Source organism: Lathyrus oleraceus, chromosome 5, assembly GCF_024323335.1.
Source record: "Lathyrus oleraceus cultivar Zhongwan6 chromosome 5, CAAS_Psat_ZW6_1.0, whole genome shotgun sequence".
Lineage (NCBI taxonomy): Eukaryota > Viridiplantae > Streptophyta > Magnoliopsida > Fabales > Fabaceae > Lathyrus > Lathyrus oleraceus.
In genome coordinates this window covers 87,262,447-87,406,625 of record NC_066583.1, presented here as the reverse complement: position 1 = coordinate 87,406,625, position 144,179 = coordinate 87,262,447, and the positions used below count along the sequence as shown (strand labels likewise).

The window sequence follows — 144,179 nt, the reverse complement described above, 5'->3', positions numbered from 1 at the left end:
CAAGAAATTTGAGATGCAAGATTGCAACCCAACTTTGACTCCAGCTGAGCCCAGATTACAACTGTCGAAAGATTCAGATTCAGATGATGTCGATCCAACCCAATATAGAAGATTTATTGGGTCACTTCGATACCTTTGTCATACAAGGCATGACTTAGCATATAGTGTAGGTATGGTGAGTAAGTTCATGTAGAAGCCAAAGGTATCACATCTAACAGCAACGAAGAGGATACTAAGGTATCTAAAAGGAACTCTCAACTATGGCATTCTGTTTCCTGCAACCGATGAAGGAAAATAATGCAAATTAGTGGGATACACCAACTCAAGTTGGTGTAGTGATGCTGAGGATCGAAAATCCACAACTGATTATGTGTTTATGCTAGGTGGTGCACTAGTTACTTGGAGTTCGAGAAAGGAGCCAGTAATGGCATTATCGTCGTGCCAAGCAGAATACATAACTTCTTCCCTTTGTGTATGTCAAGCAACATGGATGGTGAATCTGGTTGAAGAGATAACATCGAAGAGTCATGAAGCAATTACCATGAAGATCGATAACATGTCAGCTATCAATCTGGAGAAGAATCCGATAGCACATGGTTGAAGCAAACACATCGAAATGAGGTTCCATTATCTTCGAGAGCAGGTAGTAGGTGGGAAGATGAATGTGGAATACTATAGAACTGAGAATCAGATTGCAGACATCATGACGAAGGGAGTGCAAGTCGAAGTGTTCAGAAGACTAAGAGCTATGATGAATGTAGATAGCTTATACATAATGAATTAGGTGGTGTGTTGAATTGTAATTCCTTGTGTCGAAGCAGGTTGCTCGACAAAACAAGGAAGTGTCTAATCACCTAGTGTATTGAGTTGTGTTAGTGTGTCGAAGTGACGAAGCATGTTGCTTCACACAGGATTACGACTTATGTCTATTTTAGTAGTGTTAGCTATTTTAGACTTTTATATTTATGGGTTTGCCTTGAGGTCCAAGTTAACCTAAATCTATAAATAGGGGGAGTAACCCTTATTCTTGTAATGAGGTGAATAAAGTATTCATAACATTGTAATTCACGGTATTTTGCAGTTGTAAAGTGAATAAGAAGTTTTCCACAGTTTGTGGGCAGAGAGAAATTCTGCAGAATTTTAATTCTTCTTTTCCTTCATCCTTCTTTACTTTCTTTCTTTCTCCATTGTTCCTTTTTCATTATTATTGTGTGAGTGATAACAATCTTGTTCATCAAGATTGATTGAAATTCTCCATAGGTTGTGGTGGATTTCCAACAAACATTTCATTGCTTTAACAATAGAAGATTAGAAATCATTGCTTCTACTATTTTAATAACAGTTTCGTTAATGCTGTAATGTGGGGGATACAAATACAATGGCGCATAATTTTTCTTTTAAACCTACTTCTAATAAGTTTGGTGATTGACTCAACAATTATATTTACAGGTTCATATTAAAGGAGTTGATATTTAAAATATACTTATATGAATACTAATTACTAAACACTAGAATTGTTTATATTTTGCTACTAATAATCGTGATATCTTTTATTTCTATATGTTTATTGTTTCAAGTAACTTTCTATATGTTGTTTGATTTCAACAGCCTTTCTAATTTAATTCAAACAATGGAAATCAAAAGAAAAAAAATGAGATCATTATTAATCAAATACACATTTTGAGATTAAGGTAATTAAAGAAGTGTCAGAAGCAACTTAATATATAATATTGATTCATGAAATTTATTATTTTGAAGTGTTAGAAGAAGTACATTTATGATATATATACAATTTCTATAAATTATTCACTATTATGAGAATTGTTTAAAATCTACCATATATTTTTGCATTTTAATTTAACATTCATATTTGAATTATTTTATTGATCCACTTTTATTTCGATTGATCAAATTGTATTGTATTGAGTCTAATTTGTATTATTTGTAAATTTTATAATTAATTAGAAGTATTTTATTACAATTATTTACAAATATTTTTATAAACGAAAAAAAATTATATTCTTGATACATTTATTTTTATAAATTGAGGAAATAAGTTACAAATATGTTTATTAATGTGAAAAGTCTATTGTTGATATAATTATTTTTATAAATGAGAATAAGTTACAAATATTTTTATAAATATAAAGATACAATTATTTTTATAAATGTGAATAAGTTACAAATATTTTTATAAACGAAAAAAATTATATTGTTGATACAATTATTTTTATAAACGGAATAAGTTACAAATATTTTACGGGAAAATTCTATTGTTGATGCAAATATTTTTATATATAGGAATAAATTACAATTATTTTTATAAATGAAAAAAAATTTATTGTTGATATAATTATTTTTATAAATGGAAATAATTACAATTATTTTTATTAACGGGAAAAATCTATTGTTGAAATAATAATTTTTATAAAATGAAATAAGTTACAAATATTTTATAAAAAGGATATTGTTTATATAATTATTTTTATAAATGAGAATAAGTTACAAATATTTTTATAAACGAAAAAATATCTATTGATGATACAATTATTTTTCTAGACTGGAATAAATTATAAATATTTTTATAAACGATTTTTTTTATTATTGATACACTTATTTTTATAAACGAGAATAAGTTAAAAATATTTTTATTAACGGAAAAAAGTCGATTGTTGATACAATTATTTTTATAAACATAAATAAATTACAAATATTTTTATAAATCGAAAAAATTTATTGTTGATACAAATATTTTTATAAACGAGAATAAGTTACAAATACTTTTATAACAAAAAAATATTTGTTGATATATTTATTTTTATAAACGAAAATAAGTTTTAAATATTTTTATAAACGCATACATGAGTTTTAAGCGTTTATACTATATGAAATAAGTGCATTGTTTTTATAAATATTTAAAAATACTACTTGCATCAAAAAATAACGATTGATGCACATTATTAGTCTATATTTAAAATTATGTGAATGTTTTTTATCGGTACAATAAGTTTCAAAGTTGACAAATGAGATATCGCGACATGTAATATTAAATGTTTTATTCATGTTATTTTTATTTTTTGATGTACTCTTTGGTTAAATGAATCACAATTGGTGGATTATATTAGTTTATGTTTGTAATTCTCTAAATCTTAACGATCCTAAAATATGTATTTAAAGTTGACAAAGCGTATAATGAATTTAGACGGGAAACCGTCCGTATTATGAAAGATTAATAAATAAAATAAATCTATATATATTTCTTAACCATCACCTTACTATATTTATTTAGTAATTATAACGATATTTCACGACCTGTGTGAACGCTCGAGTAGATGACTATTTAATTATTGAGATTAATTACTATACACTGTCAGTGTAAAAAATTTTACACCGTCGGTTCATCACCATCACCCGTTTGTATTACTTTATAGATTTTTAAAATAAAAGTCAAACTTCTTTTAATATCCAACGTCTATAATTAAGTGATGGTGTAAAACCCTTTTACACTGACAGTGTATTTCAATTAATCTCTTAATTATTTCATTTATTTTTCTACTAAAATATACATTTTCGACGGGACGAGTCTACTTAAGTTTTTTAAAACTAAAATATATATTTTTTATAATTCAAAATTACTTAATTATATATATATATATATATATATATATATATATATTATATATATATAATATTATATAATATATATATATATATATATATATATATATTATATATATATTATATATATATATATATATTTCAAAATTTACTATATTATATTAATTTATTATTCTAATAATTTTATAAAAAATATAACAATAATTTATAGTATGGAGTTCATGATTAATTTTTTTAAAAAAATTCAACAAGTCACCTTCAAATTAGGTCATCAATTTGAACCGTCAAATATTGATAATAATAAATTAATGATTTTTAATACAGGAAAAAGATTCCACTTTACGTCACCAATTCTCTTTTATTTAACATGTTAGAATAAATTAATGATTTTTTAATTGATTATTATTGAATAACTTAAATTTTATTAATGAATTTTATACATACGGAAGAGAAAATAAATGAGGTACTTAAAATAAAATAATTTATATTATTATAACCATTCCACTACATCATATTGTTAATTTAAAAAGATTTAAATAATTTGATAAATTAATGATTTTTTATTAGACAAGTGTATAGAATCTATTAAACTCTTTATGAAAATAGCATCTTTTTCTTTCAAAAAGACACACCCTAATATAAAAAATAAAATATTGACTAAAACCATAATATTGTAATTAAATAATACTTCTGGAACCTGAAAGGATATTTTCCTATATACAATTATAAAATTCATAACTTTTTTTAAAAGTTTTTTTGACAAGATATATAACTAAATGACAAGTGTATCAATAATTTATTTAGATATAATTATTCATTAAATTCTTTAATTTAATTTAATATTTTAGTTTAATCTCTTAATTAAAAAATATTATTAATAATTCTTTAATTTCACCTCGGTTACGCTATTTAGTTTTTCCATTAATTTTTAGTTAAAAGATGTTAAATTCCAGTGACAGAGTGTAAGCAAGATAATTGATCCATATATATAATTAAAAATTAATATATTATTTAAATTACATTTAAATCTGAGTGAAATTAAAATATATATTAAACCATTTTATTACAACTTTATAATTTTCACTGTCATAGCTAATAATTACGATGCTCAAATCCTGTTTCATCAATAAAAACACTGGTATATAGATATATAAAACTACTAAAATTAAGCCAGTATTCTCTAGCAGCATTAGTATTCTCTAGCAGAATTGAAGTGTCAAATTTATAGTCCAACAACACCTCCTTTCATATATTTTTACAGGTGAGAATCTCAGATACATTACAAACTCTCCTATTGCATGAAAGGCAAAATTTTATGATCATTTTTATAAAGTCATTGTTCTTGCAAAAATCTAAAGCATGTTCATCTAAGTGTCTAACGATCATTGCATTTGATTCTACAAATAATGCACAACAAGTACAATCAAACAAAACAAAAATGAAAAGCATTGGTGTGACAAAACATGAATATTGGCATTAAAATTGTTACTGTTTCATAGATCATTTATGTTATATCTGTCTCTGGTCGAATACAATATGATTGCTCGTATGATCAATCAATCAAATAAAATATATGCTCCTTTTTCTTTCCTCATCTATCATATCACTTGCATTGCTTTGGTGGGACATTTGGCCCCCCTTACTTATTCTAGTTTGTGTCACTATTCATTATTGTTACTGCCAAACTCTTATCTCATATTTTATATTTTTAACTCACTCTCTCATATTCATGATTTTGAATAATAGAAATATGATAAGAGGTGGTCACATGAATTTTATAGCTGAATATAATTCATTCTAACAAATGCAATTTAATGTATGATGATCGTTCTTATTTATAAACAAATAATCAAGTCATATATTATCAGATATAATTTTTTTAATATTTTAAATAAAATTAAGAAAGTTATCGTCACCCAATTTAATTATTTTTCTCACATTTAAAGAATGTCATCATTCATAATTCATTCTTATAAAATTAAATTTTACACATGCATATAAATAAAAATTTAAATATGATATTTACATTAAAATTTATTGTTCAACTCACGGTTGCATAAATATATTTTTATATAAATCAATTATGTTAAACTCCATTCTGTCAAAATCAATTAGGTTCCCTTTTAATTCAAACCACAATTTTTTCTTTTCAATTGGTTACCAATTTTATCATACAGCATGATATGGAAAGTACGCCAATTGAAGAAAAAGGAGGGTGCTAAGAGAGATCATGATACTAGCTAGAGCTGGGTAGGAAGGAAACAGTGGTTGTATGTAAATAAGTGCTTTTGTGGTCCTAAGTTCCTGAAAGCCTAGTTTGAAGGGAGCTGAAGGGTGGCACTGGAACATGGTATATGGGGGGGCCTTTGTTAATCAATGAAACAGCACACCACACTGCCACAATACTAATTATTTTTCATACATTACCTTATCCTATCTCTTTTAGGTCAAAGAACCCCATGCTTGATATTCGAGATATATATGAATTTATGAGTAATCTAAAGTGTCGTGTAAAATATATTAACAAAAATGTTAAAAGCCATTTAACATCCTAAGATATGGATTCTTATCTAACATAGTCCACATCTCTAATGTAAGTGCACCACAATAGCCAATTTTGTTTACCATATCTCTTGATTCACTGCCCTAACTTGCCTAAACAAGAATAATCTGAATAAGGCTAAACTTGAGTTAAGAGGCTTCCAATATCCATTTGTCTCCATGCCCACACAGATCCACATGTGACTTACACACTATTGGAAGTTTAAAATTGAAAATTACACATTGATATTTAACTTGAAAAAAATACATCATTTTTTATTTAACCCGTTCTAAAATGGAAAATAAACATTCATTATTCATTATGTTGTCTCTAAAATCACGTTAATTCAACATCATTTCTAAAATGTTGGGATTGCATAACTCATAAGTTAATTAACATAACATAAAAAGAGGGTGATGAAATTAAGAGGGTGCAAGATGTAATTAGATAGAAGGGATTGGAATTAATGAATTGGACTGATTAGGCAAGAGTTTATATGGAGGATAAGACAACTGATTAACTGAATTTCAAAATAGTTAGTTTGTGACCGTTTGTTTGTTTTACAAGTTACTTACTTGCAACATAATTAAAATGCTACTAAACTTGAATGACAATTTCAATACTCCTCCTAACTCATATTAGCTAGTCTTCTCATTCCCATTAATCCTTTGGGATCTTCAAAACATGCATTCTTCAATGGCTTGGTTAGAATATCTATAAGTTGTAGTTCATTTGTGCAATAATGTATCTTTAATCTATCATATTCCATTTTGTCTCGTTTCATGATTCATTGGATGATTAGCTAGATCGGTTGTTGATTTGTTTTCAACTAACAACTTTATCTATGCAACTTCATTGACCTTCAACTCTTCCAACAATATTTCAATCCATAATGCTTGGGAAGCTGCATAAGAGGATGCGACATTCTTTTCCTCACGAAATGATAGAGCCATAGTTCCTTGCTTCTTTGAGCTCCATGAAATTAGAGCTACTCCAATCATCAACAAGTACCTTGTTATACTTTTTATGTCATCTTGATCTCCACCTCAATATGAATCAGAGTTAAAGGTGGCAAAACGGGTCCGCAACGTCAGGCATTTCCGTTTTGTCCGTAATTTTTCGCAGGCATTTTTAGAGAACAGTCACAAGTTTGAAAGTTTTTGAGATTAACTCGAAAAATCTCGAGATTGGTTTTGCGTGAAAAAAGTTACTGTGACATACGTATAAGACGTAACTAAAATTGTCTGATTGCAGACAGTGTGTGAATATAATTCAAAGAAAATGACGTTTAAATTGAAGTAAGAAGAACTTGAAATAAACAACATTAAATAAGAATGTAATAAATGACAAGATAATAAAGGTCTTTCAATTAAGGAAACATAAAAGTACATAAATAATGAGGGACATATACTCACATAATTTCTCACAAACTGTTTCGCTCTCTAGGTTGGGTACTCCAGTTTTATAGAGAATTTTATGTGAAAACTTGCGAATTTTTTACTATAACACATGAGTCTACTATAAATACTACCTAGGAATAATTGTCTTCAATATTTCTAATGCTACAGGAACTGACATGTCACTTGAATGCATGCAACTCTTCACTCCATGTATTTCCAAGTTGTGATGGCTTTAAAAACTGCTGAAGTCATTATCCCATGTTCTCTAATTTCTTAGAGGCTAGCAACTGTCCCCTCGATGAAGATAGTTACTAAGTGCGTAAAGCCCTCTTCATCTTTAGTTTCCTCAATCTTCTAAGTATCTGAAGTCTATTAGAGAGTCTTCTCTCAACATAGTATCAAATAGTCTCTTAGGTCTACTCCTGAGACTCTTTCAACTCATTTCTCAATATATCTCCTTAAAGTTTCCCAAACTAACATCTTAAGATTTCATTCGAGAACATCTAGTCGACGTGCCATCACTTTTGACCGACACTTATCACTTGTTACACTTAGTATTTCACCAAATTCAACATTGATTTGATTTTTCTCTTAGACTGAAAATCACATGTCAACAGATGCCCCCAAAAGGCCACTTTCGATCATGATCAAATTAGAAGAAAGGCGGCGTTTTAGAAACTCTTCGATATTGTTCACTTTTGTACACGTCACATCAATGAAACTTGAATAATTAATTATTATTGTAGCCATTATGACCACTTTACACAAAAATGTCACGTCACAGGCGTGCGTGCAAATTTATGAAGATTACCTCCTATTTCCTAGGAGCTTTAAATAAAATGGAATCACTAAAAATTGCTCTACATTCCATTTTGACTTTCCCCATAGCTTTTATGTGTCATTTGCCAACTTATACAGCACATGGCCGAATTTCTCCGGGGAAAAAACTGAATTGTTTTTCTTCTTCTTATTTAACATGTTTACTCAAACACTTTTCCACTTGCTTCCAACTTCTACAACTCACACACAGAAAAATGAAAAACCCTAACTTTGCTTTCTTATTCCTTAAGTTCTTACTCAAAAACTCATACCTTTCAATGGCGCTTCTAGAACAACACCATGCAGGTTTCACACCTAAAGTCGAGTTTCCCATATTTGTTAATGACCGCACTTATGTGCCAGAACCTCCCATGGAAGCAGAGAGAAGAAAAATATGGCATCACTTCGCATTCATCCCTTACATTCTTGCTGGTAAGATGCATGCTTTATGGGTCCCTTACCCAAATATATTAGGAAACCCCAACCGCTTCAAGATTTCTTCCCTATCTATCATGGGTATGAACCTTTAGTCTTCATTGATAAACCCTTCAAGTTCAACTTCTTCGAAACCGTGTTTTTTTGTTCCTCTCCTCCAACTAAGGATGTTGAGTACATTAAATGGTTGGACATAGTTGAGAGAAAGAATGAACATTTTTAGAAGGATTTAGGGATTTACGACCTAATCCAGCTGTCCAAAGTGGGTTCCACCTATAATTCTCACATGCTTAATTCCTCCATGTGTTTCTGGGATACATCCACAAACACTTTCCATCTACCCTGTAGGATGATAACTCCTACATTTTTTGACGTAGCTGCTATAGTTGGTCTTTGACCAAGTGGGCTAGATTTCAACCCCACAAGGCCAACAAGAATTGAACCTGCCTCCAGCTTTTCCAGGACAACTTACAACTCTTTTATAGAAGATCATTGAGAGCCAACAAATGGAATCTCTGCACACGAACATATTTCCCTTCTCACTTACTGGCTATCGAGGTACATATTATATGCTCGATCCATTCAGGTAGCCAAGAAATATGTACCCTTAGCTACTTAGCTCCATGAGGGTAGAAAAATCTACATTAGCAGATTAATACTCATGGGACTTTATGAATCCCTAGGGGTAGCTGTTGAAGACATGGTAAGACTAGAGAACCCCAATAACCTCCAAATAGGTAGACCTATTTGGATCTTGCAATTATGGTTGAACTCCGCCTTTGAACTCTCTTTAATGACTATAGTTCCTCCTAAACCAGTGGTAGGAGTTAAAGGGCTTCGAATCGCTAAGCTTACTCTCAATGATGGGAAGGTGATCTATTTAGATACCTTTGAAAATTACTTCTAAATGTTCTGCAAGTGTAAAACTTTTACTGAGACAATGACACCCTTTGAAATTTAATGGTTTAGGAAACCTTACCCCAATCACTCCCGACAAGAACAAGATGAGATGGCGAATGTTTTATTTGCCTGCTCCAATCCCACCATTATATGGATAAGGCTTACCACTTCACATTCATGTTTAAGGGTGGCTCCCTACCAATTGAACTTGGTGGCCAGTCAGTTTGGATTGAGCCAACTTCTCCCCAAATGCCTCATTCCTAAATGTGAAACCTTCTTCTGCTCCATTGACACTAATATTGAGAGGTAGCTTAAAGGAAATCTCTTGTTTTACCAAAAAAGGGAAGTTTTCCTCCATGCTTCCGACTACACTCTTTCCTACCACTGAACTCAGGAGTTGAAAGAATGGTGGGGGCAACATTAGGCCTTTGTGCCTGACCATACACTGATAGCACAATGTTTAGTTGATGTGTTTTCTTTCTTAAGATAAAGAGGTACGTTTGTCGAAATAATTCTCAAATGTTTTATATTTTTACTTTGGATCTTTAGGCTAACGCATTATGTTTCCCCCCTTGCAGGTAATCCCAAGTATCCAAAAGCTTCGACTGGTGGCACTAAAGGAACCATTACTTCTAGGGCTATAAGGGTAAACTCTAACCCTTTTATATAATCCTATTTTATTATTATTATTTTGTCGACACTTCTAACCCAAACTTGCTTAGGGACAGAGAGCGACTGAAGCCTCTACCTCTAGAAGGTCGTCGAGTGCAAGAGACTTAGATGACGGTGCCAACAAATCTTCTGATGACGAAGTATTGGTTTGTACCTTCACTTTTAATCTATTTCTTACCAAGATATTCTTTTTACTCATTTCGTCTAACTTTGTTAGTCTCCCCAAAGAGACAACAACTTTGACATTAACGACAGTGAAACAAATGCTCATGTTCCTCTACCATTAACATCAAATGTTGACACTCACACTGTTGAGACCAATATTGTGCCCCCTGAGGTAAATACAAACCCAGGTGAGGCCTCTGTCGGGAAAAAGAGAATAAGGACTAAAAATGTAATAATCCTTGAGGAGGAGGATGCTGAAGAGATTGAAATGCCACTTCTAGAAAATGGAAAAGTGCGACAACCTCACACAACAGTTGAGACAAGTACTTCTCATCCTCGACCTGAAGATGAACAAGTAACTTCACCTTATATTTATTTTATTTACATTGGGCCATGCTGATTTAGTTTGTTTTTTGGCAGCCTATCGGCACTACAGAAAGCTATCATCCTTAATCAGTTGATCCAAACAATATTGTCGAAGACTCGAGCCTCAAGTCTGTTACTCCATCATACCATCCTCAACCCACTGATCCTTTTGGTAACCTTCGAATTGACATTGTAAATGGTGGTGTCATCGACCAAGAAGAACCAGTTGGTGGCAGGATTTTGGAATTCGTCATAGTGAACAATAACAACCCAACAATAAATCACCGACTATGCCCACCCCTAAAAATAAACAAGCCAGGGTTATGGTGTCAGGATCCCTCATGAGGATACTCCCAACATTGCAGGGGGTGACCTTCTGCAGCCATTTGAAGAATCTCCTCATCATGAAGGTATTCTAAGAGCAAACTCAGTCCTCTTCGATTCCAGGATCTCGTTCTACTGAAAGCGCTAGTGAATTGTTTACTTCCACTCTAAAAGCTTCAAAAGATGATGAACAACAAAAGAATCATGTCGAGGTATTTAAAAGAATATCCGAGAACCAAAAGGTCCTTTATGATCTATCTCTCAACTCACCTATTAGTTCACCTTACAACTAAAATGAATTATTTGGGCAACTGAAGGCCAAACTTGTCGGGATCGATTTGCTCTAGACTATTAGGGACAACCCCCATTAACTTATTCGAGATTCAAGGGCTTCAAGTGAAACTGAGAAATCCTGAAGTCCCAGGCCCCATTGCTGACATTGTCTTGAATCTTGAACCTCTACTTAAGTAGGTTATCCATGATGTGAAGCAAAAATAAGAAAGTGGCAGTTGAATCAACCTGAGGGCGAGCGTCCTGCATGAACATCAAGGCTTGGTTTTTGATTCTCAAGATCTAGTTACCGAGTTAGAGAGAAAGGCCAAAAATAAAAAGAAATTGGAAGCTCTGGAGGCCGAGATCCTTTCTTGGACTCAACAAATGAACTGGTTGAAGCTAAAAATAGAAGCACTGAAGAAAGAAAAGCAAGAGTTAGATGCTCCTGACCTAGATTCCGTCTAACAAAGGCTAGACGAGACTACCAACACCGGCTTGGAACGATTCAAGAATTCTAAGATGTTGGAAGTTGAAGTAGCAAAGTTGAAAGCTTTTGACCAATAAATCGACAGGAAACTCCACCGCACCAAGCTTCGCTTTGAAGAGTTGAGGGAAAAGTTGAAATCCTTTGTCTGACGCTTTGTTTATGTTTATAAAACTTGCAACACACTTTTAAATTTTGTAAGGATTGCCAAATTTTGGTGTTATTAATATAATATTTTGGCCACCTTTTATGCATCTTCATGTCGATATCCTTACTTCTCGCAACATAGGCTTATACCTTTTCAAGTATTTTCCATTTACTCGTAATATCTGACTATCAATAATTAACTCAATTTCATAGGCTTTTTTTAAATTCCTGATTGATTTTGAATGGACCTTCCCAATTTGGATACCATTTCCCTAAATTCTTGTCTCTTCGATCCATTGGTAATATTACCTTCTAAACATAGTCTCTGACTGGAAAAAAATTCGACTTAACCTTTTTGTTATAGGATTTAATAAATGAATTTTTTAACTAATCAAAAAATCTAGAGAGGTTAGCCATTCTTCATCTAGGTCGATTATTTCATCCATCATTATGCTCCAATAATAATCTGCAAGGATTTCTCCTTACCTTTGAATTCTAACTGTCTGCATATGTACTTCTGTAGGCAACACTAAACCGTGCCCATAGGTTACCTAAAGGGCGTGAAATTAGTTTCCTCCTTTGGTTACGTTCAACAAGCCAAAAGTGCTTGATCTAACGTCTTATCCCAATTTTTTTTTGCTTTTGGCATACATGTTTCTTAATCAGGCTAATTATAACCTTGTTTGCAACTTCGACCTAACGATTTGCTTCAACATAATAGGGAGTAGAAGTCAATAGTTTGATCCCTATTCCAGAAGTGAACTCAACCATCTTTCGCCTTGTAAAGACCGAACCTTTATCTATGGTTATGGTTTCAAGGATCACAAACCTAGAGATTATATTACTTTGAATGAAATTAATCACTACCTCTTGGTCGACATTCCAGAGGCACAACCTCGACCCATTTTGTAAAATAATCTAAACCTACTAAAAAATGTACCTGTGAGACTTAGAGAACGATGGTTTGATCTCTCCTATCAAATCCAAAGCCCAACCTCTGAATGACCAAAGTTTGATTATTGCGTGTAACTCACTTGCTAGAACTTTCTGACATTCCTGGCAAACTTTAGCAAACTCTATAAAATCTTCCAATATGGTGGGCCAATATACGCCTTGTCTAAATAATAACTATGTTTATGGCATTTTTAATGGGTTTTACATGATCTATTATGTGCATTAAATATTGCCAAGTAGGCTTCACTTTCCTTCAGGAGTCTTTTTAAATAACTCATTGCCCATGATTATGTAATATAAAGCCATTCTTCATCAAATGATGTGGTCTGATCAGTGCATTTTGATGCACGTTCTTCCATGTATGTACTTAAGCATTTCTTCGGTTCGCTTTGCTTATTTTTATGTTTTAATGTGTTTTTACAATTTATTTTATTTTTGCACTTATTTGTTTTTCGCATTATATTTTCAGCATTAGCAGCTTTCACGAGAAAAATCATATCTTGAGCTACGAGTATCAGATTGAGGCTTGTGAGTATGAGTTGGAAAGCTAAGGAAAAGATCTACAACTTTTGTTCAGAAGTCGAGAGCTGAATCGGACTGTAACAGGGCCAGAAAGTCTGTTGAAGTTGCAGAATTTTATTTGTATTTTTGTTGGGTCACTTGTAGTGGGCTGGGTCGACCCAGTTGAGTTGTAAAACAGGTCTTTGTTTTCCCCTAGGTCTAGCAGTCGTACACGATTGGGAATTGAACGGGAAAATCACTGTTCATGTACGAATTTGAGAGCTTGCAAAGAATGACTATAGAGAACTAATTTCCCAAGAATCAATTCACTGTAATCGGATGCCACTTTGAGGTTCTTTTATAATTTTCCATTAATCTGTTCCTTTGAATTATATCTATAATCACAATTACTTGCTTAATTTAATTGTTTTTACATGATAGAATTCTTTAATTTGATTGTTGTCTGCTTTTGAATCAATTTCGTGATTAGTGTAGCTTTTGCATTATCGTGTTCGATCATAATGCGTTTGCTTAATTCACAATAGTTTTAATCCGTTTGCTTTACTCGAAATTCAGGGACAGACTTCGTATAATTGTTATTGCGCTTGTCAGTAGCTTTTGTAATCGAATAGGATCAGACTCGTTTAGGGAATTGGAATTTTATAGGGATCAATGATAAGTCGGAAGATGATATAGTGGGTGGATTCGTTTCAGCTTATTCAAATAATCACTTTTCATAATCACTTATTTTCTGCATTTTTGTAATTGAACACCAAATCAACCCCCCTCATTCGATTACGTTTAATTATTACAAACAAGAATCCTTGAGACGATATCCGAGTTTAATTGTCGCTGTATTACGTTTTTACAAAATTACTCATTTTGATCCGCGCGCGACAGCGGATCAAATTGGCGCCGTTTCCGGGGATTCTTGTCGAATTAGCCAATAGTTTATTTTTAAGTATTATGTGTTTTGTTGTTCTGCAATTTCCTGTTATTTTTCTGAATTTTTCTACAGTTTCGCATTCGGAGTTGCGTCTAGAGTCAGAAAAAACCGGTTTTTGGAAACTTTGTGTTTGATTGTATAAGTTTTTTTCCTACTGGAAGCAGAAAAATCGTGCGATCAATACTCCCTTGTTGGGGACTCTGACGTCAAATTTGCCAAATTCCTTGTTTTTCTATTTTTAATTAATTTTTTTACTGTTTTCACCATCTCGAAAAAAATCTCAAAATTATATTTTTAAGTCATTAGATTAATTTCGGTGTCAGTTTATTTTTTTGAATTATTTTTGATCGATTTCTTTGTGTTTGTTTTTTTGACTTTTAGGACATTGTTGGAATTTTCACTATTGTTGCTGTTGCTGCATTGTTGTTCCGTTAGTCCTGGCTACTAGGTCTCGCTGTTCTGAAATTGTTGCTTTTGATCCTGAAATAGAAAGAACTTTGCACACACAACGTAGAACAGTCCAGGCTACCAATAGTTCACCACCCACAATTGAGTCTGATTCTGAGTCTGACTATTTGCATAACTTGTTTTCTTCGGATTCTGAACTTGATTTTGCAATGGCTGATAATAGAACCTTAAGGCAGTTAGCTGCTCCTGATGTGAATTACAATGGTTTGTGTATTAAATATGATGCTGTTGTTGTTCCTTTTGAATTAAAATCGGGTTTAATACACTTGTTGCCAAAGTTTAGTGGTCTTGCAGGTGAAGATCCACACAAGCATTTGAAAGAGTTCCAGGTGGTGTGTTCTACACCATTGAAGCCTGAAGGGATCACCGAAGATCACATCAAACTTCGAGCTTTTCCTTTTTCATTGCAGGGTGCAGCAAAGGATTGGATTTATTATCTCGAGCCAAACTCAATTGCAAGTTGGACTGCCCTGAAAAAAGTGTTCCTAGAGAGATACTTTCCTGCCTCCAGAGCTGCCTCAATAAGAAAGGAGATTTGTGGTATTAGACAAGGTAATGAGTCGCTAACCGAGTATTGGGAGAGATTCAAGCACTTGGTATCTAGCTGCCCTCAACACCAGATCACAGAGCAACTACTCATCCATTACTTTTATGAGGGGTTGTTACCGATGGACAGGAATATTCTTGATGCTGCTAGTGGTAGAGCACTAGTCGATAAAACTCCAGCTGCTGCCAAAGCACTTATTGAAAATATGTCTCTTAATTCTCAACAGTTCACTACTAGAGACAATTCTGTTCACAGTAAAGGCGTGAGTCAAATTCAAGTTTCTTCCAACAAGGCTTTAGAGACCAGAATTGACGAACTCACCACCTTAGTCAAACAACTGGCAGTAGCAAAACCTCAAACAGCAACTATGTGTGGCATTTGTACTTCTCCTGAGCACCCGACCGATACTTGTCCTATTCTGAGAGACGAGTCCATTACTGAGTTGCCACAAGCTTATGCAGCCAACCTTTACAATCAAAACAGGTACAACAACACTCCTGACCTGTCCACCAACAAATACCATCCCAATTGGAGGAACCATCCAAACCTTCGATATGGAAATCCACAATCCATCCAACAACAGAACTCACCTCAAGTGGCTGCCCCTGCACCTTCCGAACCATCCTTAGAGGATCTTGTTAAGCAAATGGCCGTGAACAACCTCCAGTTCCAACAAAGGACCGATGCCAGCATTCAGACCTTGAACACACAAATGGGACAGCTTGCTACTCAAATAAATAACATGCAAGCTCAAGGTTCGAACCAACTTCCAGCCCAGACAGTTGTCAATCCGAATGGTCCTAATGCTAATGTGAGCGCAATTTCTTTGAGATCCGAAAAAGTTACAGAACCAGCCCCTGAAAAAAATAAAAAAAATCATTGAGGTAACTTCTAAACTTTCTCCTTCTGAATCTCACCCAGCTGAACTTTCTTCTCCTTCTTCTGTTGTGGTCGAAACTGAAAAAATTAAAGAAAAGGAGTATGTGCCACCAGTCCCCTTTCCACATAGAGTTCTGAAAAATAAAAGAATTGAGGAGGGAGACAAAGAAAGAGAGATATTGGATGTTTTCCGAAAGGTTGCGGTAAACATTCCGCTACTTGATGTTATTAAGCAGATTCCTAAGTATGCAAAGTTTCTGAAAGATTTGTGTACCAACAAGAGGAGAATTAAGGGAAGTGAAAGAGTGAACTTAGGACGAAATATTTCTGCCTTTATTCAGCCCTCACTACTCAGGTTCTGCCATAAAAGCAGAAGGATCCGGGAACATTTGTTATTCCTTGTACCATCGGGGATAGTAAATTTGAGAATTGCATGCTTGATTTGGGAGCGGGCATTAATGTTATGCCTACTTCTGTTTATAATAACCTTTGTCTTGGTCCTTTGCAGCATACAGGTTTAATCATTCAATTGGCGAACAGGAGCAACGCTCGACCCGCCGGGGTAGTCGAAGATGTTCTTGTTCAAGTTAACGATTTGATTTTTCCTGCAGATTTCTATATTCTAGACATGGAAGGAGAAACCAAGACAAGCAAAGCTCCCATCATTTTAGGCAGACCGTTCATGAAAACGGCAAAGACAAAAATTGATGTTGACGATGGAACCATGTCCATGGAATTTGGTGACATTGTCGCAAAATTTAACATTTTTGATGCCATGAAACACCCTGTGGAAGAGCATTCCGTTTTTCATATTGAGTTGATTTCTGAATTAGTTGAAGACGCTAGTTCTGAACTATTTGCGCTTGATTTTCCATCTCTCTCTGGTTTTGATGATATTTATTCATGTTCTGATTGTACTGACACTAACGTTTATGTTGTCTGTGCTGAGATTGATGCTGCCTTGCAGGCTGATACAATTCCTACAGGTGAAGTTGTTACCAATAAACCTGTTTTTGCAGTTGATGCTCTTGACATCCCGGCTTCCCCAAGCATTCCATCCACCGAGCAGCCCCCGTCCTTAGAGATAAAAGAGCTCCTTGAGAACCTGAAATATGCATACTTGGAGAGTAATGAAAAACTTCCTGTTATTATCTCTTCTAACCTTGATTTCGATCAAGAAGACAAACTTTTGCAGGTTTTGAAGAAGCACAAGAAGGCAATCGGGTGGACATTAGCCGACCTTCCAGGTATTAGTCCATCGATGTGCATGCACAGGATTCTACTTGAGGATGGATCCAAAACAGTAAGGCAGCCCCAAAGGAGGCTTAATCCTTTGATTCTTGATGTTGTGAAGAAAGAGGTAACCAAACTCTTGCAAGCAGGTATCATTTATCCTATCTCTGACAGTAAATGGGTAAGCCCAGTGCAGGTTGTACCTAAGAGATTTGGACTTACAGTGGTGAAAAATGAAAAGAATGAACGTGTTCCCACTAGAGTTCAGAACAGCTGGAGAGTTTGTATTGATTACAGGAGATTGAACCAGGCTACGAGAAAGGATCATTTTCCTTTACCGTTCATTGACCAAATGCTTGAACGGTTAGCTGGTAAATCACGCTATTGTTTTCTTGATGAATTTTCAGGTTATTTTCAGATTCATATTGCACCGGAGGATCAAGAGAAGACGACTTTTACTTGTCCTTTCGGTACTTTTGCTTACAGGAGGATGCCTTTTAGTCTTTGCAATGCTCCTGGCACTTTCCAGCGATGCATGATTAGCATTTTTTCTGATTTTATCGAAAATTGCATGGAGGTTTTTATGGATGATTTCAGTGTCTATGGTTCCTCTTTTGATGCATGCTTGAACAGTTTAACCTTGATTTTAGAAAGATGCATCGAGACTAACCTTGTTTTGAATTATGAAAAATGTCATTTTATGGTTGAGCAGGGAATTGTTCTTGGTCACATTATTTCTAAAAAAGGAATTTCTGTTGACCCTGCTAAGATTGATGTAATTTCTACACTGCCTTACCCTTCTTGCATTCGCGAGATTCGTTTTTTTCTTGGTCATGTAGGTTTTTACAGGCGTTTCATCAAGGATTTCAGCAAGATAGCTCTTCCGCTGTCAAACTTGTTGAAGAATGATGTCACTTTCAGCTTTGATGACAAGTGCAAACAAGCGTTTGATTTCTTGAAGAAAGCATTGACCTCCGCTCCCATAATCCAGCCCCCTGACTGGACTCTCCCTTTTGAGCTTATGTGTGATGCTTCTAATTATGCTGTTGGGGTTGTCCTTGCACAAAGAGTTGACAAGGCTGCCCATGTTATTTACTATGCTTTTAGGACTTCAGATTCTGCACAGTCAAATTACACTACCACTGAAAAAGAACTGCTAGCTATTGTTTTTGCTCTTGATAAATTCAGATCTTATTTGCTAGGTTCCAAGGTTGTTGTTTTTACTGACCATGCAACTTTAAAGTACTTGCTGAAGAAGCCGGATGCAAAACCGAGATTGATTCGGTGGATGTTGTTGCTCCAAGAGTTTAATGTTGAGATTAAAGACAAAAGTGGAGTTGAGAACTTAGTGGCTGATCACTTGAGCAAGATAGAGAGAAATGAAGATCCTTTTCCTATTCAGGATGACTTTCCTGATGAGCAGTTGTTTCTTTTGCATGGGATTACACCTTGGTTTGCTGACATTGTTAATTTCTTGTTGCTGGTGTTTTTCCTACAGGTGCATCGAGATCACAGGTTCATAAACTCAAGAGTGATGCCAAATATTATGTTTGGGATGATCCATATCTATGGAAGTTTGGTAGTGATCAGGTAATCAGGAGATGTGTCCCCGACAATGAGATTGAATCTATTTTGAATTTTTCTCATGCATCTCAAGTCGGCGGACACTTTGGTCCTCAAAGGACGGCAAGAAAGGTCTTTTATTCAGGTTTCTATTGGCCAACTGTTTTTAAGGATGCTTATGAGACTTACCGCACTTGTAAAGAGTGCCAGATAGCAGGTACAAACATCACTCGCAAGAGTGAAATGCCTCAGCAGCCTATGCTTTTCTGTGAGGTATTTGATGTATGGGGAATCGACTTCATGGGTCCCTTTCCTGTATCATTTGGTTTTCTTTACATTTTGCTTGCTGTTGATTATGTTTCAAAGTGGGTGGAAGTTATCCCCACTAGGACTAATGATTCTAGAGTTGTTGCAGATTTTGTCAGGTCTAATATTTTTTGCAGGTTTGGAATACCGCGAGCTATCATCAGTGACCAAGGCACTCATTTCTGTAACCGCACCATGGAAGCTTTACTCCGGAAGTATGGAGTTGTGCACAGAGTCTATACTGCTTATCACCCACAAACTAATGGGCAAGCTGAGATCTCAAACAGGGAGATCAAACAGGTTTTAGAGAAAATGGTGCAGCCAAACAGGAAGGACTGAAGCCGTCGTCTAGAAGACGCACTTTGGGCTCAAAGAACCGCTTTCAAGACACCTATTGGGATGTCTCCTTATCGACTTGTTTTTGGTAAGGCATGTCATCTTCCTGTTGAGATAGAATACCGTGCTTATTGGGCGGTGAAAAGTTGTAATTTAGAGATGCAACAAGCAGGTATTGAAAGAAAACTCCAATTACAACAGTTGGAAGAGCTTAGATTAGAGGCTTATGAAAGCTCTAGGATTTATAAAGAGAAAACTAAGCACTTCCATGATAAGATGATTTATAGGAAGGAATTTTCTATGGGCCAACAAGTTTTATTGTTTAACTCCCGCCTTAAGCTTATGGCTGGAAAACTTCGATCCAAATGGACTGGCCCCTTTGTTGTTACTAATGTTTTCCCTCATGGTGCAGTAGAAATAAAAAGTGCAGGTACTGACAAAGTCTTCAAGGTTAACGGGCAGCGTCTGGAGTTATTCCATGCAAGTTCGGTGCCTGAAGATGTCAGCATAGAGGAGCTTTCTTTGGAAGCGCCTGACTACACTGCAACTTGATCAGGGAGTCTTTCTTTCCTTCTCTCTACTTTATTAGTAATGTCCTTTCATTGAGGGCAATGCTTAGTTTAAGTGTGGGGGAGGGAATCGTGTGTTTTCTTTATTTTTGTTAGTGTTTTGTTTGTTTTTAGTCATTAAAAAAATAAAATAAAAATGCGTCTTCTTGAAAGTTTTAGGCTATAGATTACTGTGAGTCGAGTTTGCGGAGACTTGAGAAAAATTCACAAGATCGGTATTGTTTTAACACCGTAAGTCTCCTGCATATGGAAATTGAGTTGAATTTTTATTATGTTTTAGCCGTACATTCGCATCCTCTGGCAGCTCTTGAGTAGTTTATTTCAGCAGTCGGCACCATCTCACACACACTCTACGCAGGGAAGCCGATGAATATAAGTGAGTGTTCGGAAAAAAAAAAAAGAGAAAAAATAAAGGAATGCACCTTCTAAGTTTGGTGACCCTCACCCGGTCACTTAACTCAACGGTTGTAGAACCTTTAAAAAAGTTTTTGACTCGTTGTTAGTTGGTTCAGCGGTTTCTGGTGCTGAACTTGGTAGGGCGAATTACGGTCCGATCCCCCGCAACTACAAGTGAGTAAGCAGAGGGTTGTGTCACTTAAGTACCAGAACCCCGTGCAGAAAAGGATCAGAGTCACTAACCGGCACCTTGCTATGAGTGTGTGGAGATAACGGGCTTAATGTGATTGCGCCTGAATGAAAAAGAGCAAAAGAAGGATGAGTAAGTTAGGCTTTAGTATAATAATATGATTCGAGTTGATTTGTGTATTCAGGAGGTTTATGTCTGCATAACTGTGGATTAGTTTTCTTACAATATCCTTAGTGTGCAAGATTAGTACCTATCAATGCAAAGTTAACCGAAGATGACTTGTAGCCTAGGATGAGTAACTGATGATGTATTTGTGCTTTCTTTGTTTTGTTTTTCGTTTTGCTCGGAGTGCAAAAGTCAAGTATGGGAGAATTTGATCAGTGCATTTTGATGCACGTTCTTCCATGTCTGTACTTAAGCATTTCTTCGGTTCGCTTTGCTTATTTTTATGTTTTAATGTGTTTTTACAATTTATTTTATTTTTGCACTTATTTGTTTTTCGCATTATATTTTCAGTATTAGCAGCTTTCACGAGAAAAATCATATCTTGAGCTACGAGTATCAGATTGAGGCTTGTGAGTATGCGTTGGAAAGCTAAGGAAAAGATCTACAACTTTTGTTTAGAAGTCGAGAGCTGAATCGGACTGTAGCAGGGCCAGAAAGTCTGTTGAAGTTGCAGAATACTATTTGTATTTTTGTTAGGTCATTTGTAGTGGGCTGGGTCGACCCAGTTGAGTTGTAAAACGGGTCTTTGTTTTCCCCTAGGTCTAGCAGCCGTACACGATTGGGAATTGAATGAGAAAATCACTGTTCATGTACGAATTTGAGAGCTTGCAAAGAATGACTATGGAGAACTAATTTCCCAAGAATCAATTCACTGTAATCGGATGCCACTTTGAGGTTCTTTTATAATTTTCCATTAATTTGTTCCTTTGAATTATATCTATAATCACAATTACTTGCTTAATTTAATTGTTTTTGCATGATAGAATTCTTTAATTTGATTGTTGTCTGCTTTTGAATCAATTTCGTGATTAGTGTAGCTTTTGCATTATCGTGTTCGATCATATTGCGTTTGTTTAATTCGCAATAGTTTTAATCTGTTTGCTTTACTCGGAATTCAGGGACAGACTTCGTATAATTGTTATTGCGCTTGTCAGTAGCTTTTGTAATCGAATAGGATCAGACTCGTTTAGGGAATTGGAATTTTATAGGGATCAATGATAAGTCGGAAGATGATATAGTGGGTTGATTCGTTTCAGCTTATTCAAATAATCACTTTTCATAATCACTTATTTTCTGCATTTTTGTAATTGAACACCAAATCAACCCCCCCCCCTCCATTCGATTACGTTTAATTATTACAAACAAGAATCCTTGAGACGATATCCGAGTTTAATTGTCGCTGTATTACGTTTTTACAAAATTACTCGTTTTGATCCGCGCGCGACAGCGGATCATGGTCGATGAAGAAGGTGAGCTGGTACATTATGATTTCTACACAAACGTCGAACCTGTCAATGCAGCTGAGGCATTGAAAGATTCAAAGTGGATGAAAACAATAGACGAAGAACTGAAGTCAATCAAAGTCAACAACACTTGGCCACTTGCCGAATTGCCCCAAGACAAGAAGGCAATCAATGTGAAGTGGATATACAGGGTGAAGTTTAATCCCAAAGTAGAAGTGACTCGACACAAGGCGAGACTTGTGGCGAAAGGATTTCTTCAGAAAGAAGGAATTGACTTCGATGAAGTTTTTGCATTTGTTGCTAGCATCGAAACAATCAGGTTGGTTGTTGGTCTAGCAAACATGAACAACTGGAAAATGTGTCATATGAATGTAAAATGTGCATTCCTTAATGGTCCCTTAAAAGAAGAAGTTTATGTTGCACAACCAACTGGGTTTGTGAAACAAGACGAAGAAAGAAAAGTGTATAGGATGCATAAAGCCCTGTACGGACTTAAACAAGCTCCAAGAGCTTGGAACAAGAAGATAGATGGCTTTCTAAGGGAGAAGAGATTTGTGAAGTGCACAAGTGAACATGGAGTATATGTAAGAAGAAGCAAGAGTGAATTGCTTATACTATGTCTCTATATCGATGACCTATTGATAACAGGTGGCTGCAAAAAGGAGATCGAAGAGTTCAAAGGTCATCTCAATAAGGAATTCGAAATGTCAGATATGAGTGACATTTCATATTTCCTTGTCATAGAATTCTACAAGAGTGGTAGAGGTTTGATGATACACCAAAGAAGGTATATGCAGGCGAAATACTCAAGAGATTTGAGATGCAAGATTGCAACCCAACTTCGACTCTAGCTGAACCCAGATTACAACTGCCGAAAGATTCAAATGAAGATGATGTCGACCCAACCCAATATAGAAGACTTATTGGGTCACTTTGATACCTTTGTCATACAAGGCCTGACTTAGCATACAGTGTAGGTATGGTGAGTAGGTTCATGCAAAAGCTAAAGGTATCACATCTAGCAGCGGTGAAGAGGATACTAAGGTATCTGAAAGGTACTCTCGACTATGGCATTTTGTTTCATGCAGCTGATGAAGGAAAAGAATGCAAATTAGTGGGATACACCGACTCAAGTTGGTGTAGTGATGCTGAGGATCGAAAATCCACAGCTGGCTATGTGTTTATGCTAGGTGGTGCACCAGTTGCTTGGAGTTCGAGAAAAGAGTCAGTAGTGGCATTATCATCATGCGAAGTAGAATACATAGTTGCTTCTCTTTGTGCATGTCAAGCAACATGGATGATGAATCTGGTCAAAGAGATAACAACGAAGAGTCATGGAGAAATTACCATGAAGATCGACAGTATGTCAGCTATCAATCTGGCAAAGAATCTGATAGTACATGGTCGAAGCAAGCACATCGAAATGAGGTTCCATTATCTTCGAGAGCATGTAGCAGATGGAAAGATGAATAAGGAACATTACAAAACTGAGAATCAGATTGCAGACATCATGATGAAGGGAGTGCATGTTGAAGTGTTCAGAAGACTAAGAGCTATGATGAATGTAGATAGCTTAGACACAATAAATTAGGTGGTGTGTTGAATTGTAATTCCTTGTGTCGAAGCAGGTTGCTCGACAGAGTAAGGAAGTGTCGAACCACCTATGCCTATTTTAGTAATGTTAGCTATTTTGGGCTTTTATAGTTTTGGGCTTTGTCTTAAGGTCCAAGTTAACCTAAATCTATAAATAGAGGGAGTAACCCTTATTTTTGTAATGAGGTGAATAGAGTATTCATAACATTGTATTCACGGTATTTTGCATCTGCAAAGTGAATAAGAAGTTTTTCATAGTTTGTGGACAGAGAGAAACTTTGCAGAATTGTATTACTCTTCTCCTTCATCATTCTTTACACTCTTTCTTTCTCCATTGTCCTTCTCTTTTCATTGCTATTGGGTGGGTAATAACAATTTTGTTCATCAAAATTGATTGAAATTCTCCATAGATTTTGGGGGATTTCCAACAATGTATCCGGAGATGCATCTCCGAAATATCCTCTGCGGTCTTTTTACAGATTTTGAAAGCGTGTTAATTGCAAAGGGGGATTACTTTGGAGACGCATCTCCAAAAACTCTCTTGAATGATTTCAGAACAACATCATTGTCCCAACATTATAGTATTTTTAGGCCACGTTATATTATCATAAATCAAAGTAAAATCGGAGTAAAATTAAGTTTAATTAAAGTTAAATGAAAGTAAAAAGTAACATGTTAATTAAAAAATACAACACAATATATAATATTTGTTCGAAAAAAAAAGGTTTAAATATATGTTTACCCTGTAATATTAATGAATTTCGGTTTACTTCCTATAAGATTTTTTTAAAATTTCTCGATTGACTATTTTAATCCATAATATTTTTTAAATTTTATGTAGATGTTCATGTGATTTTTTTTTTAAATTCACGTGGTATTTTTTAATTTTAATTTTAATTTTTTAATTAATTAATGTATTTTATTTTTTTATTACGAGAAGAAAATTAAAAGTCCCTCACATTTCATGATAAAATATATTTTTGCAGTTTTAAATAGTAAAACATTGAAAAGATTTTGATTTTTGTTACTAATGGACAAAATTCTTAACTCATTAAACTATTGTTCCTTTTGTTTAAAATATTTTCATGTTAAATATATATTACGCACTAACTTAATTTTTGACATATTAATAATAAATTATTATTCAAATATTTTTGCTGTTTATTATTAATATTTTTTTAGATTAATTACTATACACTGTCAGTGTAAAAAGATTTACAGTGTCGATTTATCACCATCACTCGTTTGTATTATTTTATAGATTTTTAAAATAAAAATTAAATTTATTTCAAAATCCAACGTCTAAGATTAACTGACGGTGTAAAATACTTTTACACTGTCAGTGTATTTCAATTAAACCCATATTATTTTTTTTAATATATAACTTTTTGTTTTTTTTACATTTATCCTGGTTCCTTCAATTGGAGGTAATTAATTATATCTCGCTGAACACTAAAAATAAACATTTCTCATAACTAAATATCAAATGATGATAAAAGCACGTAAAGAAAAATACACATCATTTTCATTTCTCAATTATGGAACTTACTTGAAAGTTGAGCATTCATTATATTCAACAATGCTTATATTATTACCAACTAATATCAACCATCCCATAATTTCATTCACCCTTACCATCTTTCAAATTATCAACTGATATATTTGTATTCTCTTGCTCCAAATATTCTTCCTTGTGTCTTCCACAAACTTCAACCAAGGGCTTACAAGTGTAAAACCATGCACATATTATATAATATATAAGATTTATAACTTGAATCCCAGTAATGAGAAAATAATAATAATAATAATAATCCTATCTTCCTCTATTAAGGTTTCTATCAAGAAGCCAATTCCTCTCTTCACCAATATACTTTTGAACCAATGGCACGTCTCTTTACCGCCGAAAAGGGAACAATACAAGGTCTAATGCCACCTGATCCAAGAGATGTGAGAAGGAGAGAGATATAAAGTGGTGATAACTGTAAAGATGTTTTTGGCAGTTGAGTTGTGTAGAACATGGGGGAGGACGAAAATAGGGTAGTGTAGTTGATTTAGTGATGCTAATCAATCCGAGTTCGTAATGAGGCATCCAATGATGATGGGCCAAAAACGTTCAATGAAAAAGTCTGCTAGTAGAGCACCAAGGAGAGGTGTGAAGCTAGATGTTTCACCAAAATTTGTGAGTGTGTTTAATTAATAGTTTATTATTAATATGTCAAAAATTAGACTATGTAATATATATTTAACATTTAAACATTTTAAACAAAAGAAATAATTGTCTAGTGATTAAGATTTTTGTCTAGGAGGCTTAGGTACTTTCCCATTTAACGAAATAAATAAATTTAAAAAAAAATAATAATAATAATAGTTTAATTATAATTTTGATCCTTCTATTTTGTCTTTTTTGGATTTTGATCCCCCCCATTTTAAAACTTACGTATTTGATCTTTTTTTTTAAGTTTTTATATCGAATTATAGTCCTAAAATTAGATTGACCAAAGTTGCAATTAAGCCAAAAATAAAATTAAGAAATATCACGTGAATTTTAAAAAATAAATTTTAAAAAATAAAAAACCATGTAGACAGCCACATAGGATTTAAAAAAGATTCTAGATTGAAATAGTCAATCAATGATAAAATTCACAAAATCTAGATATTATAAGGGGGAATCTAAAAAGAAATCTTAGAGGGGGGTAAATTGAAACTCGCTAATATTATAGGGTATAACGTATATTTAACTCAAAAAAGCATCCAAAAAACATAAACTACTAGGTACGTCGAACCATGCCTTCTCCTCATCCGATTGTACTACACGATATTTCATAACTCGGCAATCATGTTCTCCACGAGGGCCAACTGGGTGCCATCCTCAAAGAGTACTGCCTCTATGTCTGGTCTCCAATCTCCATGATACACCGACAGACTGTTGTCGCGCTCTTGGTGTGGTCATCCTGAGCCTTAAGTACCTTATAGTTAACTAGCATAAGTGGTCTTTCAAGAGTGTTTGTGTCATGATAAAGTGTGACACCCTATAGAACCATGTCGTGTAGCCGTCAGCAATAACCCAATGTACATGAGCTAGTACCCTACAATACTCCTCTAGTACCTGGTGACCCTCGAAATCATCAAGTATCATATCCAGATCTTTGTGTCGGGTGGTGGGAGGAGCGAACTCATAGGACTCTCAGAATAATCTTCAAATAGTCAAACTGCTGCATCACCCGCTCAGGTAGATACAGATACATAAGAGATGACTCGCATGTCAGTCATCCAGAGTATAAGAAAATGACGTCAAATGGACGCGTCTCACGGTAACTTTTATGTGGGCAGAAGCAAATTTTATCTGATACAAGATGATCAATATGTTCTCTGAATGGCTCGACCGCATTATTCCCCCTATACGAAATAAATGTAGCAGCACGCGACCAATCTTCAATGTAGGCAGGCGCAACTTCAAACTCAGTGATGCGAAGAAAGTGAGAGATGATCTATCCCTGAAAATGGTTCATATACAATATTAATAACACATGTAACAAGTGAATTATAAGAATATTAGTAACAGTAAATTACCATAAGCAGCATCCAACTCCCTATTATCTACTTTGTCTTCCAAAGATAACTTATGGCCAGCTTCGAGTACAGGTAGACCAAACAGGTGGCCCATTGGTTGTACTCATGAATTGCTTTCAAGTCGACGAAGTACTGCGGGTGGTCTTTATAAAGCTTTTTCAAAAAAACTAATCTTATATGAGCACCTTTTTGTGTCAGCTGCCTCTTGTGCGACCATAACTGGGTCAGCCCACAAATGGTTGACCATCATATCCCGACTCCTCTCTACCAAGTCTTATATGGCCTAGTAATTTTACCCTTATGGGAAGATGCGGGAGGCATGAGGCGTCATCCAAGGTGATGGTCATCTCGCATATAGGAAGGTGGGAAAAGGATGTCTCTGAATGTCACCTCTTTATAAAAGACGCATGCATGTTGTGGATATGGTCATGTACGCAACAGAGCATAAACCGGAAAGACCAAAGTAACGGGGAACATCATGTAACCAATATGTAGTGGGTTGTCTCAACTCTAATATCTTTTGGACTTGGTTTACCAATTTCATACACGTACGCTCGTGTAAAAAGAAGATATCACCATCATTATCGATTTAATTAGTTGAAAACATATGTATTGTAAAAGAGATAAAATATATCTCTCATTCCCAAACATGCCTTGCAACATGATCTTCATAGAGGTGAAGTAAGGAGGTGTCAAATAGGCCTCTTGGATAACTCTCTAATGGTGCATCGATATGGGTTCCTTATGGGCTTCAGGGACTATAGGGTTTGTTGCATCATCTAGGGACTCGTGGCCTTGTGAAGTGAATGCTTGAGAGAGATGACTACAAGAAGTAGAACCTTGACGATGCGAACTTGATGGTTGAGAACCATCAAACAAGTTATCATTAACCAGGGGCCTCATGGTCCTAGTTGTGGCCCTCTCACATCGTACCGACGCGGTTTGGGACACACGTCCGAGTGTAACTTTGTCAGAGTTGTTTTTAGGGTTATTATCAGCCATTGCACTCGAATTACAAACTGACACGGAGAAAAAAAACATGTTAGTATAAATCCACAAAATAGGTTAAATATGGATATGCATCTCTAAAAATAGCATTAAGAAAATTTGGAGATGCATCTCCGGACCAACCTACGGTTCTCAGCCATGATAGAAACGCCATAGTTGCCTTAACTCTCCAAAAATATGCCAATTCATGTTCTTGTAGGCTATCAATTTCGCTTACACTGTTATCTAATGTACTTAAAACAACTAATGTAACTTAAAAAACTAACTACAAAACAAAACATAAAAAGAAAACAAAATTTGAAAATTTTATCAAATGAAATTGATGAGAAGGAGAAGCTTAAATGTCATGAGATGTTGGAATTGAGGGGAAAGAGATTCAACGGTATAAAACTTGAATGAAAGGATGAGATGTTACAATTGTTATGAAAGGTCAGGTGTTTTTTTAGAACTTTAAAGAAAATGAAAAAATGAGGAAGAGAGAATAGTCTGACGCGATAATATGAAACAAAAGTGTTCAGAGATGGATCTTCAGACCACTCGATAACTTTTGAAATAAATAGTATTTACGAAAATGAATTTTCAGACCAATTTTTTACACATACATAAATACATCTCCAAATTATATTTTTGAATAAATAGTGTTATGAAATGTATTAAAAAGGTACGTCAGAAATGTATCTTTAGATACCATGGACATTAGTAATTTTTCACGCTGGCTGAGTTTTCTTAAAGTGGAAAAAATAATTCCTTTAAAGTTTGATCGTGTTTTGAGATTTTTTTACCCAAATACCCCTAATTTTCAAAAAAAATCTCCAAAATAATCCTAATTTCAAAAAAAATCTCAAACTACCCCACTTTTAGGAGGAGGCTCCAATCCAATTGGCGTATCCTCTTAAAATTAGTGAGGAGACGCCAATTGGATTGGCCAGAGAACATGGTGCAGCCAATTCAATTGGTGCCCATGTGTTACTTTTAAGAGGAGGAGCCAATTGGTATGGCGCCTCAGTGCAAAGTGCAGTTTTTTTTTGTTATAAATAGAGGTGTTGTGTGAATCATTTTTCCACATCTCATTTCATCATTTTGCAAACATGTTTGGTGTTCGTCGCTGCTATGGAAAGGTGATTTATTCGAGAGACAAACCTCAGATGTTGATGCTCTTCTGAAACATCACTACTTTCGATCAACTGGAGAGGGAGTTGGTTCGTTGGTTTGATGGAAAAATACTAGAACGGGAAAAAATTAGAAGTATTGAGAGGCTCAACAGTATATTTGGTTGGGTGCGAATGAAAACTGATAAGGATGCTAGGGAAATGATGTTTGGACGAGATGACATCACTTTGATTGTTGTAATTAGTTAGAAATATTATGTTTTTCAGTTTGCGTATGTCGTAGTCATGTTTGTTGTGAACCTTGTTGTAACAAAAACTTAATGATATATAAAAATTGAAGGTTACAAAAATTCAATGTTACAAAAATATTATGACTCAGATGATGCTCCTCGATTGGGACTGTTGTTCTTATTGTGTCCTGGTTGACGATAGATACTACATAGTCTTATCATTTTATCTATCGTATCCATTTTTGTTCTGATACGTGTGCTGTTTGGCCATCCCTTTTTCTTTCTACGCATCTCGTCGTTGTGCCAAACTATGTCACCTTCATATGGAGGTCGGTATTCCTCCATTGATAGCATCGAGAAGCTTTTGTTATAGACATTCATGACAGTAATGGCCTTGTAAACATCACATAGATGGTTGTAAGCGTCATGGCTGTAAGACCCTAATTTTGACCCTAAGATCCCTCAGGGCATCATATCATTTGCTCATTGCATTGCCTCAAGGATCATAGCATGTGTAGCTCCTTAACCTTTGGTTGGGACTTGTGTGAGTTGGTTTGAGACCACCAAGCATGTTTGAATTGTATATTATTGCTTTTCTTATTTTGTTTACTAACCAAAAGCACAAAAATATGTCACTAACTCTTGTTTGTTTTGAAGTTTAAGTGATCGTGCTCCCTTGCTCCTAGGAGGCTCCTAAGCTCAATGAAGTGGCTAGATGAAGATGAAAGAAAGCATGACTATGGTCCACAAAGCTCCTAATCATCATATATGTCTCCCAAGTATCTCAATTTTCCAATTTGATCAAGATAACTCAAAGGGCTTGAGGATTATTTCCCAAGGAAACCCTAATTCAACTGTGCATTGACTGTGCCTTGGTCATGAAGCAACCTCAGCCTATGATCAAATTCAATCAAGGGAAGTTCTTTCATTAATTATTTTATGCATATATGAGCCTATGTGAGTATCCTAAATCATTCACTCATCAAGGTTTGAAGTTTGGCCTTGAGAAGTTGACCAGTCAAGTCATCTGACTAAACTGAGGATCACTGAGATATAACTTTTGATGTGTTTGTTAAATGAAGATGACCCCAAAATAAAAACAATTATTAAGAACTATATTAACAACTTTTATGTTCATCAAAAATCCATTTGAAACTTTGAAGGTCATCATTCATTTCAAAACATTATAGGTCATTTTGACTGAAACCCTAATTTTGGGTCAACTTCCCAATGACCTAACTTCTTTAATTTTTATGATTTTAAGGTGAGACCAAATTAATTGGAAAGCTTAATATGTCTAATTCAAATGTTATGTTGGACAAAATTTCATAATCCTAAAATAAACACATGTGATAATACAAAACATTATAGGTCACTTTGGACCAAAACCATTGAATTTGAAAAATGTCCAACTTCAAGTGCCCATAACTTTCTCATTAAAAATCAAAATGATGCAAACTTTAAGTCTAAATTGATCACCTTGAAATTATATACAACTTTTATGTTGGAGGTTTTTCCATTTGAGGCTTACATCATTGAAACAGAAGGGATTGAAGTTGCTTGGTTTTGGCAAAAACTTTCAAAGGGGCCCTAGACATGTTTTGTACCCCTAACTTCCAAGCCAGTTTTCATAAATTTACAAACTCCAAATGGATTTTTTCCCAACATAACTTTTGTTCCTTATTCAAAGAGCTTTCCAACCATTACTCACATGACCATTTTTGGATTTCCCATGTGTGAGTTTCGAAGAGCTCAATGTTTAGGTTCAATTATGCAATTCACATCATAACTTCATGCACAAGCCAATGCAGCTCCAATTGCACATCCAATTCAACTCATTGTGATATCAGCTTGCATTTCCATTCACTTTTGGGCCTCACATTCGCCTGTACAGGCCCATACATGGAGGATCCAAAATCCATGCACACGAGTATTGCATCACCTTGCCTTCAGCTCAGCTATAAATAGAAGCTCTACCTCATTCAAATTGGAACCTCAAGGTGATCTGAAACTCTGCAGAATTCAAAACCTAACCTCACTCAAAGGAATTTCAGTTTTCATTTCTCAATTTCAAGCTTGAATTTCAACATCCTTAGTTGATCTTCAAGTCTTAATTCCTTAGCCTTGCATCATCATCACATCTCCATATCAAAATTGGATCAAGAACTTGAGCAAATCGTGTTGTTCAAAGCTGCATTTCAGAGGTATATCACTAAACTTGTTTGACCTGGATCTTGAAATACAATGTGAATTGCTTGAGTTTGAACTGTTTTCTGAAGTCCTCGAGCAAGAGGCAGGCCAGTGGTGGTCCTAATTTCATGAATCGTGCCAATTCAGTTTGTATACCATGATTTTCAAGCTCAGATTTCTCATTAAATAGAAACATTGAGGAAGATCCAAGGTTACAGGGGTGATGTACATCACCCCAGCTTCATTTTGATACCATTGTTTTTTCATTTCCATTAACTTTTGAAAACTTGTGCGTGGTGGCCGGAGTTAGTTCTCTGGCCGGAGAAGATGGTGGTTTCCACCACCATCTCCACGTGGATGCTTCAGATCCCTTGGATCTCTTTCAAATGTTATAATCTTGATCGTGCATTTGTTTGACTTCTTTTAATTCCATGTGTGATGCGCTTGACTCATGAACACCATATGACCGCGCCTCTGGACCGTGTGATGGTGCCACGTCAATTAATGAAACAGATCCAATGGGCGCTGATTTTTACTATTTTCTATTTTCTGTTTTAATTTCATTAATTCCTTTTATTTTCAAAAATTCATAAATATTTTATTTGAAGTCACAAAAATATGAGACCAACACCAAAAAATTTCTTAAAAAATCTAGTTTCATATTTTGATTTTTAATTATTTTTGTGACTTCATTTAATATTTTTTGTGAATTATTTGGTTTTTAATAGTTTTTAATTCATTTTAAATACTTTTTGATATCTGAAAAATCCAAAAATATTTTCTTAACACATATGGATCATGATAAGTCAATGAAAAATAGTCTCATCAATTTCTTAATTGATTTGAGATTTATTTGAGATTTTAATTCATTTTTGTGTTATTTTTCATTATTTTTAATTATTTTAAAATAGTTTCTGTTTTCAAAAATTATTGAAAAAATTTGTCAAACCTTGTTTGGCTATGGTAGACCTATGAGAATTCAATTGGACTTGTTGAAGTTGATTTGAATTGAATTTGAGGTTTGACCATATTTTGTCCATTTTAATTTTGCATTTATTTTAATTCAAAAAAATACCAAAAAAATATGTTTGACTTGTTGACTTCTAATCTTCATTTCTCTTCTGTTTTACATTGGTTGATGATGATTTGATTCATATTTGGTCATTGTGTTTTAGCACTTCATTTGAATTTCTCCTTTTATTCATTTCATCTTCATCTCATCTCTTTCTTTTTATTTTGGCCAATGAGTTAATGTCTCATGGTTGGTCTTGACATATGAGAGGTTTAACCTTCTTTGATCCAAATCAAACTCAATTTGATCCATGATCAAGTGAGTTGCTTAGTGTCCAAGATAGGTTGCTTCTTGGTCAAGCAAAAAACCTAAAGTCCATACAAGGCCTTTCTTCTTTTCTTTTGGCATGGCAAGTTGTAGGAGCTTGGCTTACTAATCATGATCTCTAACTTGTGTTTATTTGCCTATAGTTTTATTGACCGGCCTCAGATAGGTGTGACTACTACATTAGTCCACTTACGATTGCTTAACATAGCGCTAAATTGTCTTATGACCAACTAACATAACCATACTAACTACTAACTTTAAATTCAAGCATTTAATTTCTTACAATTTACTTTAATGCAATTTATTTTCTTGCTCATTTATTCATATTGCTTTTCCCTTTGCTCATTTGAGCACATATTCTATGTTTATGTCATTTTCCTTTTGCTCATTTGAGCTCATTATTGCATATAAATATATTGTTGCCTTGTGTTTGTTTGTGTGAATCCAATGCAAAAAGGAGAAATGACTTAGAATTAGGACCTTACCTATGCTTAAAGGAGTTCAATAGCAACTAGGTCTCATGCCTTTAGAATGCTAAAACTTGTTGAAGAGCAACTAGGCCTCATGCCTTTAGAATGCTAAATCTTAAAGTTGACTTCAAGGGACCCCTAATCTAAACTCATTCTTTGTCCATTCCTTTTATTGTGTTGTGAACTTTTTGATGTTTGCTCTTGTGTGATAGGGATTCTATCTTGAGATAGTAAGAAGGACCATTGTCATGAGTAGCCAAGTTAAGAGAGACAAGCCAAATGGAGATCCTAGGAGCTTGAATATTTTGTGTGATTGCTTGTTTTTTGCCAAGTCCAAAGGAAAGGAGCATCTTGAATCATCTCTATGATTTCAAGAAAAAGTAACTCCAAGGGTTTTATCTCTTCTCTTATCTTTGTATGCTTTAGGACTAGCCATTCTCTTCTTCTCCTCACTCTAACCCAAGCCCAACTCTTTTTGTGCAAACTTTGACATTGTTTTCAAATTAGAAACCTAGGCCTTATGCCTTTGACTTTTCAAAATCTTTTCATTAATACTCATTATAAATGAATCTTAATTCAACTTTGACTTCACTTTATAAATAAATCTAACTTGTAAATACAACTCACTTCAAGTTGATTTTGTGGTTCCAATGGCCACCTTTGTTAAAAACTTTTTCATAAACATTAGTCATAGGTTTGAGTTATCATAGTGGTTGATGTAAACCTCACCTTATCCTTAGTGATTGGACTATAAGTCTTCCATACTTATTATAGGGTTAACTCCTCACTAATATGTTGAAGCCCTCCTCACATGGTGGATTGTTGGTTTAGGTTGAGTTTTCTCCCTTTGATAACAAAAGACCTTAAGGCTTTTGGTCAAATCAATTCACCAATCTTTGTGACTTTTACCCCGAACTACGATTGTATCCTACATACCATCACAAAGGTAGGATCAAAACCTCGTAGTTCGGGGTAAAAGTCACAAAATTGGTATGAAAACAACAAAGTTCAGGGTAAAAGTCACAAAGATTGGGGAGCAAGGAATGCGGAAGGCCTAGAGTTTTTCACAGTCGCACCAACTTCTGTTTAGTTTGACAGCATAGGCTAAATTTGGTATCCCCTCATTGTGGTCCATTATTTCCTGCACGCTGAAATTTTGCCTATGACGGTCAAAGATTATTACCGTGTGTATGCTAGCTTTGATGCTCTCCTCTTTCATCACTTTCATGCAACACTCACTGAATATTTGCCTAGACATTAACACCGCACTCCATCTTTCACCTCTGGTTGCGAAGGTAGAAGTCAACCTATAGTAGGTTGATCTGACCAAGGAGGTTATTGGCAGATTTCTAATGCCTTTGAATATGTCGTTCATGCATTCCACAAGGTTTGTTTTCATGTGGCTCAATCGATAGCCTCCGTCAAATTCCCTTTTCCACTGCTCTACTGGTATGTTATTAAGGCGTCTTATAGCATTTTTATTAGACAGTCTAATTTCATCACGGTAATATTGAAATGATGGCTGAGTTAGAGCATACCAAACATTCACCACTTTCTTACGAAGGTTCTTATCTTTTATTGCACGCATGAAGTTTTGTGCGATATGCCTAATGCAATAGACATGGGTAGAAGGAGGATCATGCCATCCGTTGTCATGGTTACTGTAAGCACTCTCAATGGCAGCATGTCTATCAGAAATCAAATAGAGATTGGCTTATGGAGCCACATGTGTTCTGAGATATCGAAGCAAGAAACCCTAACCACCAGCAGTTTCACCTTCAACTAGAGCAAAGGCAATGGGAAAGACATTGTTGTTATCGTCTTGTACAACCTCCATAAGCAAAGTACCCTTGTATTTGTCCTATAACCATGTCCCATCAATTTGAATAATAGGTTTGCAAAATGCAAAACCTTTGATGCACGGGTCAAACGCCCAAAAGAGACGGTGAAATATTCTATTTCCAAAAACACAGGTTCCGTCTAGCGTCATTGCTGACAATGTCACCATAATTGCAACAGTTCCTAGCACGTATGATTTTAGTGCCCATAAAAATTGTGGCAACTCTTTGTATGAATCTTCCCAGTTGTCGAATACATGTTCAACATCCTTTGTCCTTGCAATCCATGCTTTCTTGTAAGATGGATTATAATTATATCTTGTTCTGATATGAGATATAATTATACTCACCTTCAGTGATGTGTCTTTGTTAACAAGCGGCAAAATGTCTTGACATATCAATGCAGCGCTTAATTTATTGTGATCGTGTTCAACGTTAGTTGCAATGCAACTGTGAGGTGGGTCTATTGAAGCTATCTCCCAAGAGTCGATTTTCTTTTTGTGAGACGCAACCAACCGAAACATACAAAGGATGTTACGAAATTCAATGACATACCTTCTCGAATCAGTGTGTTTCACTGTGAAAGCACCATAGTTATTCATGTGAAATTTTTTGATAGCTCACACACATTCTTCTTTAGTGCGAAACATATCTCCCACCTTTAACACGCCTTCTAATTATGGATACGAGTTATTAAAAAAAATTGTTGGATGTTTCATCGTCATGCAGATCCATGTTTGTCATATGTTGAGGCTGATTGTAGACATGACTTGGAGGTAATGGTGCTGGTTGATCATCATCTTCAGTGTTGTTGTTCAACATATGATCGACCTGTATCTCGGTCTCTTCTTCTTCATTATCAACGATGTTGACTTCTGCTTATGCTTCTAGGTCGACGTCAACTGAGTATTGTGAATCAAATTCATCATATTCATCCTGATTAGTTATTTGAGATTGTTGAGATGGTATACTTGGTTGAAGAGTAATATACAACTCAATATAATTGCAGCCAAAACGTTCATGACTAACAAACATGTATTCAACATCTTCATCATCCCGTACCTTTAGCGGGAAAAACTTACATTGACTGTTCTAAAAAATTCGGATTTTGATACGTGATCTTTGACATAATACCAGATCCTATGCAGGATTGAATTCATTTTTCCAAATGCAAGAAATTTTCATTTCTCTTGATCGTAAGTCGAATGGTATCGGTGTTTTGAAAACAAAACCCGTATAACTCAGGCTCATATATCTCACCATTGTAGTGAACATTGACACTATATTTCGGTAAAGATGACATTGTAATATTTCTGGTGCAGATGAAAATTAATTTCGTGTTGCAGATCAAAATTAATTTCTTGCTGCAGATGAATGTGGGTTGATTGTTGGATGTTGATAGTAAGACACTTAAATAGATAAGTGATTTGTCTAACATGCAAGCAAGTCCGAAGTGATGTGTCTAACATGCAAGCAAGTCCGAAGTGATGTGTCAAACATGCAAGCTAGACGGAAGTGATGTGTCCAGCATGCAAGAGAGAGGAAAGCCATGTGCCATACATGCAAGCCCTAGCTCCAAATGAATTGACGCCTCCTTCCAATCCTTGCACATGGGCGCCAGTCCATTTGGCGACACCATGTCTTGCATGCATGCAGACATCGTAACCAAGCATGCAAAGCTAGACGTGTCATGCATGAGCCTAGGGAGGCACCAATTTGAATGGCGCTAGCATATAGCAAATGCACATGGGCGTCAATTCATTTGGATAGCACATGCAATCACATTTTTCCAAGCTTCCACACTTTTTCATGTCACATCATATAAATAGGCAGGTGACTCTAACATTTCTCCCACACCAACACTCACTACTTCCTCAACAACATCAAATCTTTCATATGACAACCTCTTTCATCTGCACCAACCTCTTTCATCTCCGACAAGATGTCTATCATCACAATGGGCGAATCGCACAGAAGAATAGTTGCAAACATAGCAACTTATGTAAGCGTTTGATTCTTTTGTTATTTGTATAGTGTAACACCCCAAAATTTGCCCTCCTCATTCATGCATTTCATATTGCATTTCATCATGTCAATCAGAATCAGATCCAAGAAACTTTATTTAAAAAAAAACGGAAAAAAAAACGAAAAAAAATTAATTAAATAAATAAATAAAAGAAAATCTTAGACTTGGACCTCTCTCAAAAGCCCACAGAGCCATGAAAATCAGGTTATAAAAGAGGGAGAACAGACAGAAAAAGGAAGAGAAGCAAAACACTCTGAGGTTTCCTTGAAACAAAATCCTGGACAAAACCTGGAGAGACTACCTGACAGAGAACTCAAAGCAGCCTCCACACCCTAAAGGGAACTCAACTGCACAGAATCACCTCTGCCTCACATAAACCCTAAAGATTGTTTTGTAAACCTCACGGGTGCAACTCAATTTCAATCAAGCTCTCCAATCAGGTTTGCCCTATATCCATTATCTTTATGCCTTTAATTTGAATGCTCTAAATGTATGAGGTATTATGGGTGAATTTGATACCCTTTTGATGCATGTGTTTGACAAGAGGTTTAGGCCTCCTATCCTTGGTTGCTTTTTGTGAGCTTTTTGTGAATTTTAATGGCATGATTCATGTGGTTACATTTTGATTTGGGGACAACTCTTGGTTACCCTATTTTGTTTCTCTAACCTGTTTGTTGAGTTTTGTTTTGTGAGGGCTCATATGACTCTTGCAGAGATGGTTTGCCTGGTGTTCCACTTTATTTGTGGGATACCGCCTGGAGGTTTCATTCCGATTACCTGTACTGACTCACTTTCTTTGATGGTGTTAGCTTGGGAGGATCTCAGGGTTTCCTTGTTCCGTTAGTTACTGTTACTTCGGATCTTTATCCGTGTGGTACTTTTACATTTTCCCGTATTTTTACCGCTTTCTTAGCTGGAAGACCTTGATAGGAGGCAATGTTTTGTGTGTTTACTTTATGCAGGTTCCTTCGTCTAGGATTTCCCTTTTGCCTGAGCATTCCTAAAATGCAAACAAATTCATTGATTTTTCTTCTCCATAGAACACGTTAACTCCTTCTACTACAGGCGAGTAAGTCTCCAAAGGTCGAGCATCTGGTAGATTGCGTAGTAACGTCGTTCGTCCAAAACCCAATCCATAACCCCGTAGTTAGCCGAACTACGGCTTGCTCTGATTCTCATTCCAGATGAGATACGTAGGCATAAGACGCGATGTCTTAGCGAGCACAATTACCCTTAACCCCTAGGTAGCCGAGCTACGAAGACTCTGATTCTCATATTCAGATGAGATACGTATGTAGTGGATGCGACATCCGTGCGAGTCATTTTCTTTTGACCCCTTTTTTTAGTAAATAACACATTAGATAAACCCACACCCTTTAGACAAGAACTACAAAAGTGGATCCCGTAGAGTACTACGGATGCGTAGGGGTGTTAATACCTTCCCTTCGCATAATCGACTCCCGAACCCAAGATTTGGTTGCGAGACCCTGTCTTGTCCTTTCCTTTTTCCAGGTTTACTTCGAGCATTTCCTTTCCCTCCTTTGGGATAAATAACGCACGGTGGCGACTCTCCTGTCTTTCTTCGCCGGTTGTTTTTTTTCGTATTCCATTTTTCAGGTTATGACAGCTGGTGACTCTGCTGGGGAAAACAGTTTCCCTAAGCGAGTCCCTCCTAGCTTTTGTAGGTTGTTTGTTTATTGGGTGTTTATTCTTTTGTACAATTATTTATCTTTCAGCATTTACCTACTTTATTGCATTGTGTACATATGACTGCCGTATCTGTTGGTTCTGTTTGTGAGATGAGTTCTATACCCGAACTCGAGTGCACTTAGGATAGGAGAATGGCATAGTCTTGTTGACTTGTGTGGAGTTATTCCTTAGCAAGTTGACTTGCAAGCCCATTCACTTGGTGGAGGTCATGTTGGGATCAATAATGTCACACAAGTAAGTTGTGGTTAGACATTACTTTTTCCAATATAGACCTTAGAAGCCAAGGACCTTAGTTTACCAAACCCATCTTGGCCTATTCGTAGGACGTAGTGCGAAAGTCGTTCAAGTGTAAGATTTGATACGATTGTTACGCGATACTACACTCATAAGAGTCTCTCCTGAGAATATTTTTGGAATACGAGTAGTCGTTCCTCCGATAATATCCGAAAGATGGGATTATGACTATGGGAACCTTTTGTAGAACATGTTTGGCAGGTTTAAACCTTAGTACACTCCCTTTGGGTGGTTCTTAACCTAAACTCCATGCTCGTGACTTGCAACAAACCCTTGATTCATGGTTGATCCGTTCAGGTATCCTTAATATCAATGAAACTTGGGTGTTGATAAGGTGTAAACCATAATCCACCAAAAATGGATGGTTGATATTAAGGATAACATGATCCATCCCATGACCTTTGTTTGGTGTGCTTTGATTGATCCTCTTAATTTCTCTCCAGGCAGTGCAACCTGACAGATGTTCAAGCGGATCCAGCAATTCTGATTGACATGCCATTGCATTGCATAACATCATCTGCATATTTTCATCCAACATCTCATGCTTATTCATTTGCAAGGTATTCCCTTTTTAAGGGGGGCCTTAAAATTGAATAAGTAGTGCATCGCATACCATGCATACTAACCCTTGTTTGTTTTGCAGGTGTCACCGCAGTGTCTAATGTTTGTTCCCTGTTTCAGGCAGTTATTGGTCCCAAGCGAGTTCACAGGTACCCGACAAAGGAAAACCGTCCACGACTAGCAATGGACCAGATACAAAAAGAACTGGCTGATATGCGTGAAAGGATGGATCAGTTCATGACATTGATGACTGGTATGGCAGAAGGCCAGGAAAAGCTGAGGGTTTTGGTTGAGCAACCGAGGCCCGATCCAGAGGTAGAGATACCAAATGCTGAGGGGAACGCTGATAACCCTGTGAACACTGGAAACAGGGGTAACGCAAATGTTGATGGAAACCCGGGTAATGTTGGCAACACGGGAAATGTTGGGAATGGTATTGGTGGAAGGTACAATGTGAATCAAGGGATTCGGATTAACGGGCGCCCCGTTACTGAAGATTATCAGTATGATCAATTCTCTTTGCACGACGAAGCCCTTGAGACCACTCGCCGTATGGATGAGCTTGCTGAGAAGCTCAAATCTTTGGAGTCTCAAAATTCCTTAGGTTTTGATGTCACCAATCTTGGTCTGGTTCAGGGAGTAAGGATCCCTCACAAGTTCAAACCCCCTACTTTTGAGAAATACAATGGGGCTTCTTGCCCACGCACTCATCTCCAATCTTATCTGGGAAGGTTGGGAGCTCACACTGAAGATGAAAAGTTGTGGATGTACTATTTTGAAGACAGTTTAACTAGAGCTTCTCGTGAATGGTATTCTCATTTGTCTCGTACTACCATCAAGAGCTGGAAAGACTTGGCAGAGGCTTTTGTCAAGCAATATCAATACAACTTGGACATGGCTCCAAATCGGACCTTGTTGCAAGGAATATCTCAAACTGCCAAGGAAACCTTTAGAGAATATGCTCAGCGTTGGAGACAGATTGCTGCATCCGTCCAACCCCCTATGTCTGAAAGGGAGATGGCGGACATGTTCATGAACACTCTTCAAGGAAATTATATCGAGAGATTGGCTGCTTGCCCGTCAATCAGCTTTGCAGAGATAGTGATTGCTGGAGAAAGGATCGAGAGTCTGTTGAAGATGGGCCGAATTCAAGACAACAGTGCTTCCAACTCATCAGTTCCCAAGAAACCGTTTGCTGGTAACGATCAGCGAAGAAGAGAAGGTGAGACGAGCGTTGTATATGCCGGAAGAGGCAGGGGCAGAGGACACCCTAATTATTATCAAGATCAAGTGGCTGCAGTCACTATTCGGACACCTGCTCCTCAACAGCAACCGCAGTATCATCCGCAACCCAGGTACAACAATCAACAACAATGAGGTAACCCGGGTCAGCCAAGACACTATCAACAACGTCCAAGGCAGGCAGACCAGGTCATTGAGCCAATCCCAATGCCTTATTCTGTATTACTTCCCAGGCTGATTGACATGAATCTGGTTACGTTGAGAACTCTGGCCCCATCGGTCGATCCCAACAATCTGCCTAGAGGTTATGATGTCAACGCCAGATGTGCTTTTCACTCCAATGCACCTGGCCATACTACAGATAATTGCAAGGCTCTCCAGCTAAAGGTACAAGATTTGAGAGATGCCCAGGCCATCAATTTTTCTCCGGTGCCTAATGTTATCCAAAACCCGATGCCAGCTCACGGCGGGCAGAGGATTAATGCTGTTGATAGTGGGGAAACTTTGAATTTGGTTTCTGATGTGACTAAAGTGAAGACTTCGCTATCGGTGGTCAAAGACCGACTCTTGAAAGGACGGATTTTCCCGGGCTGTGGGGAAGAGTGCAGAAATTGTCAAGACGCCGAGAACGGATGTGATAGTTTGAGAATGGGTATTCAGCAACTGATAGATGAAGGTTGTCTTCAGTTCGATCAGACTCGTCCAGTAAAGAATGATGTGTCGACAGTAACGTTTTATTTCACTCCTGAAGAAATATATGTTCCCGAGAGACCCGCTCCGACAACAATATATTTCCCAGAAAGTCTAGCACCAATTTACTCTGACAACCCTCAACCGACTTTGATTGGTCCGGTCACCATCACGGTACCAGGACCTGTTCCGTATGAGAAAGACAGTGCTATCCCGTGGCACTATGGGGCTGATATCTACTGCCAGGGGCAGAAACTTAACGAAGAAGACATTGACATTGGTAGCTCTGTTGTAGACAATGTTGGAGGAATTGGTGGCTTCACTCGCAGTGGACGCCTATTTGCACCATCAACTATGCGGACGATTACTGAAGTTGAGGCAGCTGCCAAGGCTAAAGGAAAACAGGTAGCCACCGAAGAGGTTACTACTAAGGAAGCTCCTCCTAAGACCGCATTCAAGAAGGAAGTGGATGAGTTTATGAGGATTATCAAGAAAAGTGACTACAAGGTAGTCGACCAGCTAAATCAGACACCCTCAAAGATCTCCATTCTCTCACTATTGATGTGCTCTGAGGCACACAGAGCAGCCTTGTTGAAAGTACTGAATATGGCCTATGTTCCACCAGAGATAATTGTTAACCAGTTGGAGTCGGTAGTCTCAAATGTAAACGCTAGCCATGCGTTAGGTTTCACCGATTATGACCTAACATCTGAGGGCAGGAATCACAACAAATCCTTGCATATCACAATGGAATGCAAAGGGACGGTGCTTTCCCATGTTTTGGTTGATACAGGTTCTTCTCTGAATGTTCTCCCAAAGAAAGCCTTAACGAAGTTGGATTGCGATGACGCCACCCTGAGACCGAGTAATTTAGTTGTAAGGGCTTTTGATGGCTCTAAGCGAGCTGTTTGTGGCGAAGTTGAGTTGCCAGTTAAGATTGGACCGCAGGTATTCAAAAGTATCTTTTATGTGATGGATATCCAACCTGCTTATAGTTGTTTGCTAGGTCGGCCCTGGATTCACGTTGCCGGTGCTGTTACTTCTACTCTCCACCAGAAGCTCAAATATGGACTAGAAGGTCAGATCATCACCGTCTGTGGTGAAGAGGATATTTTTGTTAGCCACCTGCCTACATTTAAGTATGTGGAGATGGATGGCGAGATGCATGAGATGCTGTGTCAGGGCTTCGAAGCCATAAACATCAGTGAGGTCGCGCCCGAAACTGTCTTTTCACCTGAGTCTGAGAAGGTCGGGACTTCTATCTCTTCATACAAGCAAGTTGTTGAAGTGGTTAAGGCTGGTAATGCCCAAGGCTGGGGAAAATTTGTGGAGCCAATCATAAAAGAAGACAAGTTTGGATTGGGGTATACTTCGGGGTCTCAGAAGAATGAAGCCGGTACTTTCTCCAGCGGGGGTTTGGTTTCTCCCCACACCGTCAATGCTACAGATGAAGACAAGGCTGACAGTGACTGTGACTTAGATAGCTGGATTCGCCCGTGTGTCCCAGGAGAAAAGCTCGACAATTGGTCGTCTGAAAAAGTCGTCCGGTTTACTCTACTGAAGGAGTAATTTTTATTGTTTTCCTTTTATCACATGCATAACAAAGTCTTACACTTTGACCAAGGTGTAATGACTCATCTGTAGGGCCATCCATTTAGTTATATTTCGCAATTATTTTCATCATCAACAAAGGACAGCTTTTGCAAACAATTTTGTGTTCTCTTTCTTTCAATTATTTTTACTTTTACAAAAACGACAATGTTTCTTTTTCATGTTTCTTTTTCGTTTTTCTTTCCAAAAAACACCTCGTAAAACTGATCACCCGGATCTCACTGCTAATGACACTGCTATGGCCAAGTATGACTTCGACAATCCTATCTATCAAGCCGAAGAAGGGGTTGAGGAAGATTGTGAATTGCCTGAGGAGTTAGCCAGGTTGTTGAAACAGGAGGACCGAGCTATCGCACCTTATCAGGAGGTGATTGAGACCGTCAACATTGGTATCGAGGACGACAAGAAAGAGATCAAGATCGGGGCCAGTCTACAGGCCGAGAGAAAAAGATCGTTGATCATGTACTTGACTGTGTTAGAAAGGTCAATGGTTGTGTGCTCGGTCAGCATGACGAGTCAGGTCGAAAAGAGCATGCAATATACTACCTTAGCAAAGAGTTTACCGACTGTGAACAAAGATACTCACTGCTCGAGAAAACTTGTTGCGCTTTGGCATGGGCTGCTCGCCGACTAAGACAGTATATGTTGACTCACACGACTCTATTGATATCAAAGATGGATCAAGTCAAGTATATTTTTGAAAAGCCAGCAGGGTTGCTAGGTGGCAAATGATGCTGACAGAGTATGACATCCAATACACTTCACAAAAAGCCATCAAAGGAAGTGTCTTGTCAGACTATCTGACCCTGAATCCAAATGGATTATGATGTTTGATGGGGCGGTCAACGTCAATGGTCGCGGAGTTGGTGCAGTGTTGATCACACCGGAGGGGGTTCATATTCCATTTTGTGCCAGAATAACTTTTCCCTGCACCAACAATGAAGCCGGACGAAGCAGAATGGGTCCGTTCTCGATACAATCAGCTAAGCCTAGTTAAGGAAAAGAGACTAGCAGCTATATGCCATGGCCAGCTATATCAGAGACGGACGAAGAGAGCGTTTGATCAGAAAGTGCGCCCTCGGGAGTATCGAGTCGGTGAATTGGTACTCAAAAGAATTCTTCCTCCCAACACAGATCACAGGGGCAAATGGACACCGAACAACGAGGGTCCATACGTGGTTAAAAGAGTTTTCTCTGGCGGAGCTTTGATGCTAACAACCATGGATAGCGAAGACTTCCCATCCCCTGTCAACTCAGACGCAGTTAAAAAAATACTTCGCATAAAATAGACCCGCTGGACAGTAAAAAGAATAGTCCAGGCAAAAAAGGGGCATCCCGACGAACCAAAAAAAAGAATGAAGAGGTTCGGGCAAAAATTAGGGATATAAAAATCAAAAAAAATGTACACCCGGTGAGTCGAAAACCCGAAAGGGCGGCTCAGGCAAAAAAGGGTATCCCGGTGGATTGAAAACCCAAAAGGGCGGTCCACGCAAAAGTTAGGGAATAAGCGAATAACTGCGATATGAGTTCATCCGTGTTATATCACCGTTTCATTCAATGCGGCAATCTTCGAAGGTAAAAGATCGACTAATCATCCACTTCAGAAAGCAAGATGAGCAGAGCGTCTTGAGGACATACGAGCCATAGCAGAGTCGAAACTCGGTGGGACCCCGTTTCCACATTGCCATTAGGATAGTTTCTCTTGTTCAATTTATAGCGATCGCCTCTTTCCAGGGATCAGCTTCCTGATGTACTCGCCTATTCCTGGCACAAATTTTTCAACCAACAAAAGTCGAATAATTCAGTTAAAAAGCCTCTTTACTTTTCATTTATCAGTTTGTTTGCAAAAGATATCTGAATTCTTGAGGAAACATATTGCATCTGAATGTAATGGTGGCTTTTGCAGATGACTTGCGCAGGAAAACAGTCAAAATTACTTTGAATGTGCTTAATCTCGGACGGTGAATTCAAACCGAGTAATTCCCCGGAGCATACGTGTATTTTTTGGTTACAGGTCACAGGAACCGGATGCCAAGTCATGAATCCTCACCCCTAAGCGGTTGACAAAGCCTCTCCTATGCAAAGCAGGTTCCCCAGTAGAGTTGACAGTATCCAGACTGTATATCCCCAGTAGAGTTAACAGTATCCAGATTGTATATCCCCAGCGGAGTCGACAATGTCAGACTGTATCTTCCCAGCAACAGCGGAGTAGTCGCATACCCAACAGACAAGAGGGTGGTGTTCCTAGTGTTCATCTCGTCCCCAGCGGATTATTTTTTAACAGATTTGTTTTAATCCCCAGCCTGAGGACGATTAGCAAGTTCATATCCCCAGCAAAGGTCGATTCCTACGACATTTCCTCAGGAAGTGCTTTCCTCACAGACTCTCCTCGCAGAGCCTCGCCAAGCAAAGTTTCCATAGTTGGTACTTCCCTAGCAAGGTCAACTTTTCAAAAAAGGCCGATTTATTTTCGGTGGCTCCCTGGTCCCGGCAAACGGATCGTTCCCCACAGAGCATTCAAGGATTGATACAGCGATCCGCTCCCTGCTAGAGTTGCTTCCCCAAGCAGATTTCTTTTTTCTTTTGCACCATGTATAACATTTGCATTTGCATGCATATCAAACATACACATAAGCTGATAAACAGGTTCTTCAAAGCAGACTGAAAAATTACTTTACAACCAAAGTCATGAGATTCGGCCAGAGGATCAAGTGTATGTGTGACCCAGCATGAGGGTCATTTCGAAGATTCAGCCTGAGAATCGTTTTCCAGAGATCCATCCTGAGGATCATTTCGAAGATTCAGCCTGAGAATCGTTTTCCAAAGATCCAGCCTGAGGGTCATTTCGAAGATTCAGCCAGAGAGTCGACTACTAGCATTATTTCCCCAGCAAGCCAGCTGGAGGAATAGATTGACATCTCAACAGAAAATCAACTTAAAGAGGATCCAGCCCGCGGATCGCATTTTAAAAACAAAGTCTAATCGAAGAGTCGTTACAACATGTTCTAGCCTGAAGAATATGTACGAAGCCCAAGAGTGGGATATTCTCGAAGCTGCATATCTAACATGAAGATTGGGCGCAGATTTCGAAAGAGAGTCAACCAGCGCATGCCTCAGATGCGAGATCCTGATGATGGGAATTTATCATTAAATCAATCCAGATCTAGCCAGAAGATCAAAGTCAGGTCTAGCCCGAAGACCGGAAATAGATTCAGCCAGAGAATCGAAACAATTCAGATCTAGCCAGAAGATCGAAGTAGATTCAGCCAGAGAATCAAAGAAAATAGATTCAGCCAGAGAATCGAAACAAAGGAGATCTATCCAGAAGATCGAAGAAGATCTATCCAGAAGATCGAAGTCAGGTCTAGCCCGAAGACCGGAAATAGATTCAGCCAGAGAATCGAAACAATTCAGATTTAGCCAGAAGATCGAAGTAGATTCAGCCAGAGAATCAAAGAAAATAGATTCAGCCAGAGAATCGAAACAAAGGAGATCTAGCCAGAAGATCGAAGAAGATCTAGCCAGAAGATCAAAAAAGATCTAGCCAGAAGATTGAAACCGTATCCAGCCCGAGGATCAAAATTAACATCCAACCAGAGGACTAAATTGAGTATAGATTCAGCCCGAGGATCGAAACTCCAGATTAAGTCAGAAGACTGATTCAGATTCAGCCAGAGGATCGGAAGAAAAATAAAGAGCGCGGTATATTTCAGCATTTTTGTGGTGTTCTCGGAGCGCAAATTTTTGGTCTGTCTTTGGTATTCAATCACAGCTCACCCTGTTTGTCTGATAAGTTGTTCGCTTTCATCCTGCTCGAGTTAGCTGATGACTGAATAGGGGCAGCTGTGACACCCCAAAATTTGCCCTCCTCGTTCATGCATTTCATATTGCATTTCATCATGTCAATCAGAATCAGATCCAAGAAACTTTATTTTAAAAATAAAAAAAAACGAAAAAAAATTAATTAAATAAATAAATAAATAAAAGAAAAAATCTCAGACTTGGACCTCTCTCAAAAGCCCACAAAGCCATGAAAATCAAGTTATAAAAGAGGGAGAACAGACAGAAAAAGGAAGAGAAGCAAAACACTCTGAGGTTTCCTTGAAACAAAACCCTGGACAAAACCTGGAGAGACTACCTGACAGAGAACTCAAAGCAGCCTCCAAACCCTGAAGGGAACTCAACTGCACAGAATCACCTCTGCCTCACATAAACCCTAAAAATTGTTTTGTAAACCTCACAGGTGCAACTCAATTTCAATCAAGCTCTCCAATCAGGTTTGCCCTATATCCATTATCTTTATGCCTTTAATTTGAATGCTCTAAATGTATGAGGTATTATGGGCGAATTTGATACCCTTTTGATGCATGTGTTTGACAAGAGGTTTAGGCCTCCTACCCTTGGTTGCTTTTTGTGAGCTTTTTGTGAATTTTAATGGCATGATTCATGTGGTTACATTTTGATTTGGGGGCAACTCTTGGTTACCCTATTTTGTTTCTCTAACCTGTTTGTTGAGTTTTGTTTTGTAAGGGCTCATATGACTCTTACAGAGATGGTTTGCCTGGTGTTCCACTTTATTTGTGGGATACCGCCTGGAGGTTTCATTCTGATTACCTGTACTGACTCACTTTCTTTGATGGTGTTAGCTTGGGAGGATCTCAGGGTTTCCTTGTTCCGTTAATTACTGTTACTTCGGATCTTTATCCGTGTGGTACTTTTACATTTTCCCGTATTTTTACCACTTTCTTAGCTGGAAGACCTCGATAGGAGGCAATGTTTTGTGTGTTTACTTTATGCAGGTTTCTTCGTCTAGGATTTCCCTTTTTCCTGAGCATTCCTAAAATGCAAACAAATTCATTGATTTTTCTTCTCCTAAGAACACGTTAACTCCTTCTACTACAGGCGAGTAAGTCTCCAAAGGTCGAGCATCCGGTAGATTGCGTAGTAACGTCGTTCGTCCAAAACCCAATCCATAACCCCGTAGTTAGCCGAACTACGACTTGCTCTGATTCTCATTCCAGATGAGATACGTAGGCATAAGACGCGATGTCTTAGCGAGCACAATTACCCTTAACCCCTAGGTAGCCGAGCTACGAAGACTCTGATTCTCATATTCAGATGAGATACGTATGCAGTGGATGCGACATCCGTGCGAGTCATTTTCTTTTGACCCCTTTTTTTAGTAAATAACACATTAGATAAACCCACACCCTTTAGACAAGAACTACAAAAGTGGATCCCGTAGAGTACTACGGATGCGTAGGGGTGCTAATACCTTCCCTTCGCATAATCGACTCCCGAACCCAAGATTTGGTTGCGAGACCTTGTCTTGTCCTTTCCTTTTTCCAGGTTTACTTTGAGCGTTTCCTTTCCCTCCTTTGGGATAAATAACGCACGGTGGCGACTCTCCTGTCTTTCTTCGCCGGTTGTTTTTTTTCGCATTCCATTTTTCAGGTTGCGACATATAGAATACATTTTAATAACATATCAACTTAGTAAAGTGTTTTGTTGTTTCTTTTATAGGACATTTCAAGGTTCCGTACTCGGGTCCACGAATATGTCCACCTGGACCCGATGATTCAACCGTATGTCGAACTCTCCGATTTTGGACATATAAGCAAAATTATATCTTGGTCGGTGGATAATAAATTCATTCTTGTGTTATGTGAAAGATGGCGTCCCGAGACACACACATTCTGGTTTCCAACCGGTGAGTGTACCGTGACGTTAGAAGACATCTACATGCTATTGGGACTGCCTATTGAAGGTAAAGTTGTAAATGGTAAAACCAACTATGCGAATTCAATTTGCATGGACTTCTTGGATACTGATTTGTTAGATGATAACTCAAGAGGTCAAGGTATACTCTTTTCACGCCTTAAGTCATACTATAACAATTTATATTTAGATGAGCATTCTACCAAAGAGGCTCGAATAATAAAAACTAGGTGTTACACTATGCTTTTAATTGGTTCTTTTTTATTTCCTGAAGGTATTGGTTCTAGTATGCATGTTATGTATTTACCTTTATTAAGACATGTAGATAGAATAGGAAGTTACAGTTAGGGATCCGCTTGTCTGGAATATCTTTATAGCTCTTTGTGTAAAAATTCACACAAAGACACATGTACCTTTTCTGGATGCTGTTTTGCTCCAAGCATGTGATTGGTCAAGACTACCGTCCCTAGCGCCCGTCAATAACGACCCTTTCACATTTCCATATGCACAAAATTAAGTTGTTTAAAATGCTATATATTTACTTACTTTACCGGTTATTATCTCTAACTAATATTTTTACCTTTATGGTGCAGATGGTCGACACGTGGTATGAGTTATAACAGATGTCCTAGACGTTGTATTACCCAGTATCGCAATGTCTTGAATCACCTTAGACCGACAGATGTATGGATAATAACCTAATTATTTCGTAATAATTTGTTAATTTCTTCTACCAAGTTTATAATCTAACATACGTTCACATTTCAGTTCATTTGGCATCCATACCTAAATTTGGATCATGACCATGAAATCAACAAAGAAGACGCAGCCGTATAGACTGCATGCATACCGATCATAAGATTAACAACTGTGGAGATGCACAACAGTGATCGTGTGAAATTGCAGTTCGGTATGCTTCAACATATCCCAGATCCCCCAACAAACCTAGGAGAATGGCAACTGCGTAAAGTTAACGACCAATGGTACTTCAACTCATGGCAAAGCTTCGCTAGATCCAAGTGTCGCAAATGGAAGAACCGCTATGACCATGTCTTAACTGACGCAGTGATGCCAAATGAAGAAAAACCAAGTCGTACTTATATGGCTTGGTACAGATTGGTTGGTTTTGAGTTCATCGCCGATGATATGTACCTATACGACCCACACCAACAAACTTACACACCAGGCGCCTCAACATCTAACCCCCAACAACATTGTCAGACCGACTACACACAACCCCCTATCCGTCAAACTTTCTGTTCCACAAACACATAAGCATACAACCCTAACATGCCATACACCCAACCACAATACCAAGAGCATACCCCGTACCACCACCAACCAATAGATCATCAACTAGAGACCCAATATCGCTTTGCACCCAACACATCACCCTACCAAAGCCACCTTATCCAGAACACTCAACGATCATTTAACACCAACCGTCCCTTCTCCTACCATAGTCAAGAAGCCCAAACATCACAAAACGGAAACCTTCAACAACCCTATCTCTACCAAACACCACAACAATCTTTCCAACCTTTCCTCGATGTATCATTCACACTAATGTCTCCCTTCAACCGTCTTGGTCGCCCACCAACAAGTCAAACACAACCCAACTACTCTAGCATGGGTCATGAACTCAACTATGGCGGTACACCTTCGATGCATACTCAAAACTACGCTGATTTGTCTGACTATCTCAACAGGCCATCTCCTGTAGTTGGTAGTGATGTTCCTGGCCCCTCAGATGGTCAAGCACCAATGGTGAATCATCAACGTGGGTTAGGGCCACGGGTTCGGGTAGCTAGGGGATATGGGATCGGAGGTCGGTTAGGTGATCCCGGTCATCAACATTAGTCTTTTTGTGTAAACGGGAATTTATATTAATATGAATTGGTCCGATTTCGAAATTATGTATCATGTAGACTGTTTTTGAAAAGAAATTACAAAATACACTGAGGTGTCAATCCAATTGGTGCCTCTCTTTAACCCATACACATGGGCGCCAGTTGAAGCTAGCGGAAATATACCCGAATGTATCGCACGCTCGAACATACAACAGAGTCGCCATCGAACTTTATTTATCCCCAAAGGGAAGGGAAAACATCGATAAAACCCAGGGGAAAGAGATATAATGGGTAAGGAAGTCGGTTATGCAAGGGGAAGGTATTAGCACCCCAAACATCCATGGTACTCCATAGGAACCGTTTTGATTATTCTCGCTCGAATAGGTGTGATATCTAAAGATTACTCGCAAAAGAATTAGGAAAAAGAAAGAAATAGATAGAGTGCTCGGTGAGGATTGGGGCCCTCATGCCTACATATCCTCATGGTGCAATGAGGAATTCAGAGCTCCGTAGTTCGAAGAACTAATGGGGGAGATGAAAAGAAGTGTCATAGAAAGTATGGTCTGAACCAAAGAATTATATGATTCGAACTCCAACAAGGGGTGAAAACGTGAACCCAAGAGTAAAATTGGTATACACTAACAAGTGAGGGTCTACAACACTGTATTGGATTAACCAAAAAAGGATTGCCTGTATACAGTTGCGAAGTAAGTAAGGATACGTTCGTCTAAGCAACGAGAGGACTTATAAGACAAACAAATCGGCTCTTGGTTCACAAAGAGATGCAAGATGGAGCACAAAGGTGTAATGTATTTAGCTTAAAGATAACTGGTATATCACATGGAGTGAAAGAAGGTAGATTATGAATGTATCATGGAGATGAATGGAAGAATGCCATAGGGAAGGAGTGATAAATAAGTATGCTCGCGGAGGATTCGAACCCTCGTGCCTACGTATTCTCATCGTGCAATGAGAAAATTAGAGAAATCGTAGTTCAGCCCACTAGGGCTGAAAGCAAAGAGAGATTCGATAGGATTGCCCAGAGGCGAGGTAGATTGCTTAACAAGCAAGGACGTGGCACTAACCAATGATGGTATTCAACCACGAGGACAAATGAGATATTGACAGAGTCTTAACTCCATAAGGCAAGATAGATGAGCGTCATAGTCTGAACTAAATACAAGGCCAGGAATGGATTCCCAGAGTCTGAACTCAAAGGGGGCAATGGAGATATAATGTCAAGGTTTGAACTTGGGGTCAATGTCAAAGGTTGTCAGAGTCTGAACTCCATGGGCAAGATGGATAAGCATGCCATAGTCTGAATTATAAGGCAAAGGAACTGATTTGAGTGCCAGAGTCTGAACTCCATATGGGAGGAAGAGCATCATTCCAAAGTATGAACTATATGTGCAACACAAAAGGTAGCCAGAGTCTGAACTACAAGGGCTGGATAAATGAATTCCAATGTCTGAACTATAAGGCAGGGTAGTATGTTAAAGTCTGAAATGTATAGCCAAAATCAAGATAGCCAGAGTTTGAACTCAATAGGTTGAGGATGCCAAGATCTGTATCTTATGGGAAAAGAATAAAGCCAGAGTCTGAACTCCATGGGCTAAAGAAGCTTACCAAGGTATACACCTTGAGGGCAAGAAGCAAAGCCAAAGTCTGAACTCCATGGGCTAAAAGATGTCGCCAAGGTCTGCACCTTGAGGGCAAAGGATAAAGCCAGAGTTTGAACTCCATGGGCTAAAGGAAGTTGCCAAGGTCTGCACCTTGAGGGCAAAGGATAAAGCCAGAGTTTGAACTCCATGGGCTAAAGGAAGTTGCCAAGGTCTGCACCTTGAGGGCAAAGGATAAAGCCAAAATTTAAACTCCATGGGCTAAAGGAAGTTGCCAAGGTCTGCACCTTGAGGGAAAAGGATAAAGCCAGAGTTTAAACTCCATGGGCTAAAGGAAGTTGCCAAGGTCTGCACCTTGAAGGCAAGCAACAAAGTAAGCTATAGTCTGAACTGATAGGCAATGCATGAAGCTATTGATTGAGAAATGGGTATGTGACCCTTTCATGAACTGAATGAGGATTGAATGATTGATCATTATATAGAATAGATTGATAAATAATATAGGGATAGATAAGGTAGATTGATAAATAAGGTAGCTCGCGAAGAATCTGAATTCTCCTGCCTACGTATCCTTATAGTGCAATAAGGAAATCAGAGTTTTCATAGTTCAGCCCATTACGGCTGAAAATAAATTGATTGGAGGCAAGAAGAAATGGATGATTGAGATTGAGTTGATTAGAATGGAATGATGAATGGAGTGATAAGAGACTTGACAGTCGATTGATACGAACCACACTAAAGTCTATGAATAAGGGAGAACGCTTTGAATATATGGGGCATACGCCTCATACACAAAGTCTCTCTAGACAAGGGTAGGAGAGACTCCCTCTCATCATTCTTCATTACTTACGACTTGAAACACATGATACTTCTCTTGTCTGACAAGTTGTTGGAGAAGAATCTTCATTGTTGATCCTTGTGTTGATGTTGAACTTGTATGAAGAAAACTTGGTAGTTTAATCAATTCGTATTGTACTAAAGTCTATGAATAAGGGCGAACGCTTTGAATATCTGGGGCATACGCCCCATACGCAAAGTTGCTCTAGACAAGGGTAGGAGACACTCCATTTCATCATTCCTTATTACTTAAGGCTCGTTTCGTACAATTTGAATTGTATTTACCAAGTGCTGACCTTTGTAATGCTTGAGAAGTAGTCCACTTTGCTAGCTATGCTTGATTGATGTTGACTTGAAGTCTTGATCTTGTATTTGAACCTTAAGGTCTTGAGCTTCAGAGATTCATCGTATCCACAATAGCTTGAGCGCAATAACCTTGCCATATCGAGTGACCAAGGGTCTTTTGGTCACTTGGATTAGGCTAGGGGCTTACAACGCGATTACAAAGGATTTGGTTGACCAAAGTGACCTTTGGTCAACACTAATCAAGGGGATTAAAAATAATAGTCGAATTTATGTACAATAATAACTATTAAATTAATCAACTAACTAGAGTTAGACAATTTAGAAATTCTAATTCTAAAAGAAAGAAAAAATATTATCTTCTAATATTCTAAACTATTGTTAATTAAGCTTATTAAACTAAATGCTTCTAAAAAAATCAATTAAAGTAAAATTCTAAAAACCTATTTAGTCCAATCTTAATCTTCTAACTCTAAAACCTAAATTAATCTAATTAAAATCTAAAAATCCTAATTAAATTAATCATAATATCTAAACCTTAATTTCCTAATTAACCAACATTCATGAAAGAAAAATCAAGAATAAAAAGATTGAAGATGGGCCTTGAATGGATGTGGTGTAGGAAACAGTAAGAGGTGAGGATGGAAGGTCCCTGGGCTTTAGGCCCAAGCTGAGAAATGAGGGATGACGAGATTTTTCGGATGGGGTGTAGCGATTAGAGTAGGTGTATGGAAAAGGATCTTATGGGCCTTGGACCCAAATCTAATTCCAAAATCAGATCCGAGTAGGTCCAGGCTTATGAGTATTGGATGGATATCTACACGAAGAAGGATGAGGCGTACTCCTGAGTCTCATGACGACACGATTCGTCGGTGTTTTCTCATCTTCTTCCCATGGCATCGCGGATGTAATTCTCGAGAGCAACTTCCGTCCCTACGCGACTCTCTATTCAGCTCACAAAATCATGAATCGCACATTTGTGACGGTGGATCCAAGTTTGTCGTTAATCCGAGTTCGTCATTCATCGTGAAGCCATTCACCTCGGCAAGGACGAGATACAATTGAATTGGCTGCACCATGTGTCATATCCAATCCAATTGACGTCTCCTCTCTAATTTTAAGAGGAGGTGCCAATTTGATTGACGTCTCCTTCTAAAAGTGAGATAGTTTGAGAATTTTTTTAAAATCAAGGTTATTTTTAAAACAATCGTGTTTTGATATGAATTTTAAATAAATTTTTTAAAATAAAAACAAATAAATAGAGGATGAAGAATAAGATAGGGGAAAAAGAAAAAAAAAAGCCCGAGACAAAGTAGCGTGAACACGAACATTCCTCTTCAATAATAACTTTTAATCAAAAAAGCAAACATTTTCTACCAAAAAAAATGTGGGGCCGTGAGTGAATAATGGACTCTTCTTAGTAGCCTCCACAATGGGATGGGGCCATATATTTGCAGAATCCGTCAACCTTAATTGTCCGATATTAAAATTATTTAATTTTTATTTATAAATAATTATAATAGATTAACTACACAAAAATTTTGAACCTAAAAAGTTAAACTATTAATTAAACACAAAATTTTGCGATAAATCTTTGCGTTCTCGAAAGTAAATTAAGAAAATGTTCTAGAAAAATATCTAATGTCCCACTCTACACGCCACATAGATAGATAGAGGTCATGAGGTATTCTAGGCGCGTGCTTCACTTGGAATTGGATGGTCCCCCCTTTTATTTTTTCTTTTCTTTCTTCCAAGTGCAACAAGTGGTCCAATCCACCTGCGACTTCTCAGTGACTACCACTCTAGCTACGTATGAAATCATATATCCAATAAATAAGCAAGAGAATCATATTTCAAGAATAATTTCTAAAAAAATTATATATTTAAAATCAAAATAAATGAGTACATATTTTTAATCAAACTATTATAACTTGACGTTTTTTTATCAATTAAGTGATGTTTGTTTAAAAAGTTATGAAAATGGTATATATACTTATATTTGGAAAACCTAAGAAGTAAAAAGAAATAATAAAATGAATTAAAACTCTTTAATAGCATAAATGGTTACTAGTTGTAATTGTTAGTATATATTTATATTCTTTTCGAACTTGGATCTCAAATTTTTTTTAATCCTTAGTTCAATTGTTTTGAATGGTTGAGATATCTAACATCCAAATAAATTAAAAGACCGACGTCAAATGATATATAGTTTATTTCATAAAAGTGGATGTCATGCGCAAATTATAATCACATGAAAATCTCCGGAGGATGGTTGAGTTTGTTTCAACTCAACCTAAAATACTATCCAACCTTATAGCGGAACAAGTTAAATTATGATAGTGTGGTAATCAACGACTCATTCTTTGATGACGGGGTGAAATATGTTGGATTGAGTTATGTTTTGTCAAACCTAATTCTGCCCTACAAAAAAATTCAAGCTCAAGTCTGACTTGTAGATTGTCAAAGATTTATTTTTAGTCCTGAGTATGCATTCTCGAAGGTCGGGTTAGCCTATTAACCTACTTAAAAACCTATTTCATTTGAACATATCTAAATAAGCAATTCATCTAATATTTAAGTAGACTAACAAATTAAAACACAATGAAACTAAATGTTTGTTTGTATTGACTTATTTGAGTTTAGGTAGTAGCATAAGTTTTATGAGACTATTTATTTTATAAAATTTATGAAAACAACTTATGACTGTTGGAGAGTCTGGGAGAGTCGGGAGCACTAATGAGACTAATGCTCCAGGACCACAAGAAAGGAGACACCACATCTCAATCCAAAATCTTAAGGTGTTAGGTAAATAGATATTTCTCTCTTATAAATTCAATATGTCACCCATTCATTGACGATGTGAGACTTTTAACCACTCACACTCGCACCCAACATTCTCCCCATGTTTACTGTGAAATTTAGTAAACAAAAACAAGTTTCAATTTACTTAAAGAATTAAACTCGAAAAGATCTCATGACGTATTTGTGTGAGTCATGAACTTTAAATAATTGATATCAATGTCGAAATGTAGTTTGAATATAACTAAAAATCAAAATGCAAAGTTTGAGAGTAATGACTGGAATTTAAACTAAAATCGAAATGCAAAAGAAGAAATAAAGTGACTGAAAGTACATCAAATGATTTGAATATAAAAGACTTTAATTTGTAAAAAGTGAAACGCATACGTACATTCTCAACTCTTTTCTCAATCACACAGATACTTTGAGTTATGTAGAATTTGCATATAATTGTGAACCCCTAAAAATCAAAGTAAATGCTACTTATATACTAATCATAAGTTAACCGTCTACAATGGTCGACTAAACAAAACATGCCACGTCTTCACTTTCATGCAGCATTCGTCTTCGACAAGCTTCCACGTGTCTTTCAATAATTGTTTGATTTTATCTATTTATACATCGTTCGACTGCGTAGAGAATATTTTGGGAAACTCTGAAATCTACTAAGTCCCAAAACTTCCTGATCTTCTTCTGGCTACATTATCAACCTTAGTGAAATCTCTTTGTCGATAAATTGAATTCGTCGAAATCCCCCATGGCCATCATTAACCATTTTGACTTTTCATAAACCATTATTACATGATTCTTATCACATCCTTGTACTTTTAATGCTGGTGTCAAAAATATGATATAACACCCCAACAAGTGTGAGTCCCTCACATCCTATAACAGGATCCAACACCGAATCCCGCTCTCACTCCCCCACAAAGTTGAACCACGACTTTGATACCATTATTGGAGAGTCCGGGAGAGTCGGGAGCACTAATGATACTAATGCTCCAGGACCACAAGAGAGGGAGACACCACATCTCAACCAAAAAACGTAAGGTTTTGGGTGAGTATGTGGTGTGTCTCTCACAAAGGTGTGTTGCTCATAAAAGGAAAAAGGCCCCAAAAGTAAAAAATGCCCCCTCATGTTGACCCCCTGAATTACCCGAATAGTGGGATCAGGCCCTGGTTAGTGCGTGAGGCACTTTTAGTAAGGAGAGAGAGACAGACAGACAGACAAACAGAGAGAGAGAGAGAGAGAGAGAGAGAGAGAGAGAGAGAGAGAAAATAAAAAATAAGGATTGATATTATTGAATTATGATTATATAAACTGAAATACAATATGCATGTGTTTATATATAAAGTTACTTGACTACTAAGTAACAAACCCTAACCCTAACTAACTTGGGCTTAGGCTACACAATTTGAATTATATCAAAATATACCCCTCTATAATCCAAGTTATCGAACATACACTAATCATAGTCGATAGGAAGTATTCCTAATTTCTTTCTCAAATTAGGAATCTGTCAATCTTCAATCCTTTGGTGAAAATGTAGGCCAATTGTGCTTCACTTGAGCAATGCCTTACTTCAAGTTCACATTAATTTATCTTCTCCCTTAAGAAGTGAAGTCTAGCTTCAATGTGCTTACTCCTTCCATGTAAAACTGGATTCTTAGCAAGATTTACGGCTGACTTGCTGTCAATCTGTAACACTAGAGTTTTCATCACTTCGATCTCAATCTCTTCTAGCACAAATCTGATCCAGATTGCTTGACACGCACCATATGATCATATTGTATATTCAGCCTCACACAATGACAATGCCACCATAGGTTGCTTTCTCGAGCACCATGAGATTGGGGCACCAAATACTTCAAATAAATAACCAGTCGTGCTTCTTTAATCTTCCTTATCTCTGCATCAATCAACATCTAAATAACAAGTAATCTCAACTTTTTTGCTTTCAAAATCTTGTGGAAATAAGTTTGTCGATCCTTTTAAGTATTTCAGGATTCTTCTTGCATCCTTCATGTGTGACACCATTGGTTCACTCATGTATCTGCTCACTAATCTGACTGAGAAACCTATATCAGGTCGGCTGTTGCACACATATCTCAGAGATCCGACAATTTGTTTGAAAAAAGTTGCATTGACTTTGTCTTCTTCTCCAACTTCAAATTTGGTTCGACGAGAGAAGATGCAGGATTCTAGTCTTCCATCGTGAATCTCTTTAGTATCTCTTTGACATACCTTCTTTGATGTAGCACCATCCATTACTTCGACATTTTAAATTCCATGCCTAGGAAGTACGGCAACTTTCCCAGATCTGACATTTCAAATTCCTTCTTTATCAACTCTTTAAACTTCGACAAGTTCTCTAAGATATTTCCATTTACTAACAAGTCATCGATATAAGGAAATGATTGTTATATCTTGTGCCACAACCTGAACATAGACACCATACTCAGACCTGTATTTGACGAATCCCAATTCAACTAAGTATGAGTCGATCTTCTTGTTCCATGTCTTAGGTGCCTGCTTGAGACCATAGAGCGCTCTATGCAACTTGTATACGTTCCTTGCTTCCTTATGAATCAAAAACCCGGAAGGTTGTGTGACATATACTTCTTCGTCTAAGAGACCATTCAAAAATACTAATTTCACATCTAAGTAAAATATCGACTAACCTTGCTTGCATGCCAAGGAGACTAATAGTCGAACAATTCAATCTTGCTATTGGTGCGTATACTTCTTCAATTTGGATGATTTTAGAAGCTTTTCATTGAAATGTCTTAGTGTATTTATTATAAATTTCTCTGCACTTTAATACACAACTACAATAAAAGTTAGAGAAAACAAAGGATATTTCTAATTATACGGCTCAGTTTTTTGATTTAGTGATGAAGAAGTTGAGGTTGATTATGTTGGTATAAAAATAATAACAAAAATTCTCAATTTGTTTCTTACATTGCTTTTATGGGTCTATTTGTTGACAATTTTCTCAATGTTTTTGAGGAAAAATGAATGATTTATTTTATCTCATCATGTATACATCTTTATTTTAGATCTTTATATATTATCCTTTTATATATATTTCACAAATAATTACACATTGATTGTCCATTTCTATTTGTAGGACTCTATAATAATTGTCTATTAGTTGCAAGTTGATTATTTATTGGAAGTAATTAAAATTGGCAGAGCACTGTTGATTTTATTTATGAATTAATTACATTAAATTTTCTAAAATTTAATGTGCAATAAATTAATTTGAATATGTTTATGGTGTATTATATCACATTGAATATATTTGTTTATTTGTGTCTATTTTGATTTAAATATTCAAATTAGTCATTGTATATAAATTAATTTCTCCTTAAATTTGTAATTGTGGAGGGATGATAGAAATGATACTTGGGTGCAATCAATTGCGGGTAACTATATCAAGTTAAAGAAGAATGTTGTGATTTCTCTATTAGTTGTGTCGGTTTTTAGTATAGTTTATACTTTAATTAAAATTCAAAAAGCATGGTGGTCTTTTTGTTTTTTTTTATCAAAACAAACTTAATGCATTTCAATTGACAATTGTCGTTCGATACAAGGAGGAATGAAATTAAACAAACTACACTTAGTCCAGGATTTGGCCACTTTAGCTAACAAATGGACAACCGAATTCGCTTGGAATTTGATAAACTTTACCTCAGAGTTGAGAATACATTGTAAAAGACTCTTAATAGACATGATGATAAGGTTAAATTCTGAGTTACCCCCATAGTTGGTCTGGAGCGCTTGGACCACAGTTTGATAGTCGCTTTCAAAGATCACGAAATCCAGTTGCAACTGGATGACTGCTTGAACGACTTCTTTTATTGCCAGATCTTCAACTTCTATAGTAGATAGGAGAACACCATCCCATGATATACCTACAATGATGAATCTACCATGGCAATCTCTAACACACCAACATCTATTAGTAGTTCCCCTCTAATTATTAAATCCCGCATCAACATTACACTTCACCCAACCTTCATTAGGCGGCTTCCAGATGGTTTGATTATTGTGGGATTCAATCCCATTCACATAGTTATCTTGAGCTTTAAACGAATCATACCAATGATGGTAAGCTTGCAATATTAACTTGGACTCGGCATCTCTATCATTATTCCAAATAACATTATTCCCATTATCCCAAATCAAAATTGAAACTCTCATTGCAGTCATCTTATCTTCTTTACTATAGATATTAAGAATAATATTCTTAGCATAACTAAACTTTTGAAGACGGGGTTCAATGGTAGAAGACAAACCTGCTATTTTCCAGCTTTGATTCGTGACCATGCACCCAAAGAAAACATGACAATCATCCTCTTCGGTACTCTTGCACAATTGATAATGAGGTGGACATGGAACAAAGTGTTGTCGGAGCTTCTTCTGAGTTGAGAGGAAACCCCTACAAATTCGTCATAGTAACTGTTTGGCTCTTGGTGGTGCCTTAATGTTCCACAAGCTGCTCCAATCCCCTTCCACCATATGGTTAATATGGTTTAATTGGGAACTCCTCACCAACTTGTAAGTAATCCTGACACTATAATTTTCATTTTTTTCTTTTTTCCACACCATACAATCTTCACTCACTTCCTCCAAGAGCGGAACCTTCAAAATTTCATTCGCAACATCGTGATTAAACAATAGGCAAATTTTCTGGACATCCCACTTTTTACCATGAGTCATCATAAGATCCTTAACAATAATCTCATACGCACATCTCCCCTGGGGACCTCTTAAGCACCCACTTATATTACCTCAAAGCCACAATTCATACATCACTTTAATTTTACTCCCATCATCAATACTCCACCTACACCCCAGGTTCAAAACTACCCTTGTTTTATATAGGCTTCTCCATGCAAAACTGACCAATCACTTATGCATAGATATTAAGCACTTCCATAAGATTTGTCACTTAATGTTAAGTTAGCCTTGCAAAAAAGAAAACAATCGTCAATAAAAAGTAGATGGGACACTCTTGGTGCCCCTCTTGAGCACATGTATAATTGCAATGGCTATCAATCCGTTATCCAGGATTGAACACCCTTCAATAAAAGTCGATTTCTCCTCAGACACACATTTTCCCAAACAATTATTCAATCTATTAGCAAGGAGTTTTGACACCATTTTGTAAACAACATTACAGAGCGATATTGATCTCAGTTCCTTCATGATTTTTGGATTCACACACTTCAGTATAAGGCATATGTTTGTATCATTAATAGATGGGGAGAAGAAACCTCTCCCCATCCAAAGTGTAACAAAAAAAAGGATATTCCCCTCACACATGTCCCAATTTTTTATATAGAAAGCTGCATTAAAATCGTCAAGACCCAGAGATGTATCTAGGTGCATATGAAGAAGCGCCTCATATAATTCTTCTTTAGTAACTGGAACGATCAACAACTCATTATCACCACTAGAAATAGACGAATGGATGCTTTTAAGAACTAGCTTATGCCTAATGTCTTTACCCACAAAAAGATTCTTGAAGTAGTTTTTCGCTATCTCACACATGCTTGCTTGATCCGTAACTTCCACTTCTTCCTCTTTGGTGAGCACATCAATTTCCTTAAATTTCTTCCTCGTAGTTGTCAACATATGAAAGAACTTAGTATTATGGTTTCCATCACAAAACCAGTTTATTTTTGCTCTCTATTTCCAGAAAGTTTCCTCTTGGACAAACGATTTATTGTGATTTTGTTGCGCATCGAAGAACCTAGTAACCAACTCCTCCTCATCACTATTACGGTACAACTCCATCTTCTCTAGATAACCTGCAATCTCATCCTTAATTATCCTCATTTTCCTACTACTCCAACTCTCCAGCTCACCAGCACATGATAAGATACGATTCTCGATTTCAACATCCTCTCTCTGTTTCCAACCGGACTTTACCACAACAGTAATGTCTTCCTCCTGTAACCATTTGTTCTCAAACTTGAAAGAAAACTTATTATTGGATATTTGAACTGTTTCACCCTGCAAAAGGAATGGACTGTGATTAAAATGAGAAGCTAACAAATTTACCAACTTGACATTAGGGAACATGATCGCGACTTAGTAAGTCTATGGGAATCGTGACTGCAAGTGCACAACCCTATTGCGTAGTTTTAAAGATTATCGAACCCACAAGGACTAATAATCAAACGTGTCGTTATCTAATGTTACTATGTAAATCTAAGGCTGATGGTCGTTCTAAGATTGGAGGGATGAAGAGAAATAGTTACAACGTAAATAGAATATTAATAAAGATATGAGTTAGAGGGGATATCGGTATGTAACGCATCAACCTTCGGGGATCCGATAGATAGTTGGTGTAATCTTATTGGTCAAAATATTCTTCAGTAGAAATTATTTATAGAAAGGACTTAGTCTCACACTCTCATTTTTATTGACTCTGACCATACTCCTAAACCAGAATGCTTGGCTCTCGCGGTCTCATTTTGAATTTAAAAGTAATTTTTGAATATGAATAAAGTCTAATTAATCTCAAACTCTCGTTCTTGTTGACCGTAACCTTAGTTTATTTTGTACTCTCGTACGAAAAACAGTGTGATTAAAACAAGAAACTAAAAACCGGAAAAATAAGTTTTATAAAAACTGACACCAATTATTTACGAATCCCGTCGTTTCAACGGTCTTTACATACCGATACCTAAGAGTTTAGCCGGACATGGATCCGGTAACAGACATGGTATTTGGAAAATCAAACATGCAATAAGGCATAAATAAATAAAATAACAATCAAAATAAAACCTGATTACGAATTGAGAACTGGAACTGAGTCTTGATTCTTCGATTAAAATAATGTCGACAGACTTTGGCAATGAGTAACCGTTACAATTGAATTCAAATGCGTAAATAATAAATCACAATAGTCCCTGATGTGGAGAAACTATCACTGTTGCAAAGTAGGAAAAACTACCTAGGAAACTAAAAGAAAATAATTCTGACTAAAAATAATCCTTAGATTGAAAATTGAAAGGAGAGAGAGAGAGAGCCGGCGTGTAGAAACTGTCCTCCTTATATATTTTCCACTCCCCTAAATTATAGCTAAATGTGAGTGGATTCCTGGCTAAAAACTTGGAGAAATAATAGGGAAGACCAGGTTGTGGCGGTTGCCAAAACCCTAGTCTTTGACTCCGTGGCGAGCGCCACTAATATAGGGTTGAGCGCCAGTGGCGGAGCCAGATAAAAAAATTTGGGATGGCCGCTAACGTAAAATAAAGATTATAAATAAAATGTAAATAGTATTTTAAATTAAACATTAAAGTTAAAATAAATACAAAGTTAATTACTAAAAATTTAAATTACATGACTTAAAACTACCTTAAAGTAATGCTTTACGCGTTCCGAGTGACTTGAAATCGTCAATAATTGACTCCGAACTAATGCTTGCACTAATCTCCCTTTCAATATATACTGTCATGCTATCTCCAAGAAACCCATCATCCATCTTGTTTCTCAACTTAGTCTTAATAATTTTCATTGCTGAAAAAGACCTCTCAGTTGTGGCCATAAAAACAGGAAGAGTCATGATAAGATGAAGTAGTCTATCAATCAAGAAGTAAGTTTCAGCATATCCAGATGCAACCAAACATGAACATAGTTCTTGAATAGTTGATAAATTATTCAAGTTTGATGCTTGATGATCAACAAATAGAAAATGTTGGAGTTGAAATTGCAAATTATTCTTCTCTTGATCACTAAAATCCATAGGATAATATTTTTCAACTAAAGAACAAATAGTATCAATGCTAAAAGCTTTATATCCATCCTTAGGAGATAAAGAACAAGAAAGAGTTAACAAATTCATTGCCTGCTCACTGAATCTGCTATTCAACTCTTGTAACTGTTTGTCAATGGTAGTGAAAAAGATTTCAACTTTAAAGTAATGTTGAATTGTGACTTGATTCTCTTCAAGACGGGAGTGTCCAAATCTTGTTGTTGAATGAACATCATTAAGATCAAGAATCTCGATACCATGCTTTTCACAAAAAGATACCACTTTAGTAAACAATATATCCCAACCATTTTCTCTCAAACCTTGAATAAGATGTTTTGTTGAACGAACCAAGTTCATAGCATTAACTACATCTTGATTTTTTTTGTAAGGCTTGACAAAGCATATCTGTTATTCCCATGATTTCTTTCATCAAGTGCAAAATAAATATAAAATCAAATGCCTTCAAGTAATTGTAACAACTATCTGCATCCCCACATGTAGCATAACTCCCTCTATCTTTTGCAATTTTTTTTAAAACTAAATAAGTTGCTTCATACATGTTTATCAAGCTAGAAATTGAATCGTAATGTGATCCCCAACGAGTATCTCCAGCTCGTTTCAATGTACCAACTTGATTTGCACCTTTACCAGTTACAATCTCATCAATCTCTAACAAATAAGCAATTTCTTCTAATTGGGCAGCTTGTAACTCATCATGACGCTTTGTAGAAGAACAAACAACATTCACAACAAAGATCAGCTTCTCAAAAAATTTATGAACAGGTTTGACTTCTCTTGATGATGTAACTAATGCAAGTTGTAATCGATGAGCAAAACAATGAACATAGTATGCATAAGGACAATCCTTCATAAAGAGGACTTGTAAACCATTCCATTCTCCTCTCATATTGCTAACACCATCATACCATTGGCCATGAATGTTAGAAACATCAAGGTTATGTCGAGAAAGTATATCACATATTGCTTCCTTAAGAGTTAAAGATGTGGTATCTTTAACATGTGCCACATCAAAAAATCTCTCTTGTATTAAACCAACTTTATCAACAAATCTTAATACAAGAGCCATTTGTTCCTTTTTTGACTCATCACGAGCTTCATCAACAACGATACAAAATTTGGAATCACCAATTTCCTCACGAATACTCTTTTTCACCCTACTAGAAAGAATTTGCAAGAGCTCTTTTTGAATTTGATGTGAAGTATACTTGCAATTTTGTGGAGCATTTTCCAACACAACTTTTACAACTTCATCATTGTAGGATGCTAAAAGTTTCAATAACTCAAGAAAGTTACCTTGATTTCTTGATTTGCTACTTTCGTCGTGACCCCTAAAAGCACAAGCTTGTAGTGTTAACCAACGAACAGTGTCAATTGAAGTCTTGAGTCGTAACCGATTATTCATTCTTTGACTTGAACTTTGCACTTGAATAACATTTCTAATATGACCATCTTGATTCAACAAGTCTTGACAAGCTTTCATTGCATTGTTGTGTAGTGAGCAAGGATCCTTCCTTATGTGTTTAAGAAAGGAACAATGTTTTCCATTCCTAACTTTCTTCCAATTTCTAAAACCCATAGAAATAAAGACAAGTGATCCGGGACGTCCACTTAATTTTTTTCTAAAAAGGTAACATGGTAAGCAATATGCGGCATCTTCAGATGGTGAATATTCTAACCATGATGGAAATATGCTAAACCAAGTATGTTGAAACATTCTCGGATGATCCTCGTTACCGGACAAAGGATAGTTTTCTAAATGAATTTGATATGGACCCCATTTTAGATAAGATCTTCGTATTGCATCCACTTGATTTGATGGATATTGCCAAATCGGAGGACGCTTTCCAGGATCGCGTTCCAAAGAATTTTCAAAATCATGATGCTCTTCAATTGTTGGATTCTCAAGAACTGTTTCAGATTCAGATGTCGGGATTATAATTTCTTCATCTCTCTCTTCTCTTTCAATTTCACATGCTTTCCTTTTGAAAAAAGAATCAATTTTCCTATTATTCATCTTTACTCTTCCTATAATATCATATCAGATCCAAAAATCAATTTAGAGAACATAAAAATTAAAAGAGAAAAAAATTAATAAACTTAATTAATCAACTTTAATCTGTTTTCAAATTCACTATTAGAAATTAGCAACAACAATGATTAAATAAACCTTATTACAGTGTATAACTATATTTGTAAATTACAGTGTTATGAATTGGCTTAAGAAACCTCATATAGATTATTTTAACACATCAAGAAAGAAGAACCCTAAAAATCTCAAAAACACAAATCAAGCAATCACTTTAATTTGTTACTTTTTATAAAAGAAGAATGAATAAAGTTTTTTACCTGTTAGATGCCGATCACTTTAATCTGTTCCGATTCCGGTGCCGGTAGCAAACCCATATGAGAAAGAAAGAAAAGGTAGGGTTTTTTTACCTTATTTGTATTTTAACCTAACTTTGAATGAAAAATAAAAAATAAAAAATAATCTTAATTTAAAATAAGGATGTTTTAGTAATATAATATATATAAATTAAAAAAAAATAAAAAGTTGAGGGGTGGCCGTGGCCTTCCCACGTCCCCCCTCAGTTCCGCCACTGTTGAGCGCCACAATCTCCATTCTTTATGGCGGGCGCCACCATCCTCTTTGGGTCATCAGGCGGGCGCCACAGACTCTAGATGATGGGCGCCACAAGCCCATTAGGCATGGTGACCCATTCTCTATATTTTTCTTCAGTTTCTTCTCTTTTTCTTTCCTTTTTGCTATTTTCCATTTTGCTTGCTTGTAAACCTTTTAATCGATAAATACCTGCAATAAACATAAAATACTGCATAATAATAAGTGTTAATCAAGTAAAAAGCAATGCATATGAAGCCAAAAATACGATACGTTCTCGCGTTATCAGAACATAGTCATCCATACAGAGTTAGCTAAAGCTCTATCCAATCTCTCTTCCACCACATTATCCGTGCCTCCACTCTTTATCCACGTAAATGGATGACCTTCGAGATTAATATTGGTTAAGTCGTAATCACTAAGCGCATTACGAAAACCTTCACATAACCAGTTCGAGTGTTGATGAATCCCTCATTTATCTTGTTGAGATAATAAGTCGTTAAAGTCCTCGACTAAACACCAAGGATCAAAAGTCACTCACATTACATGGAACTACCAATGGGATTTGAGCTTAATACCTAGTTTTAGGTGGACGAAATTCTTAACCATTGCACCGATGTTTCTTTTGTTCATAATATTTACTTAATGAAAAATGATATATGATATTATGACATGATACAGGAGAAAATAAAATTGACTTATATTAGCATTTTTTTATGATAAAATATTAGCATTTATATTAAAAAATGATACAAATATTTGTTTTTATAAAAAAAACAAGAGAAAATAATGATTAATGAATACACAAATTTCTTCGAAAAACACAAATTATTTATTTATTTTTTATATTTAAAATAAAATGCAAAAGAATGTGAATTAATATTCAAAATTATCTGATCAAACTACAATTACAATTTTGTTCTAATTAAATGATCTTATTTTACTCTCTTATTTTTTTGTCTTATTTCAGAACAAACTATAAATATTATATATGGTCAATATTTACATATTTTGGACCAATTAATAATTACATTTCTTTTTTATTCAAATTTATTAATTATTTAGTTGTAGTTCATTAAAAAATTTAGTTAAAATATTTTTAATACCTAAGATTTTTTTTTTATCTTTCATATTTTTTTCTTTTCCAATATATTAGAATGTATTGATATTAGGAATATGCAAATTATATCTTTATATCTATTAAATCTATTGATTTTTTTATTAAATATATGAAAAAGATTACGAATGCGATAAGGTTAGAGATTATAGATACTTTTTATTTACTAATCATCCTAATTTAAAATTTAAAAAATTATTAATAATTTTGATATTTATTTAATGAATTTTTAATCTGCCCCGTGCATATTCCATCTTTAGTTATATAAAGACATATATTTATCTCACTAATTTAATTTATCATTGATATTAAACAATAATATTCTCACAAGCATATTTCCCAAAAAGAAATATAACTGTAAATAATTGTGATTATAATTATAAAGAAAATTTGAAATATTGAATATTATTTTATAAATTAATTACATGCGATGTTTATTTTCCTTATAGTATATTGAAAATTTTATAAACCTCTATTACATATATATCACGTTCTTAATTCAAATTAAGTATTCACATGGTAGAGATTAAGGGTACTTTCTATTTATTAATACCATAATTTATTTATCCTAATTAAAAATTTGAAAGATTATAAATAATTTAGATCTCTATTTAATGAATTTTAGATCAATCCCATACATATTCCATTTTTAATTATATAAATGAGGTAATCCAAAACATATATATTGTACAAATAAATTAGGTGATTCAATAAACAGAGATCTAAATAAATTTTATGGGTGATTATTATATATGGAAAAATATTAAACAAAATTAATCTATTAAATTTATTAGTTATTTTTTAAATATGTGAAAAATATTAGGGATGATTATTATAAGAGAAGAGTACATATTTTATTTTCTATTAGAATTAGTTGCCTTAATTATAAAAAATTAAAATGAATTATTTAATATTTATGATATATTTTATTTTAATTAAAATTATGCAAATCAAACTTATAATAAAATAGTATATTTATTAAAAATTTATTATTAATTATAAAATAATAACTATCTAAAAAATGCAAATAAATTTAAGTTATAACTAAAAGACAACTTAATATTTTATGTTGTATTTTGATTTAGTCTTACAAATATGTGCAAATAAAGTCAGACATATAAATAAAATAATAAAATTTAATAAATTGATTAAATTTCTTTTTTTAATACGTAGAAAGAATACAATATATATACTTTAAAAGTCTATTCTCTATTCTAAAATAATTGTCTTATATGTACAAATTTATATTGAACAATTTATTTAATACAATATTAAATATATATATTTTTAATTTATATTATTAATTTATATTGCATAAATTTCATTTAATATATTTTACTGTATAAATTTCATTTAATATTTTAATATATTTTATTATAAATTAAACATTTATGAGAAAGCTGAATAAATTAATCACTTCACTCTATTAAAAAATGCAAATTATTCATTTTATGTGTTTTATCATCTATTCATTTTGTGTTTTATCAAATAAAACATCTTATTTTTATTAAATTGAATTTTTCTCTCTAAATTATATAATATTGTACGATTCGTACAACCGCACGAGTGACTTACTAATTATTAGCATATAAAAATTGACCTTAAATCTTATTTATTATTATAATTTTTTATAACTTTTTTAAATATTTATTATTATTATTATTGTTATTATTATTCATAATATACCATTCATTTAATTTGAAAACATTTAATAGAAGTAGTTTAGTGAGGTTTGTTTATTAAATATCAATAATAATACTTAAATAAATTAAATTTACATTCTACCTTATTTTAAAAAAATAATTACACTGAATTAACTTTCTCAATCATTATAAAAATAATTGTGTTGTTGTCTTTGGGTGCCAAGCCAAACTCTTCACACCCCCATCCAGTCCACACTTCCTCTTTTAGTTTGAAAAAACAAAAAACGTTTTCTTATAAAAAAATATAGAAGGCAGACTAAAATAGCAGTTTCCTGAACAATTTTTGCAGTCACCTGTTCCCTTCATTTCTTCTCTCTTTTCTCCACTCTCAACTTCTCCTTCGCGCCATGAACCTATAGATACACTCACGTTTATGGCGTATCAAAACCACCAACTCTCTCAAAACCATTTCACTCATGATGACTCCACCACCACCGAACCAACCTCCGAACCTCACCCATCCTTCCAAACCGCACCTAACTGGCTCAACAACGCTCTTCTTCCTAACAACTCATCAAACACCAACACCAACACCAGTACCAATTTCCTCAACCTCCACTCCTCCGCAGCTTCCGCTTCTCAATCCTCCTCCCAATGGCCGAGGACCGAGGATTCCACCATCGCCGGCATGAAAGCACTGGATAGCAGCCACGCAGCGGCGGAGGGATTAATGAACTGGCAGAAAGCGAAATACAAAGGGGAAATAATGGCGCATCCGTTGTACGAACAACTTCTATCAGCACACGTGGCGTGTTTGAGAATCGCCACACCGGTTGACCAGTTGCCGAGGATCGATGCTCAGCTGGCTGAGTCGCAGAATGTTGTTGCCAAGTACTCTGCCTTTGTACAAGGCATGCTTGATGATGATAATAAACAACTCGATCACTTCATGGTATATCATTTATTTCTCTTATTTATTTTTCTCAATAAACTATAACACTTCGGTGTTAGTTAATGGATTGAATTGAATATTCGAGAGCACTTGAATGAGATGGAAAGAGATCTCTTCTAACTTAAGAGAGTTTTACCGTTCTCTAAGGATTACTCTATGCAGTTGTTCGCAGAGGATATGAGTTTCTATTAATAAAAATGGATTGAATTGAGTATGAAAATCTGGAATTACTTGTTTTACTGGCTTTAAATCCAGTGAAATTATTTTTTGTTGTTGCTGGAGTGAAGTTTTTTTCATTCATTTTTCTACTTTTGTATGGTTGAATGTAATAATGATTCTGATATTTAATTTGTCATGGTGTGGTGTGTGATTCTAGTTAAGGTAGACAAAGGTGTTGGGTTTGGTATTTTCTGTTGTACTGTTCTGATTTTGAAATTTTCCTCATTTATATTGTTTGTTGCAGTCACACTATGTTTTGTTGCTTTGTTCATTCAAAGAACAGCTCCAGCAACATGTCCGGGTCCATGCCATGGAAGCAGTAATGGCTTGTTGGGAGATTGAGCAATCCTTGCAAAGTCTAACAGGTGCATTAATAATCTTCTTCGCTCGATTCTAGATAATAAAATCACTGTTAAACATTTTTCATTACAAAGTTCAGTGTAAAATAATTGATAGTCAAAGAGGAACATGGCTACATGGATTTAAAGTTTGTTCTTTGTCCCTTTTGAATTCTATGGGTTTGGGAAACTTCAAATCTTGGTTAACTTTATTTCAAAATGTGTTCTAAAATGTATTGAAGACATTATAGTTATACTGTGTGGCCCATTTGTCCTTGCTTTTTTTTAGACAGAATTGTCCATAGCATGTTATCATCATGCAAACCATTAGTCATAATTTCACAAGCTTTTTTTGTGTGTGTGTTAGATTAGGTACTAACTTGTTGTGCATAATAAACAGCAAAAGTACACAGCACTTTTTTCCAATTGGACATGAATAGTACTAATTTAAAGTGACAGTTTTTACCACATGTTTGACAGGAGTTTCACCCGGGGAAGGTACAGGAGCAACAATGTCTGAAGATGAAGATGAACAAGTGGATAGTGATACTAATCTGTTTGATGGAAATTTGGATGGTTCAGATAATAATATGGGAGGATTTGGTCCTCTTGTTCTAACAGAGAATGAGAGGTCCTTAATGGAACGTGTAAGACATGAATTAAAGCATGAGTTGAAACAGGTACAAAACTAAGAGATTGCATTAAATGTTGAATAAGAAAGGTAGTAGATCAATTAGGATAACTATTATTTCTTTTTTCAAAAGCTTACAAAATTAGTCACAATTCTTAGTTTTGAAGTCTCTCTTGAGCCCCATCATTTCAGATTTCTTTCAAGGAAAAGGACCTTTGAAATTCTTGTCTTTATATGCAGGACTATAAAGAGAAAATTGTGGACATACGAGAGGAAATTTTACGAAAGAGACGAGCAGGGAAACTTCCCGGTGACACGACCTCAGTCCTTAAAGATTGGTGGCAATCACATGCAAAGTGGCCTTATCCCACCGTAAGAATTCAATATTGACTTACTAATTTTTTCGTGAACTTCCAGATTGTGAAAATTATTTTACGGAAATGTTAAAAAATCTTTTACTGATGAATATTTCGGTTCATCTTTGATATTGTGTTGCGCCGTTTTCAGGAAGAGGATAAAGCAAGGTTGGTGCAAGAAACAGGTTTGCAATTGAAACAGATCAATAATTGGTTTATCAATCAAAGGAAGAGAAACTGGCACAGCAATCCTTCAACTTCTAATGTCATGAAGAGCAAGCGTAAGAGGTATTTTATTTCATATTATTATAAAATATTTGACATTTTCATAATCTTAAATTAGCACCAATCTTAAATTAGAAAGAAGTAATGCATGCAGGTGAAAAAAAGTGATGGTGATTACATATATATGGCGACAAACTCAAGAACTAATACCTCAGCATGGCAGCAGATCCAACAAATCAATGAAAGGTGAAAAGAGAATCACATTTTGCTTCTGATCAAGGGACTGGGAGGGCAGAGGTTAAAACAGAGATGAGGAAGGTTGAAGGCCTGCAGTAGAAGCACCTAGGATGCAACAAAAAGTTTACATATAGTTTTATCTCTAAATATAAACATCTTTCCAAAGTAGTTTTTTTTTTCAGTCTCTATATTTAACAAACCAGCTTGAGTTTATTTTTTCATTAACTTTAGAAATTAAAAATTAAAAACGAAATATTAAAACTGCATCAAGTTCATGTTATTTCTTAATTTGTAAAGTCAAGATAAGAGAGCAGCTAAGATAGGTTGACTCAATTGGTAAATAGTTGGTTTACACATCGAGAGAGATTGTGGGTTCAATTCTCGTTGTCAATGTGAGAATGTCTTTGATTTTGAACGATTAAAAATATGATATGTGAGACAAAGAATAATGAGATGATCACCTTAAATAGTTCAAATAATAATTCATCTATTAATTAAAACTACTCAAATTCACAAATTAATAAGAACAAAAATAAAAGTAAAGAATCAACAAAGAAAAATAGTTTTTCGAACCACTCTCAATCAAGTGTATCTGCAAATGCGAGACACAATTTTGTTTGAGACTCTTAAGCTCTAAGGACCACTCTTCTTCTTCCGGTTTCCTTTTTTATTATTGCTATCTTAATTTTTCCAAGTCACGAGTAGTTTAAGGAAGCAACACAAGCATAGTGAAATGTTCTTGCGCTGATGCCCACAGTCTGGTTGATAAAATTCCTCAACTAGAACTTTGTTGTATTATGTAACGAAAGAAACAATTTTGCATTGTCCAATAGTTTTTACTTAAATAAGCAATTTGCATTGTCCATTTTGAGGGTTCCATTGTTGCCCAAATAAAAAGGACGTGAGCTAGAGTATTTCTCATATGATGTCTCATCGTAGGTATTTTAAAACATTTACAACGGAATCTAAGACCCTCGACGTAAATGGGGGGTTTGTTCTAAATGAAAGGTTACTAGAGAGAGTCCTCAAAATACATATCCTCACTAGGGAGAGTATATTTTTTAGTTGTTATTTTGCTTTATCCCATACATTTAAAGATGCTCTATATAAGTTGTTTGTTGAGCCAAAATTTGTATCTGCTTGGGTTCAGGTGTTACTTCTTCTTTGTTCCTCTTTACAAATTGTCAAGCTTTGGAATATGCAGGACCGCATGTCTGAGAATCAAAAATATTTGAAACAATATCATATTTTGAGGTGTTTGACTATTTAAAGAGATAAAGATGGTCTTGCATATTGTCTTGGGTAACTATGGGCAAGATGATGTGGATCTTATGGGAGTTCATATTTAGAAGAATGCTAAAAAGGTAAACATATAATATCCAAGGTTGTTGTGAAATGAATTGATAAAGACGTGACAGAATAACTCAATGACTTCCATTTTGGCATTCGGGTATCAGGTGCTGCTGAGGCAATTTTACACAGTGTCAAAAAGGTGTTGAGTGAGCAACCTGGATATGGTTATTTGTCTATGCTCACGCTATATTTCTCTAATGCTTTCAATACGGTATAACAATCGGCATTTCTGTACGAGGTGAGGGTGAGATGACCATTTACTTCTTTGTGGGTTGACTTTCTTTATGGTTAGGGAGCTAGGTTGTATCTTGGGGATGAACATATTGTTTCAGTCACTTTAGTGCAATACGCCTGCCCATTAAGGTCGCTCCTTTTTAATGCTCTTGGGTTACACAGTCTTATTCATAAGATAAGATAAAATTGCAAACTTCTTCTTCATGCCTGGTATCTCAATGACATGACCATCATATGATATTTAGAGAAGGTGGCTAAAGCCCTAGACATCATTCGTGAGGTAGGGTCAGGTTTAGGACTTGAATTGAATATTCATAAGAAGGAAATATTTTGGCCTTCATATGATGGAAGTAAACTTCATTGTGGATTGTTTCCTTCGGACATTGGGAGGCTGGTGTTAGGGTTGAAATTGCTTGGAGGGGCTGTTAGTAGAGATGGAGGATTTATCAAGGGATTGTCCATGAAAAGAGTTGCCAAAGTTGTTTATTTAATACATACTCTCCCACAATTAAGGTATCCACAAAGTGAGCATCTATTTCATTTTGATAAAGATTTGTGAAGGAAAGTATATGTCACTATGGTTCGTGGGGGTCCTTTATCGAGGACCTTCAATGGAGAATGAATTCTTTACCCATTAGAGTAAGTAAGTTATGTTTGTACTCGAAAGTAGAGGTTTCCTCGAACATTGTTGTTGCTTCCATGGCCAAATATTGGATCTTACAAGATCATATATTAAGAGACATTATGATATATGGTATGGACTTTTATTTTAAGAAATATTTGAATGGTCTTAGTGTTACGATCCCAGATTTTGACCTTAGCAATCTTACTAGCAGGTACAATATCCCCCCTAAAGCCCAATATGTTTTGGTGAGTGCCTTTTTTAGTAAAAAATTTCAGGACATGGAAGTAAAGTTTGATATGACCAAATGACGGAAAGTAATTTTTGGTTGTTTCCAAGCAGTGCATGCTCAAGATTTTCTCCTATCTATTCCTATTAATGGGTTAGACTAGCATATGTCATCAGTTGAGTATGATATTATCCTTAAATATTGCCTTATGATTCCCTTGTTTCCTATTGATGAGGCTTACCATACTTTTCATAAGGCGAGCTTAAATTCCTTTCGTGAACACTTGGTTCATTGTGGGGAGCCTGTATGGTTCAAATATTGGAATTAATTTTTTATGGATGTTTTGTTTGATATATTTTGGTGGGTGGGAGTATATGTGAATAATAGGCGCAAAATCAACATGTTTTCATACTATTTGCATTTGACATTTTTGGTCTCCTAGAACTAGAGACATGTGATCAAGTTGTTGATAATGGAAATCTCAATAGGAAACTCTTAGGGATTGGAGTATCCCGTGTAGTTTAAGGTTGAACTAGTATAATATTTGGTGGGATCCCTCTAACTCCATCTCTTTGATTTTTCTAGTGTCTAATTTTTTGCTTCTACCATTTTCTTAAAATAAATTAAATTGAAATCAATCTTTCGCAAAAAAGAGTTTCGAATTTGTGAAAATTTAGATAGTGAGTCAAGTAAATTAAAAAACTTTGTTTATGTATCTAAGTCTATTATTTCTTCTCTTGAAAACAAATTTGTTAGAATACATAAACAGTCTTAGAAACAAACAAAGTGTTTAAATTCAAAACTCTTTTCCCCCTTATTATTCATCTTTTGAGAATTTAGTTAAACCTATCAAGTGTAAAAATGAAGTCTTTTAGAAAATAAAATTTACGACCTGCATAACACACTTGATAAGTTAACCAAATGAATAGATCATTTGAATCTCATCTAGATAGTCAAAGAGAAACTTATAATGAAGTTGATTTATGTTATGAACCTATAAATTAACAGTTTTAGTAATATTTGTCATGCTAATAGAACCTCTAAACGAAATATGATTAGATGTAACTACTGCAATAAAAATGCTCATATTGCTTTTTCCATTTTATTAGGAAAACTCATGAAAGTAAAAATGTTTATTCTCCTTCTCATTTCTATAAAGAATATCATGAAAATAAAATGATAAATATGTATGTTTCGTATTACTTTTGTGATCATGATTCTAGTTGGAAACCTATAACTAATATGCATTTTACTAATGCTAGAGGATCCAAAATAATTTGGGTACCCAAAGTTAAGACTTAAGTTCATAATGCAAGTACAGTTTACAATATCAAATGCTAAATGATATCTTGATAGTGGTTGTTAAAAACATATGCTTATAGATAAATTTGTGTCATATACTTTGTGAGGTCTTAATGGTGACAATTGAACAAGAAAAATTTAATCATAAGCATCATCAGACAAGAAACAATTAAAACTCAAAGTTGATCAAGTTCTAATGTTGAGGGAAAAACAAGAAAAATTAATTTCAAAAATCAACACAACTGAATATGTGAAAGCTCTTCTAATCTTGCAATTAAGTGTTTTATTCTTTTTGATCAATTATATGTAAAATAAGCAAGAGCAAGTCTTGAAAAACTAAGACGGTGCACACACACATAAAAAGTGTTTTCTCTATTAATCTATTTCTCATTTCTTATAATTAATATTGGCAAGTTCTTAATCGATTAAAAATGATTTCCAACCAATTAAGAAAGATATATTTGTTGTCTAATCTAATAGAGCCTTTTTTCTAATCGATTAAGGAGAGTTTATATCCTAACCAATTAGAATGTCAAGTAAATGATTAGGCGATGAACTTGTTTTAGGTTTTTCTTTTTTGACTTAATTTAATTTATATGCCCACTTCTAAAACAAGTATTTTCTAAATTATCTACTCTCATATCCCACTTATTCTCTTTCTAAAATCAGTTTTATTCACTAGTCATTGTCTTAGTGTTGAGACTGTGAAAAGCTTATCTTGAGACATTTGTATTTATGTTGTTGTGCTTAATTTTTTTATTCAATAACTTAGTTATCTCGTGCATTTGTAATTTACTTATAGGATGCAAGCTAAGGTTGCAAGCTAAACTTGTAAAAAGGCTTGATATAAGGAAGTGTTTTAGGTTGAACCTGTGTTAAAGCTCAAACCGTTGATAGTGAAAATCTCAAGAGAAAACTATAGAGGATTTGAGTAGGTCATATGGTTTAAGGCCGGACTTGTATAATCTATGGTGTGATCTCTCTAAATCTATCTTTCTTATTTCTCTCTTTTATTTTTTTTTATGCTGCTTAATTCTCTGCTTCTACCATTTTCTTAAAATCAATTAACTTAAATTCAATCTTTTGCAAAAAAAACCTTTGAAATTCAAATATCATATCTCACTCATCTTTCTCTTGTGTTTGGAGTCACTTGTTCAATAGTTTGTTCTCTTCTCCTCTTATTCTCAACCTCTCTTTGACTCACGATTCACAGGGGAGAATGCACGACCACCATCGTCCGTTCGTCCAAGCTCATGGATGAAAATGGGATACAAGACCACCACAATAGTTTTTGTTTTCCTGTTGCCCATATTCTTTTTTGATCATCTTCTTTTTCGGGATACAAGTCATATTACAAAAAATCCCAATTACAAGAATCACATTTTGACCTACAATTGACTTTGGTCAACTGTTGAGTTTTTTGTCAAACAGTTGACTAAAGTCAATTGATCTAACCTAGACCCCTTGCAACTTTTCTTCATAAGATATTCCTCCAAACACCTTCAAGTCTCCAAGGTATCTTCAAGAAGTAACCTTGATCCTTGACTTGCCCCAATTTGTATGCCTTAGTCAAGATCTGGGCATATCTTCACTTCAAGCATGTACCACTAGTCCTGCAATGAACATGCCAACAAGCACATAATCAGCATACCATCTACATACACGCACTCATTTCATTCATGTCACGTTAACACATAACAACCAAACCAAATCCACACATACACTAACATAATCAAATCATGATTTACACCAAACACTTCATCTAACATAAGAACTTGCATAATAATTAGCATACATAGAAAAATCAATTAACATGCAATAACAATAAATCAAACACAATTGGCACCTTCAAATCATTGTCCTACCCTTATTTTCTTCACTAACCTAGTCCTTTACTAATGCATTGACTATAGCATGAGTCCAATCTCTTATTGTTCTCAACACTTAACACCATTTGATACCACTAAATTAATTCTAATATAGCTCACATACAGTTCAAATCATAACCATAAATAATACTCCTTAAACTTTCTTAACAACCATGCTAACAATCATGTAAGTTCAATCAATTTCAATTCAGTCTAGTACAATGTCAAATTCATTCTAACACAAACAGATTCAACTAATATAAACATTTCACAATAGCCCTAAGTCATAGTAGTAGAAAGCTCCGAGCAATAAATAATGGCAATCCACAAGCACTTTTCAAATTAAATCAAACATTTCTAAATAGCTAACTGAATTCATACTAATAGTGGTTTCTCACAACATGTTAACCTTAGCCTCATAACGATCACAACTAATTTCTTTTAATTAAAACACTAACAGAAAACAATTTCGACTCAATTCCAATACAATCAAACAAATCTTGTTCAAACCTTATAATTCATCGAACTGATTTCCAATTCTAACACTAACTAGCTCACTTTAACTAACTATTTCACAACTAACTCAAACTAACCAAACTCGAGCCTAATAACTAACAGATGCTAACAAAGGGTTAGCTAACCTACTCAAACCTCACTAACTGAATTAAAAATACTTTCTAATAGAAGTTAACATCAACTAACTAACCAAAATTTAAGCTATAACTAACAACTAACAGAATTCCTAACAGTGTCAAAATTATAACTAATCTCCCCTTCAATTGCACTAACCATACCCCTGCCCTAACTAGATTAACACCTTTGCTTGACTTGCCCGATTCAGTTACAACATCAACTTCTATAAATTCAGTTCTTCTCTTCAATCATAAAAAAATCACAATCACAATCATAACTCACTGCAAACTCACTAAATTCTCAACTCTCTCTGGTTTTTGGCTCAAACTGATTCTCTATGGATTTCTCAAGCTCACCATATCCTCTTCAACTCTCAATCTCACACACAGTTAACAACTACAACAACACATAAGCAACATGTTCGAACCTACAGGATAAAAAAGGATTGAAGTAGGTAGGAGTTAAACTCGAAGGTTACCTAAAGCTTCCTCTGTTTGCAGCTTCATCTTCTCCAATTTCTACAAAACCGAGGTCATTCTTTGCCTCATAGGTGAGTTTCTTATCTTATTCATTAATTCGAGCTGATTGCGTTGCTATCATGTAGACTTAGGGATGAGAAATCAAAGCCCTGACAATTTAGGCTTTGATTCTTCCTCTGTGGCGTTTAATTGCAAAAAAATCGTACCTAGGGTTCTTACACTTTCATGTTCGATTTGCACTCTAGAATAGGAATTAAGGAAAAATAATGGTAGGTTGTGGAAGAGGGAGAGTGGATGAATGATTTGAGGTGTGTTTTGGACTGTTTAGGCCTCTGCCGCCTGCCAGAGGCGATTTTCGGCACAACGGGGGATGGTATCTAAGGCAGGATCTTTGGACATAACGTGTTTAGGATGAATGAACATGGAGTGGATTGCTGAAACTCTTATCCTCCTCTCTTGGATTCGTCCCAGGCCTAAGCACTCCTTGGCCCAAACAATTGCTTCCTGCATCCCATGTAACCCACACACACCTTCTCTGAATTGCCATAGCATTTTGGACTTTTTGGTTCAAAGCCCATACATGATTGCTTCCTACACACTGCAGGTCCACAATACACCCCTACCTTTTTTTATAATTATTTTGTATTATTATTTTCTTTTTCTTTAACCTTTGCTTGTTTTTTTATACCCTTCTTTAGTTAAATCTTTTAACACGTTTTAGTTCTTAAAAACATTTTATTACTTTTTCCACACTTATATTTGGAATGAAAGAAAATAGTTTGAAAATTAAATAAAAATAATAACACACTTAGATTCATGTTAGAATTAGGTTTTAGTTTTAGGAATTTATTTTCAATTTAGCACTTTAGAAATCAACAAACATGTTCATATTAGATTAGTTTTAATTTTGGAAATTAATATGCATGATAACACTTTGATTTCCTTAGGTTTTTTAGACTTAAAAATACTAAAGGAAATAAAAGAAAGAACAAAAAATAGCAATAATAAATAAAATATATATATATAAAAGATAAAAATTGGCTAAAAATTGGGGGTTTAGTTAGGAAAATGCTCTAGGCCCAAAGAAGGGAGTCTCACAAGGGTGCATTGAGCAATTAGGAGGTGTGAGAGAAACTTCATCTTCTCCAACCCCATATTTGGTTAATATTTCTGTAGCAACAAAAATGGAAGAAAATGGGTTCCAACGAAAACATAAAAATACCATAATTTTCTCAATTTTCTCGGAATTAAGCAAATAAATAATAAAAATTTATCTACTCTATCTCACGTACACAATGGTATATTAAAAATCAGAAAATAAATAACATAATGTTTCGAAAATCAACAAAAATGCAGCAACACATATTTGCTTGATTTGACCATTTTATCCACCCTCGTGACAAACGAACTACAGATTCACGCTCTTGATGATGTTGAGAAGTTATTGAATATATTATTTATGTAAAACAAGTATCAAACTTCAACCTTTTTTATTCATAGAGGTTTAAGAACACTTTAAACTCTTAATTTTGAAATTAATTGAGTTTCCATACAAAATGATGATTATTAAGGTACTAAATAAATAAAGTAAGAGTAAAAATGCAATAGAATTAAATAAAGAACAAACATAAGAGTTATTTAAACAACAACAAATCATTTTTGCTTATGGAGGTTCAAGAATATTTTTCAACTCTTGATTTAAAATCAATTGAGTTTCAATGCAAAATGGTGATGATTAAGGTACTAAATAAATAAATAAAGAGTAAAAATGCAATAGAATTAAATAAATAATAAGCATAAGAGTCTACCTATTCAATAAAAAGAAAGAAATGACTTGAAAGAAAATGAAAAGAGTTTTGGCTTAGTTTTTGTGAATGATTGGTGGTGTCATTTGTGAATAGAATGAGGTTTATTTATAGGCTCTAGAAAGAATAGTTTAGGAATTATGTAAAGAGTGTGAGTGCCTTCTAGAAACTTATTTAATTAAATAGTGAATAATAATATAATATATGCATAGAATAATGATGTAATAAATGAGAGATATTTTGGACATTTTAGAAACATTGATTTTTATTTTATGATGCATGCAAATAATTAATAAAATTCAAATGGATATTTTGATGATAAATCAAATAATTATGAATTTATTTATTTCCAATATGCATAATGAAAAAATGCAATTTTAGTCAATTTCTTCAACATGTAAAATGTTGACTTTTTTACTATAGTGTATATATGCATGATTATGATAACTGTATTTGATGATAAAAATGCATATGGCTAAAAAATATATAACTTGACAAATGGACATGTATTAGATAAATTTGAAATACTTGGACAAAATTGGGTAGAACAATTGCCCCTATTTAATTACCTTAAATGATAAGGTATTGATGACAATGGTCTTCATACATTCATGGTGGAAGATAATTAAATACGAAAAGACCTGAATTTTATCATTAGAGATCCAAGGAAGAAATGCATAAAGAAAATACAGTGATAAATATAATTAGAAAGGTTATCATAAGGTAAATGAAACAATCAAGACTCACTGGACATCGTTAGAACAATATCTTGGATGACATAATCGAGATATTTCAACAATGGAATGATACCTCAATTGTATCTAGATTTTCTAAACATTAACAGAATAATGTCTTGAACCGAACACACGAGATTCCTTAGGGATCAACGAAGCAGTGTCTTACATGATATAATTGAGGTATTCCAACAAGGGAATGATACCTCAATCGTATTTAAGATTCTCCAAGGATACTAGAGTAGTTAAATAAGAGCTTATGAGATTCTTCGAATCAACAAAGCAGTATGTCAGGCAACAAATGAGATTCTTCAGATTAATGAAGCAATATCTCAAACAGGTAAATGAGATGCTCCGTATACACGAAGCAACATCTTATATGATCTAATCGAGATATTCCAAACAATGGGAAATGATATCTCAATCGTATTAAGACTCTTCGGGAAGCCTAGAGCAGTATCTCAAAAACAAAAATGAGATTCTTCAGATAAATGAAGCAGTATCTCAAACAGATAAGTGAGATTCTCTGAATCGACAAAGTAGCATCTCAAACATTCACCTGTTGGGGGAAAATATTTCAGAAAAGACTCCCTTTTGGAGGAGATTTACTAGTAAAGCTCTGCAAGGGAAAAGCTCATAAAAGACTTTTTAGGGTAACCTCTACTTGGGGAGCAACAAAGAAACACACATTGGGGAATATCATCGTCATCCATAAAGTTGAAGAATGACTTACTGGGAAATAATATCACGAGCACATGCAGGGTAATAACTCCATTGACCGAGGAAAGTCTGAGATACATACAACTGATTCTGGATCCTGATTGGTGTTATGTATGATTTTTTTTATGGAATTCCACTTTATATGGAAGTACTTATACATGTGATGATGCATGAGATCCATGTAGTATGTAGTTGTTGGGGATATTTAGATGTGCATGTACGAATGCAAATTATTTTGACTTTTTATAAGGCTATGCATAAGTATGCTAATGATTGATATGATTGTGTGTTTTGAATCTTCCTGTTTGACTGATTTTTTTTTATGAATGATGCATGTAATACATGTGGGAATACAAATGGGTAATTGGGATTTTGTAGGGTTTTATTCTTGATTGCCAATGAAATTGGACTTTGAAGGTAAACTGCCAGATGAGAACTGGTGAAAGAGGTTAAACGGCCAGACGAGAACTGGACTTGAAGGATATGTTACCAGACGAGAACTGGTGAAATGGATTAAAATTTTAGACAGGAACTGACTTTGTTTTTGTTTTCCATACGGGAACTGGCTTTTGAAGTAAGCTACCAGACAAGAACTGGTTATGAAAAATAGACTACCATATGAGAACTGGTATCAAAATAGGTGACCGGATGGGAACTGGTTTAAAAGATAATCTACCAGACGAGAACTGGTATTTGGTAAATGATTTTCCATACAAGAACTGGATTTTTGAAATGGTTCGCCATACGAGAACTGGACTTTGAAATTATTCGCCAGACAAGAATTGGACTTTGAGATAAATTTCCAGACGAGAACCGGACTTTGAAATGGTTCGCCAACCGAGAACTAGACTTTGAAATGATTTTCCAGATGGGAACCAAACTTTTATTGAATTGTCGGACGAGAACTGGACTTTGGAAATGGCTTTCCAATGAATTTGAACTTTGAAATGGTTTTTCAGACGGGAACTGGACTTGAAAATGATCTACCAATAAATTGGACTTTGAAATGTTTGCCAGACAGGAACTGGACTTGAAATGGTTCGCTAGATGGGAACTGGTTTAAAAGATATTTTCCAGTCCTGAACTGAACTTTGAAATGATTTTCCAGACGAGAATTGGACTTTGAATTTCCAAGCGATGTTGGGTTTTGATGTCAGATATTATTTTACAAGGTTTTTTTGATGTTAGATTCATATTAAGGGTAATGCCCGGTTTTATGCTTGAGCGAAGCAACATGACTAATGAATGATGATGATTTATGCAATGATTGGAAGGTCTCCAAAAATTCCCCTATACGGGTAATGGAAGAGAAGGTTCTTTGTAGCAAGGATTTTACTGGAAGGAAAAGGTTATTGGATGGGGTGATAACATGATTCCCCGACACTTGTCTTGAAATCGAAGGTTGAGACACAACAAAAATTGATTGACCAGTGATCCGATGTCGCGCGCGGATCAAAAACGAGTATTTTTGACAAAACGTAGTTAGCGACAAATTGACTCGGATTATCATTCTCACAAGGATTCTTGAATGAATTAACCAATGATAGTAACGGTTAATGGGGTTTTGGTTGGTTTAGGATTCAATTAAAAAAATAGATTAAAATAAGTGATTATTGAAATAAGCTGTAGCAACAATTTACTGATTCGGTATTTGCCTATCATCGACTATCGTAATTCCAACCGCAGATTAACTATTCCTATTCGATTATAATATCAACTGACAAGCATAATTGATAGTATAAGTTGTATGTTCCTATTATCCGAATTAAGCAAACGGGATTAAGTTTCATGAATTAAGCAAACATGAATTAAACGGACTCGATAACGAATTAAGCAAACGAAATCGTGACTATAGTTAGGATCACACAATCAATCGGATTACATCAATATAGCATATGTAAATCGGATTAAGCAAACAAAATACATATATTAATATTGAAAGGAATAAAAAACCTGAATAAGAATTACTAAAATCTCAAGGTATCGGAACCCGAATACAGCAAATTGTTTGGATCGATTAGTTCTTCATGAGAATTCTTGCCAAAGCTTTTAAGTATTTCGTGAATAGTGATCCGCCTAATGTTATGCAACTACTAGGTATATGGAAAACAAGGAATTTGGTTTACAACCCAACTGGATCGAAAACATAACTCAAGCCCAAAACTAATGACCCAAAACTTAAATAAAACTAATGCTGCAACTTCAACGAATTTTTGATAACACGAAAATATATCACATTTTAAGACTTAATTCAATTAGATTATATTATCATTTACTTTAGTTTATCTCATTTTATCAGATATTATGCAGTATTTCCTTGCTATTTATGTCAGGTATCCATTTTGAAGCAAAAGTGAAAAAGGGAAGAAAAGGAGGTGTAAAAAGGAATAAAAAGGAAACAAATAACAAAGACCAAGCCCAGCCCAAAGAAAGTGCACGTTGTGCCTGTGACGGGCGTCACAAAGGTTGTGACGAGCGTCACACTAAGTACCCTCTCGTGACGAGCGTCACACATGGTGTGACGGACGTCACACCATTCCCTATATTTTTGGCGCAAGGAACTCAACTGACCACGTTGAAAGCTATTTCCACGCACGCTTAACCCTCGGAACGAAGAGACCGCGCATACGGAAACCCTTGGAAAGCAGTTACACCAGCAGCTGTATAAATAGCAGCTAATTGGGAAGTTTCAAAAGCCCGGTTTTTCCACGCTCATATTGCCGAAGCTCTGCCAATTTTCTTTTCACGCTTTTGCTTATTTTTTTCTTTTCCAGCACTTAACATTGTTTATTTTATTTATTTCTTTTGCAAGCTTTACATTCTTTTTCCCTTGCAAATTTACCTTTCCCGTTTTAGCTTTTAGATATTTTTCGCATAATAGTTTCTACACCGGAAACTATTGTGCAACTTTATACTGGATTTAACCTTACGTTATATTCCAGTTTTATTTCCTTGATTTAATCTACTGTTTAATTGAAGAATCCAAGAACAAATCCTACCGGCTTGTGGTGGAGTGTTCAAGACTATTGTATTACGCATTCAGGTTCTTTAATCATTATTTAATATTTTGTTTTATTATTTATCTATATTATCTGCCTGGAATGAGTCTGTTTATGCATGATATAAATTCTTATTTATTTAGCATGTCTGGCTAATTTGCCTAGGTATCGGTATGTAAAGTAAGCAGAATAAGGGATCAAGACTGAGTCGGTCTATCTAAACTTAAAATCAAAATCAATCTTTTTACGGTCTCAACTTACAGGTTTAATAACAAGATTTTTTACAAAAGTAAAAGACATAAAGAAGTTAAAATCAATAGAGCGAGAGTTTGAGATTTTAACTGGACAGTGTAAGTTAGGCATTAATTCTAGATCAGGGCGAGAGCAAGTTTTAGAGTTAATTAAATTTTGACCTTTTCCAAAAAGTATTTTTAAAGATTGAATGTGAGGACGAGAGTTAAGCATTTGGATTTAATTATATAACCTAAGTCAACAGAGCGAGAGTTTTAGATAAGGGTGTTTAAAACGGTCAGTATTTTCTTAAAAAGAGTTTCTGCAACTTTATTGCTTTCAAAATATGGTTTTTGACTTAATTATAAGTGACAGCAACATTAATATAAAATCATGGTTTATTCAACAGAGCGAGAGTTTGAGATAGAACCTTTAACCAATAAAGTTAACCGAAACGATTCATTTTAAAATCAAGAAACCGACGAAGACTTGATTCCCTAGTTTTGACGAACTACATACCGATATCCGTTTTATTAATATTTAATCTAGATATTAGTTTAGCTCTTAGTTTTTTCCCAAACAATCAAACATTTTCACCTTAGATTTACGTAGTAACCTTAGATAACGGTATATCGATTCATAAGTCCCTGTGGGATCGATATCTTTTAAAACTACGCGATAGAACTGTGCACTTGCAGTTTGTATCCCATTCTCGACTCACCCAGTTGAGCGATCAAGTTTTTGGCGCCGTTGCCGGGGACTTTTATTCAATCGATATCGTAACTCTTCCGTTACGCTGTAGAGACTAAGGTTTCTTTCCTTCTATTTTCTTTCTTTCGTTGATTTGTATGCCACGCACTCGCTCTCAAGGCGAACCGCTCTATTTACGAATCAACGATATCGAACTATATCTCCGAGTCTTACGACGAATTCGGGAATATCGTGCTGAAAACAATCTCCCTCCTATAGACCTTCCTGATCTCAAAGATTTTCCTTCTTTAACCGAGATGGCAGAACCAGCTCGTGCTCTTAGAGATTACGTCGCTCCATCGCAAGATGAACCGCATTCAAGTATTGCTCCGCCCGCAATCGAAGCAAACAACTTTGAACTTAAACCTTCGTTGTTGCAGGCTGTGCAACAGAACCAATTCTCTGGAAATCTTACCGAAGATCCAAACCTTCATTTATCCGTATTTGTCCAATACGCTGATACTGTTAAAGCTAATGGTGTCACTTCAGAGGCAATTCGACTTCGTCTTTTTCCTTTCTCATTAAGAGATAGCGCTAGAAGATGGCTTCAATCTCTTCCTTCCAACTCAGTCACCACATGGAACGAGTTGAAGAAAGTTTTTCTTGCCCGATATTTTCCGCCAAGCAAAACAGCTATGTTAAGAGCCCAGATAAACGGATTTAAACAGAAAGACAACGAGTCTCTTTTCGAAGCATGGGAAAGATACAAAGACATGATGAGACTTTGCCCACACCATGGTTTGGAAGACTGGTTAGTAATTCACACATTTTATAATGGCCTCTTATACAACACAAGGTTAACAATAGACGCCGCTGCAGGTGGTGCACTAATGAACAAACCTTACGCTGATGCTTACCAGCTTATCGAGAGCATGGCCCAAAACCACTATCAGTGGGGAACCGAACGAACATCGGTGGAAAAACCTCAACCGAAAACTGGCATGTACGAGATAAGTAACCTTGATCACGTCAATGCAAAAGTGGTGTGTGTGTGTTCCCACTACAAGGACAGGGATACTCAGAGGCCTTAATAGGTATATATCACGTTTTGGTGGAGAGGATTTGCTCACAGCGGCGAGAAGCCCTATACGGTGGTGTTCAAGGCTATTTAAGGGACCGACTGAGAGGCACTGGTGATGGTCGATGCTTCTAGAATTGTAGGTGGACGGTTAGCTTGATCGTGTATGTTAAGACGATAATGAGCATGGTGCTTTGAGTTGTGGAGAGTGTGTATGACTTAGAGTATGTCTTTTTTCCCTTGAGGGATGATGTATTTATAAGGATCTTTAGGACCTAGGATTTTTTCGGAAAAGGTCACCGCCCACCTAGTCAAATAGTTGAAAACTAAATCCATATTTCTAAGGGAGACGTGAGTCAGTAATTACCTTGACTTTCTCTTTCTCTAAGACACGTCTTATCCCATGTTTTCCCTGTATGGGCGAGGGAAGACTCAAGGGCGAGGCGATACCTCCTCCTGAACGACCTTTCATTGTCATCTTTTCTAGGGAGGTCTCAGGACATCTCCATAGGCAAGACCTTTTGCAAATATAACACTACAATTAGTATACTATGAATATCATTCAAGCTCAAAGTTCTATTCAAATTATGAAGAATCAACTACGTCTCAAGACTTCAATGAATATTGTTCGTTGGTTAACTTTCCAAACTTGTGTTTTGGCTCAAAAGAATAATTATAAGGCTTTTAACTTTACCTACTATTTGCACTCTTGTTAAGAAATATTATTTAATGGATTTCAATGAGTAATAAAAGATTACAATTTCAACTTTGACATATTATTATTTTCACCATTATTTTCAAAAAAAAAGAAGAAAATTTATTACTTAATTAATAGAATGTTTCACCTTCTCATGCCTCTATGTATTTGGAGTCACTCCTTAGAGATTTTTTAAACCATATAAACTATCAAAACAAAAATAAAAAATAAAATAAAAGTTGATTTTTTAAGAAATAGCATATCTCTAATATTGAAAAAGAAATTGATTCAAGTATCGAATCAATGTTCAATTTTATGTTTTTTACAATTAGATATTTTATGTACATTATAATTTATAAGTTGAATATTTTGTCTATAAATTTTAGTTTATTTCGATGGTCATTTCAAACTTTTAAATCTTCAGCCACTGAATACAAGAGATAATTTATTTTATATTTTAAAATTATTAATCATTTTCATAAACTTAAATATGCATGAACTTTGCATCAATTTTAAAATTTGAATATAATAAGTGATAGTTTTTCCATGGCAGCAGTCTGCATATCCAACATAGTCAACGAGAGGTGAAAAAAGAATGACATTTTACTTCTGATCAAGCGATAGAACACAGAGGTTAAATCAGAGAAGAGAAAGCTAAGGCATACACGAGAAGCACCTAGGATGCAACAAAATATTTACATATAATTTTATCTTCCAAAGTAGTTTATAGTATCTTTTCTCCGTCCATGGATATATTTATGATTTTTTTTCTCATTATCTTTAAAATTTTAAAATACATTTTTGTTTTATTTTTAAGAATTAAAAACAAAATATAAAAATTAGAAAAGATTGGTGTTTTCTTCTTGAGACAATGATCAACTATTATATTTTATAAGAAAAATGATGGAAAAAAGGCAATGAAAACAAAGTTTGTAACTTCTATTGTTTGTTCTTTGTTAAAGGACATTTTTTAATCGGTAGATGGAATAATAATAATCATTATGTTGAATAACAAATTTAATAAATTTGTAAAAAACTCTTTAAAAGCTTTAAAAAAAACTTAAATCACTACGAGGTGATTTTTATGTATATTAAAATTAATCTTGATAAAACTATAAAAAAGAATTTTAAAATTCCCTCAGCATTTCACGGAAAAGAAAAGATGACAGAAAATTGACTTATTACATTTTGTGGTTTTTATATTTTACATTTATTTTGTTAAAATTGGATCTAATGGATATGCACTAATGTAAAATAATCTTATAATGTTATCTAATAAAAAAAATAATAATCTATTATGTTATTAAAATAATTTTAAAATATAAATGTAATGTGATAGGATATATGGGTGTCATGTTTATATGTGAGGGGTGACACGGTAATTCCTCTAACTAAAATCATATTTAACCTATTTATAAAACCAAATAACTCATTACAACTACTGATTTGAAAAATTCCCCTTTTTCAGAAATAAATTTGAAAATTTTCTCTTGTACGCGAAGCCCACTGCTGCTTGAAAGCTTTGCTGCCTTGTAGTTGTTGTTTCAGTTGTGTTGACGGTTGATTGAAAGGACGAGAACTCTCGAGAAGCCTTTGGAGCTTGTAACCGTCTCAGGTAAAGAGCTCTAACCCACGAATCACGTTACTGTAAGCATCGAATTTTGTTGCTCTCTTCTCTAGTGCTCGCTCCACTCACTTTTGTGTTAGTTGTTAAAGTAAAATCACGATAACCTCTAACAACTGAGAACTGAAAATGAAAGAAGAAAAACCCCCGTAAAAACGGGGGTTAGGTTTGGTAAAGTACGAACTGAAAATGATGATGGGAGATATCATATAATTGTTTGAATTCTATGATTCTCTAATTTCATTGATTGATACTGTTGGTGGTGCAGGAAGTCATTCTAATGTCTGTGTTGTTGTTGTTTAATAGGTGCACTTATAGTGTTTGTGAAAATGCCTCAACTAGGTTAATTCTTTGATTGAAAATTTATTCTAAATTCTTACTTTGATAAATAATTACAGATATAATTGTATCGATTTTTGTTAGTTAGAATGATGAGAGTTTTGTTGAAGACAATTGCTTTGTCTTTCATGTTTATGTTTAAACCTTCTTCCTGCAACTTTATAGTTCTTATTTTCCGGCACTGTCTAAAACTAGAAGAATCCAGCTTTTCTATGAAGCATAGCTATGGGTATGGTACATGTATGATATCACAGTTAAAAATAATCAAGGTATGGATACATCAACTAAAAAATATCATGAGAGAGTTAAATTATTCAATTCACAATAAAAACATCACAATATAAAAGTGTAAAAGTAAAAAACTGTGTTTGGTTTACAACGACAAAGAAACTCAAATACACGTATAATATTTTATTATGCATACATGAGAAATCCACAAATTTCACCCTCAAAGGAAGAATGAGGACAACGGAGTACCGGACAAGTACTAGGTACTTCATTGTTACAAGTACCATGCTTCTGAGCATTTTTTTAATCTACTGGCATACTACATATGAAATTGATAATATTGCTATACCTGTATATGTGACTATGTTTCTGCAGATTTTGCTATTCAGGAGAGTTCCGAAACCGATAGCCTTGCGCAGAAGCTGACAGTTCTGTTTAGTTATCTCCAGAGCGGGCCTAAGCATTTCAATGGTAAACAGCCTCATGCTTTCTCTACTTTGATTCTTCTCCTTTCCCACTGCTTTTGATATTTAAAGTTTGAATGGCATTTCTGAAGGAAGCACAACAGGGCCAGAGTTTGACTCTTGAGGAGTGCTTGAAATTACTGAAAGGAGAGCGAGATGAGCAGCGTCTTGCTGGGCTTCTTCTGGTCACAAAGTTTTGTAAAGCTGACGATCACTCCTCACTACGCAGGGTTTATGAGGCTGTTGGTTCTCTCTTTCTTGATCGGCTACTCAGAACTGGTACTTGCTCTTCCATTATCCACTGATTTCCCGCCATATTCGAGTTTGTAATATATTATTGACGTTATCTTTATCTTCTACTAAAAAGGTATGGGAAAAGGAACCATATCCAGTAGCGGGGACAACAACCGGGATGCATATTTGAACCTGTCGATTGCAGTTCTTGCTGCCCTTTGTCGTGTTCCAGAGATTGCATCCTCTGAAGACATGATTTCCAAGATCCCAATGATATTGGAAGTAATTTCCACCCAGTACGGTGTTATTCTTTTCTTTCGCATCACTTATTCTAATTCCCCCCTGAATTTTCATGATTGCACCTATATTAAAGAGACTGAGTGAACCAACTAAATTACCTTGACTGCATTATATTAAGAGTTCCATTTATGCCAAACCAAAAACCCTATGAAGGAGAAAGAGTGTGGGAAGCCGTATCAGGTATTTAGTACAGTTATGGGAATAAGGATTTATAAATTGTACTTTTTGGGGACAATTAATAAGGTTTACGAAAACGAGGAAAATCCAGTCACTTATTTGTTTTCAAATGATGGGTGAAAAATTAAAACCTTCTGCATTAATCCTTTATAAAGCACACGTTTGTTACTACTACAGTAAAATTGTTAGTTATAGGCCTTCTCTATTATTGTAACACTTGACATCTGTCCAATGGATGAAAAAGTGTGGCCCACACCACACATTTAAACTTTAGTTTTATGTTTCAGTAGGCCTTAATTTTCTTTGTTTTGAAGAAGTAAAATTTCTTTATAATTTTTGTCGAATTCTTGTTTAGATCTTGCTCATCTGTTCTTGAAGAATGCTGTGAATTTTTATACTTAGTATCAACTGCTTCAGAAAATGGAATCATGAGATTTTATGAATCTAGAGGCATCAAGGTACTAGCTTCTCAGTTGCCTTCTCTGCAAGATGGTATGATATTTTTGTCTGCTGCACCTGGATAGTTTTTAAGTAATCATCTAACTATTGCAAATACTCTACAAGTATGTAAATAATGAACTTTTGTTCTCATGTTTTTGTCTATGCATCATATTTCACAGTGGTCAAACATTGTGCAGGTTCACATCTGGTGGAAATATCTATTAAACTTTTGCAATTGATTCTGAGCAAAATATCATTAGACACAATCCGGAATGAGTACTTATCTGAGCTCTCAGTTATTGTGAGTTTACTCTTTAAATATTTGTAATTGTGCTTTTCAGAGTTTTTGTGCTCTCATTTTGATTTTGTCAGCTTGCTTCATGTTAAATCAACGTCTATTACCGTAACTCTCTACAGGTGGCTGCAATAGCAAAGCAGTTCGCTATCTTGCATAATTCCTTGAAATTTGAAGCTCTCCACCTCCTTAATTCCATTCTTTCTTCAACAGATTCGGTATGTAATATCATCTTAATCAGTTATTTTCAGTCATATGGTCTCTATATACTATAATATAAGAGAAAAAAGAATATGCACTGACAGTGTAAAATTGTTTTACACTGTCAACCAATGAGGAGCGTGTATCCCACCAAATCACGCTTTTATTTTTAAAATACTGATATGACTTGGCAAATTTAAAGATTTTGATTGGATGTGTGTGTAATATTACTTTACACTGACAATACACTACCTTTAAACTCATAATATAATTCTAACCTGCTTATTAAGGAAAGCTCTTTTAACTAAACTATGTCATTTGAATTTGGTATATTTTGGGCTGTTGTCTGTGCTAAATACTTTTCCCGTTGCTTCTGGAAAAGAGATTGGTTCGTGTTTTCTGTATTTGAGAAACTTCTTTTGTGATGCAGGTCGAAAGCATGATACTTATTAAAATATTCTCACCTAAACTTTTTGATTTTGTTTTCATACCTATTTATGGTTTGACAGTCTTGGTGAGGTTATGTACACTTTGTATTCATTTGCCATGCAATTAACTTCAAGTTCTTTGTATTTTCAGTCACAACTTCTTAAAACTCTCCAATTACGGCCTCAAGATAGCTGGTCACACAATATCCGTGTTGGTATCATGGCCATTTTGCAGAATCGTGTTGGTATGTTCAGACAATTTGATGAATTATATTCATTATACTAGTTTACCTTTTATTCTCTGTTTCTCTTTGCTCCCTTACTAAGCTCTTAAAGTTGGGAAACCTACTGGTGTCTCTTAATTGATAAAGGTGTATACCAGTAGCGTGCTCTTGCATAATGAAAGGTTCCAAGTCTGCAACTTTTGTTATGTTAGCAATTAGCAAGAGAAGGTGTTATTATCGTAAGAAGGCATAAGGAAAAAATCATGAATATGGAAGGAAATTTTAAAAAAAGGATAATTTGGCCCATATAAAATGAAAGAATTACTTAGTTCCTTTCCATTCAACATGGTATCTAGAGCTCAAACCCTAGGTTAATTTGCTACTCCCTTCCACTCAACACTCTCCTTTTTCTGGCGGGGTCGGAATTTCTTGCAGCTTGAACATTTTCCGCTAATGTTGCCTTTTTTTATTTTCTGTGATGGTTCCTCGACGCACAATGCTCTCACTTCTGTCATGACTACATCCGATTTGTTCTGTCGGTTGATCCACCAAGGGATGCCACCAGCTCCACTGCACATGTGTTGCCACTTGTCTTTGTTAGCACCATCGATTCAGCCCATCACCCCCGGCCAAACACCAAACACTGCTTTCGTTTGCCCTTCTCTGTACTGCCATTGCTTCTTTCCAGTAGATTGTAGTAGACCAATAGACAATCATGCGGATCCCTATGGCTAACATGACCATAGTATTACTATTTAGCTGTTGGAGACTAGTTGGAAATTTGAACTATTGCACCATCACCTAATCAGCTATTTCATTAAATTTTAAGGTATGCTAAAGGTTCTCCAGTCAAATTTTTATATGAGAATCAAGGTCACTCAGGTAAATGGTTATTCAGTTTACTAGTTGGATTAGTTCCTCTTTTGATAGACATTCCACCTAAGAATTGTGTTCTTGTTGTAGGTAACCTTTTCTGGTGGAAAAGTAAGAAGTAGGAGGTTGAGTCTAGATCGAGTGCCATGGCAAAATGCTGAGCTATGGCTTTGGTTACATTTGTGTAGATTAAGCAACTAATTCATGAACTAAAAATTGCAGAGGTCTTACAAATAATGTTGTCCTTTGATAACTAAGTTGTACCATGTTGCATCCGACCCACTCCCCCACTCTTTAACTGAAGAGACAAACACTAAAGGGGACTGTGGCTTTTTTAGGAAAAAAATCTTTTTGATTGTGTTGTCTCTAGATATATAAATACAAATGACCAACGGGATGGTATTCTTACTTTGTCCCGTACGGGTCTTTGAATTTGGGGGAGAGGGGTGTGGTAATATACATAGACCATTTTAGGGTTAGTTTGGCCTATTAGGTCCACATGTTAGGTTATAAATACTCTGTATGTATATTTATTCCTCTACCTTACTGATTGGGTGATGAATGAATTACATTATTCAGTTTTATTTTCAACAGAGGTGGTATTGAGGATTTAATATAAAGAAAGGTTTGCAAATTTATAATTATAAACCAAAAGGTGATGTGAGAGCGAGCAGTGGGTTTCACATTATAGAAAGCAAGTAAGCAAGAGAGAAAGCTTTTAAATTCAATTTCGCACATATTTTTTGATTGATTTTGAGAAAATTATTATTCTATTATTAGTTTGTTGCTGTTAGGGAGCATACTATTGTTATTTTTAGACAAAAAAAGGTGTGCACAAATATCACCACTATAGTGAAAGGAATCCCGAGTTCCCAACTTGGAAGCATATTGAATAAAGTAGCTATAGAAAAAACTAGTCATGCATACTAAGTATTGCTGTGGGGCCTCTTTCAGTAAGTTCTTGTCTTATTCTTCTCTGACTATTACACTTTGCATCATTATTTATAGAAGTTACGTTTTCAAGTCTGGAAATTTATTTTCAAGATAAGGCAGGAAACAGATAGTACTTTCTCCGTGCACTCGTGAAAGTTCTGCATATATTTTGAATTCTAAACTGCAATTTATTTAAGCTAAATTAAGGCCACACTAAACTAGATTAATTGCTTAAGTTTCCATTCATATGCAGCAACTGCTGAAAGGCTTCAGGCTCTCATTTTAGCTGAGTCTATGGTTTCCATATTTGGAGAAGATTGGCTGATTAGCCAAGTAAGCACTAACAAGACACAAGATCCAACTCCAGCTGACATGTAAGCTTTTATCGTTAAATGAGATAACTTTTAAGTCTGTGCATTGAGTGCTTGTTGTTTCTTTTTCTCACATGTTGTGATTTTAGGTGTTTGTTGCTTGTCTTGGAGCAATCGAGGGTTGAAATTGCTGTTCTTTTGAATGAGCTGGCCTATTTAAAATATGAAGCACCTCAAGATACCTTAGCTACTGTTGAGGCATATTCTCTTAAGCAACGAAACGTGGCTGTTGCCTATTCTTTGGTTGAGAAGATAATAAAACTCATTTCAAATGTTGGTGAAAATGAAGGTATGTATTGAATGAAGTACAATTCACTTGGCCTATAAATTACATTTTTTCTTCTACTTTTAGGACAATTACTAACACAAAAAATGGTCCCTTTACTCAAATTCAGTCCATTTGGGCTTCATTTGGTATCATACTGTTGAAACTAATGGTATGTTTGGGTGGAGGGATTTGGAGCGGAGTACCTATTTTTCTTTTTTAAATTAAGAAAGCTATAAAGCTTTTTAAAAGATATTAAGTGGGTTTGACTTATTTATATTATCATTTATCATATTATTCTTACAACAACAACCAAACATTATCCCACTAAGCGGGGTCGGCTACATGACATATTAATTTTCAATTTTTTTAAATCTCAAATATGTATCAAATTACAGACTTAGTCCTCCAAAACCCAAATTCCAAAGATACCCAAAAGGTATTTGAGTAAGAGGAAACAGAGATAAAAGAGACTATGAAAAATACTCTTCTATGTATTGATGTGATGTGATAAGATGTTATGAAATTTGTTCTAGATACTCAACTGTTTCAATCCATGCGTTTCTCTCACATTTTGGGCCAAATAGCAACTGAAGTTAGGCAGGGACCTGGGAGGATGATGCTCGGTCTTTTTTTTCTCTCTTTCCTTTTTTCCCTATTATTTGGTGTGATGGTTAATATTATGCAAGTTTAGTTATACCTTTTCCTATTGGCGTCAACTATGTGGTAATCTCTTTTATAGCAGTCTTGAATTCTTGAAATGTGATTCTCATCTCACATTTGATGCTAGTTGGCACTGTTGGAAACTGCGGGTTTGTTCTTGTGAATTGGATATAATTTATTTCTCATCACTAATGCTCTATAGGGGCCCTTCTCGATGAAGGCACATTAACAAAGCTGATACTACAACTTAATGAGACAATTGGTGTTGTGCTAGAGTATTTAGAAGATGCAAAGGTAAATCTGATTATTATTTGTCTTAAGATGATTTTAACACTGAATATATCTCAACAATGTATAATGGTGAAATTCTACAGGAACATGGTCAAAGGAAAGGGGATGATTTACTTGCTTCAGTGCGAATCATTGGAAGGTATGATCTTTTACATTGCCTCTTTGCATTACTTGTACTTAAGCACTGGATTGATTGGTTCGAGGTTATGAATTGACATTTAATTATTCCTTTTGAATGATTTAATTCTAATGTGTCAAGGACATTTTCATCCAATTTATGAATGTAGCACACAATGTTGTATGGCAGTTGCAACTTGATAGACCGATCTAAAAATTGTTGCACCAGGAAAGGAAAAACGTAAATTTTATCTATTTTCCAAAGGCTAATTGTAAACTCTACGAAGATATTTGTTAATTTTGAATACTTTGTTGTTTCTTCAATCTCTATGCCCATCCTACAGAGAAGAGGTTTTTTTTGTCATGGATTAACTATTCTAGAAGCTTATATTGGTTGAGATTCTTTTACCGCTCTCTACATCTGTAACTTTAATTTTTTGAGAGGAAATATTATGATTTATGAACTATTATCATGTATTTGTTTCAGCTATCTTGCAGAAGCACCGGTTGCATGCAAGGAAAAAGTTCAAGATCTTTTAGGGTATATGCTTTCAATCGAAGGCGCAGATGAACAAAGGTATCTTTAAATCGATAGTTATTCATAAATATTTTTCTCAACGAGTATTTTGGGGCCTGAATAGCTTTTGCTTAGATAAATTTTTCGCCGCAGGCCCTTTCACTCTGTGTGCTTTCTGCTACCTATGTTGTGTCAAATTACTATGAAGGTTGAAGGATGCAAAGCTCTGGCTTCGTGTGGAGGGCTTAAGGCTGTAAGTTATTCTCTTGCTCGGACATTTATGTTTATATTTTATTCTTTTTTTTCCTCTTCTATCTTTTTTGGTTTATAACTGCATTTTAACTCAAAGGACCTTTACGAATAAATCGACAAAATGGTAATGATTACTTTCTCATTGCATAGTTCTATTATTTATATTCTAACATGAAATTTGCATTTATTACAACAGCAGTATCATTTGATAACATTACTAACAGTTTTTTTTGTGGCTAAATATAATGGGTCTATTTGCAGGTTTTAGACTGCTTCAGTAAATTAATTGGGTCAAATGTTTATTTGGTTGAGGATGATGGCCGTGTCTTCTTGGCATGTGATACAATAATGAACCTTCTACTGAAGGTGATATTCTCATTATAATAACCAACCGTGTGATACTATATTATTAGTTATGCAATCCTGACACAAGTTACACTTTTTTGAATGTAGAAAAACAAAGTGCAGTTTATGTTAGATGAATCGGCTTTTGTTGATCTTCTTAAAGCATTGGCTTATTGGTCAGGTAACCCTACTTGGTTGCATCCATCAGAATGAGTATTTTCATTTTGCACTATCATATATGATCAAGATATTTGGTTGTTCATTGTATTGTTTCCAAAAGGTGATAAGTGCATTGCTGCATGTGCATGGGATAACTTAACGGTCGAAATGATTACACGTGCTGATGAACATTATTAACAAGAATTTTAATTGGTTTGTGAGAGGATGTGAAATTTATGTTTAGAGATTGAGCAGAAGAGACTGTACCCTTAGGGGTTCTATGATTGCAAGTAAAGCCAAACATTGTCTTGCTTTTATGATGTAAGCCAGATGCGACTTTTCTGTTACTCAGTGCAATCAAAATTGAGTTAACCTTGTTAAATATTTTGTCATTGTTTTCGTTTGGGTGATATGGACTGCAAAACTAGTATTATGTCATTAGTGAGTGGGAGTTATGTTGCGACAACCACAGCACAAGAAAAACACAAATTAAGTCTTGAAAGGTGAAACCTAGGGCATCATCTAGTCGTGCCAGGAATAGGACTATAATCAAGAACCGATAGGTTTTGGATTTTGGAAGAGGATTTGGTCTTATCTTATAAATACCAGTCGTGTGAGTGTTTGGAAGAGTTTATGAAAAACTGCTTATGATATGTTCATTGATTGGTTTCTGCTATTTTTCATAAGCTTCCCATTATAAGTTAGGGTTTAGAAGAATTTATATGGAGTTTCTTCTCATTTCTTCTTTGATTGTAGAAATAATTTATACATAAACATGTGATCCATATGTGCCTGATTAAGTTTTTCATTCAAACAATTCCTCAAAAGGAAAGGCTGGGATTGAGGTGGTGGTTAAACTTGCACACTAATTGAACAGTGGGGATTTTGAAAATAAACCTTACCTTTTCCTGGGATATCAAGTGGCTATGTTTGGTCTTGTTCTTTTCATGAGCCTCAAGAGAAAACTATAATTCTTAAATTTGTAAAAATCCTAATGCATTCGATGAAATGTTTCGAAAAACGAAATATTTAACCCTGAATAAATTTTATGAATGATTTTAGCTCGGGCAAATACGATCAGTGTTAGTCCACAGTGCTTATTTGTTTATATATTGAATTGAAATTATGGAGTAAATCAGTAGTTTTACATCTGATCCTGAAACTTACGTGGTTTGCAGAAAACACTGATGACATGTCAAGTAAGATGATGGCTTCGAGCATTTGTGCACTCATATTTGATTATACATCAGAAGAGGCTCTTTTAAACAACCCTGATTTCAATCATGGAACTCTTCGAAGTCTTTATCAGCTCATTGCAAGATGTCTGGCTTCATCAGAGCAGGTGAACAAATTATACTGCCGACTTGGTTCAATAAGTTAAAACTGCATGAAAAAATTACAGTACCAAATCTGTTTCCATAACACTAGAGAGTTAAGATAATGAATTGAGTTCATTTTGATACAAATCAATATTACAAATAATAGAAGGGAAGCGATGCAACTGAAGCAAAAATAAAGCATTTAATACTCATCCAACAGTTAAGATTAAAACTGAGTGAAAAAAATACAGCACCATAACTGTTTCCTAGTTTTTCGTTTCACAATATTGGTAGGGGAAACAGATTTTTGAGCATCATCATCTTTAATATTGATAATTGTACGTTGTATCAATTTAAAAAGTGCAACTTTGTACGTTGAACATTTTCCTGCTAAACATAGAAGCAGACACTTGATTATTTTCTGCACCTTACTGAAGAGATATTATTTAGCCGGCATACAGAAAGGTTTTATTTGATTGGTATATTGTTAGGTCCTGTAGAAATAACCAGGAGAAATAGATTGATGCAGAAAACTAAAGGAAACAAGAGAACAAATGATAAGCTGCTAGTATTTAGGAATGACTTTACAGAAGGATCTAATTGATCTCTACTGCCACAGAGCTGGGCTCCTATGGAGTGCTAGATACGCTCCATTCAACAGAATTACAATTCACTATTCTGGATAGCTCCTTGAATCACTCCTCCTCCTCCCACTACTTATTCCATCTTAATTGGTTATGACCCCAAGCACTAAGTTGCCAGCTCATCCCCCTCACGCCCTTAGTTTCTTTCTTACCCCTCCTTGAGTAAACTTGCCACACTTTAGGAGTTAGGACCAGTAGGTCCCTGTAGGCCCACAGTCAGCTCTTCTGGCCCAAATCCATACAGGGTCCTAACATATATATAATTCTGAAGTATTTATGCACCAATCAAGTAAATAGAAGTCCCTGATTAAGATAGTGAAAATGCCTATTATTCATTTCAAGAGTGATTGAAGATACCTGATTGTTCCTGGCGATGAGCTTGAACTGTTTCTCTCTTGATATATTAAAACTGTCTGGATCTCAGATGCTAAAGGACTATTATATATAGTGTCATAAGTAAACATGTTATATGTGAGTTTTATGAAAATAATGTTTACCTATGATCTATAAATGTATTATCAACTAGTTAAGCACTACAATATATCATTGTACGGAACTATCACGTTGGTTTTGACACCATTTCCTTCTCTTGTACATTTTCTACAGTTGGATTTTAAATAGCCCTTTGAAATCTTAGTAGGTTTTTCCTTTCATCTGAACAGGACCCGTTCGACCACCTCTTGAAGTTTACTCAGAAATTATATGTTTCAGTGGTGAATTAGCTATTCGTATTTTAATTTCACAATTACTCAAACACTTGGTAATTATTGCAGGATACTAACACGGATATGGATCTATCTGAAATTATCTCTGCTGGTAAATGTCTTTTTTTTTTGTCATCAGAACATTAATTCAAGGTTTTTTCAAAGTTTCTTTTTCTTTTGTCATCGGAACATTAATTCAAGGCTTTATCAAAGTTTCTTTTTTTTTGTCATCAGAACATTAATTCAAGGCTTTATCAAAGTTTCTTTTTTAACTAGTAATAATTGTGCAGGTTTCTCTCGATGGGCTCATCGGTACCCCCACATCAGAGAGGCAATCAAAATGTGATTTTGATTTCCCTAATGTGTATTAGTTGTATGTGGATGCATTAACTTTCAATAACATTAATTAGTGTATTTGTGTTGAGTATTTATTCAGTTAGGAGGTTAGAGTTTGTTGATATTTCTTTAGTTGGTTAGTTCTCAATGAGCTCTATATTTTGAGCACACTATACATTTTACAAATCTTTTAATATGATTATTTATTTATGTATTTTTTCTTTCATTTTTAATATGGTTTTAATATTTCTAAAATGGTAATGCCGTTTGTTTTCCACGTCATTTTTACAGTGATGGTTGATCCACCATGCTTCATGCCATCTATTAAAAACTCAAATGGAAAAGAAATTTGTCATTGTTATTGCTTCACAAACTCATTATTGATGCTGCCTAAATCAGGCTCGTGTCTCATTAATTGCATGGTTAAATGTTTTTTTTTTTTACCTTTGTGATGTTATCCAAAATTCTATTAAAACAATACTAAGCATGTATACATGTAAAGTAAATAAGCATATAATGTAAGATTTTGAACCTTAAACTAACAAAAGACGAGTGAATCGCCACACATGTATCACACAATAAAAGGTACTACTTAAACCTAATATTTGCATCCTGCTGATTAAGAGCTTTTGTCAGGTAAGGCTCCCATCCAAGAAGGAGGCAACATTCCTGTTTGCTCATGAACAGTCTTAAACAGAGGTGGCAACATCTTGTACACACCAGCAAGATCTTTCATACCCATCCCACCTTCTGTTATTCCTCCATTATTATCACCACCATTGCTCCATATACTAATCTTCGGCTCAAGTCCACGAATTGCCTCAGCATTAATCTTTGCAATCTCTTGAAACATGCCACCATTTATCATCAAATAGTCCCTAAGAGCTGTGTAGTTTCCTCCAAGTGCAGTCAGAAGTGTACTTATATACACTCCTTGAGATTGCCCAAGTGTCACAATCCCCTCTGCTTCCTTCTGCTTTGCATATAGATCTGCTTCAGCTGCTTGCTTTCTAGCATAAAATGTTGCGTCTGCCAATGCTATCTGTGCTTCTGCCTCCGTCTTCTTCTCATACAGAATTGCTTCTGCCTCTTTTTGTTTCTTGTACAGCTCCCAGTTTGCTTCTTGTACCTACACCGTCCATAATTTCAATCACCAAATAATATGACTTTATAGTGACACACTAAATTAGCAACTAATAAAGCAAAAAACTCTTCCTTCATAAAATTTAATCAGGTAATAATATCATTTTTACTATGCTGAGTAGTAGTAGTATGACAATTCATAGGTATTATCGGCCCCATCAATCAATATTGCCCTACTTCTCTTTGTTTATCTATCTTGTCAAGTGGGAGCCTCTGACTTTTGACAAGCAAACAATAAAAAAAAAGCCAACTGTGATCTCATAATAGTGTCATAAAAGGCAACACCAAGTAGGGCCATTGAATTTTCAATTCTCATGTATGATGTTTGTAAATATGCGGTGCACCGATTTAAAAGAGAATGTCTTCTTTCACGCATAATTTTGTCATCACTTCATGCTCTAGTTTCTAAGAAACCACAAAAACAACTTTATAAGCCACTTATATGCCAACAAATTTAATCAGGATGATTTAATATTCTATCAAAAAGATATTACAAATCTTATTGCAAGTTAGTAAAAAAATTGAATAGTAATCAATGAATCATGAGTTATAACTTTATATACATATAATTAGAATGGAGTAAACTAACCTTGGTTTCATATTGAACACTTGCTTTACTTAGAAACTCAGCTTTAAGCTTCTCAGTTGTTGTCAAAGCATTCATCCTCTCTACCTCACCTTGCAACTCAGCTTCCCTAAGAGCCACAGCTTTAGCAGCTTCAACTTCTGCTACTTGAGCCGCCTTACTCCAAGCCGCTTTCTTCTTAGCCAACTCAGAATTAGCCTGAGCCACTTCAGCTTCTCTCTCATTCTCAAAAACCTTCACTTCACTCCTCACTTTAATTCCTTCCTTTTCACCCTCTCCATTTCTCCGCACGGCAATAACCTTCGTCTCCGCATCAATTTTTGCTGCATTCTGCAGTGTTTGTCCTTTCCTCAATTTCGAACCAATCTCACCTTTCATCGTAGCTTCCGCCACGTCAACTTTAGCTTGATTCGCCGCTTCCATTTGCGTCTTTTGCCCTAAATATGAGAAATACTCGTGACCTGGAACATCAACCAATTGTTTAACATTTGCATTGTAAATTAGTAATCCAAATTGGTTAAGTTCAAGTTGAACTTTCTCGAACACTTCTTGTTTAAACTCTTTTGTTCCTCTGAAGACCTCTTCCATCGTCATGGAAGCAGCAAGAACACGCGTCTCGCCTTCGATGATTCCTTGAACGAGTTCTTTAACATGATGAGAGAGTTTGTCATGTGGTGAAATGAGTTTGGCGTATTTGAGGAGACTTTCGTCATCATTGACACGAGGACCGATTGTGAAGACGGCAGGGAGAACGAAAGGGAGTTTCTCGGCGCTCATAGCTTGAACTTCGAAGGTGTAGTTCACCGGAGAAAGGTCGAAGACGGTGTAGGTTTGTCCGGGAAGAATCCATGCTTTCTTTGCAAGCTTGATGTCTTTGATTCCGACTCCGGTTATCACAAGGTACTCCGATGCTTTTGCTACCTTATACATTTCTTGATTTTGATTTGATTCTTGAAAACCTAGAACATAAGAATAAGAAAATTGAAACGAAACACTTGTGAAAAAAGTAAGTGTATTCTTCTTCCTTATTAGTATGGGGTAAGGTATTAGGGTTCATATCTATTATATATAGAGATAATTTGTTAGTATTAGATTAAATTAAACGCGATCAATAATTTGTTAGTATTAGACTAATTAATTGCAGTCAAGGAAATTACAGCGAAACTGTTATAGCGTGGGTCGTAGTTTTTTTTTTCTCCGGAAAATATAGCATGAAATTAATCGTCAGTTATTAGGTGCAAGACAATTTAAGAATTTTTTGTTTTATTATCAATTTAAATTTTTATTTACTCATATAATATAAGGTGCCGCGTTGGTACGGTGACAAGAACTATTTGTTTTATTATTATTTTAAAATTTAAATGTTTGTATATTATTTTATGTGAAAAAAATAAATTAACCTTTAAAAGGATGATGATGTTGCACTAAACTTGTTGAACAAGTTAACTCATAAACTGTTTCTAGCGGTGATAATCTCCCCTAATTTAATGATTTTAAAAACCGTTGATGCATGCTTAGAGGCATTGTTTAATTAATTAATTAATTTATTTCTTTTGATAAAGTCATAAGGATTTAATATAGTATGATTTATCTTAATCTAACTAGATAATAACGAAATAATAAGAGTTTAATCGAGAGGAGTGAGTTCAAATTTGACCATAAACGTACTAGTCTATTAGTATGAAATATTTTTAGAGAGAGTTTTATTTTTATTATACTTTTCTCTCATTCAAATAATTAGTTTTTGTTTCAAGGAATCATTTTTTTAACCTGAGGGAGTTAGATATCTAATTTATAAAAATTAAAAATACATAAGAAGTTTTTATACAAAAATATTATATTTGCAATTAAATCTTTCAATATATTTTTATCAAATTTAATTTAATTTGTTTTCATATGAACTTGACTAAATTTTAGCATGTTAAAAAATGTTACATATTTTAAAATAAATTAAGAAATATAAATAAAAAAAATTAATTTAAATAAAAAATTGTATCTGCAATTAAATATTTTAATTTAAATACTTGATATGATGAAAGCGAATTTGATTATGCAATTATTCATTTATTTATATCCAAGATGTTTGAATTTTCCTACTAAATCATTCCATTAGAAAAAAGTGTATCTCATATAAAATGAATAAATAGGAAATTCTGTCGAAGGAGAATGTCTAAGAAAGTTGATTTATAAAAGGCAGTTCAACTTTATTTGTGGATTTTTATGTGGATAACTTGTAATAGTTGGAAATCCAATTCACCTAATTTTTTTATATAAAAAAAGTCAAGAAAATCATGAAGAGTTGAACTTTTCAAAATTTGAATCTTAATTGTTAACAATTAATTGATATTATTACTCCCTGTTTTTTCTTTGGAGCATTTTACCTTATGTTTTCGGAGGTATTTGCAAGGTATTGCCAATTGGATTATTTGTAACTAGATGATGTTTATTTGTGTATTTTTGACCAACGCGTTGCATACTTAGAAAATGAAAGAAATGTAAACGCTGATAGCTCAGCTATTCATTTTCAAACATTATATTATTATTATGACAGACTCCTCACCAACTTTAGCAAGAGCAGGAAAGGTCTTGGGCACGCTAGCTGCAACATGTGTGGTAATGTTTGTGAATTTACTTTGCATGCTATATAAATGCTATAAGGCATTGTACTAAAGTGATGCATATTTGAAAGAGCATTCTCCCAAGTAGCATGTTAGCTGAATTTTTTACTTTGAATCTTAAGAATTGGATTAGCCTTAATCTGAATTTTCATGGAGAGGAAATAAAAAACTGTGTGTCATGTCATTTGGACGTGAAGAAACATGAAGAATATGATGAGAATTATATGAGACCTAGTGAGTCAATTTGTCATATTCTCCAAAGACGAAAGGATTATGAGCAGACGAAGAAGTTAATAATGCAAGTGATAAAGAATTAAATGAGAGTAAAGAATATGAGTGGAAGACACCTCCGGATAATATGGTGAAGTTTAATTCAGATGGGATAAGGAAGGATAATAATATTGTAGGTGTGGTGGAGTTATTCGAAATGTAAGAAAGGATTGAAATTTTATCTTTTTATAATTAACTTTTATTATAATAATATAAATTATTATATTAAAAAAATAGAACACATTAATAAATTATATTAAAATTTTAAAATATACTATACTTTTAATAGAATATTTTTTTAATTGTATTTTCTTTATCTTAAAGGATTAACTATTCACAATTTACAAAATAATATTAGTATGGGGTAAGTTATAAGGATTTATATTTATAGAGAGAGATAATTTGTTTTTATTAGACTAATTAAACGCATTCAAAGAAACTACACCGAAAGAGTTAATAGCGTAAATTGTAGTTTTTTTTTCCAAAACAATAGTATGAAATTAATCGTGATAGTTATTAGGTGTCTAATAATCCAGTGTTTTAGGAGTACTCTTTAAGGATTTCAAAAACAAAAATTCTATAAGAAAAATTAACCATTTTAATTTTCTATGCATTAAATACATATATTTTTAATTTTTTTATATTATTTTAAGACTTTAAAAGAGTGTCTCTGGGTCACTCCTTAGCATTTCTCTATAATTTTAATTTATCTAATTTGATTTATTTTTTTTGAGAAAAATAACCATACAATCTCCTTGGCTATAATAATTGTTTGACAATTAAATCAGTTTTTTTGTTAAATCAGATTTTTTAGTTAAAAAAACAAACACTCTCATATCTTTGAATTTAATGCAACGAGATTTCTTTGATTTGAGGAGTACACGGTGGTGTGACAGCAAGCTTGAAGGCTTTGATGATTTTTAAATCATCCACAGAAGATGAAACAGTAGCTGATGTACGTTTGATAACACCATTTTCTTTATATCAATCAAAGTTTATTTATACTTTTTATCCAAAATTTGTCTTTTATTTCAATTCATTTATCAAGAGCTTTTAATACATTTTATTTACATTCTGCAATTTATCCCTTTGAAAACACTTTAAAAAAACAATCTTCATACATGAATATTATCGAAGTGTTCATCAATTTTCAACTACAATTTTAAACAATAGCACATGTCCTAGGATCAATCTGGTCGATCCTGTGAGTAACTAAAATATTCTTGATTTGAAAGACCAATGGTTGTTTACCAATTTTCAAGGTAAACAAATTGGCACGCCCAATGGGACAGTGCTAGTGTTTTAAAACAACTTCCTTTTTTGAAAATCTTTATTAGTTCTTCATTTTTGATATCCCTCTTTATAACTTTGTTGCATGTTACTGAGAAGTGGTAAAATAACCACAACCAACGAAGATAGACCAATGAGAAGATACACGAGGAGAATGATGAATCCACTAGATAACCAAAATCCTCCAAATAGTAATGGAGAACCACCCCCTGCACCTGCACCAGGGGGAAGTACGGTTGCAGCATCCGCTACAAAACTTGTACCACCCACGACGAACTCGATGCTTGTGCAGTGAATGGCCCATAGTGGGCCTATTATGTCTTATATGGGGCCCGCCACAAGGCCCATTAGTAAACCCCTTAGGAAAGCAGGGTCCACCAGTGACCCCCCCCCCCCCCATTCCAAGGGGAAATCAATTATTTAGGCCCTATGTGAGTAGTTCTTCGATGCCTTTGAATGGTCGCGAACAACCATTTGGCATGCCAACTTCGATGATGGCGAATTTACACAATTCGGCGTAAACATATGCAGGCTCACTGGTGAATGCATCTTCGCCATTATAAGGGTATGGGTCTGGTGTTAAGAATTTGGGTCGAAGCCAACCCTTAGGGATGTGTCTTCATGCCCAAATGTCCAATTTGACCAATAACTCTGCACCCGTGCTGAGGCAGCAAATGGACGAAAGTAACTATGAAATGGTCAGATGCTGGCCCAAACAATGGGTACAATATTGAACCCATTGATCCAAAATACTACCCAATCCAACCAACAAATGACAACGTAAATAACGCGCATTGCATATTTCTTTGGTGTTCCACAGCCTCCTCGACACCCTCAAAGGGAATGGATAAGAGAAAATAAGGTGTTAGCCATCGAGGATGACCTTACCATTAACCAAGTCCCACGAAATGCACCACATGCAAATGTGGTGAATCAGGGAATAAGAGTAGAACCACCCAGGGTCGAAGCCCCTAGGGCAGAGCAAAAAATACCAAGTGTAGTAATGGTAAATAGGCACCAAAATGTTGACGAATTCATACATCAAATTTGACGTGATGATATGGCAGTAGATAATAATCTAGCAGCCATGGTCGAAAGAATCATGGAGCGAAATGGGGTAGATGTTGGCCTCCATAGGCCAAATTATACATCACCTTTATCTGAGTATGTTCTGCAATCATAATTGCCCACTAGATGGAAAGTCCCTAAGTTCATTAAATTCTCTGGGGACACAAGTGAGTCCACTGTAGAACCTATGGCCAGATACCTAATAGAGGCAGGGGAAATTGCAAATAATGAGAGTCTTCGGATAAAATATTTCCCAAGTTCCCTTACGAGGAATACCTTCACACGGTTCACCACATTACTAGCAAATTCCATTGATACTTGGACTCGTTTGGAGAGATTGTTCCATGAGCAATTTTACATGGGACAATGAAGATAAGTTTGAAAGAATTGGCCAGCATCAAATGAAAGTTTACTGAGTCAATGGATGATTACCTAAATAGGTTTCGTCTGCTTAAGGCAAGATGTTTTACGCAAGTGCCTGAGCATGAGTTGGGCGAAATGGCCACTAGTGGCCTTGATTACTCTATTAGGAAAAAATTGGATAACCAATACCTGGGAGACATGGCCCAATTGGCTGATAGAGTTCGACAGGTAGAACGTTTGAAGGCTGAGAAAGCCAGAGCAAACAAAAATAATAGGAAATATAGAATAACTTATGTCGAATTAGGTGATGACGAACCTGAAACGTATGGTGATCAGGTAGATTTTGACGAAAGCGAGATTGAGCTTGCTGAACTAAAGTAAGGACCACCTTATTCTTGCAAAGTCTTAGCCCCTTCAAATGGGAAGAATCCAGTCGAACCAGGTAAAAGTGATAGGTTTCCTAAGAAAACTTATACCTTCGACGTCACCAAATGTGACGAAATCTTCGACTTACTTGTCAAAGATGGCCAGATGAAAGTGCCTCATGGCGCTAAATTTCCTCCTCTAGAACAAAGAAAAAAGAGGGGTTTTTGTAAGTATCATAATTTTTTGGGCCATAAAACTTCACAATTTTTTCTTTTCAGGGATCTTGTGCAAAATGCTATTAGGGACAAAAGGCTCAAATTTGGAGACAAATCGAAGGCTCCAATGAGGATTGATTTAGACCCTCTTCATATCGCTGATGCTCACTACACTGAACCATCCATGGTCAACATGGTGGAGATATCTGAAGATTCTAGAAAGAATGCTGAGATGGTCAAAGTTAATGATGACTTCAACCAGGAAGTTGTCGAAGGCTTCACCAGCGAGACTACTGAGGGTTTCGTTCAGCAAGTCACTGAAGGCTGTAACAAAGGGATCATTGAGGATCCCCATCAAATGTTCATAATAGAAACCACTGAGGGTTTCAACAAAGAGGTCACTGAGCATCTCAATAAAGAAACTATTGTAAGTTTCACAACGGATGAAACCACTGAAGGTTTCATACACATAAACATGACTGAGGCCACTGAGGGCCTTAGGGTTAAGTTGAAGGAGTTGGACATCGCTGAGGGTGCCAACATGGGGGTTACCATGGTTGAATTGACCCAGAAGATCGCTGTAATGGAGGTGGATGAAGAAAGCCTTCGACAAGACGAATATAACAAACTGGCATACCCCAAACAAGAGGAAGGTCTGGTCGAATTCATCCACAGATGCCAGAGGAAAAGATCAGAAGTAATGTTGTGCCCAAGGTGCAGTTTAGTGTTTGATAGGAAAGCTGCAGAAAACCTTGAAGGAGTTCGACTGGCCAAGAAGAGGAGAAATTGGAGAGACCCCAAAAACAACCAAGCGTTCGACGACAGGAGCATTCAAAAAACAAATACTTAGAGGTTTCCATGTTCCTTTTGAAAAGTATACTCATGGAGGTGATGTGGCAACCCCTATGCCTAAGATTATCATCAGTTAGGAGTTTGTCCAATATCTCTTTAGCGAGACAATCATCTTCCTCTTCTGCCATTTCATTGACAGTGTTATACTCTATAGATAGCACAAACACTACATTGTATATTATATCGAACTCACCTTCAGACCCAGAGTCGATGGTGTTGGTGATCATGTCGTCCTCCTCATTTGGGACATAATTTATGGCACTTGATTTAGACATTTCTAGAAAATGAGGGAATAACACTTCTTTTATTGGTCTCTTAACTTGGTTTCCTGTTATCTTTGAAAGTTTATCATTTCTTAATTCTTTGGATTCAAGAGCCGCTTTCTTTTTTCTCTGATGTTTCCTCCACCGAGTCCTAGTCATTGGATTCTTACCCAAATAGTTCATAGAACCATAAGAGTATTTGTAGGAGATCCAAGAGTTATCGTTGTATGAGGATCCATCACCTACATCAACTACTTTGCATTTGTGTTGGTTGGTATTTGGCCTTCCCACTGGTCAGATCCAGTCTCTCACACAAACATTAGTGGGCGAAACATAAGTCTTCTCCTAACTCTTCCAACTATTTGAAGGTTCTTAATTTGTTTTTATAAGGAACCTCCTTTTTTTGAAGGCACATTGGGGAATTCTTTCATCCCTGGAACTCTTCTTCGATGGGCGATGCATGATACCTTCTAGGTCATTCGTAGCCTCCTTGTCGAAGACCGCACTACACTTGAGGCACAACATCACCTCAAACCTTTTGATCTTACATTGAATCAAGAAATTAATAAGTTCTTCTTCAGCATTAGGGTAAACCACCTTGACTTTTTTAGGATAGTCCAACATGTTCATGTCTTCAATTTTAGGAATATGGTCTTCATAGATTTCAACCATTAAGACCTCTACAGGTTCCACAAAATTAGCATCTTCGATTTGTAAAGGATCAGAGTCAATCTTCATTAACGATATGGTTTTTTCTTAAATTTTTTGCCTCCCATCCTTTAGAGAGTTTCGCACCAGATCTCTGAACAGAACACATTGAGAGATTTTATGACCAAGAAAATTATGGTATTTACAAAAACCTTTTTTCTCTCTCTGTTCTAATTGTCGCGGCGCGAAAAATACCCAAGCGTAAGGAATGCTCAAAATATAAACAAAATAGAGTCGCCACCGAACTTTATTTATTCCCAAAGAGGGAAAGGGGAAATATCGATAAAACCCATAAAAATCAAAAAGAAATGGTCGTCGCAACCAAATTGGGTTCGGGAGTCGGTTATGTAAGGGGAAGGTATTAGCACCCCTCACATCCATCGTACTCGATGGGACCCATTTAGTTAGTTTCGTGTTAGAGTGTTAGCGTGATATCGTTTGTGATCTTCTACTTATCGGGTGAGGAAATAGAAATAGAGAAAGGAAAGACTTAGGGGTGTTTTAATATTAATGTGCCTAACAAGATTTCGCAATCCTGCTCCTACGCATCTCCAGGTGCTATGAAGAACTCAAGGCATACGTAGTTCTACCCAAAGAGAACTACTGGATGGATTGCTTTTAAAGAGAGTGATGCTTGGATCATATTTGAGCGATTAAACCTTTACTTGCTGCTCACTCTTGGAGGCTGAAGTCTTTGTTTGTTTCACATCAAAATAGATGTCGCATACTCTTTTCTGAAAATGTTTTCGGGGTCGCACGAGGGCGGAAAATAAGTTTGATGAGTTTGAGTTGATTTTAAGCGGAGGCAGGCATCCAAACAGGGAGCTCTACTACAGTACTCGAATGCCCGAAAAGGAAGAGGCCTAAGCCCAATTACTCTCTTTTCATCCAAAAGTTTATTATATTATGAAAATGTGTGGCAAATTAGGTCAAAGTTCATTAACGGCAGACGATTAGTCAGACAGAGAGCTCTACAACAGTGTCCAAATAATCGGGAAAGAGAAGGTCGATACCCAATCAATCTTTTTCTTCTATAAGAGAAATGCCCTAATTCTGGTAATTACTGTATGTTAATATGGAAGACGAATGTTTGAACATTGAGCTCTACAGCAGTATCCTAACATTCGAAACAGAGAAAGTCTAAAGTTAACCAATTTCTTCCATTTTTATTGTGAAAAGATTTTAAAAACAGGGGGACGACTTGACGTTGGATCAAGTGTCAGAAGTTAACTTATGAAAATAATTTGGATGTGGCGGGGGTATATTTGAATTTGTAATCAATTTGGATTTGATTTAGGACAAAAGACTTGACGTTTGGATCGAGTGTTTGTTTTTGTCCTTTTCTAAAAAAGGGTTGATTTTAATCTTGGAATTAACAATCAACTAATACAATAATAAAAATAAACAAAAGCAATAAAATTTATTACACATTTTCGGGAATGGGGGTACATTTTATCGAATGGGAATACAACACAATAACTAAATCATACAAGTTTTAAAAGACAGTTGCAAAAATAAAAGAATCTCGTTGTAAGAAGGCCCAAGAGAAAGCCAAGGGACTCGAAGTAAAAATCAAGAAATTGAACTATATAATTAGCGTTGTGTTAAGCAATTGTAAAATGGTTCATGTAGGAATCACTCTATTTTAGACCGGTAAATGAACTTTATGCGTTTAACAGTTTCTGAAGTTAAATTGAATTTTTAACTCTGAAATTACAAAGCATCTGAAATCAATAGGATAATTAATCAAAGAAACTATTCAAAAATTAAAAGTAAATAATCAATTAAACTAATCAATTAAAATTACTAATCAAACAAATAACTAATATTTTAAATAATTAATTTAAACACAAAATATTATAAAAAAATAAAAATAAAAATAAAAAAATAAAAAATAAAAGATTATAAAAAATAAAAGTAAAATGCAAGAGTAGTATAAACATATATATGGAGGGTATCAAACTACACATGGGCCTAACACCCAATCTTACCAAAATTAATCTTAATTTTCTCAATAATAATAATAATATAAATAAGTAACTATAAATAAAAATGTGCATTTAATCTAAAACACCATACATGCCATCATAATCTTTTCATTTTCAGACAAATTCAAAAAAAATGACAACATAAAAAATGTTGATTTAAAACATAAATATATATATTTGTAAATTATACTAACTAAACAATAATAATAATAATAATAATAATAATAATAATAATAATAATAATAATAATAATAATAATAGTGGAGCCTGTGAAGCATGATATAATAAAAGCACAATCCACCGATCTCTTCTTTGTTCAAAGCTTAATATAATAAAACTAATAATAAAAGAGACACAGTGAACGGTTGACCTTGCAAATTAATTTTTAACAAGCTCCTTTATATATCCCAATGAAATAGAAAATGCAGAAAAAATTCTCCTTCATTCTTGTTAAAACAAGTCACACAAATTAAATTATTATCAAACAAAAATAAACAAGACACAATCAAGGAGGTAGAAAAATCCACCAAAATAAATGTGATTCAGACTTGTGAGGGCGGAGAGTTCCGAGAGGGGATGGAGGTTCATACCGCTATTCGGTAAGGAATGATGAGTTTGAAGTTTTTCAGAACACAAAAATAAAAATAAAAATATAATTTTACTCTCTCTTTCTCAACCAACATGACAGTAAGAAGAGAAAAATGATAGTAGAAGAATGATATGCTTATGGTTATGACCAAATGCACTCAAATTTAAGAAATACTCTTGATTTCCTAATCAACAAAAGATAAATGAAAATGAATGCAACGAGATTTAAGAAATACTCTTGATTTCTCAATTATATGAATGAAAAATGATATGGATGTTAAGAAGTACTCTTGACTCCTTAAAGAAGAATGAACTAAGAAATGCTCTTGATCTCTTAATCATATGGCTGAATGTAAATGCAAATGAATTAAGAAATACTCTTGATTTCTTAATCATTAGATGATAAATGATATGAGAAATGCTCTTGATTTCTCAGATGCTATACAGGTTAAGAAGTATTCTTGACTTCTTAAATATGAAATGACATGAGTTAAGAAATACTCTTGATTTCTAAATCATGAATGCAAGTGAGTTAAGAAATGCTCTTGATTTCTCAATCATGAGATGACAAATGATATGTTTAAGAAATACTCTTGATTTCTTAATCATGAATGTAAATGTATTGAGAAATGCTCTTGATTTCTCAATCATGAGATGACAAATGATATGTTTAAGAAATACTCTTTATTTCTTAATCATGAATGTAAATGAATTGAGAAATGCTCTTGATTTCTCATATGACATGCAGATGAGTTAAGAAATACTCTTAATTTCTTAATCATGAATGTAAATGAATTGAGAAATGCTCTTGATTTCTCAAATGAAATGCAAATGAATTAAGAAATACTCTTGATTCCTTAATCATGAATTTAAATGAATTGAGAAATGCTCTTGATTTCTCAGATGAAATGCAAATGAATTAAGAAATACTTTTGATTCCTTAATCATGAATTTAAATGAATTGAGAAATGCTCTTGATTTCTCAGATGAAATGCAAATGAATTAAGAAATACTCTTGATTTCTTAATCATGAAAATGCAGATGAATTAAGAAATACTCTTGATTCCTTAATCATGAATGTAAATGAGAAATGCTCTTGATTTCTTGGATGACATGAAAATGTCTGGGGATGAGAGAATCATGTTCAGTTGCTCTTGACTGACATTAGGTCTCTAGGATGGATCTGTTATAAGGTAACATGCTCGATTGGTCTTCAGACGTTCTTCGTTGAAGGCAGACACTCCTGGGGGAATAAATGATCATATTCAGCTGTTTTTGGCTAAAGATATCATATTCAACAACTCTTGGCTGAAACTGATGCATTCAACGACTCTTGGTTGAAGTAAACCGGTGGAAAATAAAATAGTATTCAGCTGCTATTGGCTGAAACTAATGCATTCAACTGCTCTTGGTTGATGCAAATTACTGGTAAATAAACAAAATGCTTCCTTTGGGGAATAACCGCATATTCAGCTGCTCTTGGTTGATAGAAGACTCTTTAGGGGAATGAAAAGATCCCAGAGACTTGTTGGGTATGAAAAGTTAATGATATTCAAAAGGATTAACCTTACTCTCAATTATCGAACTGATAGGTCCAACCTAATGCTCCATCGCATAGTAGATCAACATGGAACACTAACTCTTTCGAGGATTGATTGAAGAAACCTGTTGAGGAATACAAGAGACTCTCTGGGAAATAAACACACAAGAGGCTCGTTGGAGATATACTGAAGAACATTCAGTAAAGCTTATTTGTTCGTGGAACTCTCGTCCATTAGACTCATTGGGGAGATTGCTTACTTGCAAAGAGATGTCCATCTTAGACCTCTACTTTAAAGAGATTTGCTGAAGATAAAATTATTGGGGATACCTTTCTCAAGGAATCCTGCTGCTATGAAACTTGTTTGGGAAGTTCATGAAGTTTTGTTGGAGAAAACACAATGTTGGAGAAACTCTGTGGGGAGATATCTACTAGGGAAACCAAGCAGAAATTCTGTTTACACCAAAGTTCCAACGGAAGAAAATCAATCACCTTGCTGGGGAAGAAACTCGTCTTAAGAATCATTACCAACAATGACTGTATTCTTAAAATACTATAGTACTGAAGAAGATAAATGCTATACTCTTGAGAACACCTCTTGCATCTTGGTCTGCTGAGGATTACACTGAACTTTCTTTAGAGGTTGCTGAATCCGGCTGAGGTTTATGCATGATCTGTTTTTGTACATGATATGCAAAATGAATATGAATGCATGAATATATTAGTTTATGCATTTTGTAGGTATCAAGCTCGGATTCCCCAACGCCTTGTCTTGGATCGTCTTGTCACCATGAAGATGATTTTTTTGTTGCAAAATATCTTGATTTCTGCTCTTCCGCCAAGCGGGCTTCAATGAGGACTTCTTGCTTCTGGAAGAAAATCCATTTCAAACTTGCCTTAGATTACAATGATCCAGGAAATGTCCCACGTCTTGTGAACCAGATGCATTATTGTAAACCAACAAAAATTCCTTTTATACTTTCAAAAATCAAAACAAATTAAAGTTTTCAAAAGCTTTGTCGTTTCCACTATTTTAATGTTTTTATCTTATCAAAAATAAAAAGCGACATTAAGCAGAAAAACAGAAACAATTGGTAAAGCAATGTTCAACTGAACAATTTTATTTGATGAGAAGAATAACTCATATATGAGGTTCATGAAGATGTAAACCCCTCTAAGAGGAGATTACAGAGAAAGAAAGCAAGTAAATGGCAACAAAAAATTTAACTGATTTTCCAACGAAATACAACTTTGCTACTTTCCCCTATGTCCTCTAGTCCTCATTACTTTGCTTCTGGAGATGGTAATTGGACTGTTTTCTTCCATCTGAGCTTTGTTGTAGTGTTGACTTATGTCGCTGCAGTATTATGCTTTTGGATATTCCCTAACTTTTGCGCGAACTGCTCCTTAAGAGTTTCAGTTCACCGGGAGATTTTACCCTTTTTTGCTTAAGTCGCCCTTTCGGGTTTCCGACTTACCGGGCTTAATTTTTTTTGTTTATCCCTAATTTTTGCCTGAGCCGCCTTTCGGGTTTTCAACTCACCGGGATGCTCATTTTTTGCCTAAGTCGCCCTTTTAGGTTTTCAACTTAGCGAGCTTTTATTATCCATATCTTTTTCTTAGGCATAATACTTTCTGACTGCATCAGAATTGACAAGGTGTGTCAACTCTTCTCCGTCCATGTTCGTGAGAACTAAAGCTCCACCAGAGAAAGCTTTCTTCACCACAAATGGTCCTTCATAGTTTGGAATCCACTTGCCACGTGAATCCTTCTGGAGGGAGATTATCTTTTTCAAAACTAGTTCACCCACATTAAACTCTCGAGGTCGGACCTTCTTGTCAAGCGCCCACTTGAGTCTCCTCTGATATAACTGACCATGACACAACGCTGTCATCCTCTTTTCCTCGATTAGATTGAGCTGGTCAAATCTGGTTTGAATCCATTCAGCTTCTTCTAATTCTGTCTCCATCAAGACTCTCAATGAGGGGATCTCAACTTCTATCGGTAGCACAGCCTCCATGCCATAGACTAGTGAGAAAGGGGTTGCCCCTGTTGAAGTGCGAACAGCTGTTCGATATCCGTGCAAAGCAAAGGGTAGCATCTCGTGCCAATCTTTATAAGTTTTCACCATCTTCTGAATGATCTTCTTGATATTCTTGTTAGCTGCCTCTACAGCTCCGTTCATCTTTGGCCTATAAGGTGACGAGTTATGATGTTCAATCTTGAAATTCTCGCACAACTCCTTCATCATCTTATTATTCAGATTTGATCCATTATCAGTGATAATCTTGCTAGGAGTTCCGTAGCGACAAATTATCTCTTTCTTGATAAACCGAGTGACTACTTGCTTTGTCACATTGGCATAAGAAGCTGCTTCTACCCACTTAGTGAAGTAGTCAATGGCAACTAGAATGAACCGATGTCCATTTGCAGCTTTAGGCTCAATCATACCAATCATGTCTATGCCCCACATTGAGAATGGCCATGGAGCTGATAAAACATTTAGAGGAGTAGGTGGCACGTGCACCTTGTCAGCATAAATTTGGCACTTGTGGCATTTCCTGGCATAGTGGTAACAATTTGTTTCCATTGTCAACCAATAATAACCAGCTCTAAGGATTTTCTTCGCCATTGCATGTCCGTTTGCATGAATGCCGAAAGAACCTTCATGGATTTCTTTGATGAGTAGGTCGGCTTCGTGTCTATCCACGCATTTGAGCAGAACTAAATCAAAGTTTCTTTTGTAAAAAACTCCACCACTTAGGAAGAAATTGGCTGATAACTTTCTTAAGGTCTTTTTGTCTGTGATGGATACATCATTTGGATACTCGTGCTTCTCAAGATATCGTTTGATGTCATAAAACCAAGGCTTTCCATCTATTTCTGCTTCAACTGCCAAGCAATGTGCTGGCTCATCTAGACGTTGAATTGTAATAGCAGGTGATTCGTTAGCCCACTTGACCTTGAACATAGATGACAGAGTAGCCAAGGCATCGGCTAGCTGATTCTCCTCCCTAGGAATATGATGGAAATTAATCTCATCAAAGTACGGGATTAGCTTCATGACATGCTCTCGATATGGGATCAAATTGGGATGGCGGGTCTCCCAATCTCCTTTGATTTGATAGATGACAAGTGCTGAGTCTCCATACACCTCAAGAATCTTGATTCGTAGGTCAATAGCTGCTTCAATTCCCAAGATACATGCTTCATACTCCGCCATGTTATTGGTGCATTGGAAACATAACCTTGCCGTGAAGGGAAGATGAAAATCCTTTGGAGAAGTTATAACAACCCCAATCCCGTTACCCAATGCATTTGAGGCACCATCGAACACGAGTGTCCACCGCGATCCTGGTTCGGGTCCTTCTTCCGGGCCTGGAATCTCATAGTCTCTTATGTACATGACGTCTTCATCTGGGAAGTCAAGTCTCATCGATTGATAGTCCTCCACTGGCTGGTGCGCAAGGTACTCTGATAACACACTACCCTTAATGGCCTTCTGAGTTACATACTGAATGTCATATTCTGATAACAACATTTGCCAGCGAGCGATTCTGCCAGTTAATCCAGGTTTCTCGAAGATGTACTTGATGGGATCCATCTTGGATATTAACATTGTTGTATGACAAATCATATACTGTCTCAGATGACGAGCAACCCATGCTAATGCACAACAAGTCTTTTCTAGCGTGGAGTACCTGATTTCACATTCTGTAAACTTCTTGCTCAGGTAGTAGATATCATGCTCTTTCCTACCCGTCTCATCGTGTTGCCCCAGTACACATCCCATGGATTCATCAAGTACTGTCAAATACATAATGAGAGGTCTTCCTGGAACTGGTGGCACTAAGATTGGCGGTTCTTGCAGATACTGTTTGATTTTATCGAATGCACTCTGGCAATCATCGTTCCACCTAACGACTTGATCTTTTCTTAACAACTTGAATATTGGCTCGCAAGTGGCTGTCAGATGCGAGATGAATCTGGAAATATAGTTCAATCTTCCCAAGAAACCACGGACTTGCTTCTCTGTCCGAGGTGCTGGCATCTCTTGAATAGCTTTGACTTTGTCAGGATCAACTTCTATGCCTCTCTGGCTCACAATGAATCCTAGAAGCTTTCCAGATCTGACTCCAAAAGTGCATTTAGCAGGGTTTAAGCGCAGTCTGTATTTCCTCAATCTTACAAACAACTTCTTTAGATGAATAACATGCTCCTCTTCTGTCTGAGACTTGGCAATCATGTCATCCACATAGACTTCAATCTCCTTATGTATCATATCATGGAAAAGAGTCACCATGGCCCTTTGATAGGTTGCCCCGACATTTTTCAGGCCGAAAGGCATTACCTTATAACAGAAAGTGCCCCATGGTGTAATGAAAGTTGTTTTCTCCATATCTTCGGGAGACATTTTAATCTGATTATATCCTGAGAATCCGTCCATGAAGGAGAATACAGAGAACTGAGCTGTGTTATCTACCAATACATCAATGTGAGGTAAAGGAAAATCATCTTTGGGACTAGCTCTATTCAGGTCTCTGTAGTCTACACACATTCGAACTTTTCCATCTTTCTTCGGAACTGGCACAATATTAGCAATCCACTGCGGATAAGTTGCAACAGCTAGAAAACCTGCATCAAGCTGCTTCTTGACCTCTTCTCTGATCTTGACAGCCATGTCTGGTCGAGTTCTTCTCAACTTCTGCTTGATGGGCGGGCATTCCGGCTTCAACGGCAGCTTGTGCACAACTATGTCGGTGTCGAGTCCTGGCATATCCTGATATGACCAAGCAAACACATCCACATATTCATGTAGTAGCTTGACTAGTTCCTCCTTCACATTTTTTTTCAAAGCAGTTCCAACCTTGACTTCCTTTCTATCCTCCTCAGTCCCCAGATTGATCACATCCACTGGTTCCTGATGAGGCTGAATCATCTTTTCCTCTTGTTTCAAAAGTCTGGTCAACTCTTCTAGGAGTTCGTAGTCTTCCTTACCATCCTCTTCAGCTTGGTTAATCGGGAGGTCAAAGTCATAGGGAATTATAGCATTGTCGTGTTCAATGGATCCAGTTATTAATGATCTGCATGGAAATGATTTTTCTTTTTAGAGGAAGATTTTAAAAAATGAAAGTGATGTGAAATAAAAATTGCCATTTTTTTGTTGTTTATTTGTTTATAAAAAAAAAATTAATTAAAAAGATGAAAGACAGGGATCTCAAAAAATGTGCTTTGTATTGATGATAAGGCTTAAATATTAACACAAAATGGGCCCTACAAAGCTATCCATATGCCTTGGGCATGACATTGGATGTTTTAGAAAACAGTAAATTACTTTGAACAAGAAACTATATCCGGAACATCTGTTGCCTTCCAGTTAGTGAGAGCAGCATCCGGAGGTCCACAAAACACCATCTTGGACAAATCTAGATCTTCATCTTCAAGAGCATTCACTTGATCATCACTTCGGAAACCAACTTTGGAGAATATTTCCTGGATGCTAGGAACCTTCCCCTGATGTATATTCTGATCTTTGAAAAGTTCAATAGACGGCTGATATCCTAATCCACACTTGTCTTTCTTCTCTGGTAGTTCAATCACTGTGCCCCAACTTCCAGGGCAACCAGCTTCAATTGCAGCTTTCACACTCTTCCACGAGGTCATGACCCCCTTGGGTTCTTCAACAAGTTTCGGCTTAGTCTGGACCACATTGACCACTTCAAGGGCTTGGAGAGGAGTTTCAACAATGTCTTCACCTACTTCAATGTATCTGAAAGAAGTCAAATGGCTGACGAAAATATCTTCCTCTCCGGATACTGATACCAGCTTACCAGAAGTAACAAACTTCAGCTTCTGGTGAAGTGTCGAGGTGACAGCTCCAGCAGCATGGATCCAAGGTCTACCTAACAGACAGCTATAGGCAGGCCTAATATCCATTACCTGAAAGGTAATACGGAAAGTTTGAGGGCCAATCAGGATTGGGAGGTCAATCTCCCCAATAACTGTTCGCTTAGACCCATCAAAAGCTTTAACTATCAAAGCACTGGGTCTCATCTGCACCCCTTCAATATTCAATTGTGCCAGGGTAGTCTTAGGTAACACGTTCAAGGATGAACCTGTATCCACCAGTACTCGAGCCAAAGTAACATCTGTACACTGAATGGAGATATGAAGCGCCATATTATGTTCTCGCCCATTAGGGGGTAAATCATCATCAGTGAACATCAAACAACTAGTAGCATTGAGATTAGCAACCACATTATCAAACTGAATAACACTGATGTCTTCTGCCACATAAGCTTCGTTCAAGAACTTCAATAGAGCAGTCCTATGAGCCTCAGAACTCATAAGTAGAGAAAGAATTGAGATTTTTGAAGGAGTCTGGTTGAGCTGATCTACGACCTTGTAATCACTCTTCTTGATAATCTTCAAGAATTCTCTATCCTCTTCAGTAGTCACTGCTTTCTTAGATGAGCCTTCTCCTTCTTTTGGAGGATTTACCTCTTTCCCCTTTGTTGGTATAACTGTTGGTGCACTTTCTTTGTTTGGGATCACTTCAGGAGCGAAAACCCTTCCACTTCGAGTCACCACTAGCTCCAGCGATGTTAGTCACGTCTGGCTCTTTCAAGATTACTGGTTTGTTACCCACATAAACTACAGGCTCATAGTTCCAAGGCACGGCTTTGGTACTGTCAAATGAGAATGGAGCGGTAACATGGATAACCATGGGCTCAATCTTCTTCACTGGCTCTAGGTCAACATTTCTCTGATAAGGGACCACAAAAGGCTTGGGAAGCCTCTCTTGATCAAATATAGGCACAATCACAGCAACATCCTCATCAATCTTTGCTCTAGTGAACTGAATAACCCGCTGATCCATCAAACGTTGAAGACAAACTTTGAATTCACCACACTGATCAGGGTTGGATGAACACACCACACAATTATCATGTACTCCATTCATCAATTCTGCTTCCATCAATCTAGCATGGACCAATGTTAAAAGAGTCTTCAACTTGAACACATCCTTTATCAATCCATCATCAGTTGAACTTTCTATAGCATTGACACCTGAACCATCATGTTTAGGCAAAGGATTGTTCCCCACATTTGGAACATCGGCAAAAGACAATATTTTCTGATCTATCAACTCTTGGACCCGGAGCTTGAACACTTTGCAATTCTCTGTTGTATGACCCTCTGAATTAGCATGAAAGGCACATCTAGCATTCTCATCATACCAAGGCTTATGCGGCTTCGGCATTGGAGGTAGTGCCCTTGGCACGACAGTCCCATTCTGAATCAGATACGGTAGCAATTGAGTGTAAGTCATTGGGATAGGAGTGATGTTCACATTATTGTACTGTTGATATGGCCTCTGTTGATTTGGCCGTTGCTGTTGAACTGGACGTGGTTGATTATTCTGTTGATTTCTCTGTTGATGTTGAGGTGGAGGAGCCTGGAACTGAGGTTGTGGAGCTTGATATTGAGGAACTGGAACTTGATAGTGAGGTACCGGAACTGGAATAGGAACAGGAGCAATTGGACGGTAAGGCATGGTTGGATATTGGGCAGCCGCTACGTAAGGGTACTGATAATAAGGCAGAGGAGCAGGAGCCCTAGGTGGTACCCTCCTCTGAGAAGAAATGGCACTAGTCCCACCCTCCTTCCTCTTGAATCCGTTGAAAGGCTTCTTCAAGATTGGTTGACTGCTGGAACCTCCCTGGATTTTACCACTCTTCAGTCCTTCTTCTACTCTTTCTCCCACGATCACCATGTCAGAAAATCCTGTGGACACACTACTGATCAATCTTTCATAATATTGGCCCTGCAAGGTTCCCATGAAAATGTCAATCAATTCACGATCAACCAGCGGCGGGTGCACCCTTGCAGCCAATTCTCTCCAACGTTGTGCGTATTCTTTAAAAGATTCATTGTCTTTCTGGGCCATACTCTGAAGCTGAGTACGGTTTGGTGCCATGTCAGTATTATATTTGTATTGCTTTGCGAATGCTTCAGCCAACTCATCCCAAGTGTGGATATTGCTACATTCCAACTGCATGTACCAGTCCAAAGATGCCCCAGTTAGACTGTCCTGAAAGCAATGGATCATGAGCTTATCATCTCTGGCATAGTGTAACACCTCAAAATTTGCCCTCCTCTCTTGAGACTAAGCATTAACATATTTGCATATCATTTTAGGTCATTAGGCATTGCATGTTGCATATCATGTGGTTACATTGTGCAAGCTATTCTCCCAAGTCTTGATCAGAAGATGAGGAAGTCAAAGTGCAAGCCTAGGGTTTACTGATTGATCATGGCCATCTGAGGATTGGGCTGTGAATTAGGGTTTCATGATTCCCAAGGGTATTGGTCTTCATCTTGATTGAATTGATACATCATCATCATCATGGTTGGATGTCATCAGAAGATTGAAGAAGATTCCTTGAGATTAGGGTTTTGACCACTGGTCAACCCTAATCAGTTGCATTGGGCCAATCAGGGCTGGATCAGGAGATGAGGTCTGTGATGGTTATGAGGATCATTCTTTGATTATATTGTGCTTATTGAGGCTAGGGTGTCACCCTTGAGCCATTTCAGTTGGAGATTGGGGCTCAATTTGATCTATGCATTGCCAAATTCATCTGTCAGATGAAAAGTCAACTGTGGTCAACTGTACATGATCTGATGGATGTGGAGGTGGAAATGAGTTGGATACACTTCATTCATGTTGGAACAAGTGTTATTTGACATCTCAAAGCTTAAGAATGAAGAAAATCAAGTCAGGACAAAAACTGCCAAAAATAGCAAGTGACTTGTAACTGAAGTTTCCAAAAATGGAAAGTTTTTGACCTCAAAAACAGAAGTCCAAGGAAGCTTCAAATGAAAAATTGTTCAACATGACAGTTGTAGATCTTGCTCTCACCTTTCCAAAAAGTCCAAGAACTTGAAAATCCAATGTATGGTTTGCAAGATATGGCTCAGTGAATTTCAGAAAAGACCCGTAATCAGGAGGCCATAACTACCACATACTTTGTCCAAATTGCAAGTTCTTTATATGCACAAACTCCATTTGACATGTACTTTGAGGGTGCATCATTGGATTTGTCCAAAGATGGCCAAGGCAAAAAGTCACTTTTCAACTGGACAGCTGAATTGGACCAGGGGCAAAATCGTCCAAATGTCAAAATAATTGGAATTTTTGAATGGGACTTTTTCCAACACCTCAGGAATGGCATTTAGAGTGTGTTTGAATATTCATTTCATGGCTAAGGCATGAGAATTGGATTTTGGCTTGAAAAATGAAATGCTAAAAATGGATCAATTACCACACATATGTGATTTTGAGAAATACTCAACCAATGGACATGAAACAAGTTTCTACAGTCCACATATGATATTTAGAAGGTGTATGTGCTGTCAACAGGTGTCAATGAGCTGTCTAAGTGAATTGACCATTTTGCCCTCACTTGTTAATAACCAATTTCACTTAACATGGCCAAAATGCTAATTAACATGATTAAGCTACAATTAAGCTACCATATATATTCATAATCACTCCATAATCATAACAGAACCTCACATTCTACAAAGTTGGATCTAGAAACCTCTCAAATTCTCAAGATTTCATCAAGAACACAAATCTTCAATTCCAAAATTCTTCATCAATTCTACACCAAATCACGAAATTCCTTCTTGATTCAACTCCAATCCTCTTCTTCTCCATCTGTTTGAGTTGTTTGGAAGGCATAGGATGATGAATCGCGACTGTTCCAAAACTCATCATTAATGGCAAATCCGAATTGTGGACAATAGGAGCAACATCAATCGAACCTGAGCGCATCATTTCGTTCCTTGGAGCTTCTAGTTGGACTGTTTGGAGCTAACACACGCGAACTTGTCCGATTTCATCACTGCCATGGCCAGGTGAGTAAAATTCGATCGTCACCATTCTTTGAATGCTTATGTGTGTTTTAAAGTGTATGTCATGTAGATCATTGTGATGTTTGTAGTTTTGCAAATAGATGACTGTAGGATGAGCAATCTCGATTTGAAATTATGAACATAAACCCTAACTTCTTCGATTTGCAAGATCTAGGAACAATTAGACAAAATCATGTTGATATTCGTACTCTACGTGTCGTGACCTTTCCAACGGTTATTTGTTTGCGCATTTTGGTTGAGAAATGAGAAAAATCCGTTTTGAGAGGGTGAAGAACAAGCGCGGGGAAGAAGATGAGAAATTCTGGACAGTACAGGCTTTGATCCGTTTTTTCCATTTGAAATTTTGAATAGGTTGTTTCCCGCCGCGCCAAAAAAATTACAGAAATGCCACTGAAATTTCATTTTTATTAATTCAATTAATTCAAATTAATTATTAAAAAATGTTTAACACTTTAAAAAATTCATAAAAAATAGTAAAAAATTCCTAAAAATATGGAGATTTTTTCCTTGACTTTGTTGACTTGTGTAGGATTTTTTGACCTATTGGTCAAAGTTGTGCTTGGCAAATATTTTATTTGGCATAGGCTTTTCTAATGTATGTCACATTTTGATACATTTTGGCAATTTGATCATGAAATACTCATATCATAAAATAAATGGCTGAAAAATTTTGTGGTGGTTCTTGACTCATTGAGGATTATTTATATGTAAATTTCATGAATTTTTGATACCTGGTCAGAGAGCAGAAAATTCTGGAACTTAGGTGTGACAATTTGTGTCACACCTCTTGATGTCAACTTGTTGAATTTAATTGGATAACCTATGCATGTTAGAATTGAATGAAATTTTGCATGATGACTTGTTGACATGTTAGGATGCTTGATGAATTTTTGTAGGATTTTTCACTGTATTTTCAATTTAATCTTGATTTTTCATTTCTGGTTGTTGAAATTGCAAGCTCATGTGATACATGTTGGTAGATTGATTGGGAAATCCTCATATTGTATTGTATGGCCATGAAATTTGATATGCATGAACTAGACACGTTGTGTGACCTCCCTGTTTTGGTCTCATCCATTTCTTTTTTGTTTTCAATGAGATATGAATTTTTGAATTGGATGTATGCATTGATGGTGTGAATTGAAGCACGAAATTGTGTCTGTTTTTGTTGATTTTCATTGACATGTTGCCATTTGCCCAATTGAGCTCAAATTTGACATGGTAGACCTTGAATCCCCCCTGTTTAGGTGTAATTAATTTGAGAAATTTTGGATGTGTTTTGGTATGGATTTGAATGCAATACTTCTGTTTGTATGTTTGATGCTTCATTTGAACCAATATGGATTGTTTTGTGCATGAATTGAACATGATGGATGATATAAACATGAGACCAATGATGTTTGCTCTTGTTTGATGATAATTTGATGTTGGATGGTGGATACCTTGCTGTTTTAAGTTTTTCTTGCTTTTGGACCCTAGGCTTGGCCTAGTGGTCTAGTTGCTAATATTTGCTTGATTTTTCAGGATCAAAAAGCAAGGCACATGGATAATGGTCCAAATCAATTTTGATTGATGTTGTTGATGTTGGTATACTAATATAACATTGTTTTGTAGGTTGTGGAGCTTGGGGCTTGAGCCTTGAGCTTGCTTTGTGTTATATTGTTTAAACTGTTTGATTGTTTGCTGTATAGTTTGTCTAATTGAGTACTGACTGAGTTTGATTGTTTCCAGGTACTTTAGTTGCTCAGTTCCTTGTGAACTATTGCTTTGCTTTGCTTTGCATAAGCAACTTGCATTGAGGTAACTTCCTAAGCTTCATGTAGTCTGGAGACCCGGCTGTTACCGGGCCGGGCAAATTGACTGAAGTCCTCCTTAAGAGGCAATGCTTGTGTATGTTTATTTTTAAGCCCAAGCAGGAAAAGTCCTTCAAGTAAGGCAATTGGTGGAAGGTAGGGGTATGCAGTCTACCCCCCACTATTCAGTTGAGTCTTCTCCTTGCTCCCATTACATGGTTGTAGCATTGAGATCAAAAGCCCAAGATCCTGTGCAGTGCACATTGAGTCAGAGTCATCGAGTATAGAAGGGTTCCCCTATTCTGGACCCATGCTCATTTGTCAGCTCTCCCTGGTTAGGGATAAGAGCTGTGAGGTCTGATCCTCACTTCACCCATCATCTGCTTCACCTTAGCCTCGTAATGGCAAGGTTAAGAGCAAACACAGCCTGTACAGACGATTGCTTAGGCAGTCAAACCTGATTGATTGAGCCCCCTTGTTTGGCTATAGTGCGTGTTATGTGGATATCTGATTGACATGCTTGTGTTGTTTGAGATGCCTGTTCTCATCTGATATATGCTTGTATATTGTATGCTTGTGTGCTAGCTTCTTTCCTGGTTAGGTTAGTTTGCTGATGCAAGTAGGATAGAAAACCGAACTTAGGGTAAACGATGCATGACAACATTAGGCTCGAGTCTCAGCTCCCTAGTGTCGTGTTTTCCCCTCGGTTTCTGGTTAGCAATTCAGTCCCTTTCAGGGGAACTACATCGCCCTGATCCTTGTTCCAGACAAGGTATGTAGGCAGGTGGTCGTGCGAGACCACTCCGGGCAACCTTTTCTTTTTTGCGTGTGTTTACTTGTTATCTGATTATGTATGTTTGGGTTCGGATGCCGACGTAAGCCCAGTGATTGGCTGTCGGGCTCCACGTTTGCCCTTTTGAGTGTGTTTTGGTTCGGATGCCGACGTAATTCCATCCAGTGGTTGTCGGGCTCCATGTTTGCCACCCTTGTGTGTTTGTATGATTGTTTTGTGTTGTTTGGCGTGTGTAAGTCGAACTACAGTGGCTCTGATTCTTGTTCCAGACAAGATATGTAGGCATAAGGTGCGATACCTTATCGAGCTCTTTCCTCTTAACCCCACCTGCGTTCCCCGTGTGTGTGTGTGATGTTTAGCAACCTATTCTTTATTCTAGGACGTGGATCCCGTCGAGTACGACGGACGTGAGGGGTGCTAATACCTTCCCCTTGCGTAACCGACTCCCTTACCCTTTCTCTCTGGTCGCGAGACCATGTCTTTCCAGGTTTCTCTGAGCGTTTCCTTTCCCTATCTTGGGATAAATAACGCGCAGTGGCGGCTCTGTGTGTTTTATTTTGAGTCTCGCCGGTTGATTTTTCGCAGGATGCGACAGCTGGCGACTCCACTGGGGAAATGCGAGATGTAGACCTATGCTGGTCCATCGTCCCTAAGCGAGTCCTTCCTAGCGTTCTAGGATTAGTTTAGGTTGCTTGTTGTGTTATTTATTGCATTTATTATTCTAACCATTGTATCTATTTGCATTAATGTCTGCATGCATCATACTATCATGTTGTTGCCGTCCTCTGTGCAGGTGATTCCTCTGTGTGGGGTGGGTGTTCTGAGTGGGGCTAAAACCCAGGCCCGAGTATACACCTAGGACTAGTGTGGTCTCATGTCGCCTCTTTCATGTTAAGTCAACATGTGCCTGGCGGCGTGATGTACCACAAGCCGGACGAGGCTCATTTGGTAGTGCTCATCTCTGTGGATATTCCGCTTTGTTTGAGTTACTCCATCTGGGTTATTGACTCTGGTGACCGATCATTTCCCGGATCTTTGGTTTAGACGGTCTCAGGAGAGCTACAATGGCACACCCGAAAGGGCAAACCCATTGAGTATCTCTGCCCGATTGTCGAGACTATTGTCCGCCTTAGGATGACCTGTTTAGAATTTACCTGTGAGGGGAGGGTGATTCTTACAGATGCATGTTCAGATGGTGACTTTGATGGTGACTAATTGTTCCGTGGATCAGAGTCCTATTTATAAGTCGGATTTATGGCCATTTATTACCGAGACGCCGGAGTGCTGTCCGTGATTTATCAGTGGGGATCCGTTTATTTCAGGATTCCCCGGGCCGAGATATTTATCAGTGGGGATCCGTTTATTTCAGGATTCCCCGGGCCGAGATATTTATCAGTGGGGATCCGTTTATTTCAGGATTCCCCGGGCCGATTCAGATGGTTGTGGGTGTCTGCTCAGAGACTGGTGATGATGATGATGTATCTTTCTTCCGTTTATTTCGGAACCCGAGGGTCAGAGTTGTGGTTACAGTTCCCTCAGATGGTTATGATCAGTTCAGAAACCAGGTTTCAGTGCAGATGATCAGAGGACTTGGAGGATGGCAATGCATTGCATTCATTCATCTGCATCATTCTCATTTTGCATTCATCTGCATCAAACTCACGTCTAGCCATATGGGGAGTATTATTGGTTGAGAATCTGGTTGAGAGACATCTTGAATTTCAGAATATGGATGTCAAAATATTATTTGTCTCGATGAAACCAGAATCGAAAGACAGAATCTTCCTCATATGGATAGACGTTGCATTCATGCATATTAACCTGTTTGCTGTTTTGCAGGAATCATTGCTCGCGCTCGTAGAGTCATCCCTTTGCACTCAACCCGACCTCACAGATATTACACCAGACGCAATACTCCTCGACTGATGGATCTTCCCAACGCTGACATTCTCGAGCTGAAAGAGAAGATGGGAGAGCTGATCAGCGTCATGCAAGAGTTTGCCTTGGGGCAGAAAGTAATTGCCGAAAAGGTGGGGAGGATTGAAGACTGGCTGAAGATGGGGAACATGCAAGGAAACGCTTCGTCATCTGGACCGAAGAAATCCTTTGGTAACGACCAACGCAAGGATGAGGGTGGATCGAGTGCTGTATACGCCCAGAGAGGACACGGTAGGGGTCGTTACTACCAGCACACTGCTGCAGTAACCATCCCTGCTGGTAATCGGGCAGTCCGACAGCAACCTCAGACTAATCCCCAGAAGATACAGGGAGCTGGGAGTCAAGTGAAAGGAAAGGGGGTTGATCGCCATTTTGACAAGCCACCCATGCCATATGCTGCTCTGTTTAAAAAGTTGATGGATCTGGGGATGGTTCAGCCAAGGACGTTAGCTCCATTGAGAGCAGATCAGTGGCCACCAAACTATAATGAGAACGCCAGGTGTGAATTTCATTCTGGTACGCAGGGGCATGACATTGAGGGTTGTAGAGCCTTTAAGCATACTGTTCAAGACCTGCTGGAGTCCAAGGCCCTCCATTTTTCACTATTGACAGATGTTAATGCTAATCCCATACCGGCGCATGGTCAGGCGATGGGGAATGCAATTACTGAAGATTCAGATTACACCCGGGCAGTGGGTAAAGAAACTAACAGTGACTGGGGAATTGATCAGTGGATAAAATCGTGCGTGCCAGGGAGCTGGAAGGCCTAAAAGATCAACATTGTTACTCGTCTGGAAGAGTATTATTTCTTGTTTTCAGTTTATTTGCATGAAAGCCATACGTGTTGCCCGACACGCAATGGTCCATTGTAAGGGCCACCTCATGTTTAAATTTGCATTTCTGCATCATGAATAAAAGGATGTTTTTCAGTCAAAAAGCGGCATTCCCTGTTTTTCATTTATTTTTGCAGTTTAAAAACAAAATAAAAATGGCAATGTTTATTTTCATTTTTATCTTTTTGTTTTGTCTCGTTCCGACTTCAAAAAAAATTCTTCTCCGGATCTCATTGATAACAATTTGGTTACCTCTCATATGACTTCGACAAACCGATCTATCTTGCTGAAGAAGAAGACGAAGAAGATTGTGATCTGTTGGGATTGGCCAGATTGCTGAAAACAAGAGGAGAAGGTGATTCAGCCGCCTGTGGAGCAGATTGAGATTGTTATTCCACGCACCGCCGAGGTCAGGAAGGAATTGAAATTGGAGCCGCCTCAGAGGCAAGTCAAGAGCAGAATGGTAGCCCTGTTAAAAGAGCATGTGGATATTTTCGCTTGGTCGTGTCAGGATACGCCAGGGTCGAACACCGATATCGTTGCTCACAAGCTACCACGGAGAGAAGACTGTCCTCTTGAGAAGCAGGGCGCCGATGCCGCGTATCAGGGTGACTTTGTTTCATGATATGATTCATCATGGAATCAGATGCTATGACATGATAGCAAAGTCCCAGTCAGAAGAGGGGCATCTGGCAGACTGGGGGCAAGTCGTTTGACCAGTGGAGATAATTCAGACTGAGGTTGAATTAGAATGAGTGCACTATCAGAGTGCGATCCGGTAAGATGTTGGGGGGTCATTATAAGAGAGGAATCGAGGTTGCTCCTGCTTTAAAAAAAAAAAAAAAGAAAAGAAAAGAAAAGAAAAGAAAAAACAAGAAATGCCTGAACCGAGAACAAAAGAAGAGGTTCGTGGTTTCTTAGATAGATTGAACTGCATGTCATGGTTCACATCTCATCTAACGGCCACGTGTGAACCCATATTCAAGATGTTGAAAAAAAAGATCAAACGGTCAGGTGAAATAATGATTGCCAAGGGGCATTGAAAGAATAAAAAAAATAATAAGGAGCAGGAGCCTCTGATTCAGATACTTCCTGTGGAAGGAGCAACTGTTAAATCTGTACTTGACGGCCTTCGAGGGGTCTACGAGGTGTATTGGGTCAGCATGACGCGTCTTGTCGAAAAGAGCATGCAATTTACCTTAGCAAAAAGTTTACCGACTGTGAAACAATACATTCACTGTTCGAGAAAACTTGCTGTACTTTGGCATAGGCTGCTCGCCGACTGAGACAGTATATGCTGATTCATGCCACTTTGTGGATTTCCGAGATGGATCTGATCAAGTATGGGTTTGAGAATCCAGCATTTACCGGACGGGTTGCGGGAGAGCAAAAGAATGTTGACTGATTTGTGATCCGCTCAGAAAGCAATCAAGGGGTGTATTGTCTGATTACATCTCTCCGCAACCCATTGAGGATCATCAACCGATGAAGTTTGAGTTCCCTGATGAGGACATCTCGAGGTACTCAAATCGAAAGATTGAGAGTGACCGATCCCGGAGGAGGGGCCTGACCCCGAATCCGAACGGATTCTGATGTCTGATGGGGAGGATAAGGTGAATGAGTTTTGTTGCCCGGATAACGTTTGCATGCACCGACGGTGCGATTGTGCAGAAAATGGTGGTAACCTACAAGGATTGGCATGAGATGTTGCCGTTTGCGTTACATGGGTATCGAACGTCGATGCGCCCATCTACTGGGGCAACTCCTTTCTCATTGGTATATGGGATGGAAGCGGTATTACCTGTTGAGGTTCAGATTCCCTCTTTGAGAGTCCTGATGGACGTCAAGTTGCAAGAGGCTGAATGGGTAAGAACCCGGTATGAAGAGTTGAGCCTGATAGAGGAAAAGAGGCTAGCTGCCATCTGTCATGGGCAGTTATACCAGCAACGGATGAAGCGTGCTTTTGACAAAAAGGTACGACCTCGGGTGTATCACGTAGGTGATATGGTGCTGAAAAGGATCCTTCCTCCTCAAAACGATCGAAGGGGCAAATGGACACCGAATTATGAAGGTCCGTTCGTGGTCAAGAAGGTTTTCTCCGATAGAGCCTTGTTGTTAACGACCATGGATGGCGAGGATTTTCCATCCCCTGTGAATGCGGACGCAGTTAAAAAATACTTCGTATAAATTGACCCGCTGGACGAAAAGAACAAAATAGTCCAGGCAAAAATGGGCATCCCGGCGAACCAAAAACAGAAAGAAATGGTTCGGGCAAAAATTAGGGATATGAATGAAAAAAATGTACACCCGGCAAGCCGAAAACCTGAAGAGGCGACTTGGGCAAAAAAGGGTATCCCGGTGGACTGAAAACCCGAAAGGGCGGTCCAGGCAAAAGAGGGATTGAAACGAACAATTGCGTCTAGCATGATCGTTTGCGCTTTGGTTAAAGCATCATGGATAATACCCGGTAGGGATCAGTCAGAAGCGTCTTGTTCAGAAGGCAGAAAAGCACGGAGAGTCTGAGGACATATGGGGTGTAACCGAGTTGGAACTCGATGAGATCGCGGGTTTCACATTGCCATTAGGATGGATTTTCCTTTTGAGCGCAGTTACCTCTTTTCAGGAATTGCTTCCTTTGTATTGCTCAATTTGAGCCACACTTTTCCAATCAATAAAATATTCAGTCAAATAATTTTGTTTTTGTCTTTCATTACCGCTTTGATTGCAAAAACATCCAAATATTTTTGATAAAGAGTTTTGCATTTTTAAAACATACAGGTTTCCTTCCAATGCATGTTTATAAGATTGAAAGCTTGAAATCTTATTTGGAAGGTTGAGTGACCCAAGTGTTGAAATCTTGACACGCCTGGGGCACGGTTTTATCTGACGATCTGTTTTGCAGGAACTGTTAGATATTCTTCACTCACTTGCAGGTTGTGATGTGGAAGCTTTGTAGCAGATCCCCATGAGAGTCCGATCAGGGACGAACGTATGAAGAAACGACGAAGCGACGTTGCGACGTATGACGAGCCTTGATGATAATCAAGAAGACTCTTCAAAGTCGGAAGACTGGAAAGTTTGTAATTCCCCGCAGAGTTCGATCAGTGCACGAAGAAGGGCGACGAAGAGACGACGAGAGACGTCCGGCGACCTTTGAAATTAATCAAGAAGACTCTTCAAAGTCGGAAAATCGAATTTCTGTATTAATTCCAGGAGTACATCTCTCGTCGAGCGCGGAGCGACTTGGAATATAAGATGATGGAGCAGAAAAGGTCCAGATGAGTCTGGCAATTCTCAAAAGTGGAAAGCCGATGCGAAAGTAGGAGGTGGATAGCATGGTTCGACGAGTCGATGGGTGTTGTACCCACTTTTCTCATCTCCCCAGCTAGTCCCCGAGTGGAGCGGGTTTCAAAGAAATATATCTCCAGCAGTTCCCCGAGTGGAGCGGGTTTTCAATGAAATATATCTCCAGCAGTGTTCATCCTACCAGTGGATTGAACAAGTTTCCGTAGCGGACAGATGTTTGCATGCCCAGCTGAGTTGATTCTACCTATGGATTGCATGGGTTGTCCCCAGCGGAGTAGTATGCGTTTCCCTAGCAGGGTCAGGGTGGTTATCCCCAACAGGTGATTAGATTGATGCTTCCCCAGTTGACAAGCCTGGAAGTTGCTATTTTCCCAGCAGAGTATCTGTGAGCATTTCCCCCAGTGATATCGTCAGGTATCTGTGAGGGTTCCCCGAAGCAGAGTTGGGATTGATATCCTCAGCAAGTCGAAGACTGTTGTATCCCCACAGAGTGTGGGTGGTGTTTATCCCCAGCCGTTTCTCGAGAGGATTGGGTGCAAAGGAGGTTCTTCCCCAGCAAGGGTTACCTTTTCCCAGCAGCAGTGGTATTCCCCAGCAGGGTGGAAATCGGAGCAGTGACGAGTTCCTCAGCAGAGTGTCTCGCGTTCCTCAGAAGAGTCCCTTGAGGGGGATGCCTTCTCATGCATTCATCATGTAGAATAGCATAGCATATTGCATAGAATAATAATAAATCGCGTAGCATTTCCATAATTATGGAGCATTACGCAGAAAAAGATCATGCATCATTGCAAGCATAGAGCTAGTCTCAAGCCGTGGTTACCGTTTGAGAAGTGGTTTGCCCAGAAGCGAAGATGTTACTCTGAGGAGTTCAGCATCACGACGTCAGATCAGCAATGTTCCCCAGTAGTGCGATATTGGAGGAAATGTTTCCGTCGGACAGAGATGGAAATAACATCAAAGGACGTTCCGCGATCAGCGCGATTCAAGCCGTGGTTACCGCTTGAGGATGGGTTTTGCCGGACAGTGAAGACGATACTCCGAGGAGTTCAGCAGCGGGATTTTGGAACAACAGTATTTCCCAGTCATCAGTAAGTGTCTGGTCGAGCTTTCTTTGGTGTCAGTAAACATCATCATTCGATGTCCAGTAAACGTCGAGTTTCTTCCCAGTCATCAGTCAGTGTCTGGTTGAAGGTGTACCCTCTGACGTGTTGCCCTTAGAGTGGTGATTAGTGAAGTCTCCGACTATCAGGTTGAAGCACTTATGGTATTCAGGCCAGTTTTTCGGAGTTCAGACCGAAGTGGTTTTCGGACCAGGTAGAAGATAGAGAAAACTTCGGGGTTCAAGAAAATAAGAAAAAGAAGCAGAGAAACGTTCGGGGTTCAAGAAAATGAAAAAGAGATAAGAAAATTTCGGGGTCCAAGAAAAGCAGAGAAAAAAGGGAGAGGATGATAATCCCGAGTGGATGTGTGGTGTTCAGACCATGGTTATCCCTGTGTTACCATTTATTTTGGTATCCAGGTCGACGTTTCAAGAGTTTGTTTCTTCGCCGCTGCTGACAGGCGTTGCTAATTATCTCATCAGAGTGCAAATTGTTCGTCTGTTCTTGGTATTCAATCACTCTTCATCCTGATCATCCGAAAGCCGAGGCTATTTCGTATCGACAGGTTCACAGTGGATTGAATAGGGGCAGCTGTAACACCTCAAAATTTGCCCTCCTCTCTTGAGACTAAGCATTAACATATTTGCATATCATTTTAGGTCATTAGGCATTGCATGTTGCATATCATGTGGTTACATTGTGCAAGCTATTCTCCCAAGTCTTGATCAGAAGATGAGGAAGTCAAAGTGCAAGCCTAGGGTTTACTGATTGATCATGGCCATCTGAGGATTGGGCTGTGAATTAGGGTTTCATGATTCCCAAGGGTATTGGTCTTCATCTTGATTGAATTGATACATCATCATCATCATGGTTGGATGTCATCAGAAGATTGAAGAAGATTCCTTGAGATTAGGGTTTTGACCACTGGTCAACCCTAATCAGTTGCATTGGGCCAATCAGGGCTGGATCAGGAGATGAGGTCTGTGATGGTTATGAGGATCATTCTTTGATTATATTGTGCTTATTGAGGCTAGGGTGTCACCCTTGAGCCATTTCAGTTGGAGATTGGGGCTCAATTTGATCTATGCATTGCCAAATTCATCTGTCAGATGAAAAGTCAACTGTGGTCAACTGTACATGATCTGATGGATGTGGAGGTGGAAATGAGTTGGATACACTTCATTCATGTTGGAACAAGTGTTATTTGACATCTCAAAGCTTAAGAATGAAGAAAATCAAGTCAGGACAAAAACTGCCAAAAATAGCAAGTGACTTGTAACTGAAGTTTCCAAAAATGGAAAGTTTTTGACCTCAAAAACAGAAGTCCAAGGAAGCTTCAAATGAAAAATTGTTCAACATGACAGTTGTAGATCTTGCTCTCACCTTTCCAAAAAGTCCAAGAACTTGAAAATCCAATGTATGGTTTGCAAGATATGGCTCAGTGAATTTCAGAAAAGACCCGTAATCAGGAGGCCATAACTACCACATACTTTGTCCAAATTGCAAGTTCTTTATATGCACAAACTCCATTTGACATGTACTTTGAGGGTGCATCATTGGATTTGTCCAAAGATGGCCAAGGCAAAAAGTCACTTTTCAACTGGACAGCTGAATTGGACCAGGGGCAAAATCGTCCAAATGTCAAAATAATTGGAATTTTTGAATGGGACTTTTTCCAACACCTCAGGAATGGCATTTAGAGTGTGTTTGAATATTCATTTCATGGCTAAGGCATGAGAATTGGATTTTGGCTTGAAAAATGAAATGCTAAAAATGGATCAATTACCACACATATGTGATTTTGAGAAATACTCAACCAATGGACATGAAACAAGTTTCTACAGTCCACATATGATATTTAGAAGGTGTATGTGCTGTCAACAGGTGTCAATGAGCTGTCTAAGTGAATTGACCATTTTGCCCTCACTTGTTAATAACCAATTTCACTTAACATGGCCAAAATGCTAATTAACATGATTAAGCTACAATTAAGCTACCATATATATTCATAATCACTCCATAATCATAACAGAACCTCACATTCTCCAAAGTTGGATCTAGAAACCTCTCAAATTCTCAAGATTTCATCAAGAACACAAATCTTCAATTCCAAAATTCTTCATCAATTCTACACCAAATCACGAAATTCCTTCTTGATTCAACTCCAATCCTCTTCTTCTCCATCTGTTTGAGTTGTTTGGAAGGCATAGGATGATGAATCGCGACTGTTCCAAAACTCATCATTAATGGCAAATCCGAATTGTGGACAATAGGAGCAACATCAATCGAACCTGAGCGCATCATTTCGTTCCTTGGAGCTTCTAGTTGGACTGTTTGGAGCTAACACACGCGAACTTGTCCGATTTCATCACTGCCATGGCCAGGTGAGTAAAATTCGATCGTCACCATTCTTTGAATGCTTATGTGTGTTTTAAAGTGTATGTCATGTAGATCATTGTGATGTTTGTAGTTTTGCAAATAGATGACTGTAGGATGAGCAATCTCGATTTGAAATTATGAACATAAACCCTAACTTCTTCGATTTGCAAGATCTAGGAACAATTAGACAAAATCATGTTGATATTCGTACTCTACGTGTCGTGACCTTTCCAACGGTTATTTGTTTGCGCATTTTGGTTGAGAAATGAGAAAAATCCGTTTTGAGAGGGTGAAGAACAAGCGCGGGGAAGAAGATGAGAAATTCTGGACAGTACAGGCTTTGATCCGTTTTTTCCATTTGAAATTTTGAATAGGTTGTTTCCCGCCGCGCCAAAAAAATTACAGAAATGCCACTGAAATTTCATTTTTATTAATTCAATTAATTCAAATTAATTATTAAAAAATGTTTAACACTTTAAAAAATTCATAAAAAATAGTAAAAAATTCCTAAAAATATGGAGATTTTTTCCTTGACTTTGTTGACTTGTGTAGGATTTTTTTGACCTATTGGTCAAAGTTGTGCTTGGCAAATATTTTATTTGGCATAGGCTTTTCTAATGTATGTCACATTTTGATACATTTTGGCAATTTGATCATGAAATACTCATATCATAAAATAAATGGCTGAAAAATTTTGTGGTGGTTCTTGACTCATTGAGGATTATTTATATGTAAATTTCATGAATTTTTGATACCTGGTCAGAGAGCAGAAAATTCTGGAACTTAGGTGTGACAATTTGTGTCACACCTCTTGATGTCAACTTGTTGAATTTAATTGGATAACCTATGCATGTTAGAATTGAATGAAATTTTGCATGATGACTTGTTGACATGTTAGGATGCTTGATGAATTTTTGTAGGATTTTTCACTGTATTTTCAATTTAATCTTGATTTTTCATTTCTGGTTGTTGAAATTGCAAGCTCATGTGATACATGTTGGTAGATTGATTGGGAAATCCTCATATTGTATTGTATGGCCATGAAATTTGATATGCATGAACTAGACACGTTGTGTGACCTCCCTGTTTTGGTCTCATCCATTTCTTTTTTGTTTTCAATGAGATATGAATTTTTGAATTGGATGTATGCATTGATGGTGTGAATTGAAGCACGAAATTGTGTCTGTTTTTGTTGATTTTCATTGACATGTTGCCATTTGCCCAATTGAGCTCAAATTTGACATGGTAGACCTTGAATCCCCCCTGTTTAGGTGTAATTAATTTGAGAAATTTTGGATGTGTTTTGGTATGGATTTGAATGCAATACTTCTGTTTGTATGTTTGATGCTTCATTTGAACCAATATGGATTGTTTTGTGCATGAATTGAACATGATGGATGATATAAACATGAGACCAATGATGTTTGCTCTTGTTTGATGATAATTTGATGTTGGATGGTGGATACCTTGCTGTTTTAAGTTTTTCTTGCTTTTGGACCCTAGGCTTGGCCTAGTGGTCTAGTTGCTAATATTTGCTTGATTTTTCAGGATCAAAAAGCAAGGCACATGGATAATGGTCCAAATCAATTTTGATTGATGTTGTTGATGTTGGTATACTAATATAACATTGTTTTGTAGGTTGTGGAGCTTGGGGCTTGAGCCTTGAGCTTGCTTTGTGTTATATTGTTTAAACTGTTTGATTGTTTGCTGTATAGTTTGTCTAATTGAGTACTGACTGAGTTTGATTGTTTCCAGGTACTTTAGTTGCTCAGTTCCTTGTGAACTATTGCTTTGCTTTGCTTTGCATAAGCAACTTGCATTGAGGTAACTTCCTAAGCTTCATGTAGTCTGGAGACCCGGCTGTTACCGGGCCGGGCAAATTGACTGAAGTCCTCCTTAAGAGGCAATGCTTGTGTATGTTTATTTTTAAGCCCAAGCAGGAAAAGTCCTTCAAGTAAGGCAATTGGTGGAAGGTAGGGGTATGCAGTCTACCCCCCACTATTCAGTTGAGTCTTCTCCTTGCTCCCATTACATGGTTGTAGCATTGAGATCAAAAGCCCAAGATCCTGTGCAGTGCACATTGAGTCAGAGTCATCGAGTATAGAAGGGTTCCCCTATTCTGGACCCATGCTCATTTGTCAGCTCTCCCTGGTTAGGGATAAGAGCTGTGAGGTCTGATCCTCACTTCACCCATCATCTGCTTCACCTTAGCCTCGTAATGGCAAGGTTAAGAGCAAACACAGCCTGTACAGACGATTGCTTAGGCAGTCAAACCTGATTGATTGAGCCCCCTTGTTTGGCTATAGTGCGTGTTATGTGGATATCTGATTGACATGCTTGTGTTGTTTGAGATGCCTGTTCTCATCTGATATATGCTTGTATATTGTATGCTTGTGTGCTAGCTTCTTTCCTGGTTAGGTTAGTTTGCTGATGCAAGTAGGATAGAAAACCGAACTTAGGGTAAACGATGCATGACAACATTAGGCTCGAGTCTCAGCTCCCTAGTGTCGTGTTTTCCCCTCGGTTTCTGGTTAGCAATTCAGTCCCTTTCAGGGGAACTACATCGCCCTGATCCTTGTTCCAGACAAGGTATGTAGGCAGGTGGTCGTGCGAGACCACTCCGGGCAACCTTTTCTTTTTTGCGTGTGTTTACTTGTTATCTGATTATGTATGTTTGGGTTCGGATGCCGACGTAAGCCCAGTGATTGGCTGTCGGGCTCCACGTTTGCCCTTTTGAGTGTGTTTTGGTTCGGATGCCGACGTAATTCCATCCAGTGGTTGTCGGGCTCCATGTTTGCCACCCTTGTGTGTTTGTATGATTGTTTTGTGTTGTTTGGCGTGCGTAAGTCGAACTACAGTGGCTCTGATTCTTGTTCCAGACAAGATATGTAGGCATAAGGTGCGATACCTTATCGAGCTCTTTCCTCTTAACCCCACCTGCGTTCCCCGTGTGTGTGTGTGATGTTTAGCAACCTATTCTTTATTCTAGGACGTGGATCCCGTCGAGTACGACGGACGTGAGGGGTGCTAATACCTTCCCCTTGCGTAACCGACTCCCTTACCCTTTCTCTCTGGTCGCGAGACCATGTCTTTCCAGGTTTCTCTGAGCGTTTCCTTTCCCTATCTTGGGATAAATAACGCGCAGTGGCGGCTCTGTGTGTTTTATTTTGAGTCTCGCCGGTTGATTTTTCGCAGGATGCGACACATAGGCAGCCATTTTTCTGCAATACATTTTCAAATGTATGTTAGGACATGTGAGTCCTTTGTATTTTTCAAATTCAGGCGCTTTGAATTTTGGAGGAATCACCACGTCTGGGACTAGACACATCTCCAAGGCACTTAAATGGGTTGAGTTATGTCCTTCCAAGATTCTTAGCTTTTCGGCCAGAGCACGACACATCAAGATAGCCTCAGAATCTTGGGCAGCAGTAGGGATGACCACTGGAGTAGCTCCATTGTAATTCTGCATTTCAAACTCGTCCTGGAGCTCCTCATCAGTGCGGGGAATGGCCACTTGATTGACTATCGGAGGTCCTTGCGCAGCGACTCCATCAGCTACTCCAGAAGTATGCGTAGGCTGAGGCACATGATTTCTTTCAAGCGGTGGAACAAAACCTGGAGGAAGACCGTAGATAACGGGATTTGGAATAGGAACTGAAGGTCCTGACTGAAGAGCAACCCCTTGAACTAGAGCATCGTTCCTTGCAGCAGCGGCAACACGAGCCTCTTCTTCCCTTCTAGCCAGAACTTGTATAGCCTCAAAGATCTGCTCGATCTTGCTTTTGACAGAGTCCATCTCCTCTCTGAAGGCAGCTTGCTCTTCTCTAACTACATCCATGATTCTTCTTGTGTTGGAGCGAGTAGCGTATGCACGTTGAGGAATCAGCTTGAACTACTGGACACGAGGAAAAATGGAATGAGTTTTTGTTTTGAGAAATGAAATGCATGATGCATCTGTTAATGCACGTGGATTCTTTTATGCTTATGTTCAATTTTATTTTCAGGGAACCGTGTTAGATTCCTTGTAACTTAGCAAGCATTCAAAGAGATCACGGGGAATAAAACAAGAATGGAACCAAACTTTTTTGTATAAAAGAAACTCAAAATCCTTCATTCATTCAATTCAAAATAGAGTACAAGGGTTGAGTACAAAATATTCTTTCAAACATAAAGGAAAGTACAACATAAAAAAAAGGTCAAACTGCAGGCTTCTGTTTGTTGAGATCTTCCAACTCTCCTTTGAACCTTTTTATCATGTCTTCACAAAGATAAATAAATTCAGTCACTGAACGAGGGATGTTGTCATTGTCTATGTCTTCCAAAGCACATCTTAGCATCAAAGGCACATTCGTAGCCATGCCATTACAGAAGTCTATCAAACTGGCAAACTTGTCTCGATACTCATTTCTTTGTTCATGTAAAAACTGGATGGTTTCCTCGCAGGCTGCCAAACTAGCATTCACATTTTCCCTTGCGTTTATCCAATCTTCACCTTCTTGTAGCAAAGAGTCATGTCGGCCTCTCCAGTATCGTTCCCACTCATTAGCATTTTCAACCTCCTGGCACTTTCCATTCCACATTTCAGGTGTAACCTGAGTAGCAGCCATAGCACTCTCTTTACTGCGGCGTTCTCGTTCTTCCCTTTCTTTTGATTCAAAGAGTGAAACATTGAGGTTGGCTATCTCAGCCCCAAGCGTCTCTCTTATCTCCTTTTTTTTGTTTTGTGGCGAGCTTCCACCATTTCTCTTTCTCACGACAATCCCTCTCAGCCTCTTTTAGTTGGCTTTTGACGGTATTCAAGCAGCTCTCAGCCTGATCTAACCTCTGTTTGACTCTTTTTCTCTTATATTCCTCCTTATCAGTCCTTTCCACATTTGCTTGAAGTTGTGTTTTCTTCCGCCCTAGCTCCCACTTATGATTATCCCTTTCTTCAGTAATCCGGAGAAGGTTCAACCGTAGCTCTTCATTCTCTTTTTCCAAACTTTGGATGACAACTTTGAGCTCTTTAGCTTCCTCCATAGTGACGTGAGTAGGTTCTGGAGGATTTGTATGCATTGGAGGCTCATAAGGGTATGGTAGTTTGTCTTGAGAAGCTCTGGCTTGGACCCAACTTGTATATGGCCCTCTAGCTATACAATTCTTCTTTCCACGCTCCCTTTTTCCTTCTCTACGAACTTTAGTCCAGGCACGACCTATCCTCTTCACCAGATCAAAGTCCTTCACTCCTTCTCCTAGCAAGAAACCTTCTAACAACTTGTCTTCTGGTTTGTCATTCATAGGAAACCCAAGTTGCCGTATAGCAAGCTCAGGATTGTAATTGATGCAACCTCGAGTTCCTATGAGTGACACATTATGGAAGTTGCCACATTTGACGATTATGTCCACATCATCATAAACACGAGAGTACCAGGTGATGTCATTGGCAGTGAGAGACATGATTTTTTGAGACCACTTGAGGTTATCCTTGTTCTGAATAAAAGGCCCTTCGCTTGGTAAGTGAGATAAGAACCATTTATATAGTAAAGGAGCGCAACACTGGATCATCCCCCCTTCTTCTCATTTCTCCAATGGATAGAGTGATAAACATCTGCAAGCAAGGTGGGAATGGGATTCTTGAGCAAGAAAATGCGTATAGCAGTCATGTCCACGAAGTCATCAATGTTCGGGAACAAGACAATCCCATAGAGTATCAAGGCTAACACAGCATTGAAAGCAACCCAATCTTCTTTACTTTTGAAATCTGAAGCTTTTCCCACTAAGAACTTCAAAGTGAAACCTGAAGTGCCTCCTTTTGGTCCAAGATTAGCTTTCACTTCCGCTTTATCTAGACGTATAGCTGAACCTATTCGTTGATGTGTAGGAAGTTCCCCTAGACCGGTGTAAGGGATTTCATCCTTGATACCAATGTTTGCTATATGTGAGAACTCTTCAAGTGTTGGCGCCAACTGGAAGTCCTGGAATGTGAAACACCGCAAGGGAGGATCATAGAATTGTGCCAAAGTGAAAATGGCCCAAGCATCCACCTCGGTGTTCATGATAGTCAACAGGTCACCATACTCAACACAAAAGTTGTTCCTTCTGATTTTTTTCACATCTGAGATCAACCCCTTAATCAATCCTAGCTTTGGATTCCTGAACTTGAATGAATAAGTACTTTTTTGATTGCTACCCATGTCTTCTGAATGCCTGCAATCAAACGAGTCTTTAGGTCCCTTGAAAATATGCACATGTCAAATGTGTTATGATTATGAAATGTTTTATGTTTATGTATGTAAAGTTGGGTAGGTGATCATTGGAACATTCTGATTAATTACTTCATGGAGGAAAGGTTCCAGGAATAGGAAAACCAAACAGGTAGGCTCTAGGGTTTAAAAGGTTCCTAGAGTCATGGACCCAATTCAAGAATATTATCGTCAAAACGACTAATTGTAAGACAATAATATCTTAAAAAGGATCTATTCTAGGTTAGGTCTTTGTATTAACCCAACGAGTCCTAAGTCTCGTAGGTCAATACTACACAACCATCGACTCCACGGTTCTAGACACGGTTCCCAGAGTCATGGATCACACCTGACAAT

The 144,179-nt window shown here is 36.5% G+C and overlaps 5 protein-coding genes, 1 long non-coding RNA gene and 1 pseudogene across 12 annotated transcripts; 3 read left to right on the top strand and 4 right to left on the bottom strand.

The window, feature by feature from the left end:
* Window positions 1-61,088: 61,088 nt before the first annotated feature.
* LOC127078889 (uncharacterized) lies at window positions 61,089-63,203 on the bottom strand. The gene is made up of 2 exons (XM_051019304.1): window positions 62,872-63,203; window positions 61,089-61,338 (listed from the first exon to the last, which is right to left on the bottom strand). The coding sequence occupies exons 1-2, from the start codon at window positions 63,201-63,203 to the stop codon at window positions 61,089-61,091; spliced, it is 582 nt and encodes a 193-aa protein (XP_050875261.1).
* A 7,296-nt stretch (window positions 63,204-70,499) lies between these two features.
* LOC127087747 (homeobox protein knotted-1-like 3) lies at window positions 70,500-73,507 on the top strand. 5 transcript variants are annotated; one of them, XM_051028685.1, is made up of 6 exons: window positions 70,500-71,231; window positions 71,695-71,815; window positions 72,269-72,468; window positions 72,660-72,791; window positions 72,927-73,063; window positions 73,155-73,507. In XM_051028685.1, exons 1-6 carry the CDS (start codon window positions 70,713-70,715, stop codon window positions 73,156-73,158), a joined length of 1,113 nt encoding a protein of 370 aa, XP_050884642.1. In that variant the 5' UTR covers window positions 70,500-70,712; the 3' UTR covers window positions 73,159-73,507. The 5 variants fall into 5 exon arrangements, with proteins under 5 accessions (XP_050884642.1, XP_050884641.1, XP_050884640.1 ...); XM_051028684.1 differs by having other exon boundaries at window positions 73,143-73,507; XM_051028683.1 differs by having other exon boundaries at window positions 72,248-72,468.
* A 4,726-nt stretch (window positions 73,508-78,233) lies between these two features.
* On the bottom strand, window positions 78,234-80,471 carry LOC127087746 (uncharacterized). Its single transcript, XR_007790012.1, has 2 exons — window positions 79,957-80,471; window positions 78,234-78,590 (listed from the first exon to the last, which is right to left on the bottom strand). It is a non-coding gene; the product is annotated as an uncharacterized LOC127087746 (long non-coding RNA).
* Window positions 80,472-87,838: 7,367 nt separating this feature from the next.
* Window positions 87,839-87,938, bottom strand: LOC127089201 (uncharacterized; annotated as a pseudogene).
* A 2,367-nt stretch (window positions 87,939-90,305) lies between these two features.
* On the top strand, window positions 90,306-101,869 carry LOC127087742 (uncharacterized). 2 transcript variants are annotated; one of them, XM_051028673.1, is made up of 19 exons: window positions 90,306-90,526; window positions 91,478-91,573; window positions 91,659-91,845; window positions 91,934-92,096; window positions 92,633-92,769; window positions 92,916-93,019; window positions 93,136-93,231; window positions 93,794-93,887; window positions 95,926-96,046; window positions 96,133-96,332; window positions 97,174-97,265; window positions 97,346-97,401; window positions 97,867-97,956; window positions 98,050-98,149; window positions 98,410-98,514; window positions 98,602-98,674; window positions 99,831-99,994; window positions 101,389-101,431; window positions 101,610-101,869. In XM_051028673.1, the coding sequence occupies exons 2-19, from the start codon at window positions 91,571-91,573 to the stop codon at window positions 101,663-101,665; spliced, it is 1,884 nt and encodes a 627-aa protein (XP_050884630.1). In that variant the 5' UTR covers window positions 90,306-90,526; window positions 91,478-91,570; the 3' UTR covers window positions 101,666-101,869. The 2 variants fall into 2 exon arrangements, with proteins under 2 accessions (XP_050884630.1, XP_050884632.1); XM_051028675.1 differs by lacking the exon at window positions 90,306-90,526 and adding an exon at window positions 90,560-91,365.
* A 240-nt stretch (window positions 101,870-102,109) lies between these two features.
* Window positions 102,110-104,456, bottom strand: LOC127087743 (flotillin-like protein 4). The gene is made up of 2 exons (XM_051028676.1): window positions 103,388-104,456; window positions 102,110-102,784 (listed from the first exon to the last, which is right to left on the bottom strand). Exons 1-2 carry the CDS (start codon window positions 104,312-104,314, stop codon window positions 102,275-102,277), a joined length of 1,437 nt encoding a protein of 478 aa, XP_050884633.1. The 5' UTR covers window positions 104,315-104,456; the 3' UTR covers window positions 102,110-102,274.
* Window positions 104,457-105,317: 861 nt separating this feature from the next.
* On the top strand, window positions 105,318-131,588 carry LOC127087745 (uncharacterized). Of its 2 annotated transcripts, XM_051028679.1 has the most exons (3): window positions 105,318-105,997; window positions 127,191-127,259; window positions 129,885-131,588. In XM_051028679.1, the coding sequence occupies exon 3, from the start codon at window positions 129,971-129,973 to the stop codon at window positions 130,751-130,753; it is 783 nt and encodes a 260-aa protein (XP_050884636.1). In that variant the 5' UTR covers window positions 105,318-105,997; window positions 127,191-127,259; window positions 129,885-129,970; the 3' UTR covers window positions 130,754-131,588. The 2 variants fall into 2 exon arrangements, with proteins under 2 accessions (XP_050884636.1, XP_050884635.1); XM_051028678.1 differs by lacking the exon at window positions 105,318-105,997 and having other exon boundaries at window positions 126,065-127,259.
* The last annotated feature ends 12,591 nt before the right edge of the window (window positions 131,589-144,179 follow it).

What these genes read in the sequence shown, in the direction of transcription:
- LOC127078889 (XM_051019304.1), bottom strand. Translation starts at nt 63,203, where the DNA reads ATGTTCCCTAATGTCAAGTTGGTAAATTTGTTAGCTTCTCATTTTAAT. An exon ending in GAGGAGGAGTTGGTTACTAG is followed by an intron (nt 61,339 to 62,871) that starts GTTCTTCGATGC and finishes TAATATCTATAG; the next exon opens with TAAAGAAGATAAGATGACTG.
- LOC127087747 (XM_051028680.1), top strand. Translation starts at nt 70,713, where the DNA reads ATGGCGTATCAAAACCACCAACTCTCTCAAAACCATTTCACTCATGAT. An exon ending in ATCCTTGCAAAGTCTAACAG is followed by an intron (nt 71,816 to 72,247) that starts GTGCATTAATAA and finishes TTAAAGTGACAG; the next exon opens with TTTTTACCACATGTTTGACA. An exon ending in CAAAGTGGCCTTATCCCACC is followed by an intron (nt 72,792 to 72,926) that starts GTAAGAATTCAA and finishes CGCCGTTTTCAG; the next exon opens with GAAGAGGATAAAGCAAGGTT.
- LOC127087742 (XM_051028673.1), top strand. An exon ending in GTTGCCTTCTCTGCAAGATG is followed by an intron (nt 92,770 to 92,915) that starts GTATGATATTTT and finishes AACATTGTGCAG; the next exon opens with GTTCACATCTGGTGGAAATA. An exon ending in TATCTGAGCTCTCAGTTATT is followed by an intron (nt 93,020 to 93,135) that starts GTGAGTTTACTC and finishes AACTCTCTACAG; the next exon opens with GTGGCTGCAATAGCAAAGCA.
- LOC127087743 (XM_051028676.1), bottom strand. Translation starts at nt 104,314, where the DNA reads ATGTATAAGGTAGCAAAAGCATCGGAGTACCTTGTGATAACCGGAGTC. An exon ending in GTGTTCAATATGAAACCAAG is followed by an intron (nt 102,785 to 103,387) that starts GTTAGTTTACTC and finishes TGGACGGTGTAG; the next exon opens with GTACAAGAAGCAAACTGGGA.
- LOC127087745 (XM_051028679.1), top strand. Translation starts at nt 129,971, where the DNA reads ATGGATCTTCCCAACGCTGACATTCTCGAGCTGAAAGAGAAGATGGGA.